Source organism: Musca domestica, unplaced genomic scaffold (genome assembly GCF_030504385.1).
Source record: "Musca domestica strain aabys unplaced genomic scaffold, Musca_domestica.polishedcontigs.V.1.1 1, whole genome shotgun sequence".
Lineage (NCBI taxonomy): Eukaryota > Metazoa > Arthropoda > Insecta > Diptera > Muscidae > Musca > Musca domestica.
Window position 1 is genome coordinate 29,789,639 of NW_026712114.1, and position 144,179 is coordinate 29,933,817.

At 35.3% G+C, this 144,179-nt stretch overlaps 1 protein-coding gene across 1 annotated transcript; it reads right to left on the reverse strand.

Moving 5' to 3' along the window:
• Window positions 1–8,548: 8,548 nt before the first annotated feature.
• Window positions 8,549–95,090, reverse strand: LOC101896863 (uncharacterized). Its single transcript, XM_005177432.4, has 10 exons — window positions 94,893–95,090; window positions 64,385–64,462; window positions 48,779–48,811; window positions 28,205–28,711; window positions 23,316–23,476; window positions 20,256–20,457; window positions 16,930–17,181; window positions 15,916–16,859; window positions 15,615–15,839; window positions 8,549–9,841 (listed from the first exon to the last, which is right to left on the reverse strand). The coding sequence occupies exons 4-10, from the start codon at window positions 28,663–28,665 to the stop codon at window positions 9,582–9,584; spliced, it is 2,505 nt and encodes an 834-aa protein (XP_005177489.2). The 5' UTR covers window positions 28,666–28,711; window positions 48,779–48,811; window positions 64,385–64,462; window positions 94,893–95,090; the 3' UTR covers window positions 8,549–9,581.
• Window positions 95,091–144,179: the final 49,089 nt, after the last annotated feature.

Consider the following 144,179-nt stretch of genomic DNA (forward strand, 5'->3'; position numbering starts at 1 on the left):
GTAGTTGTAGATCATAATGTGTCCCAGTTCGTGTGGCGAGTTATTGTAATTATAGGTCCACGTTTTGGTATAGCCCCCATATAACGGTACCTCCAGATATTCGGTAATTTGATGATTTTTGCCACATTTTTTCACGGATTTGTCTGAAAATTGGTATTTGTAGCAATAATGGGTTCTAGCTCCGTTGGCGAAACATTGTATGTATAGGTCCACATTGTATGTATAGGTCCACGATCCTTACAAGATTTAGCATTGTGGTGGTGTTAGGGTCAGAATGGAAGCCTAATGTTTTTGAAGATGTTTATTTAGGGGTTAAAATGGACCAAAGACAGAAACATTTCCTGATTTTGCAGTAGCTCTACTGGTCACAATAAAAAAACCTATCGATACGGAATTTAGCATGAGTTTAGAGTTTAGGAAGACAGAAGTAGATCACAACTATTGCAGGGCTGTATATAACTATCTATAACTTGCAATTTATTATATTATTGTAAGGTAGTAAATCACAATTATTGCAGGGCTGTATATAACTATCAAAACGGATTTGGGCTTCCAATTTATTATATTATTGTAAGGTATCACATGGTCGGCCCCGCACGACTATAGCCTTTTCTTACTCGTTTTTCGTTCTGGGTAGTAATATTGTTGTCTTTAAGGCTCAGTGCAATAAAGACCTTGTTGAGAGTTTTGGGAAGGATTATCTAATATCCATAGGCACCAATTACAATATTACAATTCCACTATATATCTAATGTATCGTAGATAATCGTTAACAAGTAATGCCCTATGAAATTGTAATATATTGGAAAACTTCCTCAAGTCCAAACCCATTTTGGTCGATTTTTTTTCGAAATAATGCCACACAGTCGTGGAGAATTGTTACCATTGTTATGACCAATGGCATTTGATGAAATGGTTGAAAAAACAAGTAAGAAAAGGCTATAGCCATGCGGGGCCAACTATGTGATACCCTACAACACTACAATATCTTGAAAGGCCCCTTATGTCTAAATCCATTTTGGAAGATTTCGTTTTTGAAAAAATATCATAGCAGGGCCTTATATTTACACTCTCTTTCATGCTAATAGATATTCAAAACAATTTCACATGAAAGTTGTGGTCTATTTCATAGTTAAATATAATCCAATGGTCATCAAAATGCTAGACTTCTTTCCTGAGTTTCTCATGCAAAATTCCGTGTCGATTGCTTTTCAATTGTGACCTGTCGAACAACAGCAAAAGGAAGAATATTTTTTTTATTACATTTTTAAACTTTTATTCATTCCATTTCCATTGAAATTAGCTGTAATTTGGAATTTTTTTCCAAATTTTAAAATACCGTGCTGCCTGGTATTTAGTTTTGTCCTATTAATTAGAGGTAGAATAATTTCAGAATAGTCAAAGTAATTGTCTTTGACTATACTGAAATCATTCTTTTACACCCATTACCGTAAGAATGGAATTAATTATTTTGCCATTTAAATTGTTCATTGGAGACCCCAATAAAATCCATATTTTTCATACAATGTTCGGTCCCGTGCTACTTTCTACTCTTGTTAATTTTTCATGTTTCTGCCACAATTTCTGACTGAATGTTTGACATTTCGGAGTTTATTTTATATAGACGTACATCACAAATCAACGTTCCCAACCAATATTCTCTTGGGCGTTACAAATTCAACACAATACAAAATTTTCTATTCGGACCACACATTGGTTGGGAAAGTATACTTGGGGGTACACTAATGTGGGGACTATACTTAAATAAATACCTTTGTGGACAATTATCTGTAAGATGGTTCTCTAGCCCTGAGTAGACAAAATAACATATTTTAGACAAATCGATTGATGAATGTTTTCTACACCCTTAGAAACAAAGATGCCAAATAAGGGGCAAAAAATGAAATAAGTGGCCAAGACCCCGAATATAGCTCAAATCATATGATGGTTATACCAAAACCTGATCATTTTTTGCAAGGATGGTTTCTTCTCAAATTACCAACATTTGCCCAAACTGATATGAAAAGTATGGTTAAAATGTAATATATATAAATCGTTTTGTACCCTTATACGGGGTTTATGACCCATATCTGGAAGGATATAACTCTAACTAACTAACTAAATGTCCAATTCGCTTTGTTTTTGCATCCTTTACATTCGGTATTTCACTGATTGTCCCAATGAATTTTGCATTTGAGTCCACATTGGGCGGCTTATTGTCATATGAAAAAACCAGTAAAGAAAGTCTTAAAGTCGGGCGGGGCTAATTTAGTAGAGCTCCGCATAACATTTAAAAGTTCATACACGCTATATTATAATTTAATGTTCAAAGGACTAAATATTCCGAAGCATTTGTATCTTTTAAATTCGGACTTGCATTACCCATTTGGTGCACAATTAACTTGAAATGAGATAAAGGTATATATGGGAGCTATATCCAAATCGGAACCGATCTCGATAAAATTTGCAAAGATATTTCTAAGCTGTATTTGATATATTTCCCCGAATATCGTTGTTACGGAGGGCATATTACGGCTGTGGGTACCAAATATAACAAATCGGATGAACAGTATATATGGGAGCTATAGCTATATCTGATCCGATCTTCACCAAATTTGACATACTAGCTTCTAGACTCAATTCGGTCCCATTTGGACAAATATTAGACGTTTGGTGCACAATAAAAAGTAGATCGGACGAAGTTATATATGGGAGCTATATCCAAATCTGAACCGATCTCGATAAAATCTAGCAAATGTATTTCTGAGTTGTATTTGATATATTTCCCAAAATATTGTTGTTACAAAGTGCATATTACGGCTGCGGAGGACAAAAATAACAAATCGGATGAACAATATATATGGGATCTATAGCTTTATCTAAACCGATTTCGATAAAATTTGGCATACTTATTTTCAGGCCTAATTTGCTTGTATGTGCAAAATTCCATACTATTCGGCCTGATATTACACGTTTGATGCACAATAAAAGGCAAATCGGACGAAGATATATATGGGAGCTATATCTAAATTTTGACCGATTATCTCCAATTTTAATAGGGTTCGTCCTTGGGCCAAACAAATGATTTCATCTGGATAGGACAATAAATGCGAACTGTACTTTGTTTACAAAAATACATGAAGAGACGGACAGACGGACGACTCAGAATGTGATTCTATGCAGATCATCAGAAGGAACTATTGGTCTATCTCGTTTCCTTTTGCCTGTTACAAACAAATGCACAAAGACATGATACCCTGAACACCTTGTGGTGTAGGGTATAATTAGGTTCACGTTTTGAAATGAGCCCCATAACTGTCATTTTTATTTCTTTAAATGTGTTCGCATCTTCAAGCTGAAGTATGATGTAGGTCCTGGAGTTGAAACCTAAATGCCAATTTTAGGCATGAAAGATTGCCATTTAATATCGTATTGGGCACTCATTTAATTTTTAATATTATTCTTTCAGAATTCCAAACAATAAAATATGTCCACTTCAATATAATATGTCAAATTTACAAAAAAAAGTTACGCCAAAGATATTCACATTTTTATTGGCTTATGTTCATGCGATTTTTTTTGCCAAGATTGCATGAATTGTCAAAATCCGTCACGCTGTTCTTGGGTTATTACTTTCTTTTATATTGTGAAAATAATTCTTTATTTTGTATTCTCTTCTGAAATGAGAATAGAAATGAAATAGAGAGTTATATTTCGCTACATTATTATAGTATTTCCTTTGTAATTCTACCATGCTCGGTTCTTTGCTCTATATAAATATTATAATTTGCAAAGTTTGGACTAAAACGGATAATTCCTTCGAGAGTTATTGTGAGAACCAGTCAAATAGACAGGATAACCAGGATAGACAGGGTAAAGATCGACACCAAATATCCTGAAACGGATTTCAGCCAAAGGGTTTTAGCCGGGAACATGAAACGTACCTTATGTAGCCATAAATAAGATTGTAATGTTACCAAAATGCTTCAATTATAATAAAATAATTAATGGTATATCCAAAACAAGTAAGCAAAGGTTATAGTCGTGCGGGGCCGACTATGTTATACCCTACAACACAATAATTTGTTGGAAGCCCCCTTATGTCCAAATCCATATTGGAAGATTTCGCTTTTGAAATTAGGATTTTGACTAGGGACATTTGCCCAACATTTATACACTCCGTCGGGCTGTTAGTTGTTGTAGTCCATTTTACAGCTAAATATAATCCAATTGTCATCCAAAATGCTAGAATTCTTCGCTGTCCTTAACTCTCTTCGGATCGGAAAAACATTTCTGTTTTTGGTTAATTTGAACCCCTAAATATTTTGCAATCATCTCCAAGAGCAAAAAGCCCCTCTGTATCACCAAATTTAGACTCATCTATATGATTTGCTTGTCTACGATATTTGGCTATATTCGTCAACGAAATCAGCATAAAAAAGCCAGAAGTTCGCTTTTTGTGTATTTCGGATATCGCCTGTAAGTAATACTGATATTTTTTTCCTAAACTCTAACTTTATGCGAGATTTCGTGTCCTTTGGTTTCTATTTGTGATCTTTATAACGGCTGCAAAATCTGGAACATTTTTAGTTTTTGGTCCATTTCAACCCTCTAATATATTGCGGACATCTTTGAAAACAATAGACCAAGCCCTTCTGAGCCCAACCCTACCCTTGTGAAAATTTTCATGAGGATCGGACGATATTTGCAATACTTATATAATATCCCCAACCTGTGTTGTAAGGTGAAAAAATATTACAAAATATTATAAGTCAAGCTGAAAAAATCGCATGCGATAAAAAATATGAAAAAATAAAAAATGTCACAAAATACTACAAAATCTATATTAACATCATTATTGGCATATTTTTGCGATTTTATACTTTTATGTCAAGAGGGCATTCTGAATTGACAAAATTTGTCAAAATCGGTCCAGCCATTCTTGAGATATAAGCATTCTAACTAACATCCCCTTCCTTTGTATATACACATTGTATATATTTCGCTATATATAACTGATATATTTACTATCGGCATCTACGTGACGGTCAGAATGGACCTGTTCGTCTATTTGTGATTTCGCCGGGATTAAAAATATTCGCGGTTTAATGGAAAATTTGACTTTTATTTAACACAAATGTTGTGGCCTATTTCACCCATTATTATTCACTCGATGACCATCAAAATTGGAAGGCTTCTGCCCAGTCCTAAGCTCTAGCCCCATGCTGACTTTCGCTTTGATTGGTCTATAATTGCGACCTGTAGGTCAACTGCAAAATCAGGAATTTTTTCAGTTTTTGGTCCATTTCAACCCCCAAATATTATGCGATCATCTCCAAAAGAAATAGGGTTCTTTTCTGACCCTAGCACCACCTCCACTCTAAATTTCGTGAAGATCGGGCCATAATTGCGACCTGTAGAATGATTACAAATTAACATGGACAGACGGACGGACGGACATACATAGCTAGATCGACTCAGCTCGGCAAGATAGGAAGATCTATATATACTTTCCTATGTGGGAATCCAATATTTCGTGGTGTTACATAATTTTTGGCCCAATCAAACTTATAATACCCCCAACACATAGTGTTGTAGGGTATAAAAACTACTAAAGATCTCAAAATATAATGGCAGTTCTCAAATACCAACATTTCAAACAATCAGAAGGAATAAAACATTTTTAAAATTCGGCCGAACAATGACTACTTAGTTTTTGCTAAAATCTATCCCATTGTTCCCATTTATTACTCCCCACATCCCCAAAGGCAGATATAGTTCAACTTACGCACTGCAAAAGCTGATGCTCATCGGCAGCGATGTAGAACGGCTACTGTTATAGTCTGGCACCATGATTGCAAAGACTAGATAAGAACAACGACAGAAAAAAAAAATTGTCGCAAATTTGTAACAATCTTCATTGCAGACAACATGAAAGAGGACAACCTGCGTAGCCGCTTAACCGTGCCGATGAGTAGTGTGCGTTAACACATTTCGTGTTATAGATTTTATGAATATCTCATAAGAAATTCATGCGGTGTGTCTACCCAAAGACCCACTGAGCCATCAATTTATGACGACGATGATGATGGCGATCGTTGAAGTTGGTTTTTTGTTTTTATTTATTACTCATATTTTGATTTTGTTATTGCCAACAACAGAGATGTCATATTTAGCTTAAATTATGGGTTTTGGTGTGTGCCGTTTAGCCACCGGCAATGGCGTTGGGAAAATCAACTCTAATGTTGACAGCGAAAAATTATGTCGCACAAAAGTGTTAATAACTCAATTTCACTTGATGATACGAGTTTGTGTCACACATTATTAATGAAGACATATTTTTTGGAATGGATAAAGGAAAAAACTACTGAATTAAAATGTTATGAATTAAATGAAGTATTTTACACTACTTGAAAGATTACGAACGATTTAGACAAATTCGGAATTGTCTCTTGGCAGAAAAGGATAAAATCAAATAATTGCGAAAAAAATGTGAAAATGAACATTTTCATTCTGATTTTTGAGATGTACAATTTTAATTTTTATTGTATGATTTTTTTTATACCATATAACACTATGTGCTGGGGGTTTATAAGTTTGATTGGGCCAAAAATTATGTAACACCTCGAAATATTGGTTTCACACATAGGAAAGTATATATGGATCTTCCTATCTCGCCGAGCTGCGTCGATCTAGCTATGTATGTCCGTCCGTCCGTCTGTCCATGTTAATTTTTTCTACAGGTTGCAATTATGGTCTGATCTTCACGAAATTTAGAATGGAGGTGGGGCTAGGGTCAGAATGGAACCCTATTTCTTTTGGAGATGATCGCATTATATTTAGGTTTTGAAATGGACCAAAAATTGTAAAATTACTGATTTTGCAATTACTCTACAGGTCGCAATTATAAACCAATCAAAGTGGAAGTTAGCATGGGGCTAGAGCTTAGGGCTGGGCAGAAGCCTTCCAATATTGATGGTCATCGGGTAATATTTAGTGGGTGAAATAGGCTACAACATATGTCTTTTATTTAACACAAATTTTCCATTAAACCGCGAATATTTTTAATCCTGGCGAAATCACAAATAGACGAACAGGTCAATTCTGACCGTTATCTACGTAACGGCCGATAGTAAATATATCGGATATATATAGCGAAATATATACAATGTGTATTGACAAAGGAAGGGGATGTTAGTTAGAATGCTTATATCTCAAAAATGGCTGGACCGATTTTGACAAATTTTGTCAATTCAGAATGCCCTCTTGACATAAAAGTATAAAATCTAAAAAAATAGATATGCCAATGATGATGTTAATATAGATTTTGTAGTCATTTGTGACATTCTTTTATTTTTTTCATATTTTTTATCGCATGCAATTTTTTCAATATGACTTATAATATTTTTTAATATTTTTTCACCTTACAACACAGGTTGGATTTATTATATAAGGATGGCAAATATCGTCCGAACCTCACGAAAAATTTCACAAGGGTAGGGTTGGACTCAGAAGGGTTAGGCCTATTGTTTTCAAAGATGTCCGCAATACATTAAGGTTGAAATGAACCAACAACTAAAAATGTTCCTGATTTTACAGCCGTTATAAAGGTCACAAATAGAAACCAAAGGACACGAAATCTCGCATGAAGTTAGAGTTTAGGACAGCGGGTACAATGAACCACTAATTTTGTGTGAAAAAATACCAGTATTACTTACAGGCGATATCCGAAATACACAAAAGGCGAACTTCTGGCTTTTTTATGCTGATTTCGTTGACGAATATAGCCAAATATCGTAGACAAGCAAATCATATAGATGAGTTTAAATTTGGAGATACAGAGGGGCCTCTTACTTTTGGAGATGATCGCAAAATATTTAGGGGTTCAAATGAACCAAAAACAGAATAAATTCCTGATCACACAATTGAAGACAATCGACACGCCTGAGAAGAGATTTAAGGACAGCGAAGAATTCTAAAATTTTTGACGACCATTGGATTATATTTAGCTTTAAAGTAGACCACACAACTATAAGCACGACGGAGTGCGTAAATACTGGGAAAATGTCCCTGGTGACATAATTTCAAAAGCGAAATCTTCCAATATGGAGTTGGGCATAAGGGGGCTTCTAACATATTGCAGTGTTGTAGGGTATAACATAGTCGGCGCCGCACGACTATAGCCTTTGCTTACTTGTTTTTTTTTTTTTTTTTTGAAAATTGGTAAATTCGTTCCTAATGGTGGAGGGTATTCAAAGTTCTTACAGTTTTTTACTGTTTATTCATAGAACGCCCCATCACCTGCCATTTTAAGACTTTATTTTTTAAAATGAAACACACATCAAATTTTATTATATAAAAAAGTTGGGTTTTTATTTATTACTTAATCAGTACATTGCGTATAAAAAAGAGTTGTTTTCTTTCTTTATTATATAGTTTACTCGTATAAAATTAATTTTACCGGATCGTATAAAATATATATATATTTTTATATAGTTAAATAAATTATTTTACTACGTTTAACTTTTACGATTTGATTATTACAAAAAGAAAATGCCCTTTCAAAGGTGTTCCTTTTTTAATTCGTTTTTCTTTAAGCTTAACTACGAGAAAATGTCAGTGAAGAAAAGCACCTTGATTTTACTCTTTATATAGCTACCGCCGGCGTTCATAGGAGAAAAAAGGATAGAAATACAGAAAAGAGTATTTGTTCTTACTACAATTGCTACATTATTACACTAAGGAATTCCAAAGAAAATAAATAGTTATTTTTAGACACACATTAAAAATACATTATTATTATTAGGTAGGAAGGAGCGAAAGTAATGGGTAAATTTTGTGAAATATTTTGATACAAAATTATTTCAAAATTTGCCCCAAAATTACTTTTGTTTGCATAGAGAGGGTGGCCACAAGGATTGAAAAATTTAGAGAATTAAAAAAAAATAAATAATAGTAATAAATTAAATAGAGATAGTGAGTATGTAAAGCTAAGTTGTTGGAGAGAACAAAAAAACCTAAACTAATTTTTTATATAATACCTGCGTTATTCTTTTATAAATTTTCTTTTTTCGTTTCGAAAACACAATGCCAGGTTTTAAAAAGCAATTCCGGCGAGGGGGCTTAGGGAAAATAAATTCTAAGTATTCGGTCAATGTTCGTTGTTGTTGTTTGGATATTTTTCCATGACCCCTTAGGGATCGCTTTTAAAAGCCGGCATTGTCATAGGCAAATGAAAGTATTAGTTTTTATCGCTTCTTCTACTTTTTGTTTTTGTCTCGAATTCTAAATTATTTCCTATTATTTACTAGATGCATTACATAGATTTTTTTTCTTTTTTGCTTTTGTTTTTTTCTGTTTTCTTCTAAAACTATGTTGCGTATAAAAAATAATAATTATTATCATATAAATATTAGTAGAAAAAGTCTCTTAATTAAATTCATTTCAATTTTTTGCTTGTTTTCATGAAAATTTCTTGCTTTTCTTTTTTTTTTTTTTGTTTCCTAAAGTCTAAAAGTTCGTTTTTGTTTTGTTGAAAATGGGTTGCCTATTTTGCCAAATTTAGTTTTTTTTTCTCCTTTTCAATATTGTTGACCATAACGTCCACTTATGCCACTGTCATAGAGTTTACCCAATGTATCACCGGCCTTGCCCTGTGATGAACTATGCTGTAGGTGGGAGGCTCCATAGACCATGGTGGGGGCACCATAATTAACCGAAGAGGGTGCTGAGTCTTGTTGGTAGAGATAACGTTCTTTCTTGGAGCGCTTTTGTACAGTCTTCCAGATAACGATCACTGAGAGTTGGGCCAGCAAGAAGGCGGCACCGGCAATGATGAGACCTGTAAAATGATAAAAGGGAAAAAATTGGTATAAAAAATATGAATATGAATATGGATATAGGAATCAATCGGATCTGTTATATATATATCCCCAAATTGTAAAATATTTATAAAAGATATAAACGAGTAATTGATATTATAATTAGATGAAATTTATGACAGGTTTCGACGGATATTATGTGACTTCGAACTTGGTGTGAGACCTGTATCAATGCTAGAATTTCTAAGATCTGGACGTAATGTCGGATTCTCTCGCCTCTGTGCGGTGGAGCCACGGTTGGTCCAATCTCGAACATATGAACAATAATTAACTTTTTACGTCAACTATAAAACATTTTAGAAAAATAGACACCTTAGAGGGACTAGTTTCCCCACCCTTCCCTTATAAAAAGGTACCTCTGGATTTTGAATATATATATATGGATTTACGAGATTTGGATACAATCGAAGATTAAATTAACTCAGAAGATGTTTGTCGAAATTGTCCATCTTCCCAATGGATCTGGGTTCTGTGAAAATATTTGATTCCAATTGCAGACATTCTTCACTTTTTATGCCGTCCTTTTTATACCCTCCACCATAGTATGGAGGGTATATTAAGTATGTCATTCCCTTTGTAACACTTCGAAATATACATTTTAGACTCGACAAAATATATATATTCTTGATCAGCATACAATTCTATGTCGATTTAGCGATGTCCGTCCGTCTGTGGAAATCACTCTAGCTTCCGAACGAAATGAAGTAGACTAATACAATTTTACTTAAATCTAAATTATGTCTGCAGGACTTTTGGTATTGAAAATGGGCTATGTAGGTCCACGTTTTGGTATAGCCCCCATATAATGGCACTTCCGATATTCGGTATTTTGATATTTTGGCGATTTTATTCACGGGAATCGTTTCAAATTTGGTATTTGAAGTTCGTAATCGGTACTACAGTCTGTAGAAATCACTCTAGCTTCCGAACGAAATTAAGTAGGATAATAAAATTTTACTCAAATCTATATTATGTCTGCAGGACTTTTGGTATTGAAAATGGGCTATGTAGGTCCATGTTTTGGTATAGTCCCCATATAATGGCACTTCCGATATTCGTATTTTGATATTTTAGCGACATTATTCACGGGAATCGTTTCAAATTTGGTATTTGAAGTTTGTAATCGGTACTACAGCCTATGACAGAAAATAGTCTGTGCAGATCCACGTCTTCGCATAGCCCCCATATAACGACACCTCCCGATATTCGGTATTTTGATATTTAAACGACATTATTCACCGGAATTATTTCAAAATTAGTATTTGAAGTTCGTAATGAATACTACAGCTTAAGGCAGAAAATTGTCTATGCAGGTCCACGCATTTGTATAGCCCCCATATAGTGTTGTCTTCCTATATCCTATGATTATTCACCGAATTTGTTTTCAAGTTCCGTATTTGAATATTGTAATAGCTTATGATAAAATTTGCCCATGCAGGTCCACGTCGCCGTATAGACCCTAATCTAATGGTTACATTCGATATTTTTAAGATTTTAGCAGAATTTTTAACGGAATTGCCAGATTCGTTCCAAATGGTGGAGAGCATTCAAAGTTCGGCCCGGCCTAACTTATAGCTTTTGATACTTGTTAATTTTGCTTTATGGGTTAATTTATATATTTATTTGAAATACATGTCCACCTTCAGATTATACGTATTTAGAAGGTTTTAGATGTATTTTTACGCAAATGTGTCTATTAAAGCTCTCCAGGAAACTTAACCATATACGCTATTTAAGACATATATTTTTAGAATAGCCCCACATGGCGGCATCTGAGCATTTTCTACAACCTAGTATGCCACATATGTCCATGACGGTACCGGATAACGTAAATCGGTTTGAAAGTCACAGGATTCGAAAGTTTTGGCCACTTGTAAAGAAGGTACCAGAGAGAGTTCATTTTTACAATACAAATTTGGTTTCAGATTATATATCCTCCACCATATTCCCCACTTCATAATTGAAAATTTTCAATAACCTTTCAATTTACTATCAAGAAAAATTGCCTAAATGCCACCCACCTAGAAAAACGATTTATTTTAAACTAGATTAATACCTTTTTTTATCGACCTGGCAAATTGTCCTACAAATTTTCCAACCATTGGCATAGTAGACTGAGAAAAACCATTTGACATACATTTAATTAATTGAAATTGTTGCTGTTGTAGGATTTTTTTTTAATTTTCAATAAAAAGTAATAACCACACATTAAATTATTTTCAAATTTCAGAAAAAAAACCTCAATTCTTGTTAATCCGGCGAATATTATCAATCTTCAGTGGAACAGATGCTGAGAGCCTTTAGAAGCTTCTAAACCTTATCGTTGTTTCCCCCCAATTTTTCATCGGAAATCTGTGGTGAAAATAAAATCCCAAGCAGGAGGAAAAACAACAACACTCTTAACTACTACAACAAATTTGGAGAGAGTTCGTGATCAGGTCAGTAGTTCAGTGGTTTAAACATGATATGTTCAGTTGCTGTATGGATGTTTTATTTTCGGCGGAGGCTGCTGCTAATCGTGCCATGGCTGAAGCTAATGCTTTTTTATGGATTTTTTTCTCATCTTGACATACCATGAAGTCTTGTAAGCAAGAAGAAAATAAAAAAATAAGAAAAAATGCCGGCGAAAAATATGCAGCAAAAAACTACAAGATATTTTAAAGTAAACCATAAACGTTAACTAAATATTGCCGCAAAAATAACAACAGTCAGTCAGGGAGTCGGAAGCCCCAGTTTAGAACAGCAGCCAGCGCAGCAGCGGCATTAACAAATTTTTAACGCTTGCAAAACATATGATGCCAACACAGAGCCAGACCCAGACCCAGCATCCATCCATCCGTCTGTCTATCCCATCATACACTGGGGCACTCTAATGGTAAGCAATAACCTTACAGTACATACGTATATATATTTTTTTCTTTTGTATGTCTACCACCTGTTGTGTGGCTCAACGTATGTTATCCAAAATATTTACAAAACTTCTGGTTTAAGGAGAAATGAAAAAAAGAACAGTGAATCAGTTTATCTGTGGGTGGGTGTGTGTGAGAGGGTCTCTTTGTGGTCTGAATAATTTATCATTGGCTTTATGGAATGTAGGTGGGTGTAGTTTTTATTTGGGGTAACGTTGTTTTTTTTTCGAAGTTTTGGTATGATTTAAGTTAAGAAACTTGGGAAGTGGGAAATCTGATATCCGTGGCAGAGGAAAAACATTTCGAAATTGGGTACGAAATAATGCCTTAGAGGGGATTGTAACTTGGTACCCCAGGTAGACAATAAACTTTTCTTTGGGCGATAAATTGGTTCGAAAAATATTTAAGGATTCAGATGGTCATGAAGGGAGCATATTGCGAAGGAATATTTTTCTTCTTTCAAAAAAAAAAATAAAAAATAACATAAAAAAGTAAATCGTTCTGTTCTGGAATTTAAAGGCGTGCTAGTCAGAGACTTAATAAATTAATGATTTAATTGATAAAAATTTTTGGAATGGAAAAAAATCTATTTTGCGCCACCTACTGGAAAGAAACTGCATTACTTTAAATATACAAGATCCAAACCATTCTCATCTATGACAAATGGGATAAACACTTTAATAAAATTCTTAAATTGTTTGACCTGAGTTAAGAAGTGAAAAATTGCCACTTTAGAGAAATAGATTAATGCAATGGAAGTTGAATTATAGGTGGCCCATAAGCAGTTTCGTGCCATATCTGAAAAAAAAAAGAATTCGCTGGCTGTCGCAGATTTACTTCCCACGTTTCGGATAGATTTCTATGATTGTTTGGTTTGCTGGTAACTTTCTATCACTTTCCAATTCTAACCAAAAAAGCTATAATATCCATAATTGAGAATACATTTTTCTGGAAGCAACTTCAGACTTTCTTCCGTTGTTTCGGTCAGAATTCTCCTCGCCCAATGGCAGTTGGGTTTGCTTGATTGTTTTAATTTAAGTATTTCCAAATCTAACCAGGGAGTATGAACAATAATTAATTTTGTTTGGATTGGTTTGTTTTTATTATCTCCAATAAGAGAAATAGACCTATAGTGAGTGTACAATTCATTTCAGACTTTCTTCCGAAATTTCGGACATTCTGTTTGAGATCTGCACGGCTTGATTTGTTGGAGTGTTTTTCATATTTTCCAGTAATAACCAATGCATTTGTTATATCCAGTGAGTGGGAAAATTTTAAAACTATTGTTGTACTGAAAGTAATTTCAGATTTTCTTTCGCCATTTCGAACAGAATTCTGTCAGATCCTGGTTTCCGGGTTTGTTTTTATTATTTCCAACATAAGAAATAGGCCTATTACATCCAGTGAGTGTAAAAAAAACTAACTAGTTACCTAGTTACAAAATACCACAGAACAGGATTCGGACAGCGTGTGACGGTTTCATTGGCCGTTTGAAGGCCATAATTCGTGCCAAAGGTGACAATTCGATCAAATCTAAATCTAATTCTAAAATTTGAAGCTATATCCGATATGTTTTGCTTTCATTAAATAAAATTAAAAATTATGGCATTTGACTTTGTTGCAGTTTTTTATCTCACCCTGCATAGAATTTATATGGAAGGTCTTATATCTCTAAACGGTGTTATCTTAATGGGAGGGAGACCTCTTGGGGGTATCCTGTGGAAGAACTGCCTATAGACACATTCTAATTTTTTCTTTGGCGGAGCTTCGGGACTTAAAAATATAGAACATTTGTACTGGGGCCATAATTGAAGGCCAGAGAGCTCTATTTCGCGAAAAATCTTGGTGATTGTAGAGCCCTGTGTTTTTGTTGGTGTCCACCAAAGATATTTTTGCAGTTCAGGTGATAGGTGGGCGAAACCTAAAGAATTTTTCATACATAATTTTTAAGAAAAAATGTATAGGTATGTTCGAATTTTTATGAATCTCCTTTAAAAAAATCCACGACAAACACTGTGGGTGTTTGGCCCCTGTATCATTAAACCTCCATCAACTTAGGCTTCACTTAACTAATTCTACATATAATAAATTTCCTTTTTATCTCTTTTCACCGGCAAGTGTCTTGCCATGGTCAAAATGTAGAACAGATTACCACAAAACGACCTTATCATTATGTTGGCGTTTTCATCGAACAAATGATCTGCGAGAGTTGGAGGCAGAAAATAAACCAATGCACACACACTTGTGAAAAAAAACATGTTGTGGAACAGCTTTATTTACATCAATTTTTTCTTTCTTTTTCAAGAAGACAGCAAAACAAGGAAGAGTTATGGCCAAGTTTAATGGTCATTTGATGACCATAATGTATGCATGCACACACATGATATGCCATTATGTGTAGCCTTTTTTCATTTCTCTCGCTTGGGCAGATCATTGTCAGCATCATTGTGGGTACACATACTACAATGAATTGTTGGCCAAGATCTTTATGAGCGTTTTTATGTAGGCTTAAGAGACGTAAACAAAAAGGGAAAAAAATCACAAATAAAAAACATTTACGTAAAATAATGACCTGAAATACTTTCTCTTGTAAATAATATTTTATGGCACTTTGATCTGCGCATAGAAGCTGAGAGATTTATGGTTAGGAAAATATATATTTTTTCACTCTTAATAATGATTAAGCAGTTTTTTTTGTCTTTTATGGAAATATTTTGAAATGTCATAAAAATAGGCATGTTTTTTTTTTTTCTTGCCAACAGGTGGCATGCTGAGATTTTTTTTTCTGTTTTTAGATAATTTAAAAGCTATCTTTGAAACTTACCATAACCATTGAGACAGGTCAAAGATTCTTCGGCAATGCCGGCATAGACCTTTTCATGATCATCGGAGGAATTCAGGGCATTTGTCTCCTCTTGATTGAAGCCAAATTTGTCGGTAATTTGAATAGACTGGACCAGCAGAATATTATCTTCGGCAGATTTTTGGCTAACATCACGTTGATGGCGGCCATGGTGATGGAAGGCAGAGGTGGAGACCATGTATTCAGCTGAAATTACAAAAAAAAAGGAAACAAATGAATATTTTCAATTCAATGTTGAAAGATTTTTTTCTTCCAAACTCACCACCATCTGTGCCATTGACAATGGAACGCTTGCGACGACCATAGGAAACCAGGGATTTCAATTCACCACTCACAGAGTCTTCATTGTCACAAATGACAGGTTCACAGCGAGGAATACAGGGTGTAACCAAGGCACGGAATTGCACAACTTCGGACGAGGGGAATTTGAAGGCATCGAATTGTGAAACCAAGAATTTACGATTCTGAGACATTTTCTGTACTGGACCCATAATGTATTGGTCGGTGGGACAGCCATGAGCATCAATGAGAGTGATTTCAGCATTATCAGTACCATCCATGGCAACCAATTCGCGTACGAAAATTTCATAGGGACTGTTTTGATCGGTAATTTCGAATCTCAAGGCCAGGGGATCACCAACTTCAGCAATACGTTTCATGTCACTGCCATCGCGGGAGGTGATCTTCATGATAATATTGGGAGAATCAATGATGATTTCTTCGCTCAACGAGGACTCAATTTCTCCTGTCACACCCAAATCGACATCATTCGACACAGTCTTATTGGTCAGATCGTATTGGCAGGAGACAGCCAAACCCAAATCGGAGGAGGTAACAATCATATCGTGATGTTGAATAACAATATCATTCATATAACGGCCATAGGCAGATTGTCGGACATTACATTCCAAGTCATTGTAGCCCATGCGGAAATCGAATTCCAGTGAATTGTTAACATTGACGGAGCAGGACTTGGGGGCACCCTTGGCATAGACTTTGCCATCGAACAATTTTGAGGTACGGATTTTGGTAATCATTTCCCCGGATTTACATTCAATTGAGACATTGTAGCAGGAAGACAATTCATAGGTGGCAGCCTCTGGGACATCCAAATAGGGATCCAAGACATCGGTCAAGGTGGAGCGAGAGTGATGAGACAAACGGCAGACCATGTCACCGGTATCGTTGTAGTCATAAGAATGGCATCTAGAAATGAGCACAGGAAATGTACATCTTTCCTATAAAATTTTATATTTTTCCCCCCAAAATTATTTACCTGTAAGGTGAGTTCAAGCACAAGTCACGGCATTCCTCAATCGAGTTGATATCCTGATACACCGAATCGACAGTCTTTAAGATTTTACCCGAAATTCTCTTAAATTCACACAATTTGCTGGGCTCCTCAGCACAGTTGTTTTCCAAATAGTCAGCACCATCATAGGGTTCCACATTATTCGATCCAGACAAGGTAATACGATCCATGTCACTCAATTCACACAGGCCGGAATGACGATAATAATTGGCAGATCTAGTTGGTAGAACAAAGGCAAAAGGGCGGGTTGTTTTGGCGATTCCAAATATACACACACATGGATAGTTAGAGAGAGAGAGCAAGAGAGGGAGTGCGTGAGTGATATAATGCGAAGAAGTTGCAGAAAGCGTGAGAATTGCAGGTATACAAAGAGTAGAGAGGGGAAAGAAAATGAAACAAAGAAATGAAGAAAAAAATTAATTATTTTAAATTAAAAAATTATCAGCTTATTTAGAACCTTATCTAATGTTGTGTTAGTAAAATGTATCTCATAAAGTGTATAGATTTTGTGAAAGAGTGTTAATGTTTTGAGTGTAGAGAGAGTGAGTGACAGAATTGAAATATCACTGCATTGTAGAGATAGGAAATGCAAGTGGAAAAAGAGCAGCAGCGCATTTCTATGTTCTCACATCTTTGTTAATGTGTTAGTCAATGGGTTCTCCATGTATTTGAGATTTGCGTTCACTGCGATGACTCGTATGGTCATTTGCCTTCACCTAAATAAAGCTCTAACAAAAATGATGAACATAAGTAGTCAAACGAAAATGAAGCAAATGTAAAGACTTAAGAAATTATAAAAATTGGAAAGAGGCGAAGTTTGAAGAAAATATATGAATAAATGATTTAGGAATTTGTTATCAAATTAACAAGAAAGTGAAGGATAGGCCTAGACAGAGGAAATCAACGAAGGGACCTTATGTTTAATATGATGGTACTGGACTCGTTTTTAAGGATATTTTTGAAAAGCATTTATAAATTTTCATTTATTTTTTGATTCGTGTCCCATAAACTTCCCTATAAAATTTTTCCTTGAATTGTTTACGGACTTTAATCATTAGGGCAGGTTTTTAAAGTGAAATTAATAACTTTTTCACGAATTTGAGGCCACCATTGCTTTATTGGACTAGCCTAAATGTTAAAGCAAATCCAGCCTACAATGTCTGCGATTTTGATTATAGACGTATTTTAAAAAGGGGTTGAGGAGAATTTTAATAAATGTGGGAAAATGTCATGCTTCGAGGTTTAATATTTCGAAATAAGTCAGTTTTTGAAAAATTGTGGTAACCAATGCAATTTTTATAGATTACGAGATTACCTTAGATTTTTTTCTAAACTGTAGAAAAAATATGATGCCGACAAATATATTCTTTTAATTTTTTTAGTGCACAAGAACGTCGTTTCATCCAGTACAATGAATAAATTTTGGTTTTCGAGTTTTAACTTGGTTTCAAGGTGGTGATAATAAACAGAACTCCTCAGTGACATAAACCGTAAATAAACGCCGAAGTTTCTGCATTCTTTCACAATAGTTATATACATGATTTATCGTTCCTTCACTCTGACCTTAGATTTTGGTGAGAATTTTGAAAAAAAAAGTTTATCGTGATGTAATTCAAGCGCGTGATGTAATTCAATACTGTGATTTCTTTATATTTTGCTGGAAAACCAAAAGTGGCTATCGTTAGCGCACTCCTGGCACTGGTATCGTAGCCCGAAGTCAAGGAAGTGGATGGAAGAAAACAGCAACATCAGCAGAAATGGTTCGAAAAGTATAGAAGCGACTTGATCGACTTGACCTGAACATATCGCAATATTCCATTCGGCAAATATTGAAAAATGAGCTCGGGGTAAAGCCATTGACATTCTAAGAAGTGCAAGAACTTTCACCGCAACAGAAGGAAAATAGACTCAAAACAGCTCAAGAGTTGCTTGGCTTGGCCGAAAGTGGTGAACTGCCGAATTTGGTTTTCTCCGGTGAGAAAACATTCGTTGTCCAGCAGTTTGTAAGCAAACAAAATTATCGTGTTTACTTGCCAAAGAGGTCAGCCAAAAATATGCCCCTTCGGTTGGCCACCAGAACTCAAGTGCCGGCCATTTTGATGGTATGGGTCGCCATAACAGCCGATGGTCGCTCTTCGTTCGTATTAATCGATCGTGGCATTAGAATAAATGCCAAATATTATCGCGAAAATATTCTGGAGGGTATATTAAAGCCTTGGGCACGCAAACATTTTGGACGCAAACCTTGGACATTCCAACAGGACTCAGCATTAGCGCACTCAGCACGCGCCACCCAAGAATGGTTACAAAATGAGGTTCCTCGCTTCATTTTCAGCGCATAATGGCCACCAAAATCTTCGGATACCAATCCGTTGGACTATTGACTCTGGAGTATTTTGGAAAGCAAGGTTGGCACTAAAACAATACCAAAGTGTCGATCACCTTGAGCAAGCGCTTCTCCGGGAATGGGCCGAAATACCGCATAGTAACATTAGGACAGTGTGTGACGGTTTCATTGGCTGTTTGAAGGCCATAATTCGTGCCAAAGTTGACCAATGCGAACAAATCTAAACTTATTCTAAAATTTGATGCTATTTCCGAAATGTTTGCTTTCATTCAATAAAATTTAAGATAAAAATTGTAAGAATTATGCCGTTTGACTTTGTTGTTGTTTTTTATCTCATCCTGTAGGCATGCCATTTGTGGAAAGCAAAGCATAGATGGAATAACTTTCTTTTTTTTAAAAAAGATGATCTAGAATCTAAAGACTCTTAGGTCAGATGAAAGTTATGAATTTTATACAATTCTATCATTAGAAAGACTTAGAGCCCCAGTAGTCTTACGATTATGTTAGTATTGAAGAAGAATTTTTTGTTAGAATTGTATTGTGTATGTATGTATAAGTGGAAGAATGTAATTATGTATGTGTAATTATTAATCACCTTTTTTTTGTTTGGTATCTTTTGATTCTTAATCTAAGTGTGTAGGTGTATTTATATAATTTTTCTTTCGAAAAACAGTTTTTAGTATTAATTATTGTGTAAGATGTTTTTGGGTTAAACCTCCATTCTTTTTTTGCTATTGTTAACTCGAAAAACAGGATTCTTAATAGGAATCTTGTTTTTCTTAAATTTATGTATCAACTCTTTATTTTTCTTGATTAGTTTTCAATTTACTTTCATTTCGACAGTACGCACTGTTTGATTTTTCTTTCATTGCTGCACAAAACTAGTTGTGCTCTCCCCCCAAAAAAAATAAAGTTATTCAAATAACAGCAACTCCAAACTTACCTGCATGTAAATTCAGTTTCACCCAAACACAATTCCAAACAGTCGCGTCTTGAGTACACAGTTTGACTGGATTTAACATGATCCACTAAACGATAGTTTTGCACACGATCAATGCACCAGGCCTTGGAACAAGGACGTACACCCAAACAAGATTTTTGTGCGTAAATGGTGAAGACAGGGAATTGGGAACGAGAAAGTGAACCTGAGAAGATAAAAAAGAAACGAGAAAAGAAATGAAAATACAAAAAATACATTTAAAAAAATTATGGGACATAAATTAATATAAAGATACACATATACACAAAAAAGGAAAAAGAGTGACTGGGAAAAAGAAAAGCAAATGTATAAAGATGTAGTTGCCAATATTTTTTTTCTGGTTTCCAATCAATGATCATTATGGTCCTCAGCTCAGCAGCAGCTGCATCTACGCACCATCGGACCAGATTTTATGTTTTATTTAGTTGTGTTTTCAAAATGCGTCTGTGTTTGTACGTGTGTGCCTAACTGTTTCATGTGTAAAACCAACTCAAATCGAGTTTGTTCTGGACCTCGCATTCTGTTTTGGCCCCCAAAACACATTCTGTGCAACAGCTAGCAGTTGGCCTTTTTTTTTCTTTGTTGCCTTTCAATTCTGCAGACACCACATATTTTCAACACGCACTTGTTGTTGCAGTGTCGTAAAAAAATTAACAGGCGTTAAGAAATACGAAAAAGGCTTTCAAAATGTGGACGACTGTTTTGTCGTTTATTGGTGTTGCGCAAAAGCGAAATAAAGGCCTCTATGAAAACTTACAGAGCTCTTTGCCAAGAGCCTACTCTTCTTGCTCTTCTGGCCTAAAGTTTCGTTGTTGTTTTTTCTCACACAAAGTGCGTCGTTGCATGATGTTGTTGCTGTCGCCGTTTAAAGGCGTTGGCACAAAAATGATTTTGTTACTTGGATTTTCTGTTTTGTTGTTCCCTCCTCGTCTCTTTTATTTTTTTTGGCCGGAAACCTGTTATTAAAAGCAGGCCTATGCCTGAATTTAAGTCATTTTTTATGTTCCTTAAGCAGCTACAAGAAACAAGCATACAAAAGCAAAACATATACACTTATGCCTTGAACGAACCAGGCGCGTAAGTTTTGCCAACAAATACGGCAAACTGACTGCCTCCAGCATACTCCAGCAAGGACAAGTTTATGGGGGTATTTTTTTTGTTTTTGAAAAAAAGTTCTGTATAAAAATTGAGGGGCTTGTCTCGGGCTTGGTGTTAGTATGACAAAACAGAATGGTAAAAAGCTTTTTGTTCCTTGTCATTATTTTTTTTTTTTCACTATGCATTGTAGAAGCTAAGTGTTCTGGCGTTTTATTGGCTTGAGGTTAAGAAAACTGCTTGCCGTCGAATGGGTTGCGGTATGATCAGAAGAGAAGTACGTCTTAGTATTGAGGATTTCCTATCCTTGAATCAAATAGGGAAATATTCTCAAGAGAAGGAAATTGGAATCACAAACATGTCTTCAGACAAATTATAAGGTTTCCCAAAAAACCTACAGTAAGAGAGCGATACGAAATGTCTCAAAACCGAAAATAGCTTTTATTTCCCAGAAAAATTAGAGTACCACATGGGCTGCATGGGTTTCTTTCGAGGTGAAATTGGCAAAGCCACCATTCTATTTCAGGTCCAAGGAAAACCTCTGGTTGGGACGTGACATTAAAGCAGATGGTATATCTGTTTGTGGTTTTACACTGGAAATCTCAGAACCAAAGCAGTCGTCTGACAGCCTCTTTAAAAGTCGTCCATACAGTCTTGTAACAGTCGTTCGAACAGACTCTTTTAATGTCATTAAAGACCCCCAAATAGACCTTCTAAAAGTCATCACGTGTATAATGATGTAAGGTCTATTTGGGGTTCTTTTTTCTTTTAAAGGGTTTAAAAGTCGTTTAAAGAAACAGTTCAATAGTGGTCTCAACAGACCCTTTAACAGTCGTCTCAACAGAGGCACATGGCCCGTAGGGTTATTTTGAGGTGAAATTATCAAAACGACCTATCTCTTTCAGGTCCAAGGAAATATTCTGGCTGGCCATGTCCATACAGTCTCCGTAATAATTGTCCATACAGCCTCCGTAACAATCGACTCTTCTAAAGATGCTTTAACAGTCTTTTCAACAGCCCCACATGGTCCACAAGGTTTTCTTTCGAGATGAAGTTACAAAAGTGACCAATCTTTTTCACTTCCAGGGAAATCCTCTATATGGGTCATGTCGTCCACACAGCCTCATTAACAATCGTCCAAACAGACTCGTTTAAAGTCCTAACATAATCCCTAACAGACCTCATAAAAGGCGTCACTACAGACCATATAACAATCGTCTCTACAGACCTCTTAACAGTCGTTTCTAAAATCCTCCTAACAATCGTCTCTAAAGTCCTCCTAACAATCGTCTCTAAAGTCCTCTTAATAGTCTCAACAGACCCTTTAACAGTCTTCTCAACAGACCCTTCAACAGTCGCCTATAGAGCCTCTGTAACAGTCGTGTATAGAACATCTATAAAAGTCGTCTACAGACCAATTTACAGCCTACTTAACAGTCCTCTACACAGCCTTCTTAACAGTCGTTTATACAGCTTCCTTAACAGTCGTCAATACAGTCTCTGTAACGGTCACCCTTAACAGTGGTTCATACAGACTCCTTAATAGTAATCTTTACAGCCTCCTTAACAGTCGTTCATACAGACTCCTTAAGGGTCGTCTATGCAGCCTCTTACATTGTTCAGACTTTTTATTCCTTATTTCCTCAGATATTTTCTTTTTGGTTTCTCAAATTTTTGATTCCGCCCAGTGGAGTTACAGACCAACTCGATTTGTTTACCCACCTCCCCCCAACCGAACACTGCTAAGCACTTTATTCCCAGTTACATTTCGTAACTTAACTCGGTATATGAGCACACCGCAATGTTCTTTGCTGCTTGCAAAATTACTTTTATTGTTCATTGCGATTTAGCTGCTTTTACATCTTCTTTCTCCACTCCATATTCGCCCCCTTGCTATCCGCTGATATCATATATCTTGTGGTTACTCACCTGGTGTTTTGTCCGCCGTTGTCTTAAATAATACACAGAGTCCGGTTTCATAATTAACAGCGCTGCATGATTCATTTATCTGACAGGCCTCCAGGCAATCGGTCAACATAAGTGTACCGGGCAGTGTGTCAAGCATTTTTGATGGCGCCGATAATACATAACTGCAAAAATAGAAGAAAGAAAAAAACGCAAAAAACAATGTTAGCATAGATATACAACATAAGTGCATGACGGTAGTTTGTCTTAGGCCTATTACTTAAATTAAAGAGCATAAAGCACAACTCGGAATGAAGAGGTGTCTTAACTGTTGCATAAAATCTTTGCACAAAATTTCCTATTCCGTTTTAAGTGGCTTAAATGGACACAGAGTTTAAAACGGTGGCTTATTTTTTGCATAATTTATTATATGCCAATGGGATTAAATGCTGATTTGCGTGGGTTTTAAATAGTGTGGTTTTAAACGATTAAAATTAAGTGTGGTCATTTATTTGGCTTGTTTGTCCAGGTCCTATGATTGATATGATAAGGATTTGTTATAATACGTAAAAAATCTTAATGACATTGAGTGGAATACAAGAAGAACAAGGCAAATGCATGATATACTAGTTTTCTTGTAGATAAAAAATAAAGTTTGTGTCTTAAGTCTGTTGTTTAGGGGTCCTCAATCTATAAGAATTTATACATTGATTCCTTATCTCTAGGTATTACAAACAACTGAAATGTACATATTCTAGTATTAGGGGTTTTAATTTGAAAATTTCAATATTTAGGGGGAATTTAAATTTGAAATTTCTAAAAACAGATCTAAAATTCAAAGTAAAACAAGTAAAAAAGCTGTAAGTTCGGCCGGGCCGAACTTTGACTACCCTCTACCATTTGAAACGAATTTGGCAATTTTCAATTTTCAGTTCAAAATTCTGTTAAAATCTTAAATTTACCGGACGTAGCCGTTATATTAGGGTATATACGACGACGTGGGCCTGCATGGGCAAGTCTTGTCATATTGCAATACCATTACAATATTCAAATGGGAAACTTGAAAAAAAAATTGTGAATAATGTCGCTAAAATCATCAAAATACCGAATATCGGAAGGTACAGTTATATGGGGGCTATACGAAAACGTAGACCTGCACAGACAATTTTCTGTCATAATCTGTAGTATCCACTACGAACTTTAAATAACAAATTTGAAACAATTCCGGTGAAAAATGTCGCTAAAATCATCAAAATACCGAATATCGGGAGGTACCGCTATATGGGGGCTTTACGAAGACGTGGACCTGCACAGACAATTTTCTGCCATAGGCTGTAGTATCCATTATGAACTTCAAATACTAAATTTGAATAATGTCGCTAAAATCCTCAAAATACCTAATATCGGATGGTAACACTATATGGGAGCTATACCAAAACATGGACCTACATGGCCCATTTTAAATACCGCAGACATAATATACATTTAAGTAAAATTTTATCAACCTAGCATATTTGTAGGAATGCCCTGAAAAGACTTTCTCTAGAAAAGACCCATCCTGCGTCTTTCTCCTTTTTTTTGATATTCAAATTTGATAGACCTCCCTAGGTGTAAATGCAGATGTTTTTGTAATCACTTCTGCCGATCTTCTCTATTTGTAGGTCAATAAATACTAGCTTATTTGTAGGAATGCCCTGAAAGGACTTTCTCTAGAAGAGGCCCATCCTGCGTATTTCTCCTTTTTTTTTTTTTGATATTCAAATTTGATAGACCTCCCTAGGTGTAAATGCACATGTTTTTGTAATCACTTCTGCCGATCTTCTCTATTTGTAGGCCAATAAATACTAGCTTATTTGTAGGAATGCCCTGAAAGGACTTTCTCTAGAAGAGGCCCATCCTGCGTCTTTCTCCTTTTTTTTTTTTTTTTTTTTTTGATATTCAAATTTGATAGACCTCCCTAGGTGTAAATGCACACGTTTTTGTAATCACTTCTGCCGATCTTCTCTATTTGTAGGCTAATAAATATTAATTTATAAATTCTTCACTCCCCTTGATATTCTTTAACAAAGCAAAAATTTATTTTCCCACAATATAAGTCTGCAGACGTTTGTTTTTTCTCTCACTCCCTAACCATTTCAATAAATCAATTAAAATACCTCCAAATGCTATAATTATTATAAATTCAAATTCTTCCCTCCCTCCCATCTCTTTTGGTTTTCTAGAACTCTTTTTTACCAACACACAAACGCGCAACGCCGTTGGTGGTGGCACATTACGGTAGTTAATTGTTTAACGCCTTAATATGTTCTAATTCCATAATGGTAGCATTAATCACATTTAATACCTAAAGTGCTGCTGAACTTTCATCTAAATGGTTGCCTAAGATGTGAAAACATACAAAGAAGAATAAAACAAATACAGAAATGAAAACGTATGTTTTTTTGTATCTACGACCACACTAAGAGCCCATCATCATCGCCACCATCCCCAGCTAAGATGACTGTGCGTAAAAATAGATATTTAGCGCTTTAAGTTGAAACGATTTTCGTTTTCCCAATAAAATGAAATTGAAAGTTCAATGACTATAAATTTTCGTTGATAATAATGTTTGAAATATTTATGAATATTATTTTCGAAATTGGCGGAGTGAATGATAATATGTTAACCCCTTGCTACGCTTATATTATCATTTTAAAATGCATATTTTATTGAGTTGTTAAAAACGAATAGTTTTTGTATGGGAAACTATTTGCATGAGAACAATGGCAAACTAATTTTGGATTATAAAATATCATATGCGGAGGATTACGAAATTTTCTTATTGTTCTATACAAACTGCATAAATAAAGAAATTTCACCGCTATTAAAATTTGCGTTTCTATACATATAATTGATGGCTGCTTAAAAAAAAAATTGTTAAAAGACAATATTGATAGACGATCTTTAAAACACATATTTTTTACAAATTTTTAACATATACAGGATGAGAAGAAAAAACTGCAACCAACTTCAGACTACTGTCATTTTTAAGCCACTCGTCCAACAGCTGTTAATATTATTCCAGTGACAGCTCATTATTTTCCAGAATTTTCCAGAACAAAAGTTATTCTTGATGGAATTCAAGCGTGATAGTGTGATTTCTTTATATTTGGCCAGAAAACCACAAGTGGCTACCGTTAGAGTACTCCAGTATATAAATGTGAATAAATGTTTTTATAGAGTAGCCCGAGGGATTTTTTTAAATTTTGGCTGGAACACCATAAGTGGCTATCGTTAGAGCACTCCAGCATTTCAATGTGAGTAAATATTTTGTGTCTCGTACCATCGCTCGTTACCGTGACAAAGCAACATCAGCAGAAATGGTTCGAAAAGTGGCCGAAAAATGGCTCGTGAGCAGAACATATCGCAATATTCCATTCGGCAAAAATTGAAAAATTAGCTCGGGGTAAAGCCATTGAAATGTCAAAAAGTTCAAGAACTTACACCGCAACAGAAAGAACATAGACTCAAAAGCGCTAAAGAGATGCTTCGCTTGGCCGAAAGTGGTTAACTGCCGAATTTCGGTTTCTTCGATAAGAAAACATTCGTTGTCCAGCAGTTTGTAAACATTGTCAAGTAATCGTGTTTACTTGACAAAGTGGTAAGCTGAAAATGTGCGCCTCCTGTTGGCCACCAGAACTCAAGCACCGGCCATGGTGCTGGTGTGGGCTGCCATAACAGCCGATGGTCGCTCTCCGCTCGTATTAATCGACCCTGGCATCAGAATAAATTCCGAATGTTATTGCGAAATATTCTGGAGGATGTATTAAAGCCTTTGGCACGCAAACATTTTGGATGCAGAACTTGGACATTCCAACCGGACTTAGCACCATCGCACTCAGCACACGCCACCCATGAATTATTACAAAATGAGGTTCCCCGCTTCCTTTCCAGCGCACAATGGCCACCAAAATCTCCGGATACCAATCCGTTGGACTATTGTGTCTGGAGTGTTTTGGAAAGCAAGGTTAGCACTAAAAAATATCAAAGTGTCGATCACCTCAAGCAAGCGCTTTGCCCGGAATGGGCCAAAATACCGCAAAGCAACATAAGGGCAGCGTGTGACGGTTTCATTAGCCGTTTGAAGGCCATAATTCATGCCAAATGTGAACAATTCGAACAAATCTAAACTTATTCTAAAGTTTGATGCTATTTTCGAAATTTGTTACTTTCATTCAACAAAATTTAAAAAATATAAAAATTATGGCATTTGACTTTGTTGCTGATTTTTATCTCTCCCGGTAGACTTGTATAATCTGAAATTGCATCTGAAAGCATTTGGTAACCATGCACATGAATTTCGATGCATAACTCCGAGTTTATGAAAACATTTAAATGTTGTTCTTAAGCCCCGGATTTCTTTATTTGTTTGGAGCAGCTTCATTTGCTGTGCCTGAGCGTCGTTGTTAAATCATTGAGACTTCAAGTTTGATTTAACTCAATTTAAAACCATATTTTTTCCATCACTGATAAAACAAAAGACTTAAAACACGAACTTGATTTAAATAAGCGAAAGTACAAACTTCGAAAAATCTTTTATTTATTTTATTGTCTACTTTTTATGTAACTCTTTTTGAATGTTCATAGCTTCTCTTTGTTCTAAACAAAAGACATTTGACCCCACCTCGTTTGATAAAGACCGACACAAGACAAATAGCCAGCTTTCTTCTTATTTTGATTGTCTTTTTCTATTATATAATTTTAGTTTTCTTTCTTTTCACGGGTATTGATACGACAATGGTTGCCCAACAGGTGCCCCCTAACAAAAGACTTAAGACACAAACCTGAACAATTGATATATCACTCGTTGAACACTCTTTCATTCTCTGATTCAGTAATAATTATAATTTTCCACTCATTTTCTCTCCACTTACCCCGTTATAATTTCAAAACCAATCATATCCGGATCACATTCTTCTTCAACCATACCGCCGCCATTACCGCTTTCAGCCATTGGCTTTTCTGTCTTCGATTCTTGTGGCAACTGGGCATTTCCGTTGATGGCCGATGCTGCTGCTGCAGCCGATTCCAATGGTTTTGGCAATTCGCTGTCATTCTGTACAATATTTCCGGGCAAATCAGCTTCCTCAATGCTAACGTTTTCCGTCTTGAGTAGGGGGGCTGCTGTGCTCGATGTTGTAGAACTAATGGCGGGTTGGGCGGTGGTGGTGGTACTGCTGCTGCTGGTGCTGGCGGCTGCTTGTGGTGAAGGTGTTACATTGGTGCGAGGGAAGGTTTTGGCCGGCTTAACAGGACGTTTGGTTTTACGTGCCGCCGTTGCTGAGCTGAGCACCAGGAAAAGCATAAAAAATACTAGACTTTTACGCAGAAACATTGTGAGTGTGTTTGTGTGTATGTGCTGCAATGTGGGGTATCCTCTTCTGCAAAGAGAAAGGAGAAGAGAAAATATTTTAATTTAATTGCATTGAAAATATATTAATGAGTGCTATAATATTATGATTAGTGTTCGGACACATTAATGCATTGATTTCGCATGCGTTAATGTAATTTAGCTGTTTGGTCGTTTCTTTCTTTATGGCTGGCTGCACAAACGACCATGTGTGGTGGTTTTGTTGTTTTTTTTTATTTTTTTGCCTCCATTATCTTGGCATGAAAGAGCAGTTTTCCCACTCTCTGTGGGGTATTTCGCTTTTAGTTTTATTAGCCATTAAGAATTTTATTCCTTTTCAAGTTTATAGTACGGATAACGGTTATTAAAAGTGTTCAATTAATTTCAATTCTGACACAAATGGTAGTGCAGCTGGTGTTGGGAGGTCTAACCGGAAAAACAAAACTTTAAATCAATTCCTATGACTTTGCAGAGGAATATAAATCTGGTAGAGGGTTTGGAGAGAATCACAATTAGAAGTGAATAAATAAATAAATAAGAATAATCGTAGGATTTTTGAGAACAGTATTAGGATTGGCGCAGCTCCAACAGTAGATTTTAAAGGACCATCAGTTAAATAATATTTGCTTATTAAAAAAATCGTAATTATTTTACTAGCATCGAAAAGACAAAATCTTGAATTTTATAAAAAAAAAAAATATTCCAAACACCATCGGAGGACTTGTAATAAAAATGCTAAGCATCAAAATCGTGGATTTTTAAAAAAAAAATATTTAACATTTTTATAAAAATATTTCAAGCATCAAGGTCGTGGATTTAAAAAAAGTCAAGCATCGTAATTCTGTTTATACCCTATGCCCTACACCACATGGTGGCCAGGATATTATGTCTTTGTGCATTTGTTTGTAACAGGCATAAGGAAACGAGATAGACCGATAGTTCCTTTTGATGATCTGCATAGAATCACATTCTGAGTCGATTTATGCATGTCCGTCCGTCTGTCCATGTATTTTTGTAAACAAAGTACAGTTCGCATTTATTTCTCTATCCAGATGAATTTTGCACAAATCATTTGTTTGCCCCAAGGACGAACCCTATTGAAATTGGAGATAATCGGTCAAAATTTAGATATAGCTCCCATATATTACTTCGTCCGATTTACCTTTTATTGTGCACCAAATGTATAATATTTGTCCAAATGGGATGGAATTTGGCACTTACGACCGAATTGAGTCTAGAAGCTAGTATGCCGAATTTGTTGAAGATCGGTTCAGATATAGCTATAGCTCCCATATATACTGTTCATCCGATTTGTTATATATGTTACTCACAGCCGTAATATGCACTCCGTAACAATGATATTCAGGGAAATATATCAAATACAGCTCAGAAATATCTTTGCCAAATTTTATCGAGATCGGTTCAGATTTGGATATAGCTCCCACATATATTTTTATCCGATTTCAATTTAATTTCAAACCAAATGGGCAATACAAGTCCGAATTTAAAAGATACAAATGTTTCGGCATATTTAGTTCTTTTAACTTTAAATTATAATTCAAATCATAGCGTGTATGATTGAATTCTCCTATAAACACTTTTAATTGTTATGTGGAGCTCTACTAAATTAGCAAAGTGGTGTAGGGTATCATAAAGTTGGCCCCGCCCGACTTTAAGACTTCCTTTACTGGTTTTTATATAAAAATATTTCAAGTATCATAAAATCCATAATAGTGTAAAAAATAGCTGCCACTGGAATAATTTTAACAGCTGTCGGACGAGTGGCATAGAAATGACTGCAGACTGAAAATGGTTGCACTTTTTTCATCTCACCCTGCAACATTAAGAAACTTTTTTAATTGCATTCGAAAAAAAATTAATAATAATGTTTACAATTATTTTTGTAGCATTTTCAATCTTATAATATTGAAAGTTTTAGAATTTTTTTCCGAAATTATCGTTGTCATGTTTAAGGATCGACCTGTGAAGAAATATGTTTCACAACGTCTGATTGTTTTGATACAATTTCACGAATTGCAGTTCATTTCGAATTTCTGCCCGAAGCGTTCCCAGTGAACCTTTACAACCTGCGAGAATATCATTGCAATTTTTCCTTCACCAAATATTAATGTTCTCAGCTTAGTTCTTTTCACACTATTTTAATTCTAAGTTGGCTTATTTTTGTTGCAGAGGCTGTGGGTAAATTCTTTGTTTCCTGCATTTTTGTTTTCATTGCAGATATTAAGAAGCTAGGTTTAACAATAATCTTCAACTATATCTCACACTATGAGTTCTCATCAAAATCCAACTTCTCACAGGCCAAGGCGTCACATAACACACACCGACACCGGCAGAATTGGGCGTTGCTAATTATGCTGTCAGTTTTTGCTCTAACCTATGTTTATTAAATAATTATCCTAAGCGAACAAAAGAAATGCCATAGAGAAAAAAGTAAACACAGGCAAATAACACAGAAAAGGCTGTAGATCTAATTAGCCCATTAAGATTTGTTTAGATTTTCAATCTTGAAATTAAAAAGAGATACAACAAAAAAAAAAAAAAAAACAGAATTCTCATATTGTGACCGTTAATATTGTGTGGCAATGTGGCTTATTTAATTAAGGGTTTTGACGAATATTTTTTTTATTTTTTTTTTGGATTTGCAAAAAATTACTCAAACAGTGAGAGATAGAGAGAGGTATGCCCAGTTAAAATTACCGTTATTTTTGTGGTTTTTAATTTCTTTCGTATTCGTTCTTTATTTCTTTTGTTGTGTATGGTTAGTTTGATTAGAGTGTTGATGAGAGTTTTGAGAAGATAAATTTCATTCATAAATTTTACCGGTATCTTTTTTTTTTTTTTTGGCTTGTTAAGGTGACTGTTGTTGTTAGCTATTATGTGCTAATGTGTGTTGATATTAAAAACATAATTAAAGAGTTTCAATGACTTGTTGCCGCAAACATCCGGCAGTATTCTAATTAAATACGATTGTTGGCTATTAAACATGTATTTAGATGCTAGGCTATCTATGATTGATTATGTCAATTGTGTGATAGAAAAACCTGAATGATTTTTAATATAATACCGATTTAATACACAGGGCGAGATGAAAAAACTGTAACCAACATCATACTGCTGTCATTTCTAAGCCACTCGTCCGACAGCTGTTAAAAATAGTCCAGTGACAGTTTACAAGGTTACAAAAGTATTTTGGTGAGATTTTTCCAGAAAAAAGTTATTCGTGATGGAATTCAAGTGTGATAGTGTGATTTCATTATATTTGGCTGGAAAACAACAAGTGGCTATCGTTAGAGCACTCCAGCATTTAAATGTGCATAAATCTTTTTGTCTCGTACCATCGCTTGTTACCGCGATACTGGTAGCGTAGCCCGACGTCTAGGAAGTGGAGGGAAGAAAAAAGCAACATCAGCAGAAATTGTTCGAAAAGTAAAGAAGCGACTTGATTGAAACCCGCGTCGCAGTTGCCGAATTTACAAAAAATGTCAAATCTAGAAAACTTTGGTTCGCGTTAGCCGGTTAGGGACATACCCAGAGGAAAAAATCTCAAGCCCTGGCCGAAGGCCAGTCACTTACAAAAGTTGAAATTCCAAAAAGTGTAAGAACTTACACCGCAACAGAAAGAAAATAGACTAAAAAGAGTTGCTTCGCTTGACCGAAAGTGGTGAACTGCCGAATTTGGATTTCTCCGATGAGAAAACATTTGTTGTCCTGCAGTTTAAAAACAAATAAAATGATCGTGTTTACTTGCCAAAGAGGTCAGCTCGGCTCAAGCTCCGGCCATGGTGATGGTGATGGTGTGGGCTGCCATAACAGCCGATGGTCGCTCTCCGCTGGTATTAATCAAACGTGGCATCAGAATAAATGCGAATATTCTCGCAAAAAAAATTCTGGAGGGTGTATTATAGCCTTGGGCATGCAAACATTTTGGCTGCAGACCTTGGATTTTCCAACAGGACTCAACACGCGCCACCCAAGAATTGTTACAAAATGAGTTTCTTCGGTTCACTTCCAGCGCACAATGGCTACCAAAATTTCCGGATACCGATCCGTTAAGCTATTTTGTCTGAAGTATTTTGGAAAGCAATGTTGGAACTAAAAACTACAAAAGTGTCGATCACCTCAAGCAAGCGCTTCGCCGGAAATAGGCCAAAATGCCGCAGAACAACATTCGCGCAGCGTGTGATGGTTTCATTGGCCGTTTGAAGGCCATAATTCTTGCCAAAGGTGACCAATTCAAACAAATCTAAACTTATTTTAAAATTTGATGTTATTTCCGACATTTGTTGCCTTCATTCAATAAATTAAAAAAAAAATGTAAGAATTATGGCGTTCGACTTTGTTGCATTGTTTTTTTTATCTCAACCTGTATTGCTATGTTAATTGGAAATGCAGGAATATTTTTTGGAAAAATTAATATGAAACAATAAAAATAAATTCTTTTAGGCAGAAAAAATTATCATCAGCTGAAAAATTATTTTTTTTGTTTTTTTTTTTAAATGCTTCCGTGGAAAAAATTGTGAACAGGTATTCAAAATTTATTTTTTTTCTATATTATAATTAATTTTTTTCTCCATCAGCTAAGAACTGTGGTTAGAAGTTTCGTTAGCTAATGAAAACCTTTTTTTTTCTGTAAGAATGTCTGCTTGCGATAGAAAAAAAATTCCGTCTACTGTGAATTTTCACCTGAAGCATTTCGTTTGGGAAAAAATCTGCCTAGCTGTTCACTGTGGTCCAAACTTTTTGTGTAGAAAAAATGTTTTTATTGCATGTTTTTCAAAAGAAAAATTGCCTCAGCTAACAATCTTTATTTAACGAAAACATCAGCTAATATCTGTGGTCATCTTAGTTGAAAACTGGTCCCCCTCTTATCTAGGAGAAAAATGCTTTCTTGATATCTTTTTGTTATTCTATCCCGCCCTATTATCTGAATTCCATCCGTTATACCACTCGTAGTTCACAGCAATTTAATAACTATTTGTAACCGATAAACTTTACATTTTCATTCACAAACTCAATTAGCCTTCTTCATCAGCGTTCTTGCCACCTGTCCGTTTCTATGTATGTGTGTTTTCCATTCTGTTAACATTCTCTTTTGTCCATTTCTTTTTTATTACAGGCGCATATCAATTTCCAGTAATTTTATAATTAACTTTTGCTCTTTTATTATGCGTAAGAATAAAGGAAAGAAATTACAGTGCAACTGGATTTGGATTGTGACCTTATGGTAGTTGAGCGGGGTTCCAAGGGTCTTTTCATTACATAAGCTTATACTTTCTTTTATATATTATTTCATCTCATTGCTGTTTCTTCTTGGCTGTTGCTGCTAATAATGACATAATATACCGTTTTGTTTTAGCTTTGTTCTCGTATTGTTGGTCGCGTTGTAATGATAAATGATGTTGTTGAAGTTGTACGTATGTATATGGTAATTTATACGCGCTTTTGTTCAAAAAGCAAATTGTTTAGTTTGTGTCTTAAGTCTTTTGTTTTGTGAGGTTTTGTTTTTCATTTCTTGGGTTTTTTTTTAAGTGAATGAGCAATAAGCTTATATGAGTTGCATAGTTTTTTAATTATCTTGAGAATTTTTTTCAATTCAGATTTTCGCTGGAAATTCGTAACAGGGAATTTAGGTGGAATATAAATGATTAATTTTCCATTTAATTACGTTGTTTTGACAAGCCCTGTTATGTAATATGAAAAATAATTTTCAAATGAGTTTTTTTTTTGAGAATAACATTAATGAATAGTTTGGGAATGAGTTTAAATAGAGACCAGATATGGGAAATACGTGAATACCCAAATAATGAATGAGTACAGAAAAGAGGCATGCTGGGTAAAAGTGCACAAAATAAAGGAATTTACTCAAAATGTGGGTAACAATTATTTTATGATTAAAGACTATATGATACCCTACACCATTATTCATATGTAGTAGAGCTCCCGTAACAAAAAAGTTTATATTGGGAATTTATGTGAAGTAGATAATACCAACCACGAACTATATTTGAATGCGTATCATGTCTTTAGAGTAGTCAGTATTTTAGGAACTAAATCCAACTCTAAATCGATTTTCAAATTTTCAGGCTTTTGTACCTCTACTAACAAATAACGTTGATTTATAGTGCATGATATGACTTCGATCAGAATTATACTAAAAAATATTTATTGGAGCAATACATATATCAAGACCAAATTTGCCTAAATGGTTTCGGTTCGGTTGCATATGAAATATTTATCCAATTTGGGCTGATATTACATATATGGTGAGCAATAACCGTAAAATCGGTTGAAGATGTTTATCAAAGGTATATAAAAATCTGAACCGATCTCGAAAAAAAATTGACAGAGCTAGTCTCGAGCTGTATCTGATGTCCGGTATCAAATATCATTGTTGTGAAGTTACGCATGTTACGCATGTGAGGGACTTAAGCATCAAATCGGATGACACATATACATGGAAGCTATAGCTATATCTGAACCTATTTTCACGAAAATTTGATGTACTTACTTCTAGGCTGAATTCCATTGGAAGTGCAAAAATGCAGCCCATTTGGGCCAATTGGTGCCAAATAAACCTGAAATCGGACAAAGATATATATGGGAGCTATAGCCAAATCTGAACCGATCTTAACAAAATTCTAGGCATTTATTTCTGCGCTGGATCTGATATCTGGTACCAAAGATCATTGCTGGGGAGTGCATATTACGTTTGTGAGGGATTTAAAACCCCAAATCGGATGAAACATTTATCTGGGAGCTATATCTGAAGCGATTTTCATTAAATTTGATGTACTTGCTTCTAGACTGAATTCTGTCGGATGTGAAAAAATCTATGTCATTTGGGCTAATATTGGCCATTTGGTGTAGAATTAACGAAATCGGTTGAAGATATACAGGGTTGCCCATATTCGACGGACCCATCTGGCAACGCCATAACTTTTGACAGAGATGTCACATCGCTTAATGACATACCGCGTTTGAAGCGTCAGTCCAATCAGATTTTTATCATGAACCAATACACGCCACCCGAAATAGTTGAAATTTACATTCAACAGAAGAAGTCAATTGTGAAAACTCAACGTGCTTTTAAAACATTAAAAAATGTGAGAAGTGCGCCTTCTAAGAACACCATTAAGCGTTTATATGAAAAATTTTCGACTGGTAAGGCTCTTTCTAATCCGAAGACGCCATATAAAAGTCGACCAAGGCGATCGGCCGAGAATATCGCTGCCGTACGAGCCAGTGTTGAGAGGTCCCCAAGAACATCCCAAAAACGCCGTTCTCAGCAGTTGGGCATGGCTCGGTCCACTTTACAACGGATTATTCGCATTGATTTGCATTTGTTGCCGTACAAAATTCAATTGACGCAAAGAATGTTGCCTGCGGACAAGCCTCGTCGATTGGAATGGGCCCAAAGAGTCATGGGTCCGTCGAATATGGGCAACCCTGTATATGGCAGCTATATCTAAATTTTAAACAGATTCTCACCCATTTCAATAGTGTTAGTCCTTGGACCAAACAAATATTGTTTGGAAAATCGGATAATAAATGCGACCAGCATTTCCTTCACAAAAATACATGTACAGACGAACGGACAACGTATTTTAGCTATTATGAAGCCCTTCAGATTTGTAGAACAAGCCTTTAAAACTGTTTTCCCTAAAACTGTATTCCCAAAGTTAATACCATTTCCGCGAACTCGAGTTGAATTTGCATTACATCAAAAGCACAGTATATTTAGTCAAAGGATACCCTAATTCATATGCAGTTTGAGACGAAATATAATTATACCATATTATGAATATATGAGTTCGTTTCTTCAGTCTTTTAATAACCTTTTATAAATTATCCTGTTAACTTAGAAAATCAAAGTTAAGTTAAGAAATTTTTAAAAGTTCCCAAATATTGCTGTTCTTCATTTCTCAAGTCGTTTTTATGTCCTTTGTTCAAATAATATTTTTAAATTGTATCCACAGGGCTGCCTCTTAGGTCCGATGTCAAAGAATCGCTTGATTGGTACACAATTATAGACATAGGTTAATTATATTCCATTTTTTTTATTAGAAATGCATGAGTTTGGTAGTTATATCCTTCAGTATGTCTCGCATAAATGACTTTATAAAATTTTGGTAAAATTTCCCAATTGGACCTCTTGGTTTTCCTTTTATCTGTCCTTATTCAAGTCACCCTTTTTCCTACGCCTTTTTTTCATTTATATGAGAAAAAAAAAAAACAAAACTGCAATCAATTTCATTTTCCCAAATCGTCACGCTGCTAATAAACCATTATTATAAATTTCACTTGTTTTAAATAAAGTAATTTTCTCCCTTCAATAAGTTTTCTTTTCAATATGTATGTACACATATTTCCGAACATACATAAAACTAAATATCCATAAATTTCTACCTTCTTTTAAGCACTGCATGCCCTCAAAACCTTTATTTGCCATAAATATATATATATATATATATATATTTTTTTTGGGCGCGCACAAAAGGAAAAACTGAAAAGATTTTCTTTCCAAGCCTAAAATAACCATGGTAGCAACATGACTATCGATTTTCTATTTTAGCCACAAGAAAATCTATTTAGCAATATCCATAAGCTATTAAAGTAAAACGCTGAAAAGCATTAATATCAATTTGACGAAATGCTCACTAGCCACAAACGAAAGACGAAGAAGAAAACACAACAACGGACAATTGTTTAAAGCAGGTCATTTGGCAAGCAGCTCATGCAAAGAAACCAAAAAAAAAAAAAAAAAAAATCGCATATGCGAATAGTTAGGTGAGCAGCGAAAACAAAAACTCTGCATACCGAGTAGCGGTGTTTGGCGTAGCAAAAAAAAAAAAAAACAATCTAGACGTTAACGGTCATTGTCGGTGGACTGGTGGTTGCTTTACTGGCCGACCGCTAAGAATTTTAGTAGACATGTTTTCCCGAATGGCCTTAAATAACTATTAAACAACACCCAAATGCTAGAATGCCTAGAGAGGGAGAGGGGGAAATTATGAATATTGACAGTCATCTTTGGACTGTTGCAATGCCACGGCACAGCGTTGCAAGTGTATATATGTGGTTTTTGGCCGTGGTTCTTTCAATGGTGTTCACATTACATTGTTCACCATAAATCCATTCCGAGAAGAGCACAAAATACAAATAATTGGGAGTTGCCTTTTTACGATGGTGGTCTAGTAACTTTTTAAACGGACACACACAGTGGGAAGCATTCAAATTGTTAAATGTTAAGCACTAGACGTTAATAAAACCTCCACTTAGTGACCCTAGATCTTTTGGTGACTTGATTTTGCTATGCGTTAGCCTATCCCTCATGAATTGTAATTGAACCCCCAAGCCATAATGATGGACCGACGGACACGAAATTTTGCATGCATGCTGTTCAAAGTCTAGCCAGATTGCACACATATGGTTGGCTATATACAGGGTGAGATGAAAAAATTGCAACCAACTTCAGAATGCTGTCATTTCTAAGCCGCTCGTCAAACAGATGTTAAAATTATTCCAGTGACAGCTCATTATATTGTTTACAAGCGTACAAAAGCGTTTTGGTGAGAATTTTCCAGAAAAAAAGTTGTTTGTGATGGAATTCCAGCGTGATTTCTTTATATTTGACTGGAAAACCATAAGTGGCTATCGTTAGAGCACTCCAACATTTAAATGTGATGTGTCTCGTACCATCGCTCGTTACCGTGGTACAGGTGACGTAGTCCGACGTCAAGGAAGTGGAGAGAAGAAAACAGCAACGTCAGCAGAATAGTAAAGAAGCGATTTGGTCGAAAACCGCGTCGCGGTGACCGAAAAATGGCTCGTGAGATGAACATATCGCAATTTTGCATTCGGCAAGCCTTGAAAAATGAGCTCGGGGCAAAGCCATTGAAATTCCAAAAAGTGCCAGAACTTACACCGCAACAAAAAAAAATGGACTCAAAAGGGCTAAAGAGTTACTTCGCATGGTCGAAAGTGGTGTTCAGCCGAATTTGGTTATCTCCGATGAGAAAACATTCTTTGTCCAGCAGTTTGTAAACAAACAAAAAGATCGTGTTTACTTGCCAAAGAGGTCAGCTGAAAATGTGCACCTTCGGTTGGCCACCAAAACTCAAGCGCCGGTCATGGTGATGGTGTGACCGCCATAACAGCCGATGGTCGCTCTCCGCTCGTATTAATCGGCCGTGGCATCAGAATAAATGCCGAATATTATCGCGATAATATTCTGGAGGGTGTATTAAAGCCTTGGGCACGCAAACATTGTGACCTTGGACATTCTAAAAGGACTCATCACCATCGCACTCAGCACGCGCCACCCAAGAATGGTTACACAGTGAAGTTCCTCGCTTCATTTCCAGCGCACAGTGGCCACCAAAATCTCCGAATCCGTTGAACTATTGTGTCTGGAGTATTTTGGAAAACAAGGCTGGCACTAAAAAATACCAAAGTGTTGTACATTCGGGCAGCGTGTTACGGTCTCATTGACCATTTAAAGGTCATAATTGGTGCCAAAGATGACCAATTCGAACAAGTCTTAACTTATGTTAAAATTTGATGCTATTTCCTACATTTTTTGCTTTCTTTCAATAAAATTTAAAAAAAAAAAAATAATTAAAAATTTGAAACTAATTTTGGCCTCCACATTTTTGTTGTTTTCGAATTTCTATTTCAATTTCCCATTTAATTTTAATATTTTTTTAAAATTTTCCATCCCACTGTTCCTCAATTGAAAGCAATCGCCATTTGATGAACCTTTTCTTCTAATACCTTGCGATTTCCATTTATTCATATATCTAAAATATGCACTTTGATGGTGGTGGTTATGGTGATGGTACGTGTCTCTATTTTGATTCGTCGGCGCACAACACAAAACTGTGAACAGCCAGTGGCTAAAGTCTCCAGAATTAAGTGATTTTTGATAGAATTTCTTTTTTCCGCCAAATTTGCTTTTACATGGTTTCATCTTGTCGTTTTAGGTTTCTTCTTTGATTTCATTCATACGATAGTTTTATGGCTGTTGATTATTACAATTTTGTGTGATTTTTGTGTGAGCGGTTACTTAATTTGAATGCATGAAAAACTGCCACAATTTCGCAGCGGCTAGGGAGGTAGGAATCAATTTTCTTCATATTTACCCTGAAAACGTAGTTTAAGTGGTGCTCTATGGCGATATTATTTATTATGTGATTAAGTTGTAGATACAATGAAATATCCTCGGAAAGAGCAGAAAAGAAATGCCGCTTTATTTGTTGGGAATGCTGAGATGATAGAGAAATTACTAAGTGCTGAACATGTTCGACCAGCGGCTATGGTTTTATGGTGGCAATCAGTGGGGATTTGAGTTTTAGTGGTTTATTTTGCTTTGATTATGTGATTCAATTTCTTTGCGAGAACATTCTCAATTGTGCTTTGGCTTTTATTACAGGAAATACAAGCGTGAGTTTTGGACATTTAGCAAAACTTATTCGTATAGTTATAACTTTGATTTATTTACGAGGGGATATTTGTAAAATGGCAAAATTGCTTTTTGATTGATGGCTTAATAAATGATTTGGAATGTAACTCAAATTAGTGTTATTGGGGTTGTGACACTATTTACAAAGGCAATTTGTGGGGCTTTGTGAAAGAAAAGTTTCGTGCAATGTTGCCGATGAAAGAGGATGTGTAAGTAGACCACTGGATTACTGGCCATTTAAAATGTGGGATTGAAACAAATATATGACAACTGGAAACAAAGTCCTTTAACATTTCTCTAAAAATAAATGTGATTTATTTTCAATCACCCAACATTCTGAGAAGGCTAACAATTTATTGGGGCTAAAAAATAACATAGGATTTCGAAAACTTAAGAACTTTTGAGGTTACATCCCTAAATGAATATAATCTAGTTTGGGTAAAATTTTGGGTCAACATGTTTGACAGAAAAAGTTGGTTTTTGAACGGAATAATCTCATATCCTTTCATACAAAATTCCAATTAATGCCAAAAGAGTTCTTTCAAAATTTAAAAAAAATTAGCTTTTAGTCTTCGAAAAATTTCTAAGTTTTATACCCGCGCCGCAGTTGCCGAAAAATGGCTCGTGAGCTGAAAATATCGCAATATTCCATTCGGCAAATATTGAAAAATGAGCTCGGGGTAAACCCATTGAAATTCCAAAAAGTGTAAGAACTTACACCCCAACAGAAAGAAAATAGTCTCAAAAGAGCTAAAGAGTTGATTCGCTTGGCCAAAAGTGGTGAACTGCCGATGAGAAAACAATCGTTGTCCAGCAGTTTGTAAACAAACCAAATGCTCGAGTTTACTTGCCAAAGAGGTCAGCTGAAAATGTGCACCTTCGGTTGGCCACCAGAACTCAAGCGCCGGCCACCATCACCATGATGGTGTGGGCCGCCATAACAGCCTATGGTCACTCTCCGCTCGTATTAATCGACCGTGGCATCAGAATAAATGCCGAATATTATCGCGAACATATTCTAGAGGGTGTATTAAAGCCTTATGCACGCAAATATTTTGTCTGCAGACCTTGGACATTTCAACAGGACTCAGCACCATCGCACTCAGCACGCGCCACCCAAGAATGGTTACAAAATGTGGTTCCTCGCTTCCAGCGCACAATGGCCACCAAAATCTCCGGATTCCAATCCGATGGACTATTGTGTCTGCAGTATTTTGGAAAGCAAGGTTGGCACTAAAAAATACCAAAGTTTCGATCACCTCAAGCAAGCGCTTTGCCGGGAATGGGCCAAAATACCACACAGCGTGTGACGGTTTTATTGGCAGTTTGAAGGCCATAAATCGTGCCAAAAGTTGACCAATTCGAACAAATCTAAACTTATTCTAAAATTTGATGCTATTACCGACATATTTTGCTTTCATTCAATAAAATTTTAAAAAAATGTAAAAATTGTGGCTTTTGACTTTGTTGCAGTTTTTTTGTCTCACCCTGGAAAGTGAAGGAATATAATCCAAACCTGGCATGTCGCAATATTTATATCATATATATTTAGGTCAGATATGAACTGGACAAAATATTGGCTCATTCCTCCCGAATCTACTCCATAGAGGGTTAATCATTTGAATAATCATAAAAAAGGTCCAAGTATGTTTATATAATCTAACATCGGCTGAGGGTATACATCTGCCGGCAAAACCGACTGATACTTTTTAACTGGTTTTAACAATATTTCTGGGCAAGAAGTACTTATAATTTCTTTTTTTGAAAAATCCACGATTTTTTCGAAACACGTACTTGAGAGCGATTCTTGAATATCTAATTCTTAAAGAGATTTTGCCAAAGAGTCCAAGACAAAAAAATCTTAAAAGAATTTTTTTTTAAAGAAATCCTCGACCAGGATACTTCCGAAATATTTTTTAAAATCAAAGTGTCCTAGATAAAAATCTTAAAAGATTTTTTAAAAAAAATCATCGAAATATTCATAAAAATCTAATATTTTTAAAATGAATTCTAAAAACATTCCTAAAATTCATTTTGGTTAGGATTTTAAAGATAATTACGTAAGTGAAGACTTTTTTCTAGGAGATTCTTTAAATTTCCGACATCCTTAGAAAATTACCACTCCAGCTGGATTACCACAAACTATTTCCAATTTAGAATGCTCAACTAGCGACCATAATAAAACTGTTAACATTCTGCGGTATTTATTAGATTACTTTGTAGATAATAAGATTGCCATAAATATTTGTATAAACATGGCCTTGTAAATTATTGCTCCAACAACTAAGCAGAAGAAAACTAGATTTTTTTTTGAAGAAAAAAGAAAAACGAAATATACTCTAATCAAACACTTGCTATAATTTTCTCACCTCGCAAAACAAAAGACTTAAGCCACAGACTTGATTTGGTTTTTCTGAATGAAAAAAAGAAAAAAAACAGTATTTTACAGTTGTTACAATTGCCGTCTTTTGAATGACTTTGGAAAGTCATTGACTTTTTAAGACAGTTTTGAAATGCAAATTATAGACATGGTTGTTGTTGCAATACTTGTTTTTCTTTCATAATGCTACAACTCAAACAGACAGTCAGAAGAACATTGTGCTGATTTAATGATTTGTAATTGAAAAGAAACGAAAGAAAAAAAAATGATGTGCATTGCTTTCTGGTGTGAAAGGAGATATTATCTAACATCATGCCAGTTGCTGTTGTTTCTGCCGAAAAACTTGTTTCGGTTTTGAATGCACCCATTAAAATGGCAATGTAATCCATAATGATTGCAACATTAGATGCCTGGCAAGTGATTTTGTTCTAGTTTTGTTTTTTTTTTAATTTTTATGGAAATCTTGTCTACATTTCAAGTGAGAATAGCTACGAGCTTTGATTTCTTTGAAAAGTGTCGGAGAATGTGCCAATTTGAAGTTGGTCTTATTTATTTTCTGATGGTGATTGAACTCTTTGAAGAAGTATGTTTTGAATCTATGATCTTTAATCCAAAGATGATTTATTTTGAAGTGTTCATTTTCATATTTTGATGGTACAACACTTGTTGCAGTCGGCTCTTTTCCATTTCTTGTTTTTTGAAATTGGATTACATCATTTTGATTGGTCTATGAAAGAGCAAAATATGAAAGACGTATGATTTTGCATCCATTGGCCATTATTTTTACCTTTTTTTTTAATTTTATTCAATGAAAGCAAAAAAATGTCGGAACTGATCGACACTTTGGTATATTTTAGTGCCAACCTTGCTTTCCTAAATACTCCAGACACATTAGTCCAAAGGATTGGTATCCGGATATTTAGGTGGTCATTGTGCGCTTGAAATGAAGCAAAGAACCTCATTGTAACCATTCTAGGGTGGCGCGTGCTGAGTCCTGTTGGAATTTCCAAGATCTGCGGCCAAAATTTTTGCGTGCCCAAGGCTTTAATACACCCTCCGGAATATTTTTGCGAAAATATTCGGCATTTATTCTGATGCCACGGTCGATTAGTACGAGCGGAGAGCGACCATCGGCTGTTATGGCAGCGCTTGAGTTCTGGTGGCCAGCCGTAGGTGCACATTTTCAGTTGACCTCTTTGGCAAGTATACACGATCCTTTTGTTTGTTTACAAACTGCTGGACATCGAATGTTTTGTCATCGGAGAAAACGAAATTCGACTCCTAAGCTCTTTTGAGTCTATTTTCCTTCCGTTGCGGTGCAAGTTTTTGCATTTTTTGGAGTTTCAATGGCTCGGAGTTTTTCAATATTTGCCGAATGGAATGGAATAATGCGATATGCTCAGCTCAGGAGCCATTTTTCGGCCACTGCGACGCGGGTTTCGATCAAGTCGCTTCTTTACTTTTCGAACCATTTTTGCTGAAGTTGCTGTTTTCTTCCGTCCACTTCCTTGACGTCGGGCTACGCTACCAGTATCACGGTAATGAGCGATGGTGCGAGACATAAAAGATTTGCTCGCCCTGTATGAGAGCTACAACAATTACTGGACCTATATGGGAGCTATGTACCTAGAGAATTCGAAATGTCAAAATCGCTAACTAATACGGATAATCTTGAGGTACTGTTATGAAAGAGCTTTTCCAATAGCTGGACATTTTTGGAATTAGAACCCATTATTTCAAGCGAAAAGCTTTTAAATTATGCGGTACGGTGCAATGCTGTTTGTTATTTGGGGTTTATACCTGGACGTGGGCGGACAGAACATAATGTCAGTACCATATTAGACATAAATTTTAGATCTCTAAATGAAAAAATGTGATTTCTATATTGACTTCAAGAGACTGTTTGAAGGACATCTCTAAATGAGGTTTTCAAAGAACACAGCTGAATTTTTTCACTTAAAAAATTTGAAATGTCTGTAGCCGTTCAAAAGTCGGGAAATCTTATTTCAATAGCTTTTGGGTGTTTTGTCATATTTTTAAATCGAATTCACTGTGATTCGGTAGTCTGTGTTTCCAGGATGTAGGAAACATCCTTGGAGAGAACTGTAAATGTATAGACCCAATGTAACTGTACCTTCAGATATTTTAATGATTTGTGTCACAGTTTTCACAGGAATTCTTAAAAAATCCGAATTTGGAGTTCGTAGTGGGCACTCCTTCATATGACAGGAAATTGCGGATTTAAGGTAAATTTTTTAACAGAATTATCCTAAACTTGGTGTTTGGAGTTCCTTCTCTGAAAGATAATTGCCTGTAAAGGTCGACGTTTTCATATAGCCCCATTTAACCGTAATTTCTGATAATCAAAATTTTGAAAGCTATAGCAGCATTTTCAACGTTTTCTTTACATTTTGCTTTTTTTTCTTGTTTTTAGGTATCAAATCTAATTCGATTACGAGAACTTCAACTCCATCGAAGAATATATTTTGAACTTTTTCATATTTTTCTCACACTTCCAGTACCAGAATATTGTCGCTAATTCTTAAACACTTCTGGAAATGTTTTTGTAAATTTAATATTAAGTGCAACATTTTTCCATTTAACTTCTTAATTGAATTTCACTTCAGAAATTCCTCTGCATAAATTTAACATCCCTGCAAGTACAATTTTACAGACCCAAAGCCCAATATAATGACTATCGACCTCATTATTGACTAATCTCTCTCCCTTTCAAAGCGGCTTATCTTCTAGAGAGCTAATCTATGAGGAACTCCCCCCAATAAGCTAAATATTACTCACTATTACCCAACACCATTTGGCGCCTAAACATAACCGCCTTCCTTACCACCATTTCAGCCAGAAGCTGTCTACACAAATAGCATTTAGTGTTGAATAAAGGCTACTCCCTTAAAAATACTATATATACCATTTTCAAATTCTGGAGAAAAATGAAAAATTACTGCTCATTTCGAAAAGCGAAAGTATGTGAACAGCCCACATTTTTCCACGAAACCGAGAGAGAGAGAGAAAAAATCAATTTACATTTTACTGCTTCTGCCAGTTACCGACATCATATATCATTGAAATACAAAACATTAAGTAAATGATTTACACCACACATGGCTGAACTGAAAAATACTCCTACTGATGTGTGGGCCTCCCTTTACTCGCTCTTTGAAAAGAAATTGTAACAATTTGTATTTTTTTTTTTTTATTTTTTGTCTTTGCAATTCAACAATGTTTACGGGTGACAAGTATTGCCATTGACATTGTAAGCTGGTGCATTGATGAGATGAGCTGCTGCTGCTCACTGCTGCCATTGTGAAAGTAAAATTGTTGCATTGTTATTGAAATTGAGTTTTGTGACCGATAAATGCCGAACTTGAGAAAACAAATAGATATATCTGAAGATTACAGGGATTCAGAGTCGAGGGAATTTCTTTTGCCATTTAATGATGAACATGACATTGTCAAAAGAAAGACGAAGTGGATGATGATGGTGGTGGTGGTAAATGAACAGATAACAACAACAGCCACAATCATAAATCACTTAACAATTGTAATAAACTTAACGAAACAATTGATGAGGGCTTCACAGACAGACCTGCTACACAACAATTGTTTCAATGTCTGCTGTGATTTGCTCTGATTTGTGGCATTCGGTGGTTTTTTGTTTTGTTCCTCTTCAGCTGTTGACTTTCAATTTGTTTTGCTTCTTGGATGTCCATGTGTGTGTGTGTGTGCTTTTCTTGTTTTACACATGTCTTTTGTATAGAAAACAAAAGTGAAATTTCATTTCATTAATCGGGTTCATAATGATAATTATAGCAGCAGCAGCAAGTTTGTTGCTTAAGTCTTTTGTTTAGATTTTCCCTTTTTTTTAGAATCTCGCAAAAGTGTTACAGTTTTTGTCGGTTGGCTTTTTGTCACGCTTTTGTTACATGTTTTTATTATGGTTATTGTTGTTATGTTTTTTATAACAAACAAGTTTCAGGCCACAAATCATAATTCTTGTCGCTTTTTATTAGGCTTTTTGTATTATATACCCTCTCGCTCCCTCCCCACAAAAGGCTTAGTTTTGCCGTTTGTTTTCCACCACGTTTGGTTAAACGTTTTGGGTCTGGTTTGATGTTCTAAAAAAACAAATAGAAAAAAAAAAAGAAAAATAACAAAACGACATTTTATTGTTTTGCGTGTGTGCCGGCTGGCAGGCTGTCGTGAACATGAATTGACACTTTCTTTTTCTTTGCCACAAAGGCAACGCTTTTCTTGTTCTGATGTTGGGGGGTGCACTATGGGTTTTTTTACGTTTATTTTGGCATAAACTCTAATTTCAAAGCTATTGAATTGAAATTTGGTTTGTATACATTTTTTATGCTTCCAAGATGACCTACCAATTTTCATATGATTTGGGGCACTATTTCATATAGCTGCTATATAGCCGATCTGGCCGATTTGACCCAACTTTTTTGTTTATGAAGCTATTGAAGTGAAATTTGGTTTGTATTCATTTTTTATGCCCCCAAGATGACCTACGAATTTTCATATGATTTGGGGAACTATTTCATATAGCTGCTATATAGCCGATTTGACCCAACTTTTTTGTTTATGAAGCTATTGAAGTGAAATTTGGTTTGTATTCATTTTTTAAGCCCCCCCAAGATGACTTACGAATTTTCATATGATTTGGGGCACTATTTCTTATGTAGCTGCTATATAGCCGGTCTGGCCTATTTGACCCAACTTTTTTATTTATGAAGCTGTTGAAGTGAAATTTGATTTGTATTCATTTTTATGCCCCCAAGATGACCTACGAATTTTCATATGATTTGGGGCACTATTTCATGTAGCTGCTATATAGCCGATCTGGCCGATCGGCTATGATGATTTGGAGAAACATACTGCTCATTCATTACAATAATTATACTTTTGCTAAGCCATTTTGAATGTTTAGTTTTAAATCGCTCTAGTTTACGGATGCACTTTGGCAAATGCTTTTTTTTATAATTAACAAAATCTTTCACTTGTTTTGATATCAAACGCATTTGGTCTTCATTTAAACTGATATTATTGATATTCTGTAACACATATTTCACAAGTGCATCATCTGAGCGATTGTAGCTTCTCCAAATTTCAATAAGCGCTGCATGGACAAACACATGTTTATCTGCAAAACACGTGTTGGCACAAAATAGAACAAAAAAGGCTAGTTACTCATTAATTAACACACTTTTGTTAATAACTTGGCATTTATACCTTTTTGCAATGCTTTGCCATTCACAAGTTACACTCCACGGAACACAACTACAATTTATAGATTTTATATAAAGCTATACATAAACGAAACAATTCACAGTATTACAACAACAGACAATTATGACAAAAAGGGCACCTCGTCTTAATTTTACATACCTGCACTAACGTTTTCCATAATTACACATTTTATTTTTTTTCAATTTTGTCAAATCAGAAGCACTTGAACTTAGCTGATCTTTACCGCCAGTTGTACCAAAACAAAGTGACTTTCAAACAGCTGACTTTAAAAGCTCGCCAGCAAAAAAGGGTTGCCACCCGTATCGATATTAAACATTTTTTTTTTCTAATATGGGTATCTACATTTAGGAAATCAGTTAAATTTCAAAATATGAAACCAAAAAAAAAATGACTTTATGCCAAAAAAGCATGCTTTTTACCCATAGTGGGGTGGTGGAAAAACAACAAACGTTCTTGTTTACCTTGAAAGTGGCTTAGAATTTTTTTTAAGTTTTCATTCATTTGAAATTCAATTCAATAAGATTTGTCATTTTATTTTATTCTTTTCATTTCATTCTCCTTCTCATTTGGGATTGATGTCCTCAATGCCAATGCCGGGCTTGTGCGTGCCAACCCGCATTGTGATTTTATTTATTGTGGTGTCTGGCATTGAAAGTTTAATTAAATACAATTAGCCAAAAGAGAAATTTATGTTATTGGAATTCTATGCTACGCTATGCTACTCAACTCAAGTCAAGAGAAATGTTGATTTAATTTAATGCAATTTTGGTTTGTTTCTAAATTCCATGTGCAGCTATCATTTTTCATTGAATGCAGTTCTTTTCAAATAGTTCCCGAAAGTCACGTGAAATTTTCTTGACATTTTGATAGACATTTAGAATTTCGTGCCACTGGTATTAATTTTTTGTTTTATAAAACAATTACGTGAGTAAGTTTTATGGCCATACATTTTGGATGCTTACCTTTTTAAATGTTTATGGTTGTGTTAATATAATCTGAAATGAGTAGAAGAAAATTAACACGTTAGATTATTTTGAGACTCAAGAGTATTTGGTTCTTAAAATGCTATAACAATTATTTATGTTTCAAAGGTTCGAAAAAAAAAAATCTTACAGAATAAAAAAAATATTGAAGTGATTTTTTTTTTCGATTTTGAGATTATTGTTGTCCCCGGGGCTCCAGTTGGAATTTCTCATGAATTAAAAGTAATCCAATCGGAGCAATCCTTTGTCCCTGAAGCAGAAGCTTATTGTGCAGAAATTTAATATTTTTAAAATAATTTTTTTCTATTTGGAAACTTAAAAAAATATATATATTTCTAGATATTTCTTCGGGAAAATAGATAAATAGAGGTCACTTAGAGTAAAAACAATAAAAGTCCATTTAATTTCTTTCAAGAAAAAATGAACCAAAAATTCAAATAAATTAAAATAAGGTATTAAAAATATAAAGAATCGTTTGCAGAGTAAATTTTTTTGTTGTCCTAAAGAAGAAACAGATTTAAGTTTTGTTTAATATTTTCCTCCGAAATGTGTCTGCGGTTCTGATCCCAAAATATTAAATACAGAGTGAGATGAAAAAACTGAAACCAACTTCAGACTGCTGTCATTTCTAAGCCACTCGTCCGACAACTGTTAAAATTATTCCAGTGACAGCTCATTATATTGTTTACAAGCGTATAAGAAATTTTTCAGAAAAAAAGTAATTCGTGATGGAATTCAAGCGTGATAGTGTGACTTCTTTATTTTTTTGCTGGAAAACCAGAAGGAGCTATCGTTAGAGCACTCCAGCATTTAAATGTGAATGATTCTTTTGTTTCTCATATCATCGCTCGTTGCCGTGATACTGGTAGCGTAGCGCGATGTCAATCAAGTGGACGGAAGAAAACAGCAACATCAGAAGAAATGGTTCGAAAAGTAAAGAAGCGACTTGATCGAAACCCGCGTCGCAGTGGCCTGAAAAATAGCGCATGAGCTGAACATATCGCAATATTCCATTCGGCAAATATTGAAAAATGAGCTCGGGGTAAAGCTTGGACATTCCAACAGGACTCAGCACCACCGCACATAACACACGCCACCCAAGAATGGTTATAAAGTGAGGTTCCTCCGGATATCAATCCGTTCGACTATTGTGTCTGGAGTATTTTGGAAAGCAAAGTTGGCAAGCGCTTCGCCTGGAATGGGCCAAAATATCACAGAGCAACATTCGGACAGCGTGTGACGGTTTCATTGGCCGTTTGAAGGCCATAATTCATGACAAAGGTGACCAATTCTAAACTTATTCTAAAATCTGATGCTATTTCCGACATTTGTTGCTTTCATTCAATAAAATTAAAAAACAAATGTAAAAGTAATAGCGTTTGACTTTCTTGCATTTTTCTTATCTCACCCTGTAGTCAAAAAATAATAATCGCATATGAAAGACCTATTCCTGATTGAAATAATTCAACCTAGTTTTATGGTCCTGGAACCTTTTCTCTCCCTCTCCCATTTTTGACCGAGGAAATATCTTCCTGATCTAAGGTCGAAAAGAAGAAAATATAGATCCAACATCATATTTAGAGTTCTTCCTTTATTTCAAAAATAGGTCATTTTCACTGGACATACTGGACTCACATTCATTTTTTTCTCAAATTTAGGCTGAATTGAAAACATAAAATGTTAATTAAAGAAAATATTCGTCCCAATAACTCTCCAAAGTTCGAACTATTCTTATGTTCTTTCGTATCTAAATAAAAAAATCCCTCATGGGTCAGATAGAAGGAAATTTTGCTCCAGCATCTTATTTTAGGTATTTTATATTTCATTATCAAAATATATTTTTCTTTTTTACTTTCGATCACTGTGTTACTTAATTAAAATCAGGAATTCATATATTAAATAATTTTTAAATATAATTTTTTCCTACACAAAAATTAAATTCAAATCCAAATGTCTTCGTTGCTTTGGCACATACTCGAAATAGTATAGCTTTTCAAACTTAAGAAAAAATCTTATGCCTTCATAATTTATTCACAAACAACATACAGCACAAAAATTAAAGAGAAACTCTTGGAAATCTTAAAAACAAAAATAAAACTAAAAAACACTGGGGAAGCACGACGAAAAAAATAAAATAACTACGGCAAAAGCTCACATAATACACCGGCTGTGAAATCAACGACCGGTCGCATTTGGTGGGTCGAACAACTGAGAGACCTCATTCCAATATGCCACAACACTTAGACACTCACACACAGAGACACTAGAAGACACTGAGATAAATGTTGATGTAAAGTAGAGTTGTAACATAACTGTTTCAAACAACATACAGCAGCGGCAGCAGTTGGAGAGTTATGGCTCCAGACAATCAATATACGAGTAGTGAGTGCTGTGTGACTATATGGAGAAAATGCCAAGACAATTGAACAACAAACTGCCACCTTCAGCCATATGTTCGTAGCAGGCAGCAGTTGCCAACCAAACAACTGACACCAAGAAATTAAAGAAAACATTAACGATTATTGGCACAAGATTGCATGGACAACAACGACAACAGCATGAAGAAGAAGAACAGCAGCAACAGCAACAACATATGGCATAGAACATGTTATAATTGTTTTTTATAAATTCAAAAGTGTCTTTCACTTTAACTCCAATTGTTGTTAAACATTGGCCAGCTGAGATGCAACACAGGAGGAGGAGAGTGGGAATGATAGAAAAGAGGTGGGCTTGAAAGCCTTCACCTGTACAAATGAACAAAGTCGAACAAACAACAACGAACGACAGTAGGAAAAGACTCACATACATACATAGAACACAAAAAGATGAATACTAAATTAATCTAATAATGCCAATGATGTAAGAATGTGGTTTACCCCCGATATGTTAGCCAGCAAGTAAGCCAAGAAACAAACAGTACCACAGCAGCAACAACAACAGCAGCTTCATCATCCATCTATGCAACTAAACTGAGAGCTTTTGTGGACCATTGCCTGCCCGCCTGCCTATTTTCAATGGCAAGCAATTTCAACATAACATTTACTAATAATTGGCTCTGCATAGAAATGTATCTGTATGTGTGTATGTATATATGTGTGTAGTAATGTTTACAAATGGTAAATGTGGTTGTTGGTTTCGCTGGTATCATCTCTTTTTTGTTGCTTTGCAACTAATACCATTTCTTTATGCCGGCTGCTGCAGTTGTTTGTTACTCCAGTCATTGATGAGTATTCATTTCGCTTCATTTTTCTGCGGGCCGTTAAAACCTGCTGCCATGGCTGATCATCAGCATCATCATCAGCGCAGCAGCATTAACATCAAATGTTGCAACAATGCATTTCAAAAAGAAAAAAGACGAAGCAGAAAAAAAAGAACCGGGCTATTAACCTATATTTGTAGCCTTTAAATGTTACTCGTTTATGGCACAGCAACACAAAGCAAAAAAAAGAAAAACGAAGAAATATGTTGTAGCCGCAGAAAAAAAATCGATTCTTGAAACGTACATAGAACATACATTAAATTGGCTGTCATATATGGATGTTGGAAGACCACAACACTTGTTGCGTTGGCCATCTATCTGCCACCACTAGCATCGCAATTTCCATTGTCATTGCCGGGTTTTGAGTTGAATAGGAGACCAGCAAATAGATATATCTTTCATTTGCTCCTCAGATCATGTTATTGGTATTCCATACATGCCAGAGCTTTAAATGCAAACACTTGTTACAAGTGTCAATTTATTGCAGGTTTTCTTTATTTGCTTTTAATGAGAAAACAAATAGTGGGATGTCTTTCAAAGGTTCCCCCTTTGTCGTGGACTTTAAATGACAGCTTTGAAACATGTTTATTTTTATATATCTGGTATTGCTTCCATACTTACAACAAAATGGTTTTCCGCGAAAGTGAAGATGTGTGGAAGGGAGGATAATAGCGATTTAGGGGCTAAAATTACCTGGGATTATTGTTATTATACCCTTAGTCAGGGTATATATCTCACCGAAAAAACTGTTTTAGATCCCAGGTGTCTTTGGACCAAATCCGTTTCAGGATATTTGAAGTCGATTTAGCGATATCTGCTGGCTGGTTGGTCCAAACTTGGTACATCGTAATGTTATTATAAAATTATTATTATCTGATACCTCCCCCACAAAGTGTCAATTTTTTCAAAAAAACAAAAAAAAAATCACTGCACAGAAAAAGAAAGAATTATGCATTAGTGGAAAGTGGACAAAATCGGTCCACTACAGGGTGAGATGAAAAAAACAGCAACCAATTTCAGACTGCTGTCATTTCTAAGCCATTCGTTCGACAGCTATTAAAATTATTCCATTGACAGCTCATTATATTGTTTGCAAGCGTACAAAAGCATTTTGGTGAGAATTTTCCGGAAAAAAAAGTTATTCGTGATGGAATTCAAGCGTGATAATGTGATTTCTTCATATTTGGCTGGAAAATCACAGGTGGCTATGGTTTTGTGTCTCCTACCATCGCTCGTTACCGTGATACTGGTAGCGTAGCCCGCAACAGCAACATCAGCTGAAATGGTGCGAAATGTAAAGAAGCGACTTGATCGAAAACCGCCTCGCAATGGCGAAAAATGAGCTCGTGGTAAAGCCATTGAAATTCCGAAAAGTGCAAGACCTTACACCACACCGGAAAGAAAATAGACTCAAAAGAGCTAAAGAGTTGCTTCGCTGAAAATGTGCACATTCGGTTGGCCACCAGAACTCAAGCGGTGCAACGGAAAGAAAATAGACTCAAAAGAGCTAAAGAGTTGTGCACCTTCGGTTGGCCACCAGAACTCAAGCGGCGGCCATGGTGATGTTGTGGGCCGCCAGAACAGCCGATGGTCGCTCTCCGCTCGTATTAATCGACCGTGGCATCAGAATAAATGCGAATATTATCGCGATAATATTTTGGAGGGTGTATTAAAGCCTTGGAAAGATTTTGGCCGCAGACCTTGGACATTCCAACAGGACTCAGCACCATCACATTCAACAAAATGAGGTTCCTCGCTTCATTTTCAGCGTATGGCCACCAAAATCTCCAGATACCAATCCGTTGGACTATTACAAAGATACAAAGTGTCGATCACCTCAAGCAAGCGCTTCGCGGGAATGGGCCAAAATACCGCAGAGCAACATTCGGCCAGCGAATGATTTTTGTCGTTTGAGGCCATAATTCGTGCCAAAGGTGTACAATTCGAACAAATCTAAACTTATTCTAAAAGTTGATGCTATTTCCGACAGTTTTTGCTTTCATTCAACAAAATTTAGAAAAAAAAAAGTGATAGCGTTTGACTTTGTTGCGGTTTTTTTATCTCACCCTGTAATAAGAATTATAATATGTTGTATGAGGTATAAAAGATTTTTTTTGGCTTTGAAGACTTTTATACCAAATCCTAATGTTTGATTTTTTGAAGTATATATTTCGACTACTACCACTATTCCATGCTAAAGAATATTTTTTGGAATCGAAAGACTGGATTTAGAAAATTGACAATTGTTAAAGAATTTTTTGTAGAAAATATTCTGATTTTAACAATATGTTTATGGGGATGGAGCTTAAATTGCGGAGCCAAAATTGTGAGCTACTTAAAAATACTTTTCAAAGCCAAATATTTTATTCTTTACCATATTATTTTGATTTAAAATCATGGGACTTACTCAAACATATTAATATATTTCATATTATATTAATTTTTTTTTTTATATTACTGTCATTTGTTAATATTTGGGCATTAAAATTCATATACATCAATCTTGCGAGTAGAATAACTTGTCGGTTCAAAAAGTATACTCAAAAATTATAATTCACCTCTTCTTCACTAAGTCATCACGTCTATAAACAAAAATATGGAATATTTAATTTTCCTACATTTAAAAAATTTATTTAATTAGTAAACTTTCTTTTTTCTTGTGTTTTCTGTAAAACAAATCGCTAAAACGTGTTTCATTACAAACTAATTGAATTTTAACAATACTCCATTTAATTTCGAAAAAAATCTGAAAAATGTTTTAACAATTATAAAACCATTATCATTTTTCTGCACAACCATTTGCATATCTTCTTCAAATGAATTTTACTCATGGACAAAAATAAAAATAATTTATTTTCACTTTGTTGTTGACCCCTCAATTATTTGTAGATTTTCTCAACAAAAGAAATCCCATGCACAAAAGCTAGCAAATGATGGTAATCTATTTAAATATCAAACATTTTTTTTTTCAAAACAAGACGCAATGTATTTCTGTTGTTTTTTAAAGAATTTGCACACACACACACACATTTGAATGGTATACCAAATGCTATGTCTCTTGGCCATTTGAAATGAAAACGAATATCTAGTTAACACTTTCCTTTAATGGATGTTTTCCAAAAAACACAAATCGTGATCAAATGGATTTTGGAGACCAACACCAAAAAAACACACATTACAATCAAGGTGAAATTTTTGCTAAATCTTTGATACACAAAAAATAAGATACACGAAGATAAAAACAGAGTTTAGAAATCTTTTAACAGCTGCCGCTATTTAATGGAAATTGGGGATTTTCATAGCAGAAGAGGTAACAACAATTTAAAATAATCCACCGCTCCATTTATTCTGTTTTTGGGGTAAGTGCCGAGGCTTTTATGGTCATTGCAAAACATTCAGGTGTGACATTTTGCATAAATTTAATTTTACTTTTTGGTCGACTTCAATCAAAGGGTAAATGTAAGAAAACAAAAGACTTAAGGCACATACTCGAAAAGGGAATACAAATAAATAATTTTACATTTGCGTCTCTATTGAAAATCACAAGAGTAAACATTCTGAGTAAGCTATGAAAAATTGTATTCGACAAAAGACTTAGGATACACACGTGAAAGAAAAAATAAGGTAACCAGAAATGCCGAAAGGCGTAACCGACACAAAAACAGTAATTCTTTTTTTTTTGATTGATTCTTGCCTGTATTTCTCCAAAAAATGGTATTTGTATTTCGTAATGGGTCCCAGCTTCGGCGGAGGACCATTGTACATACAGGGGGAGATTAAAAAACTGCAACAAAGTCAAACGCCATTCTTGTTCTTTTTTTAATTTTATTGAATGAAAGCAAAAAATGTCGGAAAAAGCATCAAATTTTAGTGAATAAGTTTAGATTTGTTAGAATTGATCACCTTTGGCACGAATTATAGCCGCAAACGACTAATGAAACCGTCATTCGCTGCCGAATGTTGCTCTGCGGTATTTTGGCCCATTCCCGCGAAGCGTTTGCTTGAGGTGATCGACACTTTGTATTTTTTAGGGCCAACCTTGCTTTCCAAAATACTCCAGACACAATAGTCCCACGGATTGGTATCAAGATATTTTGATGGGCAATGTGCGCTGGGAATGAAGCGAGGAACCTCATTTTGTAACCATTCTTGGGTGGCACGTGCTGAGTGCGATGGTCCTGAGTCCTGTTGGAGTGTCCAAGGTATGCGGCCAAAGTATTTGCGTATCTAAGGCTTTAATACACCCTCAAGAATATGTTGTCAATAATATTCGGCATTTATTCTGATGCCAGGGTCGATTAATACGAGCGGAGAGTGACCATCGGCTGTTATGGCGGCCCACACCATCACCATGGCCGGCGCTTGAGTTCTGGTGGCCAACCGAAGGTGCACATTTTCAGCTGACCTCTTTGGCAAGTAACCACGATCATTTTGTTTGTTTACAAACACCTGGACAACGAATGTTTACTCATTGGAGAAACCCAAATTCGGCAGTTTACCACTTTCGGCCAAGCGAAACAACTATTTATCTCTTTTGAGTCTATTTTCTTTCCGTTGCGGTGTAAGCTCTTGCACTTTTTGGAATTTCAATGGCTTTACCCCGAGCTAATTTTTTTAATATTTGACGAATGGAATATTGCGATATGTTCAGCTCACGAGCCATTTTCGGCCACGAGACGCGAGTTTCGATCAAGTCGCTTCTATACTTTTCGAACCATTTCTGCTGATGTTGCTATTTTCTTCCGTACACTTCCTTGACGTCGGGCTACGCTACCAGTATCATGGTAACGAGCGATGGTACGAGACGCAATAGATTTATTCACATTAAAATGCTGGAGTGCTCTAATGGCTATCGTTGTGTTTTTCCAGCCAAATGTAAAGAGATCACACTGTCATGCTTGAATTCCACCACGAATAACTTTTTTTCTGGAAAATTCTCACCAAAATGCTTTTGTACTCTTTTAAACAATATAATAAGCTGTCACTGGAATAATTTTAACAGCTATCCTACGAGTGGCTTAGAAATGACAGCAGTCTGAAATTGGTTACAATTTTTTCGTCGCACCCGATTTGTTGCCTTAGGCCCTCACATTCGTTATATCAGTTACAGCCCAAAAATACATCTGTTAAAGTTTATCGATATCAGACCAGAGTTGGATATAGCTCCCATATATATCATTATCTGATATCAGGTTTATTGTGCACCAAGTGGCTAATTAGCCTAAATGAACTGAATCTTTTTTTGTGTTTTGTTAACATAACACCACCTTATGTCATTTAGGTCACCACACCGCTGATATAAATTCCCATTATAACAAGTGAGTATTATATATGATCAATAATGAAATTCTATTTCACATAATCTAAATGTAAAACACCAGATAATATATTCCCATCCTCCTTCATATGCATCAAACCACAACACACCATAAAAGTAGGCAAACACCAATAAACCACACAATGGTGTTAATTTATATTTACTGCCTGAACGTGTTAAAAAAATTAAATAGTGTAAAATCTCTTCTAATTAAATTCAGCATAAATTTCACCTCACAGATATAATAATAAAAAACACATAGTAAACAATGCCAGCGAATTAATTATATTCTCGCAAAATAAAGCAAACAATTTTCTAATCTTTTGTTGATTTTTTTTTCGTGTTACACTTTATTTTTCAGAGAGCTTCTGAAAAAAAGACAACGACGAATAAAACTATAACACACAGAGATTGCATTTTACTATTATTTATGGTCATAACCCATATAGAAAGAGGTACAGAAAAATAAATTATTTTTATAATAATAAAAAAAAAAAACGATGCAAGCCAAAAGAATAATGTCTTAAACTTAGCACACTTTAAATTTTGTGCCAAATTAGAACAGCGTTCAGCCAGCAAGCATCAGAGAGAGATGTTAGTTGCCTGTACAAACATAACATGATAATGATGATGATGTACAACTTTAAGGCTTACCATGCAATTCTTATGAAAGTTCTTATACAGAGGGTATTGTCTTAGCAGCGTTGGTGGCTATCCAAGGTTTACGGGCATTAGCTTCTTTGCCGTCTTTCTTTGTTTGTTATTAAAATGATTTATATTATTTCGAAAATTATTGCCATAAACATATCATATTTCAATCTAGTTTTTAATTTTCTCTAGATTATCGTTACAAAATTATAATCATTTATATTTATTGCATAACATTTTGGGAAATTGCTGAAATTTTTCAGAATAGACTTTGATATGAAAACTGTTTTTGAAAAAGAACATAACAAATTGATGATTTCAAGGAAATATATGAAAGGGGAATTTTCAGTTTGGCAAAATAACATTAAGATATAAGATCTACTGTATAGAAATGAGGTAAAACGTGGGACAGTAATCAATTTCACCATCCAAACCCCAATTTTTTTTAATAAGCGATTTGACAAATGCTGATGGAATTGGATATTCAAAGGTAAGGGATGGAGTGGATTGCTTTTGAAAACACTAACAGAAAAATTAAAAAAAAAAAACAAATCATTTTGAACTAAATATCGTACCTTAATGAAACTAATAGCTTGTAATTTACAGATTTTTTGACAGAAATGAAGATTCTGCAATCTTCTTATCTCTAAAATAGATCAAAGAAAATTACTGTAAAAACTACACCATTTCCCACAGAAAATGACCCCTTATTTAATACAATTTTAAAATTCTAGCTTCTACTGATAGTTCAGTAGTAATTCTTTACCATTTTATACATTTAAGTACGATTTGCAGCTTTTAAGTTCGAATTTTCAAAACTCGATGATAATTTACACAAGAGTTACTGACATTTCCCCCACAAAATTAAACATTCCGGCAAAATGTGAAACTTCTACATCTTATCTATCACTCAATAATTTTGACGTACAATTTAGTGCATTTTTGTAATTTCTGTGCTCTAAAAATCTCGTCACATACCACTTCGATAGGGTGAGATGAAAAAAACTGCAGCCAACTTCAGACTGCTGTTATTTCTAAGCCACTCGTCCGACGGCTGTTAAAATTATTCCAGTGACAGAAAGTTATTCGTGATGGAATTCAGTGATAGTGTGATTTCTTTATATTTGGCTGCAGAACCACAAGCGGCTATCGTTTGAGCACTTGTGAATAAAATGTGAATAAATCTTTTGTGTCTCGTACCATCACTCGTTTCCGTGATACTGGTAGCATAGTCGGACGTCAAGGAAGTGGACGGAAGAAAACAGCAACATCAGCAGAGTTGGTTCGAAAATTAAAGAAGCGACTTGATCGAAACCCGCGTTGCAGAGGCCGAAAAATGGCTCGTGAGTTGAACATATCGCAATATTCCATTCGGCAAATATTAAAAAAATGAGCTCGGGGTAAAGCCATCGAAATTCCAAAAAGTGCAAGAACTTACACCGCAACAGAAAGAAAATAGAGTCAAAAGAGCTAAAGAGTTTGTTCGCTTTGCCGAAAGTGGTGAACTGCTGAATTCGTTTTTCTCCGATGAGAAAACATTCGTTGAATTTCTTTCTTAAAGTACAGGAAATTTTTTCTTCGTTCCATGCAAAATCAATCTTTTTTATTTAATAACTCGCCCCACATAAATCCATCTCCGGTCCCATGTGAATTTAAGCTTTCACATTTCTAAGAACTCTACTCCTCTATAAAGACATCAATGCCTATCAAGATAGATATCCACCTTCTTTGGTGTTTCGTTAAAATGCCACAAATGCCTAACGAATATTTTCCTCTGTGTCTCCGATCATTTATTTTTTCTAATGTTCTAATCAATTTAATTGCCTTTATCTATTTTCTCTTTTTCCTGTGTCCATAAAAAGAAAGATTAGCAAGAAAATCACAAAAACACAAAACTTTCTTATATCGCTCTCTTGGCCGGCCAACAGCTGTGTTAATAGAGCATTAACGACAATATCGTACGATTTAATCGCTTAAAGACCGCTTATACGTGATTACGATAATTGTTATTTAAGAAGACCATATATATAAAAAATAAGAAGATCACTAAACAGCTCTTAATAAACAACAACAACAACAACAATTAGTAAGCATTTAAAAAAGAAGCCAGGCGGACAAGCGAAGACTGGCATAAAATAGTTAAGCGTTCTAAATTTTATAATAACTCAATAACAAGGTAAAGAAGAAACAAAAAAAAAACGCCAACTATAACATGCCTCAAATTGTTTGGAAGATCACGGAACAAAATCAGAACATCTGATAAAATTTTCAATGCACGCACACAAGGCAAATGATGCGTGTTATAGGCCATAATAAAATACATGGCTAAACTTTAACATTTAACTTTTTTTTAAACCCGGCCCAGGCAAGTAGTAAGTCTTTAAACTTTAAAGTCACCAACCAAAACAAAACTTTCCAACAAAAGAAATTTCTTGGCCATTAAACAGTTAAATTTTCCTCAACATCCCTCCCCACCAATGTTTTTTTGTTGCCCGTAGTTAGATAAAAATCTCAGCTATGCCAGCAAATTGTAACAATTTTCTTTGCCATTGTTTTTAATATGATTTAATTGATTACCATAAGAATATGGTGGCTTCGGGTTTTTTGCCCTAGTCTTATTTCAACACTGCCATTGATTTTGTATTTTTTGTTCTTATTGTTGCTATTGTTTTAGTGATTTGGTTTTCCAATGACATCCAAGGAATTAGAGTAAATAAGTCATATGACAAAGTTTTTTTTTTTTTTTTTGATTTTTCTTGCCTCGAAAGTTTTCTCATTGACCATTTTTAGTTCGCCATGGTTCGTTGTGTTGACATTGCTGGTCTATGGCCTCTTGGCTGCCATGTAAAGAAGTCTTGTAAACAATCCATTGTTTGTTAATTTTCTTTTAATCCTCTGTGTGGTAGTTTCAATTTTTTTCCTCCTATTTATTTTCTGTTTTAAAACTAAAGTGGAGCAATGCCGAGTTTTTTGTTCTATTGCCAAGATCTACCATTTTAGGAAATAAATCTTATACTTTTTTTTGCCTTTATTTTCTCTATAAAATGTTGGACATATGACCACTTGGAAATTAAGAGATTTATTAGTCTATAAACTAAGTCATCTTTAAGAACAATAGCTACGGTTGTTGGTAGGCAGTTGCTTTGTTGCTAAATTGAGCTGTACATGCCGGACATTTGGTCAATTAATCTGCTATATATTGCAAGTACATTTTTTTTTACGTTGCATCAATTGTTTGTCATTTGGGAATTTAGAAAATGTGAGGCAGGATAGTATTAAAACTATTATCATACCGGATCTATAGTGAGATTCGTAACGAGGTATTGTTAGGGAAAAATTATCAATTTTTAAGTGTGTATTACCAAGACTCTTGCAATAAACAAAATCAGGGGTATCATTATATAACTGCAGTAGCAAAAGCTGGACCTATATTGATAGTTATTGATAAATAGCGTCTCTACACAATACGAACTCAAAATGGAAATCATGGCCAAAAAAAGAAAAAAAACTAATTGAAATAGATGTTATCCTCACAAAGGGGCCATTCCAAGACATGGATCGATATGCCCCATTTTCTACACCAATGAGGATTATTGATTTATCCAAAGATCTCTTTACAATTTCAAAACTTTATACCAAATATTGCCAAATACATCTCAAAATGTAAGAGTTCCTTTGTATATGGGGTGAGATGAAAAAACTGCACCCAACTTCAGACTGCTGTCATTTCTAAGCCACTCGTCCGACAGCTATTAAAATTATTCCAGTGACAGCTCACTATATTGTTTACAAGCATACAAAAGCATTTTGGTGAGAATTTTCCAGAAAAAAGTTATTCGCGATGGAATTCAAGCGCGATGGCTGGAAAGTAACAAGTGGCTATTGTTAGAGCACTACAGCTTTTAAATGTGAATAAATTGTTTGTGTCTCATACCATCGCTCGTTACGGGTAGCTTAGCCCGACGTCAAGGAAGTGGACGGAAGAAAACAACAACAACATCAGCAAAAATGGTTCAAGAAGTAAAGAAGCGACCCGCGTCGCAGTGGCCGAAAAATGTCGCACATATCGAAATATTTCATTCGGAAAATATTGAAAAATTAGCTCGGGATAAAGCCATTGAAATTCCATACAGTGCAACAAGAACTTACACCGCAACAGAAAGAAAATAGACTCGAAAGAGCTCAAGAGTTGCTTCTCCTGGCCTAAAGTGAACTGCCGAATTTGGTTTTCACCGATGAGAAAACATTCGTTGTCCAGCAGTTTGAAAACAAACAATATGATTGTGTTTACTTGCCGAAGAGGTCAGCTGAAAATGTGCACCTTCGGATGGCCACCAGAATTCAAGCGCCGGCCATGGTGATGGTGTGGGCCGCCATTACAACCGATGGTCGCTCTCCGCTCATATTTATCGACCGTGGATCAGAATAAATGCAGAATATTCTGGAGGGTGTACTAAAGCCATGGGCACGCAAACATTTTGCCCGTTGACCTTGGACATTCCAACAGAATATTTAAAAAATACAGCTTTGTTCGTGAATTTTCTGAGAATACTTGTTAATGAATTAATAAACAGTAAAGAAAGCCTTAAAGTCGGACGGGGCCGACTTTGTGATACCCTACACCACTTTGCTAATTTAGTAGAGCTCGGCATAACAATTAAAGGTTTTTATAGGAGAATTCAATCATACACGCTATGATTTTAATTATAATTTAAAGTTCAAAGGATTAAATATGCCGAAGCATTTGTATTTATTAAATTCGGACTTGTATTGCCCATTTGTACACAATTAATTTGAAATCGGATAAAAATATATAGGAGTTATATCCAAATCGGAATCGATCTCGAAAAAATTTGGCAAAGATAATTCTGAGCTGTACTTGATATATTTCCCTGAATATCGTTGTTACATATTACGGTTGTGGGTAACAAATATGACAAATCGGATGAACAGTATATATGAGGGCTATAACTATATCTGAACCGATCTTCATCAAATTTGACATACTAGCTTCTAGACTCAATTCGGTCGTAAGTGCCAAATTTCATCCCATTTGGACAAATATTAGACGTTTGGTGCACAATCAAAAGTAAATCGGACGAAATTATATATGGGAGCTATATCCAAATCTGAACCGATCTCGATAAAATTTAGCAAATATATTTCTGAACTGTATTTGATATATTTCAATAAATATTGTTGTTACAGAGTGCATATCACGGCTGCGGAGGACGAAAATAACATATCGGATGAAAAATATATATGGGAGTTATAGCTATATCTGAACCGATTTCGATTAAATTTGGCATACTTATTTTCAAGTCCAATCTGACCGTACGTGCAAACTTCTGTACTATTCGGACTGATATTACACGTTTGGTGCACAATAAAAGGCAAATCGGACTCAGATATATATGGGAGCTATATCTAAATTTTGACCGATTATCTCCAATTTCAATAGGGTTCGTCCTTGGACCAAACAAATGATTTGTGCAAAATTTCATCTGGATAGGGCAATAAATGCGAACTGTATTTGTTTACAAAAATACATGGACAGACGGACAGACGGACGGACGGACATGCATAAATCGACTCAGAATGTGATTCTATGCAGATCATCAAAAGGAACTATGAGTCTATCTCGTTTCCTTTTTGCCTGTTACAAACAAATGCACAAAGACATAATACCCTGACCACCTTGTGTTGTAGGGTATAAAAACAACCGGATCAATTCCAATTCTGGACGTGGGCATTTCGAAGGAGCAGAATTGGTAAAAAATACCATTCTAGGAATTACGTTTTTAGAAACATCTAAATTTTAAAAACTGATATTTATAAAAATCTATACTGACAGTTTAATGAAATATAATTACAAATATTGTTATCCCTTATTCTTTCCTTTTAAGCCCCTACCTTTTTCATTATCGTCGACATATTTCAAACAACAATTCTTGAAATTTCTTTTAGAAAATTCCAAAAATAAACCCACAACGTGATACTATTTCTCATGAAATCAAAACTAACTACAAATTGACTTTCTCATGTAAAATCCAATTCTAATTTGAATAAGTTTGATTTATAGAGCTTTTGCTGTTGAAAATATGCTAATTCGGTTTTTGGTTGGGATCTTAATTGGTATCATTTCGCTATGATTCATCATCACCATTACCATTACCGTAGTCTAGTCGTCGTCATCTGCTCCAAAGAGGGTGGGTGCCTTTTGTTTAAAATTCAAACAATGTCTATATCCACTGATCTGATATCACAATCAATACACATGCACATATGTATGTACGTATGTATCTGTGCTGGCATGGCATTTGAATGACAAAGAGAAATTGTTGTAGCAACACAATCTTACCTTATTTAGAAGATTTTTGTTTTCTTTTGTGAATGTGTATGTGTGTGTGTGTTGAGGTGGGTCTTTGATGCGACGAAACTGAAAGTAAAGAAAGCCAGAAAGAAAATAAATTAGTTAATTAAAATAGTGGCTAGACATAAATGGTAATAAGATTTTAATCAATTATTCTGTAAAGGTAGCATGTGCAAAAATTAAAAAACACAAAAAAAAAGAAATGAAATAAATTGGCCAAGCATGTTTGCAATAAAAAAACTTAAAATCTCCACTGTGATCGATCATCCGTGGCATATTCATGGATATATCATTGAAATTCCTTTGGCACAAAAGCAATTTTCTTTTTATTTTGCCTGTCAAAAGTCTTTTATTTCATCTGTCCAGCATTTGGGAAATGCAATGACATTTTCGACATCTGTCTCTTAGACAAACTATTGTTGTATTAACTTATCATCCGCCATTGTCATACGAATATGGGTTACAAATTCACACTGAAGACAAATACCAAACTAGGTGACACTACCAAATAGGTATTTTTCCAATTTCATATTTTTTGTTCTTCTTTTTTTGTTCTTCTTTTTTGGTTTCTGTCCATATGAAAGCTAGATTTTCTATTATAAATCAATTGCACTTGTTTCAATTTTTCTGTCTCTCTCTCCACATTTGGCTTCATCTCTATTAACCATTTATGGATTTTCCTTGTGAGACATTTATGCAAATTATTATTGTTATGCTACCGCTCAAGTCAAGTCTTTCTTTGGCTTCTGTCTTTTCTATTTCTCTACACTAAAAAAAATGGAATATTTTATTTTTAACAAAAGACAAAAAAAAAACAAGCCATTCGTTCAGTTCAGTTATTTTGGCTACATGTTTTACATTCAATTTAAGACTTCTTCTTATTCGTCGTCGGCTATGTCCGCTTGCCTGCTTAACCATTGTATGTCTGCTGCTACTGCTTATTTTTGGCAGCCAAACTGGCTGGCTGCTTAGCCGGACTGGCCCACAACTCTGGGTCAACTTTCGCTTGTTGTCGGTTATATTTGCAAGTGGCCATAAAAACTTGCCAAAAAATAAATATTCTACAATTGTCCAATGCATGAATGTTTTGCCGGCTCGACGGCTACAACAACATGGACTTGATCTTGTGTCTGGTGGAAACAAAAATTTCTCCTAACTGCCTTCATGACACCGAAATAAAATGTTAGCTTCATTATTTGTTTTTGAAAAACGTAGTTTCAAACGGTAGCTTCATATTGTTTATTAATACGAATACATAATTATTGAGGCTATAATAATTGTGTTTCTATCAATTTGTTATGGCACATGATTGTGGGAGATTACAATTAACAATAGTTTTATAGCATATTCTTAAAGTTATTTTCGAAATAAAAAAAGAATACATGTTAATCGGCGTTTTGAAAGTTTACATCGAAAAGTAATCAAAATAGAGGGGGCAAGTTTCTCCCCTTCCACACTTTTGGAATTGTTTTTTTTTTTAATTTTGTTGAATAAAAGCAAAAAATGTCGGAAATAGCATCAAATTTTTAGAATAAAATGCACAAATTATCTCCTTCAACCAGCCAATGAAACCGTCACACGCTGCCCGAATGTTGCTCTGCAGAATTTTGGCCAATTCTAGGAGAAGTGCTTGCTTGAGGTAATCAACACCTTGGTAGTTTTAGTACCAACCTTGCTTTCCAAAATACTCCAGACACAATAGTCCAACGGATTGGTATGCGGGCTTTTTGGGGCCATTATGCGCTGGAAATGAAGCGAGGGACATCATTTTTTAACCATTCTTGGTTTGCGCGTGCTGAGTGCGATGGTGATGAATCCTATTGGAACGTCCAAGGTCTGGGGACAAAATGTTTGCGTGCCCAAGGCTTTAATACACCCTCCAGAATATTTTTGTCTGGCTCTGGGGCCGAAATGTTTGCGTGCCCAAGGCTTTAATACACCCTCCAGAATATTTTTGCGATAATATTCGGCATTTATCTGATGCCACGGTTGATTAATACGAGCGTAGAGCGACCATCGGCTGTTATGGCGGCCCACAGCATCACCATGGCCGTGCTTGAGTTCTGGTGGCCAACCGAAGGTGCATGTTTTCAGCTGACCTCTTTGGCAACCACAATCCTTTTGTTTGTTTACAAACTGCTGGACAACGAATGTTTTCTCATCGGAGAAAACCAAATTCGGCAGTTCACCACTTTTGGCCGAACGAAGCAACTCTTTAGCTCTTTGGAGTCTATTTTCTTTCTGTTGCGGTGTAAGTTCTTGCACTTTATGGAATTTCAATGCATTTACCCCGAGCTAATTTTTCAATATTTGCCTAATGGAATATTGCGATATGTTCAGCTCACGAGCCATTTTTCGGCCATTGCGACGATGTTTTCGATCAAGTCGGTCTTTTACTTTTCGAACCATTTCTGCTGATGTTGCTGTTTTCTTCCGTCCTCTTCCTTGACGTCGGGCTACCAGTATCACGGCACAAAAGAAACATTTAAATGCTGGAATGCTCCAACGATAGCTATTTGTTGTTTTCCAGCCAAATATAATGAAATCTCACTATCACGCTTGAATTCCATCAGGAATATCTTTTTTTCTGGAAAATTCCCACCAAAATGCTTTTGTGCGCTTGTAAACAATTCAATGAGCTGTCACTGGAATAATTGTAACAGCTGTCGGACGAGTGGCTTAGAAATTACAGCAGGCTGAAGTTGGTTGCAGTTTTTTTCATTTTACCCTGTATTGATACCTCTGATTTTAGTGACTGCAAGGATCTTGGCCTTATTTTCCAAGCGATTTGACTTTTACTTGTATTCTTTGGCTTTTTGAATAGACTTTCCCCCCAGAAAAATTGTATTTCCTCTAGAAATCAGTTAAAATTTCATATTCCTTAAACTAACTAATGAACAACCTGGCAGTACTTTTTGTCTGCCGTTTTTTGGTTGTTGTTGCGGTTCACATATGTGTCATTTAATGGCAGCTCAACGATTTTTCTTTTGCATGCAGCCAACAGTCAAAGAATGACGGTTCGATGCATACAAAGCAAACAAACAAACAGAAAAACAGAGACATTGAACTGCAGCCCCACTTTCTATTGGGGCCACAGACGTTGTTGTAAATAAACTCAACACACACACTCATGCACAGAAATATGTATTTATATGTCATGTCTTCTTTAGATACCGCGTGAACAAAAACAAACTAAGCCGCTACAGAAAAAAAAGAAAAAAAACAAACATAATGAATGAAAACGGAAAAAATACATTCCACATTAATTTACACAAGCAACAAACGCTCCTCTTGGCTGGCTGGCTTGCGGACTAGATGGTTGGTCGGTCGGATGTTATTGTCTACCATCGGCATACCGGCAAATAATGTAGATCCTATGTAGAGTGTCGGTTATATTGCCAAGTTGTTTCTTCTTTGGCTTTTCATTAATGGCAAATATTTAACAATGTATTAAAAGAACGACTTGTGAATACATAAAAGACCATAACACGTTGCAAAAACAAGAAGAAAAAAATAAACAATATGTAAGGCGAAGGTGGTTAAATAAACTTACAAGTGTGTATGTGTGTGGTTTTGTGCTAAATTTTTTTTTTTTTTTTGTATGATCTAGAAATCGATGGTTATGAAAAGAAGTTGGACCAAAATTCGATTTTGAGAATGTGAAGGCGTGTGGGTTGGAGTTGTAGCGAGGGAATTCCATTTGTATTTTGGTGACTGGAAGTGTTAATTGAGTTTTGTTAAATTGCAGTTCAATATGTCATAAATTTGAAAAGGTTGTTGAAATGCAATTGAGTGTTTTGGATATTTTAAGATTTGGGAAACAAGGTTTCACAAAATGAATAGCTTTTCAGATTGACAAATGTTGCAGAAAAACGTTTGTGTCTTAAATCTTTTGTTTTGTTTTAATCTTTTCTTTATATCCATTATAGATTTGTAAACGTTTTTTTTTTTTTAACTTTAATTATTTAATTCACATATTAGTTTTTGATGAACAGCTTTTGAAATATCACGGATATTAAAAAAATTGTTATAAAAAAAAGATATATGGTTTGAAGAAATATTTCGCAGCCAATTTTCGTGTCTTAAGGCTTTCGTTTTGAAATTAAATATTTTTATACTCTCCACCTTGAAAAGGACGGTATATTAACTTTGTCATTCCGCTTGTAACAACCATAAATATTCGTCGCAGACCCCATAAAGTATATATATTGATAGCATAAAAGAACCCAGAGCTTCGACATTTGACAGAACAATTTGTATTGTGTCTTTGATTGTTGGTATTGAAACGAAATATATTTGTCCACGTTTAGGAATATCTGCCATATACCAGTTCGTAATGGGTTCCAGCTCCTTTGTGCGGAACGTAGTATATATGCAGGGTGAGATAAAAAAACTGCAATCAACTTCAGACTGCTGTCATTTCCAAGGCACTCGTCCGGCAGCTGTTCAAATTATTCTAGTGACAGCTCATTATAGTGTTTGCAAGCGTACAAAAACATTTTGGTGAGAATTTTCCAGAAAAGAAGTTATTCGTGATGGAATTCAAGCGTGATAGCGTGATTTCTTTATATATGGGCGGAAAACGACAAGTGGCTATCGTTAGAGCACTCCAGCATTTAAATGTGAATATATCTTTTGTGTCTCTTACCATCGCCCGTTACCGTGATACTGGTAGCGTAGCCCGACGTCAAGGAAGTGGACGGAAGAAAACAACAACATCAGCAGAAAGGGTTTGAAAAGTAAAGAAGCGACTTGATCGAAACCCACGTCGCCGTGGCCAAAAAATGGCTCGTGAGCTGAACATATCGCACTATTCCATCCGGTAAATCTTTAAAAAAAGTCAAGGAAGTGGACGGAAGAAAACAGAAACATCAGCAGAAATGGTTCGAAAAGTAAAGAAGCGACTTGATCGAAACCCGCGTCGTAGTGGCCGAAAAATGGCTAGTGAGCTGAATATATCGGAATATTCCATTCGACAAATTCAAAACTTCCATTCCATTCGGCTCAGGGTAAAACCATTGAAATTCACAAAAGTGCAAGAACTTACACCACAGCAGAAAGAGAATGAACTCAAAAGAGCCGAAAGTGGTGAACTGCCGAATTTTGTTTTCTCCGATGAGAAAACATTCGTTGTCCAGCAGTTTGTAAACAAAAAAAAAAAAATGATCGTGTTTACCTGCCAAAGAGGTCAGCTGAAAATGTGCACCTTCGGTTGGCCACCAGAACTCAAGCGCCGGCCATGGTGATACTGTGGGCCGCCATAACAGCCGATGGTCGCTCTCCGCTCGAATTTATCGACCGTGTCATCGGAATAAATGCCGAATATTATCGCAAAATATTCTGGAGGGTGTATTAAAGCCTTGGACACGCAAACATTTTGGCCGAAGACCTTGGACATTCCAACAGGACTCAGCACCATCGCACTCAGCACGCGCCACCCAAGAATGGTTACAAAATAATGTTGCTCGCTTCAGTTCCAGCCCACAATGGCCACCAAGATCTCCGGATACCAATCCGTTGGACTATTGTGTTTGGAGTATTTTGGAAAGCAAGTTTGGCACTAAAAAATACCAAAGTGTCGATCACCTCAAGCAAGCCCATCGGCAGGAATGGGCCAAAATACCGCAAAGCAAGATTCTTACAGCGTGACGGTTTCATTGGCCGTTTTTTAAGGCCATAATTCGTGCCAAAGATGACCAATTCGAACAAATCTAAAGTTATTTCCGACATTATTTGCTTTCATTCAATAAATTTAAAAAATGTAAAAATTATGGCATTTGACTTTGTTGCATTTTTTAACAGAATGAGATTTTTTTATTTCAATTTATTTCATTTAAATTTAGTCCAATTTATTTTTAAAGTTTTCCGAAGGGTCCTTTTTCATATGAAACAGAGACAATATTTCTAATCAGCCTCTAATCATTTTTTTTATTTCTCCTTCCTATTTATATTCGCCATAGAAATGACCTCTCCTATCACAAGATGTCCTTTAATGCTTTGCGACCTTACGACTTTCTTTTGTGCGAAAAATCAATATTCGTTTTTTTGTTGAAGTTTGCAGCTTAATTAATGCAAATTCATAAACATTAAAGTGACACATGTGATCCCTGGGACTGCTTAACAATTCACGAGAAATGGAGACGCCAACCGTTTGGCCATTATAAGAAATTCACTTTCTTCCTTGCAAAAGAAAAACACACAAAAAATTGTTGACAAAAATTTTGTTGGGGTTTTAGATTATGCAGTGTGCGGGGAATATCAATGAACTTTACAATAAATTTGAGAGAAAAAAAAAAACATTTTCAAATCAGAGATGATTTCACTAAACGTGATGTTACCAAATGCTTTCCCGGCATGGCAACTGGCCTCCCCATTAGACACAAAATAAAATCGTTGTGGAGGTCGTTTTTCCCAAGGAAGAGTAAAGCAAAAAAAAAAAATCAATTCGTTTCCATGTGTGTGTTGGAAAACCTATAAATAATTGTTACGGCCATGGACGGTATGGTGGTGTGGTTAATAAATTGCCAAAAGATTTGCGGGAGAAAAGGCATCCCCCCACCAAAATGAATTTATGGCCATTTAAAGAGAATGTGTTTAAATAAACTTTGACACTTTCCTTGGCAAGAGCGATGCACATAAAAATCTCTTAGCTCTGAAATGGTAGTAGGCAGATGCTTTCAGCACGATAATAAATTTTCGTTTTTTTTTTTTAATAGAAAAAAAAATTGAAAAATAAAACTTCATGCAAGGTGTTTAATTTACTTCACGTGTCGAAAAGACTGAATGGAGGAGGTGGACTCCACTGCATTGGAGTCAAATATTGAAAATAGACAAGCTGTGGGGTTAAGGTCTGCCAATGCAAAGGTTTCCATGGTACTGGCTAGACTTTGTGGTTTGGTTTTTCTTTTGCTTACAGGGAAAAAATGCTTTATGCCTTTGAACTTTAAGGAATTCTTGACAAGTGTTTTTGTTTTGGTTTTTTTTTGCAATGATCTTTAAGTGGGTTAAGTGTCATTGGATTAACCTTAATTTAAAGTTATGCGTTGAGGAAAATGAGAAAATGGGGGTTGTGGAAAATTTTCATTAAGGAAAGTTATTAAAAATTTGTCTTAAAAAGTCACTTTTTTGCGAAGCACAAACAAAGGTTCAGAGAAATTATAGATGACACATTTTTGAGTCATGGAAAAGGGAAATTGAAAAATGTACCCCACTGCTGTGACATTCATTGAAATCAGGTCTGGGAATATTAGATTTTTTTTTTTGGCATTAAACAAATGACTTAGACAACCAAAGCCCCGTAAGCATTTTCTTCCATTAACATTTACATTTTCCGTTAAGGGAAGCCAAAGCACCCGCACCCGCACACAAACACACTCTTTCACACAAAAACCGTTCGGGGTATTCATGAATGAAAATCTTTTGTTTTGCTTCCCTGGTTTTTTTTTCTCTTCATCTTCATTGACTCCACATTTTGCCATTGCTCCAGTTTCCTTGTTGTATTTGTAACACTGTCATACTGGCATCATTTCAAAGCGTTATGTTGTTTTTTTTTGTTTTGTTTGCTTTTCTTTCACAATGTCATTCCAAAGATGCATATCTTTGCAGATAAAACACTCATCCGCATATGTTTGCCAAACCAAAAACAAAAAAAAAATGCTTACAAAGACCATGTCGTATGATAAGAAATTGTTTGCAGTTGAATAGGTGAAGAAGACGACGATGACGACGACAACGACAATTGGAATAAATGAAAAGATGAACAACAATGAAAATGGAAAAAGAGAAAATGTAGGTGAACTTGGAAAATGAGATTCAATGACCAAATTCCTGGGGGAATATAAAGAAGGCTTTGCAATGTGGAGACCTGAAGGGGTTGAAATGTTACGAATGGAGGGCACGCTTTGTCACTTTCTTAATTCTTGTCACTTCTTGGCCTAAAAGAAGTCATTATGGCTACTGGTTTAAAATTAAAAGCGATATTTTCGTGGACATTTAAAATCAGCTCAAGAAATCTAGCTGAACTTCGAAATTCAGATTCAAGTCTCTGAGGGAATATTAAGAGTGGTTGAAAAATAAAGGCACGAAAAATTGTACACAGCGATAAAGTTGTGCTCTAAGAGGATCCTCGGTTGTTACAGTCTCATAATTAGAAACAATATCATCTTAGCGACATTTAAAATGAGTCCCCCTTTACCTGAATTGGAGGAGATTAAAAATGTACATACATTGAATAATAGGAAAACATAGACTCACATGGGCCCATTCCCCGAAGGGGGCATATGTGAAAAAACATGGACATTTGGGGGTTAGTTTACAATCCTTTTTTGAAAAAAAAGAAAACAATTAACAAGTTAAAAAGCAGTTAGAAAGCAGGACAAATTTGTAAATTTAAAAAAAAATAATAATAAAATAATAATAAAAAAAATAATAATAAAATAAAAATAAATAAATAAAATAATTTGAGGTCTATACGAAGACGTGGACTCGCATAGGAAATTTTCTGTCAGAGGCTGTAATACCCATTTCGAAGAGCAAATACGAATTTTGAAACAGTTCCGGAGAATAATGTGGTTAAAATCATTAAAATGCCGAATATAGGGAGTTACCGATATTTAGCAGCTATACGAAGACCTTGACCTACATAGACACTTTTCTGGATGTAGTACCAATTACGAGTTCAAATACCAATTTTAAAACAATTCCTGCGAATAGTGTCGCTGAAATCAGCAAAATACCGAATGCCGGGACGTACCGTTATATGGGGAATATACGAAGACATGGACCTACATATACAATTTTCTGTGATAGATTGTAGTAATTATTAGGAACTCCAATTATGAAATTTGAAATAATGTGGCTAAAATCATCAAAATACCGAATATAGGGAAGTACTGATATATAGGGGCTGTACGAAGACCTAGACTTGCATAGACAATTTTCTGTCGTAGTTTGTAGTACCCATTACGAATTTCAAGTACGAAATTTGGAACAATCCCGGTGAATAGGGTCGTTGAAATCAGCAAAATACCGTATATATAGAGGTACTGTTGCACAAGGGCGTTACGAAGACGTGAATCGGCACAAACAATTTTCTGTCTTAGGCTGTAAAATTGAATAATTACGAACTTCATATACGAGATTTAAAATCGGCTCGGGTGAGTTATATCACTAAAAGCATCAATACCTGGACAAAGGGAGGTATCGTTATATGGGGGCTATAACTAAACGTAGACTTGAATGGCCCAAAATTTTATCAACGTACTTCACTTTGTTCGGAAGCTAGAGTGATTTTCACAGACGGCCGGACTGTCATCGTTAAATCGACATAGAATTTTATGCTGATCAAGAATTGGTGGGCTCTAAAATGTATATTTCGAGGTGTTACAAGCTGAATGTCAAACTTAATATACCTTCCATACTTTGGTGGAGGGCTTAAAAGGCATATTGAGTGGATTTTTAAACCGCTAGCCCACATTAAGTTTTAGAATTTATTCCAAAAAAAAAAAAGAAAAAAAAAATACGCAAAATAAGAAAAACTAAGAAAATGATGTAAAGCATCTTTTGCTTATCCTTGTCCTTGGTGGTTTATATAATCGATATTTTAGCTCGAGGGAAATTCAAGGAAAATCTGAGGATGGTATTAAATACCAAATGCCTTATTTTTTTAAAAAAATCTTTTAAGATATAGAAAAGGATATAAAAGAATGTCAATGATCAATATGCCGATCAATGTACTGGATGGGTCCCAGAACGCCAGTTTTTTTTTTTTATTCCAAACTTAATTTAAAAATGATACAAGAAAATGTTAACAACATTCTATACCAAATATTGGACTACCCCCATTGAAATTTTTAAAAAAGGGGCTTTTATTTTGATTGAAAAATATGTTAAGTCAAATAATATTTAAAGAAAGATCCTTGGCGGAGCCAGTAACTTTTTTTAAAAAAAAATACATTTTACGTTTTTACCCAACGCCCTCATATTATGTCTTATACAGCCTTCAATCATATTTAGGCAAGACAAATGAAATTAGTATGTCCTTGGTGGTCTTTTGGATAAGTTCACTTTATTGTCAGCAGGACGTTTATCACAGCCTCTCTTTTTTAGTAAAATCATTATTTTTTTCTTGGTTGATTATTAGACGATTTTTAACCAGGTCCAAATGTTATGTATCAAAGGAAATTTGGGACGAAAGCAATAGGCTTTTTCTTATAATTTCTTTGGTTGACTTTGCATTTTCTCGGATCACAGTTTTTACTCCAACTATAAATCAGGGAATTTTTCTAAAAATCAGACAAAAGGAATTTTGATGCTTGTTAATTGAATCATTTTCAATTTTGCATGCCAAACTATTCAAATGTTATATTATTAATTAACAAATAGTCTTAGTTCGAATTAAATTGATTTTAAAAATTTCAGCATCAAAAAAATACCGACACGCATTAAATTTCATATTTCGTATCATTTTCAAAATACTTAACGCCTTAATTCAATTAATTTCCAAAACACATTGTATTAAATATTTTTCTCGCCCATATGGGGTTTCCTCGAAACACTAACTTCCCTACCCATACTATTACAAATTCTTGAGTTTCTCTTAAATGTCACTAACCAAACGGCCATGTGAAATGGAATCAAAAGAAATCGTGACAAAAACTTCAAAACGTCCATTACACAGAGCAACAGGCAGCAGCAGCAGATAGACGGAAAAAATTGGAAATAAGATGCGCATCAAATTAACCAAAAATTGTTTCTTAGTTTTCGAATAATTTTTTCGGTTTTTTTTTTTCACCAATCAAAATAGACTATTGGCCAATGATGTGCAGTATCAGACAGGCAGGCAGCCAGATATTGGAAGCGCTTGGTCATAAAAGAAAAAAAAAACTGCAATTGTCAGACCGTCAGTCATGGTGCAATGCAAGGCTTACTACTTTGTTTTTTTTTTGGGATGGATTTGACCTTAACGATTTTTGTCTTAGTTTCTTGGATTTCGGAAAACTTCTTCTTGTCCATGCCATGCCAAGCTGCTGCTGTCGTTTTTTCTTCTTCTTCTTCTCTCTATCTTCTCACTAACGTATATTATTGACAGTTAATGGCCAAAAGCAATTTTCCCGTGCTGGCATCTTGCTGTGTTTTTTTGGTATGAACATCATTTGAAGAAATTTCAATTGGTTTCCAGTTTATTGGCTTCTTTGGGTTGCTTTTTTTGTGTGAAATGAAATGGAAAACCGTTTTTTTTTGTTGTGCTCTTTGATTTTCTGGAAACACTTTCGTTTTCATTTGAATTCCGTTTCTTTTGTGTCTGTGTGTGGCTCTCTAAATTGGGGTGTCAAAGGTGGCTGGGTGGCTGTCACATGTGACTGTTAGACCAAAACAAAAGCGGAACGGTATTACTGACACATGTGATGACTTAAAAGCATCCGAAATAATAAAAGTAATTACGAAACAGATATTTGTTCAAATTTGAGAACCGCACGGGGTCTCTGGCTGGAATAAGACCTGGTAAACTTTAAACCTTTGTAAATCTTACATAGACAGCTCCCCAATTATCATCTGTAGATTTCCTATCTCCAGCCCTTTTGTAAGAAGACCTCCAGCTAGTCTGCTAGATGGCCTCTTGGGTATAAGATATATATCCAGATATTTAACGAGAAAATCTCCAGATCTTTCTGTGCGAAGATTTGCAGATCTTCTATGAGACAAGATCATTAGATCATCTATGAGAAGATGTCCACATTTCCTATGGGACCAGGTCTTTTAATGCCAATACCAACAATAACTCCAGAACATCTATAAGAAAATCTCCAAATCTTCTAAGAAGAAGAACCTCAGATCTACTAAGATAAGATCCCAATATCTTCTATGGTTAAATCCAAATCTTCTACGAGAGGTTCTCCAGATACTCTAAGGAAAGAACCTCAGATCTCTTCTGACAATATTCAGATCTTCTACGAGAGAGTCCCCAGATTCTCTGTGAGAAGGTATTCAGATCTTCTACGAGAAGATATCCAGATCTTCTGTGTAAAAAGTTATTCAGATCTTTTACGAGAAGATATCCAGATGAGAAGATATTCCGATTTTCTATGAGAAGATCTTCAGATCTTCTATGAAAAGGTCCAAATCTTCTACGAGAGACTCTGTAGATCCTCTAGGAAAAGATCCCCAGATCCCCTGTGACAATATCAAGATCTTCTACGAAATGATCCCCATATTCTCTGTGAGAAGATAGATCTTTTATGAGAAGATCTTTAAACCTTCTAAGAGAATATCTTCAAAGAGAAGATCTTCAAATCTTCTAAGAGAAGATCTTCAAATCTTCTAAGAGAAGATCTTCAGATCTTCTAAGAGAATATCTCCAGATCTTCTAAGGGAAGTTCTCAGGATCTTCTAAGGGAAGTTCTCAGGATCTTCTAAGGGAAGATCTCAGGATCTTCTAAGGGAAGATCTTCAGTTCTTCTATGAGAAGATCTCCTAATCTTCTAAGAGAAGATTTCCAGATCTTCTGAGGGATGATCTCCATATCTTCTAAGAGATGATCTCCAGATACTCTATTAGAATATATGCAGATCTTCTTTTAGAAAATCTCTAGATTTTGAATACCAAGATCTACATCTTCCCTGAAAAAATCTACAGCTTTTCTTTGAGATCTAGAGTTTTTCTTTAAGATCTAAAGATTTTCTATGAATTCTGTTGAACATCTGTAGAGGGATCTATAAGAAGGTTTAGGGATTATCTATACAGATCTTTTACAAATAAGCTGTCTTTCTACGAACAGATAAACCAACTTTTGTCAGAAGATCAGATTTCATTCTCGGAAAGTATAGTATATATTCAGTAAAAACGTATGCCCAGATAAATCTGCTGTCCTCCATTAACAAAATATCTAAAATTACGAATTTTTTAAACTCTTTGTAGCAATGCTTTATTGGACATTTTTTCTCTAAATTTTCAATTTTTTTCTATTAATTGCCTCTATTATTTGTTGAAGAAAAAATATATAATTTTATTGATTATCACTTTCCCATTACATTCCTCCCAGCCATTGCCACACTCTGCCACAAAAAAAAGACTTAAGCGACAAACTCTAAATGAAAATTATCATTTGCATTGTTTTCTTTTTCCAACAACAAAACAAAACTTTCTCATCTGCTATTTCGCCTTCTTTTGACATTTAAATTATCAATCAAATCTTATACAAATAGCGAAAAATACATATAAACTAACGGCACCAGGTGTTGGGAAGACTCTTTTGTTTTCTTCTTCTCTGTTTTTAAATACCTGATAATCAGGTGCAGAAAGATTTACAACATTTCGCCACAGCGGCGCTCAATGGCAAAGTAATAGAAACCAATAAACTGCAATTGACTTCTGTTGTGAACTGAACAAATATCCCACTGTTTTAGCAGGGAAGGAGTGGGGGGGGGGTCAGATGGACATTGTCAATAAATGTTGATGCCACCAGGATGATGGCGATGGCAATGGCAATGGTGATGGCTGGTGGTTGTCACAATTTTCAAATCATTGAAAGAGACCACCTAGCAATTTGTTGAGATGGGGAAATTTGTGGAGAATTAGTTTTTGAATTAATGAAAATATTTATGAATTAAATAAATATTATTTTTTTTTTAACTTTTTGAGTTATAAAGATCCTTAGTTCACCGTTTTGTTTATTTGTTTAAAATTTTTGGGTTTGTCTTTGACTCCTCCACAACAAGGTAACACTTGGCTTAAAAACAAACCCACAAAAAACCGATTTCTTTCCACTGAAATAACCCCAGCCCGTGGTTGTCCCACGAAGCTAAAAGTGGGTATCTCTGTGTTTGTGTGTGACAGCAGAGCAGACCAATCATGAATGCAACATTTCAAACAACTTGTTGACTTCGATTTTTTTTTTATTTTCTCTGGCCAAAAAGAAACAAATGTGTCCAAAACCTTGCCTTGCACATATACATATCCCATTATAACCAAAGGATGTTTTTCGTTGGCCATAGCCAGAGGTAGTGGCGGTGGCGGTTAGTTGCCTTTAAATAAATGTATACATATTCACTGGATTGAGATAAATATTTAACAATTTTCGGTTGTTAAGTTCAGGCAGGCAGACAGCAGCAGAAAAAAACAAGTAGAGGAAAAATCGACATTACTGATGGTGGGGAAGTTTGTTGTTTTTTTGTGGACTTTTCTTGAACTTTCTTTTGCTGCCTTGTCTGCCATAAGGAATTTTCTATCATGATTCACATGGTCTCCCCACTCCTTGCACTTTACTTTAAATATGGCCTGGCCAATGTGAATTTGTTTTTTTTTTTTGCATTTTTGTTACAAAGATGCTGGCACTTGAACTTGAAAATTAATTTGAATAAATTTCTAACGATCTTTTTCGCGCTTGTTGGTATTGTCTTAGTTCGTAGCAGGAAAGAAAAAAAAACGATCAATGACATTATTGAAATGGTGGAAAAGAGTAGCCTGAAAGATGTTGATAATTGATAAAATATAATAATATATTGCTTGTTTGTTTGTCGTATCGGATATTCTTCTGCTGCAGCAAAAAAAAAGCGAAAAAAATACAAAAAAAAAAAAACAATAAACTACAAAATTTCTCCTGTGAAAGCCAAATGGCAGATTGGTTTGTTCAAAGTATTTAGCTGCCATTACGGTCATTTGAAATTGAACACATCCTCCTGGTGTTTTTTCTCTCCGCTTAAAGTAAAGATAATCTCCCAAGAAATGCAATAACCTCAAGTGCAAAAACCCCATCCCTCCATTCTGCATTTGCTCAAGGCTTTTGGCTAATATTAAATTGGAATTTTGTTTGTGTAAATGTTTTATTTCCTCTGCCAAATTGCTTGGCCTGGTCATGCCTAGGCTAGTCATTTTTTTGCTGACATTCTTGTTGTTTTATGGCTGGCTTTCTGGTGGTCATTGCGGTCAAATGAAAGAGAAATGGCCTTTCATGTTCGGCAGTAAACTCATATTTATTGCATGTGACATATCATGTTCTGTTTTCCATTTTCCCATTTCTTCTCAAAGACATATTTCATCAGTGCAATTGGTCACCATTTTTTGTTTTCGAGGTCGTCTTGAAGTCTAAATGAAACGATAAGGTGGCTTTTCGTTTTCATTGGCCTTTTGCACTTTTTGGCCACTGTTACTGTTTGCTTTTATTTATTTATGGTGGCAAAAGGAAAATTTATGACCACATACATGCCATGCTGTGATGTGTTTGGTTGGTTGGTATGTAAGCAGAAAACGAAAGACTTAAGACACAAACACGCAAAGAATGTCCAGACCTAAGGTATTTCTGTTCCGATGCTCATTATTTTGGCTTGGCGTAATAATTTTGCCCCCTTACAAAAATAATTGATAAAAGTGCCAAGATTTTGCAATTTTCCTAATTGGCTTTGACTACAAAATAAGTACTTCAATCACAAACATATCAAGTGCGTGAGAAACGCAATGTTTGCTATTTTTTGTCAATTTGAAAAGAATCTCAACAACTTAAGAAAAAAATTAAAATATTTTGGGGATCAGTTTTGGAAAATGAGTCGAATTTGAAATTAAATAAAAAATAAGACCAATTTTGCATTCCATTAAAGATCAAGTGATGTATTTAAGCCTTGAACTTAAATCTACATTTAAGAGTACGGTAGTGTTTTTTTTTTTAAATTCTCTAACCAAATTAAAACCAAATTTTGAGATGTTTAAGGAGTGCATGAATGGGGATTAGAAGTGTTTCAACTTTAAGAAGACTTAAAGCCCTTCTATGAGGAAATGTATAATTTTTTTTTTGAACGAATTCGGCAATTTTCAAAAATAAATAAAATCCGTTAAAAATTCTGTGAAAATCATAAAAATACTGAATGTAGCCTTTATATTAGAGTCTATATGGCGATGTGCACAGACAATTTTATGTCATAGGCTGTAATAGCCATAATAAACTTCAAGTACCCAATTCCGGTGGATAATGTCGCCATAATCATCAAAATACCGAATATCGGGAGTTGTCGTTATATGGAGGCTATACGAAGGCGTGGACCTGCACAGACAATTTTCTGTCATAGGCTGTAGTATCCATTACGAACTTCAAGTACCGAATTTGAAACAATTCCGGTGGATAATGTCACTAAATTCATCAAAATACCGAATATCGGGAGGTGCCGTCATATGGGGGCTATACGAGCACGACGACTTGCACAGACAATTTTCTGTCATAGGTTGTAATATCCATTGCGAACTTCAAATACCAAATTTGAAACAATTCCGGTGAATAATTTCGCTAAAATCATCAAAATACCGAATTTCGGGAGGTGCCGTTATATGGGAGCTATACAAAGACGTGGACCTGTACGAACAAATTTCTCTCATAGGCTGTAATATTCATTGCGAACTTCAAATACCAAATTTGAAACAATTCCGGTAAATAATCTCGCTTAAATTATCAAAATACCGAAAATAGGGGGGTACCATTATGTGGGGGCTATATCAAAACTAGGACCTAGATGGCTCATTTTCAATTCCAAAAGTCCTGCAGACATAATAAACATTTGAATATATTTTTTTAAACCTACTTCATTTCGTTCGGATGCTAGAGTGATTTCCATAGGGTGCTAAACGTTTGAAAGCTAGAGTGATTTCCACAGACGGATAGACGGTACCATTATATGGTGGCTATGCCAAAACGTGGACGTACATGACCGATTTTCAATACATCAAATCCCTTTCAGATTGGTAAATTTAAAAAAGACCCTTTTATATAAAAAGGATTCTATATTCATTTGGATTCCCATATTCCACTTATTTTATCCAGAAAATTAATTTCCTTCCCATTTTGACAAACAATACAGTAAAAATTCCATTAAATTTATATCATGCCCCAAATGCATTTCCAATGATTTCAAGAATTTATAGAGGATATCTAATATCTTAGCTTTCAATACTCCAGCCTATGAGAAATATGAGAAAAATATTGCTTCCACTTAATTTTTTTATTGCCTTCGGACTAAACAGCTCTTCACTTTCGCACGTTATTATCATCATTAATTTGAAAATGAAATTGACACCAATCTTCTTGGCCAGGTAAGTGTTTCACACAAAATTCACTACCATATTTGTTTGGCAATAATTTGCTTAATTAAATGTTGAAGAGCAAAAAAGAAACAGGCACACACAACAAGTACCCCCTTAAGCCAAACACTTGACCAGCTTCAATGAAAATAAACTTAAGTACAACTCATGGAGGCAATAAATAAGATTTGCTACCAACTTTGGCAAGCGAGCTCATGTAAATTGTTTTTTGATATGGCCATAAACCGAAAACAGCAGCAGCAACAACAACGTACAAATCATTCACACATTCATTCATCCATTTTGCAAGATAGAAATGTTAAACAGTGGGAGGGGGATGGGCTATTAAAGCCAGGTAGAGCCACACAAATTATTTTCCATAAAAAAATATTTAAAAAAAACTTCAGTTATTTTATTGATAGACAGCTTCATTTCAAGTGTTGTAATTTCTTTTTGTTTGAGAGGAAATAAATATCTCCAAGTTGGGAAAAAAAGTCGAGCCATGATCATCATTACTACCGTTATGATTATTGCTATTATCATGGCCCAAAGGGGTATCAGTTTACTCTTCTTTTTTGTCTGGTGTCTTTATGGAAAACTCTCACTCTTAAAACAATCTACGTGATGGCGATTATCATCAACTGTTTTGTTTGGCTTTTTTATGACCATATAATTGTGGACAGATACCAAGCGGAGTCCGCTTAGCTTCAAAACGCATAAATTCAAAGTAAATCAAAAACAAAAGACGCGGGGACAAGTCCGTCAAGTCAAAAAGACAGAAAAGTTAACTGTTGTTTTATTTATTATAATTCAGTCATGTTTTTATTTTGTTTTCTTCATCTTCTTCGGTTAGACCACCATACAATAAAATTTTTATGTGATTTTTACTGTTTACTGATCATTTTCACAGCGGTGACCTTTCCGGGCTTTTTCTCTCTCGCTGTGTATGCCTTGACTTTAATTTGTAATAAAAACCGGGATTTCGAACAAACGTCAATGGAGTTTTTGTTTTTTGTGAGTTGATCTTTTAACCTACAAAACTTTGAAACAAGTGGGCAACTGTGCGTGCCGTTTGTTGGCGGTCTGTCTGTTTGTTTGTCCATGCAATAATTACTTCTATATAATTACACTTCTTTTTTTTTGAAATATAAACTCTCTCTGTGCACAAATGCTTGAACACTGCTAACGGTGGCTATTTAAAAAATCTACCAACAAAAAAAAGAAACAAAAACAATAAAAGAAGAAAAGAAAACAACCATGTTTTTTAATTGTTCCCTGGGTTGTTTTAAGGTTTTCCTTTGCCAGACGAAAACAAAAAATCATCTCAATCCATGACCGACTCATAGAAAATAGTCTCAGTTACAAGAACAAGACAGAACCACATTAGCCAACTGACCCAGTTCTTAAAAGACCTGCACCGCTATTTTGTTGATTTACCTCCCCCCTTGCCACCGCTCTATTGCTCACTGACCATTTGTTTAATTTAACTTCCATCTTCATAAATATTTGCCTTGATGCCTTAACTACTTTGTTTTTGTTCTTAGCTATTCTTAAGGCTAATTATTTCGTCCGCCTGAGTTATGACCGTCTCCAGTATGTTCTGCCGCTGATGTTGTTCTTGCACCGATTTGTCGATTAACTGAGTTGTCTATCTCGTCGACAGATTAGCATTAAAAGTTAATTGTTATTGTCTTGAATAGAGGTTTTTTCTTGGTCTTCTGTGCGTCAAGACTTTGTCCACATCATTAGAATTGTGTTCTGTATATTGGACACCATTGGTAATTATAACAGAGGCCATAATATTTAGTAGACCAAGCTATTAGTGTTTTTTACCATTGGAAAGAAAAGAAAAACGTATAAATTTTTGAAGCTTAAGAATATTTCGAATTATTTCATGGCTTAAATTGGTCAATCTGGGTTTGCCGAAAGAAAGAAGAACAAATAAAAACTATGATACCTTCAGGCATGTGATTCTTAAATAAATCAGCAGCTTTCCACGAAATCTCCAAAAGGTGGAAGTTCCGTAATATAAGGATTATAGATACATTGTTTATTTTTTTGTAATAGAATTTATCAACAAACTGGTTGGGAACGAAACTTTTAGAAAAACTGAAAATTAGTAAGTACAGGGGGAGGAGTGGAACCAAATTCAATAAATACAGGGTGAGATAAAAAAAAACTGCAACCAAATTCAGACTGCTGTCATTTCTAAGCCACTTGTCCGACAGCTGTTTAAATTAATCCAGTCACGTCTCATTATATTGTTTACAAGCGTACAAAGGCATTTCAGTGAGAATTTTCCAGAAAAAAAGGATATTCGTGATGGAATTCAAGCGTGATAGTGTGATTTCTTTGGCTGGAAAACCACAAGCGGCTATCGTTAGAGCACTCCAGCACTTTAAATATGAATAAATCTTTTATGTCTTGCACCATCGCTCGTTACCGTGATACTGGTAGCACAGCCCGACGTCAAGGAAGTGGACGGAAGAAAACAGCAACATCAGCAGAAATGGTTCGAAAAGTAAAGAAGCGACATGATCGAAACCCACGTCGCAGTGGCCGAAAATGGCTCGTGAGCTGAACATATCGCAATATTGAAAAATTAGCTCGGGGTAAATCCATTGAAATTCCAAAAAGTGCAAGAACTTACACCGCAACAGAAAGAATATAGACTCAAAAGAGCAAAACAGTTGTTTCGCTTGGCCGAAAATGCTGAACAGCCACGTCGCAGTGGCCGAAAATGGCTCGTGAGCTGAACTTATCGCAATATTCCATTAGGCAAATATTGAAAAATTAGCTCGTGGTAAATCCATTGAAATTCCAAAAAGTGCAAGAACTTACACCGCAACAGAAAGAATATAGACTCAAAAGAGCAAAAGAGTTTCTTCGCTTGGCCGACAGTAGTGAACTGCAGAATTTGGTTTTCTCCGATGAGTAAAAATTCGTTACCTAGCAGTTTGTAAACAAACAAAATGATCGTGTTTACTTGCCAAAGAGATCAGCTAAAAATGTGCACCTACGGTTGGTCACCAGAACTCAAGCGCCGGCGATGTTAATGGTGTGGGCCGCCATAACAGCCGATGGTCGCTCTCCGCTCGTATTAATCGACCGTGGCATCGGAATATTATCGCGAAAATATTCTGGAGGGTGTATTCCAACAGGACTCAGCACGCGCCACCCAAGAATGGTTACAAAATGGGGTTCCTCGCTTTATTTCCAATGCACAATGGCCACCAAAATCTCCGGATACTAATCCATTTGACATTTGTGTTTGGAGTATTTTGGAAAGCAAAGTTGGCACTAAAAAATACCAAAGTGTCGATCACCTCAAGCAAGAGCTTCGCCGGGAATGGGCCAAAATACCACAGAACAGGGGGCAGGGTGTGATGGTTTCATTGGCCGTTTGAAGGCCATAATTCGTGCCAAAGGTGACCAATTCGAATTCTATTTCCGACACTTTGTGCTTTCTTTCAATAAATTTAAAAAAAAAATGTAAAAATTATGGCGTTTGTATGTTAACTTTTGAATGCCGAGTATGTTTTACCCATAGCTGAAGGCTGTTCGTGTCTTGAGGCTTTCGTAATGCGTTTGATTTGATGGCACCTTGATCTTTAGTTGTTTATTTACATGTTGGTAATTTCACCACAAAATTCTTGTTCCTTTTTAATTCCATTTTCGATTTCATTTTCGTGACCACCCAAGGATTTTTGGTGATTTTTTTTCTTTTGGTAAAAATCCGTTTGATAAATATTAACCCAAATCACAAATTAAATTTTAATCTCCTTTTAATAGAAATTCTTAATCCCAAAATATTTAAGAAACATAATTTAGATTTATATTTCAGGAACGGAAATAAACCCACAACTTTCTATGCCAACTAACCTATTTTATCCCAACATTCACTTTAGAGTACAACAACTTTAACCCCATTTCATGCTAAAACCTTCTGGTTAACCTCATTAAGCACTTTTTTTTGGTGGGGGATTTCTGGCCATGTTTTGGTATCTTTGATTTATAATTTAACTTAATTATAGGGTATTTGTTTCGAACGAGTTTGTTTTCATTTTGCTGGACCATATATTTACGAAAAACGCAAACCAAACAAGACCACAATTAAAATCATTTCACTTCAGTTGCCGGGAATTTCAGAAAAAAATCATAGTTTTGCAAAAACGCAACTGGAGATTCTCCTCACGTCAATTTATGAAGTTTAATAGCCATTGATTAATAACTCATAAAATAATTGTTGGTTATTGGCCATGACTGGGTTTAGCCAGCAATGACAAGCAATATGAGTAATTTGGTCCGAACTACCGTAAAAAAGTAGCAGTGCCGTGGGCCAGAGCAAAGTAATCCAGTTTACATTGTCTCTCAAACTATGGCAATCTTCTATAGATATTTTTTTTTATTTTCTTGCGGAAATTTCTTTCTGTATGCCTCTAAGGTATTTTTTACGTCATTGTAGTCGTTGTTTTTTGTTAGGCTGTTCTGTTCTTTTGCCCAACTTGACAGCTGGTGACATGATGGGCTTGTATCTGGGTTGGGTAGAATTATGTTCTATTAACAATTGTTAAATAAATCCTTTTTTTTTTCATTTTTCTAAAATACAAAAAAGAGAAGAATAAAACAAAGAATTGACACTTGGTTTAAAGTGCCAACGTTTATCTCAAGACTTATTGATCTAAAGTCAGTTGTATCTTTCTATTATTGTTGTTGTTGTTGCTAAGGTGACTCTCTGGGCCTTGGAATTTCTTTAATTTCTTATAATTGCTTTAAAAGTGTTGCAAGCATTTCATAGTCACCATGATGCACTTGATGATGGTAGCTACTTCTTGTTTGCCAGTTGTTGTTGTTGCTGTTTTTCATTTTATAGCTTGTAAATGCTTGTTTTATGTCTTTATGCCAGCAAACCATGACACATGGTTAACTTGGTAATAGTTGATGTAACAACACATTGCCAATGTTCAGAGCCATCCGCACATTGAAATGTAGCAACAAATCACTACAACATTTCACCAAACATGATGTGTTGATGACGTGAATGCTCTCAGTCAGAAAAGAGAGAAAAAATGTTCTTCAAACACATTTGCAATGAAAATTATATCAGTCTTAACTTTGATTGTCGTAAAATATTCAGGTGGGCACCCGGAGATTCTGGAATGATGCTGGGATAAAATGCAAAAAGGGTAAAGATTTAGAATTTAAAGATAGACCTCTAGACTTTAAATGGAAAATTTTCAAAATTTTACAATTAAGAAGTCTTATGATTGCATCCTAGGACTACGGGACAAGGAATTTTCCATATTAAAAATCAGAGTTAGGAAACTACTTTCAATTTTTTTTAACAAATCTGTTTGATTTTCGCAAAGAAATTAATAATTAAATAAATAATTATTAAAAATATTCTGTTGTAATATTTTCACCGATTTCTTCCCGGTTATTTAAGTTTGTTTCTTAAGACTTTTGTTTGTTTGCCTTTTAGGGGATTTGGGAAAGAGAAAAGCAATTTGATTTGGATGGATTCCTACTAATGATTGAAGTGTCTATATGACTAGCTTGTCCTCCTAAGGATCATGTATGATTTCTATAATCCATAATTTTTTTGTCATAATTTTGCCACATCCGACCGAATTCAATCTAGAAGCAAGTACATCGAATTCGGAGAAATTCGGTTCAGATATAGTTATAGGTCCCACATATAGGTTTCATCCGATTTGGTGTTTAAGTCCCCCATATTCGTAATATGCACCCCACAAGAATGACGTTTGGTATCAGAAATACCTCTGCCAAATTATATCAAGAGCGGCTCAGATAATGATGTAGCTTCCATATATACCTTTATCCGATTTCAGGTTTATTGTGCACCAAATGGCTACTATTAGCCCAAATGGACTAAATTTTCTTTTCCTTCCGACGGTATTCAGCCTAAAAGCAAGTGCTTCAAATTTTGGGGAAAATCGGTTCAGATATATAGCTATGGCTCCCATATGCGTAATATACACTCCACAACAATTATATTTTATACCGGACATCAGCTACAATTCCAAAATACCTCTGCCAAATTTTATCGAAATTGGTGCAGATTTTTGTATACCTTCGATAGACATCTTCATCCGAAGTTACGGTTGTTGTCTACCACATATGTTATATCAGCCCAAATTGAATAGATTTTTTTTTTTTTTTTTTTTGATATTCAACCGAATTTTATCACTTGGTGAAACTCGGTTCGGTATATCTACTGCTCCAACAAATATCTTTTAATATAATCCTTATCGAAGTCATGGTACTAGATCTGCAAAAGCCTCCTTCAAATTTATTTAAAATCGATTCAGAGTTGATATGATTCCCGATTTCTGACTACTCTAATGCTATGATGCTCATTTAAATAAGGGAGTTCTACTAAATACATATAGTGGTGTAGGGTATCATATAGTCAGCCCTGCTTGACTTTTGACCTCTCCTTAATGGTTCATATTGGAAAAAAATATGTCGGAATTTCTTTGAGAGAAAAAAACTGATAGAACTCAAGAGTTCTCTAATGGCGGCAATTCTGAAGTGTTCAAACACAATTTTTACATCCTTATATCGTTTATATTAATTAACCTATTCGGGGAGCATAACTGGTTCTCCAATGCTGATGCTAACCGCTGTAATGAGACAAAAGCATGGTCCGTTTCATGTTAATTTAATTGACCGATAGTATTGACATTTCTAAAACAAAATATCGAAAAGGGTCTTTATCCATAGTTTTTTATCTGAACAGACATTTTTGAGTTTGTGCCTTAAGTCTTTAGTTTAATTAGCTTTTCATCTTTTCTAATTTACATTTGGTCATATTTAAAAAAAAAAAGACATATAATTTTTAATCAAAATATCATACATTTATATATAAATAAATTAAATATTTTTGTTATTTTTGTTTTATTTGTTATTTTTGTTTTTCAGAAGAATTACTGCAAAAAGGGTCCCCTTGATCTTTCTTCGTGTGAGTATATGGTTATAATATTTGTTTATTATTTTATTCATTATCTTGGTTATTTATTTAGATATTTTATTTTTATTAATTTATTTATGTATTTATTTTTTTTAATAATCTTATCTAAAATTTTCTTAATAATTTATTTTTTGTTTTTATCTTCATATGCCACCTTTTTTATATTTTTTTGTATTAATTTTCAAACTTTGGCTGTTAACCCCTTTTACATTTTTACCTTATCTAATATTCTTCACTTTGTTGTGTGTGTGTGTGTTTGTTAGGAATCTTAAGAGGAAAAGTAAAACATAACCAAACTACTAGCATCTTTCGAGAAAAAGTGAAGAGACATTTTGCAGGAAGTGCTGGTGGCACGTGATTGTATGCTATACAATTGCCATATAATTTGATTCGATTTCTTCTTTCCCCGTCCCCTCCACCCCTTCCCATGATTCCGGCATACACCATTGATTTTCAACTGCCATGGATCAAACAAAGCAATTCATAAAGTCTATCTAGCAGCATTGTGTGCACTGACGACAATAATACCTTGAGTCTTAGTTTGGAGTTCCTTTGCCGTTTTTCTAGCTATCTAGCTACGTTCTTGGTCCGTGTTGATTCTGTTTTCATCTAACAAAACTCGAGTGTTATTTATTGTGTTTGCATTGTACCTTGGTGAACAATAATAAACGTTGTTTTTTTTTGTTACTCTCTGATAGATAGAATGAATAAAATGTGCAACCAGAAGTTGCACAACATTTAACACAACAGCGGCTAGACGACGACACGATGTATTAAAAATATTGTTGTTACAACAATAGTTAAATACGTAACACGGAGCAGAGAATGGAGGAACCTAACATACATACACACAGTCAAACATACACTCCTATTGAAGTGATAAGATTTATGTTGGTTTACTTAAACAAAAATATTTATGGCAAAATTCTTTTTTTGTTGCTCAATGGCCAATACTGGCCATGAAAGCATAATTTCCTTGAGAGTATCAGACAACAATTTGTCGTTCTTCAAGATTTTTGTTCTATCCAGAAAATGTTATAGATTTTTCCATGAATACCTATGTTGCCGATAAGTTGTGAGAGTATTTATGTTTTTTTTTTTTTTGCCTCCCGATTTTTTGCTCTATACTTTTTCTAAAGAACAGAGTGTTGAGTTTTGGGATGCTTGTTGTAGCAGACAAATTTTATGGCGTTTTTAAGTTCGCAATTTATTATGAAATCACATAATTTATTACTCGACTTGTTGAAAATGATGTAATTGCGCTGTTAACTCAAAATGAATTAAATTGACAGCACAGAAACTACCGGTTTAGATGGTTGATTTATTGATGTGACAGCACTTGAAAGTTAAAGGATGTTCTGACTTGTTGGCAGAAACTTGTTTTCAAGCTGATTCTGTTCAACATAAAATGGACATTGAAATATGTTATTAATATGAAGTAATTGTTATTAGTTTTAAAATCATTGAATTTCATTTTTCCCCAAGCCAGAACTTATTTTTCTTTAATTTTGGAAATAAATTTGCAGTCGAAAACTGTCAATTGGTCAATGGACGAAATTCAATCAGATTTAAATTTTCCTGGTTAACACTGCATTTTTTTGGCATGATAGATAACTAAAATATTCACTAAATTTAATAGTAAATATATTGAAAAAAAGGTAGCCCACAACTACACAAAAATCTGCATGAAGCCAACCGAAGTACAAAAAAAAAATCGATTGTTATATTTTTCAAAGAATTTACAACAAGTTTTTTGAAGCTGTTTCCGAAATAGGGTACATACCGGCTGAGACTGCTACTGCTGTCATTTCTAAGCCGACAGCCGTTAAAATTATTCCAGTGACAGCTCATTATATTGTTTACAAGCGTACATTTTGGTGAGAATTTTCGGGAAACAAAAAGATATTCGTGATGGAATTCAAGCGTGATGGCGTGATTTCTTTATATTTGGCTGGAAAACCACAAGTTACTGGTAGCGTAGCCAGACGTCAAGGATGTGGACGGAAGAAAACAGCAACATCCGCAAAAATGGTTCGAAAATTAACGAAACGACTTGATCGAAACCCACAACGCCGTGGCCGAAAAATTGCTCGTGAGCTGGGCATTTTTCCATTCGGCAAATATTAAGAAATGAGCTCGGGATAAAGTCATTGAAATTACAAAAAGTGCAAGAACTTACACCGCAACAGGCGAAATGCCGAATATTATGGCGAAAATATTCTGAAGGGTGTATTAAAGCCTTGGGCACGCAAACATTTTGGCCGCAGACCTTGGACATTCCAACAAGACTCAGCACAAAATGAGGTTCCTTGCTTCATTTCCAGCGCACAATGGCCACCAAAATCTCCGGATACCAATCCGTTGGAATATTGTGTCTGGAGTATTTTGAAAAGCAAGGTTGGCACTAAAAAATACCAAAGTGTCGATCACCTCAAGCAAGCGCTTCGAAGGGAATGGGCCAAAATACCGCAGAGCAACATTCAACTGCGTTTGGCGGTTTCATTGGCCGTTTGAAGGCCATAATTCGTGCCACAGGTGACCACTTCGAACAAAGCTAAACTTATTCTAAAATTTGATGCTATTTCCGACATTTTTTGCTTTCATTAAATAAAATTAAAAAACAATGTAAAAATGATAGCATTTGACTTTGTTGCAGTTTTTTTATCGCACCGTGTATGTGCAATTATCGCCCCAAAATTTCCTTCTGGCAAAAAAAAAAATCAAATATGTTTTTTTTTATATTATTTCTGTTAATTTTAATTTCCTCCCATATGACTTCATGTATAAAAATATCTTTATTTTGTTGATTATTGCAGTGTTATGTAAAGAAAACATTTCTCTTATTGCCCATCATAATTTTCATAACCTTTATGAACTCTACGTTTTTTATTTTTGTTTGTTTTTTTCTTTAGTCTAACTTTCTTGCCATTTTTTTATATGTAGATAATTAAATGTAGTAAAAATAATGTTTTTCCTTATGGCATGGCAATAACATTTTTAAGTGCAACAACTAATAAAACCTGTTATATATATTTTTTTCGTAATGTTTAATTTTCTCAGACATTATCATTGCTCCGACCAAAGAAAAAATAAATGTAATAATTGTAAACAAATTTTCACTTGCTTTGCGAAGCTAAAAAAGGGGGGAAAATTAAAGAAAACAAACAACAGTTTATTGGTCATGCTCTTAAAGGCGGTGTGAAAATTTTTTTTTGCAGGGTGAAATTTTTTTTCGAACTTTATAAAATATAAATAAAAAATATTAATAAAAATAGAAATTAAGGAGTTAAGCGAACAAAATGGTGGGATAATAGCTAAGGGACTTTTTATGAAAAGGATTATTTGATATATCAAGAAATGACTCACTTTCGGTTGTCTGGTTTGTAAGAACGTGGAATGCCAAAAAAAGACAAATATGCTGTAAATTGAAAATATTTGTAATGTTTTCAAATTTACAGAAATGTTAACTTTTTTTAAGAGGAAATCGCTACAATAAAATATTTTCTTTCAAATCTTAAGGATTTTTGGTCAAAAAAATGATAATTTTCAGTGGGGAAATGGTAAAAATATTGATGTAAATCGTGACTAATACACATAGAATAAATATACCGAGAAAGTCTCTTAACCTATGTTGAAACTTATAGGAAGGAGAGTGGGTGGTTTGTATCTACATTCTTTACCGAAAAAATAAAGAAATATGAAGATAAAAATAAATAAATAAAAGTGGAAATTCTACTCGTACAGACAAATCTTTATTCTGGGGCATATCAAGACCTTAATTATTATGACTTGAATTTTGAACAAGAATATACAAATATACTTGTGGGCTATTGGAAACTTCTAAGAACTTAACTACCTTAAATAACTGACTTTGAAAAAAATAAATCGCAAGTGTTCGACATGGATGAAAAGAACAAAAGACTTAGGGCAAAAACACCGCATGATATTCGCCATGACAGCAAAACGTAAAAATATACACTTTGAAATGAGTTTTGTTATACATTTAAAGGCATATAACAACTTAAAATGAGAACCCTTACATTTATCTGAGGGGAAAAAGACTTTGACTAAATTTGCCAAATGTGGAACTCAAACTTATTACGAAATTTAAGATTTAAATAATATGCAGGGTCTTTGGTACGAAAAACAATACTAAAAAATCACTTTTTACAGTATTTTCTGTTTCATGTAAAGGGTAAAGTGCTTAAAAGTGTACTCTAAAATTTTACCGATAGCAATACAGAAATACGCTCTTTGAGACCATCTAAAGAATTTTATAATCCTATGTGGCAGACTTTGACCTTTTTTCTTGATGGAAACCAAATACAAAAGTTACAAGCACCACGTGCTATAAAAATATAAATTTTGGGGAAATATGAAAGTTCCTTCTCGACCATTGCTATAGAAAGAAACAAAAGACTTAAGACACAAGCACCATACATTTATTTGAAAGAAAAATTTCCCTTTAAAATGCTTACGAAATATCTTCCCGTTTTTCAGGCAATTTTTCATAAGGATATTCTTTTTATATGTTAGGGCTTAATTAGAATCTGAGTTATTTAAGATATTGACAAACTATTGTTTTTATATCACCAAAGTTCTAGTTCAAATTAGGCCACTAAATTATTTAGGCATGCCTTTAAAAAAATCGCCAACACCAACATTTTATTTGGAAAAATTTCTGTGTGAAGTTGTTACGAAATATCTTCCCGTTTTTCAGGTAACATCTTATGATCTCCACTGTTTTAAGTTTTAGGAATTTTACCGATTTTTTCGTGAGCATTTTCTTGTCATATGTTAAGGTCATTCACTGCTATTTTCGGAAATTCACATCAAATTCTAATTAAAAAAAGTGAATTTTTTGTTTAGAAAAAATAATTTTTGTTTCGATTAAAATTCAAAAGGTATTTTCAAATCCATGACCCAGTCAATTAAATGAAATGAACCATGGGTCATATGGATCCCTCAAGGCAGTTCAAAATTATCAACATGGTTTCAGTGTCAGGAATAGCGAAGTGAACTGTACATCTCCTACACCCAAGTGCAAAAGAACACTTAACCTCGGTGGAACTCTCACTCTACTATAAATGCCCACCTAAATCTCGGCACAAAGAAAAACCGTAAGGGTTTCCATTTTTGTTAAAAACTTAAGAAGTTGGTCAAGGCTCAAACAGAAACATATTGAGGCAAGCTTTTATATTTTTTTTATTCAACAAAGGCATACTGCATTTTTATTTTATTTCCTATCTCAAACCAAAGTAAGAGATGCTTAAATGGAAAAAAAAATTCTAGCTTCTAGAAGAGGGATTTGATTGTCCGCAGATTTTTTGCACCAGAAATAGAGGTTGACCTTTTAAAGGGCCTATGTTCAAAGAATGCTAGAGATTAGCTTTTAGAAAATATAACTCAATTTCTCAATATAACTCAATATTTCTCAAGAAGTTTTTTTTTTTTTTTTTTTTTTTTTTTTTTTTTTTTGTTTGTAAGAATCTTTGCACTAGAAACATTTCGAAAGAGTAATGAAAAATATTTTTTTAAATTTCTGAGAGGTGGGTCCGCTCCACAAATTTGATTTGTTCTGTACCTTTCATGTAAGGACTGGAAATTGTCACTTTTGCTAGGAATTGGATTATTGAAAAATTATTTCCTTGTTTAAAGATATTTTTGATATTGGAATATTAGGGACATAATCCAGTACCATGATATATTTCTTGAAAATTATATGTAGAACCAAAGCTTTATACCAAATACTATTTCTTTTTTTCTGGAATTCTTCGATTTTTACCTAATTTTTTTTTTTGCTTATCTTGTAAACAATAAAGAAGTGTATATTCCAGATGGGTATTACAGTAAATATTTCAAATTATTTAAATTTAACGAAAATTCGGACTTCAGCAGAATCCTGAGAAAGTTGGAAATCTCAAACCACTGCAAATCAAATTTTTCACTGCTATTTTTATGTTTTTCTAAAAAATACATCTGTATTTTTAAAAAATCCTTGATTTTTTTTTTAAATTTTTATATTTTTCACTTGATTACTAAAAATTTGTAGCCAGTGAATTAGAGGGATTTTGGTGCCAATTGAGCCACCAATAAAGCTTTCACATGTGATGTCCTTTGGAATTGATCCTTATAACACCTTCTCGACAAATAGATGTAGGAATAAACTTATATAAAACTACACTGTTTAATAATGCTTGATTTCAAGCTAATATTCTGAATGTTGAATTTTTATCAATTTATAATTTGTAGTCCTTGGAAATGCATATTTTTTTAAGTCAGCGTAAATTTTCAGCAACTCCTACTGCTTATTAAATGTTCACATAATTCTGCATCATTTAATACTGTTATCCGGATAGGAATTTTTAATCCTTTTTTTAAGTTCAACATGCAAGGCCATTTTCTTTTTTATATAATTAAATATTTAGTTTTTAAAACACTCACTTTTCGAAAATTCTTCCAATTTTTTCACTTGGTTGCGGCTGCTGATAATCCAGAGTTTTTCTTTTATTGTTAATAATTTATTTCACTTTAATTGTTGGCGAAATATCCTTTCAAGCACCATATGAGAAATGTTTCAGAATTTATGTTTTGTTTTATATGTTCTTTTTACAAAGTTGCACTTATTTAGTATTATTTGATGTTTTTTTTTTTAATACTGCAACAATGTTTGGTATTTAAATTCTTTTTCACTGCATTTTTGTTTCTGAGGATACAATTCCTGTTTGATTTCTTCGATGAGTACAACGAATTATCCACAAAAAAATTTTTTTGGCTGCTTTTAAATACTCTGCAAACTCAATTGTTATAATGGGTCTCCTTTTTTGTGCTGAAGAAAATACAATATTGAACCACAAAAAAAATTGTTGATTTTTTTTTGGGAAGGAAAGCGAACTTGACCGTAGAAAGGTGACCGAATAACTAAAGTATTCTTCCCGACTCAATGTCGTTATATAAGACTGCAGTATTTTACTTTGGACCAGCACAGTCCCCGCCGTTCCGAAAACAGAAAGAAAGAAGAAAGACTTTTTTCTCGCGCTTACGCTCTGTGCTCTTTTTTGCAGCAGCAGAAGCAGCAGTTACAAAAAAATTGCTCAAAACTGCTTACGGCTTTAAATTGAAGATGCCGCTATTGTTACAGATGTCTGCCGCAATGCTGCTGTAGTTGCTTTAGTTAGAGAGTTAGTTGTTGGTGGTGGTGCTATTGTAGTTGCTGCCTCTTGCAATCATGCGCGTTGACTGTGCGATCACCTTGACAATGGCAATGCTTATGAATGCCAAACATAACTCTTTACAACAACTAAGCCAGTGAAAGAAGAAATCGGCCCCAGATAGCCAAGACGGCAAGCAGCATAAGCCAGCCAGCCAGCCAGCAGCAACAGCTTCAACAATCCACCACTGTTGGGTTGGGGTCTTTGAAAACTCTCATCGCAGTAGAAAGCATACCAGCGTACATTAACCACAGCTCACACTCTCATCCACAACACCATTGGCCGGGGGAATGGGGAAAGCTATGCCAAACAATTGTTTGTTGGCCAAACAATTGTGGCCAACGGCAAATCATCTTTCATTTCATTCATTAAAACACCTGAAAAGAAAACACTCAAGAGTAGAGAGTGCAAGAGAGAGAGAGAGAGAGCAGAAAAGAGAAACTATGAAAAAGAGCGCGCCATAAAGTCTGTGTCAGGGTTCCATGGAAATGTGGCTTTGAATCTCTCTACTTCTTCAGTTTTGGTCTAATGTTGTGTGGTTCGTTGGCCATGATGGTGGTTTATTCAAGGCACAAATGCTTTTTACGGAATTTTACTTTGGACCATCGTGTTTTTTTTTCATTTTTTCTTTTTAAATTTTTGGTTTAGATAACTGTTGAACTGAATGAATATATTTTATAATTACATTGGAATGTAGATATCAAAATTTTGATATTTAATAGGAAAATAATTTTGATATTAGAAATACATTAAAAGTTGGAGGCGTGTAGTTTCAATGTATAATATTTGTTCAGATAATGCCAAAACATATTCTATAGGAACTAAACTAACAAATTAAACCAAAAATATTCCAAATAATTTGGAAATAGAAGAAATATCCAAATCCACGAACTAATATTTTTGAATTGAAATGCCAGAATTTGTAGTTTGAAATACCAAACCGAAAGCATTTTTTAAACAGAGGCTATAGTTAGACTTTTCAATGACAAATCACATTATCATGTAATTTTGTGTTTATCAATCATTATAATACCCACAGCGGATATATCATTCGATACTACCAAAATATCTATCTGGCGGGGATCCAATTTGGTCCTAATATTTTTTTTGTCAAACTTAGATCAAGCTCGAAAATGGTTAGAAATATCAGACTACTTCTTCCTGTTGTGCCCTTCTCCCTCTGAAACATCTACCACAAATCGTCGAATTAAAAAATTCAGACTGCTTTCATTTCTAAGCCACTCGTCCGAAAGCTGTTAAAATTATTCCAGTGACGGCTTATTATGTACACCTTCGGTTGGCCACCAGAACTCAAGCCATGATGATGGTGTGGGCCGACATAACAGCCGATGTTCGCTCTCCGCTCGTATAAATCGACCCTCGTATCAAATAAATGCCGAATATTATTGCAAAAATATTCTGGAGGGTGTATTAAAGCCTTGGGCAAGCAATCCTTTTGGCCGCAGACCTTGGACATTCCAACAGGACTCAGCACTATCGCACTCAGCACGCGCCACCCAAGTATGGTTACAAAATGAGGTTCCGTGCTTCATTTTTAGCGCACAATGGCCACCAAAAACCTCCGGATACCGGATTCGTTGGACTATTGTGTCTGGAGTATTTTTTAAAGCAAGGTTGGCACTAAAAAATACCAAAGTGTCTATCACCTCAAACAAGAGCTTCGCCGGGAATGGGCCAAAATACCGCAGAGCAACATTCGTGCAGGGTGTAAAGGTTTCATTGGCGGTTTGAAGGCCATAATTCGTGACCAATTCGAACAAATCTAAACTTATTCTAAAATTTGATGCTATTTCCGACAATTTGTGCTTTCATTCAATAAAATTAAAAAAAATGTAAATTTTTGGCATTTGACTTTGTTACAGTTTTGGGCTTATATTAGCCATTTGGTTCACAATTAGCCTGATATCGGAAAAAGCTATATATACGAGCTATATCCTAATCTGAACCGATCTCGATGGAATTTGACAGAGGTGTTTTCGAGCAGTATCTGGTGTCCGGTGCCAAATATCATTCTTCTGAAGTGCATATTAGTGAGGGACTTAAAACTCCACATCGGATGAAACATATATATGGGCATTATAGCTATATCTGAATCGATTTTCTCCAAATTTTAATTAATTGCTTCTATATTGAATTCGGTAGGATGTATCAAATTACAGGTCATTTATATATATAGATATATATATATATATATATATATATATATATATATATATATATATATATATATATATATATATATATATATATATATATATATATATATATATATTTGACTTTGTTACAGACAAATCCGTGAAAAAATTTAGCAAAAATCATCAAAATACCAATTTTTAGACAAATCCGTGGAAAAATGTGGCAAATCAATTAAAATACCGAATATCGGGAGGTACCTTTATATGGGGGCTATACCACAACGTGAACCTATACATACAATGTTTTGCCACACGCTCAGGGACCCGTTATGACCTACAAATACCAATTTTCAGACAAATACGTGAAAAAATGTGGCATAAATTATCAAAATACCGAATATCGGGAGGTACCGTTAATGGGGACTATACCAGAACGTGGACTGATATATCTCATTTTCAATACCAACCATCCTATACACAATACAAATTGCTCTGCTAAATTTTGGCGCTCTACGTCAAATAATGTAGGCTGTATCGTGATTTCAACAGACAGACAGACAGACATCTTATAATTTTATGCTGATTATGAATATATATACTTTATGCGGTCTACGACGAATATTTAAGGATGTTACAAACGGAATGACAAAGTTAATATACCCTCCTTTCCAAGGTGGAGGGTATAAATATATGTAGCGCAAAATAATACAGTTTCGAAATGTTGTGACTTATTACAAATTTCCTTTCAAAACACTTGTATGGGTCTCCAGATTCTGAAAATGTATGCGTGTGCCATACTCCTCACGTTACATGACATTTGTCAACACAGGTTTGTGATTTGTGGAACTACTCTCTTAACTACTACATCAACCAAACGACTAATACACCCAGTTTGTTTACCAATTTACCTTAAAACTCAAAACGCTGTGTAATTTATGTTCTACAATTGTTGAAAGTTTGTTGCCATGTCCAGAGGTGGTGTCTGTCTGTCCGTCTGTCCGTCTGTCTACCTCAAATAATAGTGTTGACGTGTTACTCATGCAATTGAAAACCTATTTAATCATACATTTCTAATTGTTTAACTATGTTCTATGTTTTCTTCCAATGCTTTCCACTGCTTTTGTTTTCTGTTCCTGCTGCCTGCCTCTACAGCTCACATACGTAGTCTACTTTTATGCCCACATTATGGAAAATACTAGGTAGTGAGGGCATTTTATTTAATTGTACAAATATATTTTACTTCAGTCAGATTTTGTTGGTGTGGTTGTTGTACTGCCCGTACATTCAGACACCATCATCGGCATCTTTGAACCTTTCTATTAGTGTACATTTTTGCATTGTGTGATTACAAGTTTCGTTCCAATGACGTGCATACACGTGTTGTTGGTGTTGCTGCTTCTGTCGAGATTAATAATTTAAATAAATTACTACTATATATGTGCAATATGAAATGCCATATATGAAATAATTTGCTGTTTTTGCCGATGTTTGTACTAGAAATGTTCTCTGGGGAGAATCAGTTTTATTTTTTGTAGTTTTTGTTGTGTATTGTTGTATAAGGTAAAGAGATAGAAAGACTATAATAATATCTATAAAAGGAGTAACAATGTATTGGAATAGCCTAATTAGCAATAAGTTGTAAGTGAAGAAGTAAGACAAAATGATTATGACTAGTATTAGTAAAGAAAAGAAATTCGTAATAATTTTTATGGCAATAAAAAATGACAATAAAAGTTGAAATTGATTAAACATTAAATCAAAATGTCTCCCTCGAAATGTTTACTTTTTTTGACAAAATTTAGTTGGAGATGTGAATTTGCTACGAGCTGCACCAATTAACGGCTACAAAAAAGTTTCGAAATATATTTCCGTTTGGGCCGCTAGTGCAGGGAATAACCGATATATACTGGCAACTCCACTCAAAATTTTCAATGTGTTTTTATACCCTACGGGTATTATATCTTTGTGGTATTATATATTTGTAACATTAGGAATTTAGCGAGATAGACCCATAGATAATTTTTAGGATCTTCATAGAATCACTTTCTGAGTCGATTTGTACATCCCAGTCCGTCCGTTCGTCTGTCCCTATATTTTTGTGAACAAAATGCTGGTCACATTTATTATCTGATTCAGATGACATTTTCCATGTACGATTTGTCTGGCCCAAGGACAAACCCTATTGAAATTTATTAGAATCGGTTGACATTTAGATATAGATCCAATATATATCTTCAACCTATTTCGGTTTAATTGTGCACCAAATGGAGAATATCACTCAAAATGACCTGCATTTTGGTACATCCCATCGAATTTAGTCTAGAAGCAAATAAATCGAATTTGGAAAACATCGGATCAGATATAGCTTCATCAAATTTTTGGTTTTAAGTCCCTGACATGCGTAATATGCACTCCACAACAATGATATTTGGTACCAGATATCAAATACAGCGCAGAAATATCTTTGCCAAATTTGATCAAGATCGGGTCAGATTTAGATATATCTCCGATATATATCTTTATCCGATATCAGGTTTATTTTGCACCAAGTGGCTAATATCAGCCCAAATAGACTGAGTTTTTGCACTTCCGACGGAATTCAGCCCAGAAGCAAGTACTTCAAATTTTGGTGAAAATCGATTCAGATATGGATATAGCCATATTTCATCCGATTTTGTGTTAACGTCCCTCACATGCGTAATATGCACTCTACAACAAGGATATTTGATACCGGACATCAGATACAAATTCTCTCTGACAAATTTTATCGAACTTCATCCATTTTACGGTTGTACGGTCTACCATATATGTAATATCTGTCAAAATTGGATACACAATTGAAAACCAATCGACACGGATTTTTTCATGAGAAGAGATTTAGGACAGTATGAAGTCTAGCATTTTGAATGACCATTGGATTATATTTAGGTGTAAAATGGAGCACAACTTTCATGTGAAAATTTTTTTGAATACCTAACAAAACGACGGAGTGCGTAAATATTGGGCAAATGCCCCCAGTCAGAAAGCTAAGGGTAAAATCTATGACATCATTTCAAAAACGAAATCTTCCAAAAAGGATTTGGACATAAGGGGTATTCCAAAATATTGTAGTGTTGTGGGATATTACAAGGTCGGCCCTGCACGGCTATAGGCTGCCCCTACTTGTTTTATATAGTGCAGGGCAAAACAAAAAAAAAAAAAACGGCACGTCATTTGACCTTGCGTTTCTTTTTATACCCTCCATCATTCTATGGAGGGTATATTAACTTTGTCATTCCGTTTGTAACTCCTCGAAATATCTATAATACACCCAACAAAGTATATATATTCTGGTTCAGCGGACGACAATCTAGCTATGTCTGTCTGTTGTAATCACAGATTGAGATAGAATTCTAAAATGTTACATTCATAGTTTACTAGTAGGCAGGTTAAGTTCGTAAATGGTCCCCGTCGATCCACGTTTTCGTATATCTCCCATATAAAGTGAACGATATTCGGTATTTTCATGATTTTAGCGACAGTATTTACCGGAATTATTTCAAATTTCTTATTTGAGGTTCATAATGGGTACTACAGTCTATGACAAAAATGTTTGTATGCAGGTCCACGTCTTCGTATAACCCCTCTCCCAATACCCGGTATTTTTATGATTTGTAAGACATTACTCACCGGAATTTTAACAAATTTCATCTTTAAAGTTGGTAATGAGTACTACAGCCTATGACAAAAAAATTCGTATGTAGGTTCACGTTTTCGTATGTCCCCCATATAATGGTACATCCCAATATCCGGAACTATTATTAGCGATATTAGCAACATTATTCAAATTTTTCAAATTTGGTATTTGAACTTGTAATGGGTACTACAGCCTATGACAAAAAACAAAAATATGTAAGAAAAGGCTATAGTCGAGCGGGGCCGACTATATTATACCCTACAACACTACAATATGTTAGAAGCCCCCTTATGTCCAAATCCATATTGGAAGACTTCGCTTTTTAAATTAGGATTTTGACTAGGGAAATTTGACCAACATTTACCCACTCCGTCATGTTGTAAGTTGTTGTGGTCCATTTTACAGCTTAATATAATCTAATGGTCATCCACAATTCTAGAATTCTTCCCAGTCCTTAACTCTCTTCGCAGGCGTGTCGATTGGCTTCAATTGTGTGATCGGAAAAACATTTCAGTTTTTGGTTAATTCGCTCCTAATTATTTTGCAATCATCCCCAAAAGAAAGAAGCCCCTCTGTATCTCCAAATTTAGGCTCATCTATATAATTTGCTTGTCTACGATATTTGGCTATATTCGTCAACGAAATCAGCATAAAAAAGCCAGAAATTCGCCTTTTGTGTGTTTCGGATATCGCCTGTAAGTAATGCTGGTATTTTTTCACACAAAATTAGTGGTACATTGTACCCGCTGTCCTAACTCTAACTTTATGCGAGATTGCGTGTCCTTTGGTTTCTATTTGTGACCTTTATAACGGCTGCAAAATCAGGAAAATTTTAAGTTGTTGGTCGATTTCAACACCCTAATATATTGCGGACATCTTTGAAAACAATAGGCCTAGCCCTTCTGAGTCAAAATCGGTACAGCCATTCTTGAGATATAAGCATTCTAACTAACATCCCCTTCCTTTGTATATACACATTGTATATATTTCGCTATATATAACCGATATATTTACTATCGGCAGCTACGTAATGATCAGAATTGACCTGTTCTTTTATTTGTGATTTCACTGGGATTAAAAATATTCGCGGTTTAATGGAAAATTTGACTTTTATTTTACACAAATCTTATGGTCTGTTTCACCCACTTAATATTACCCGATGACCATCAAAATTGGAAGGTTTCTGGCCAGCACTAAGCTCTAGCCCCATGCTAACTTCCGTTTTGATTGTTCTATAATTGCGACCTGTAGAGCAGCTGCAAAATCAAGATTTTTTCAGTTTTTGGTCCATTTCAACCCCTAAATATTATGCGATCATCTCCAAAAGAAATAGGGTTCTATTCTGACCCTAGCCCCACCTCCATTCTAAATTTCGTGAATATCGGGCCATAATTGCGACCTGTAGAGTGATTACAAATTAACATGGACAGACGTACAGACGGACAGACGGACGAACGGACATACATAGCTAGATCGACTCAGCTCGGCGAGCTAGGAAGACCGATATATACTTTCCTATGTGGGAAACCAATATTTTGAGATGTTACATAATTTTTGGCTCAATCAAACTTATAATACCCCCAACACATAGTGTTGTAGGGTATAAAAATCGTAAGGTCCACGCCTTCGTACAATCTCCATATAACAGTTTTCATTTAAGTGATAGTTTCCGGAGTTTTTTTTTTTTTTTTTTTTTGAAAAATTTCAAGTTCTTTCCAAATGGTGGGAGAACTTGCTTTTGTACTTGCTGAACTTTTACACCGTTTTTCGTCGTAGAACTCTACCTTAGTGTGATGGGAGTATTAATATATGCAAAGTTTATAATAAAGGACGGCCGCTGCTTGAGCAGAGAGAAAAAAGAACATTGCTTCAACGACTCCAGATCTCTTCAACTGGATTTCACCCAAAGAGACATTTTCTGTTATTTATGCTTTCTGAAAACTCCAATACCCCCTTCTTAGCCATTTTGAATTCTATAGATTTAACCTCCCCGTCATCGGCCTCTTTGATGCACATTTTATTGTTGGATTTAATTAATATCTCAGTCTCTAAAGGTGTGCTAAAATCAAACATCTAATCTGATTATTTGGATAAGATTAATTAGTCTGTTGCAGAGACATGAAAGTTTAATTCCAGTAGCCAAAAGCTGTTCGCTGTGACACATGACTACGATCATTTGCGAAAATAGCCCCAAGTCACAAATGAAATTTCACTGAACTTCTAACTTATCAATGGCTAGCTAATTTATAAATACATACCATGCCAGTGGCAGTGTAGTGGCATAAATAAATCAGAAATGACACTATCAAGGTGCTTCTGATTAACTTCACAACACACTTTGGCCCCTTTACCCATAAATCAGTTTTATTTTGAGGACAGTAATTTATTTTGAACAAACAAAGGCATCAATAGCAAATGGTGCTCATGCTCTAGAACATATTAAAATACTTTAAAGGAAATTATGCCATAATTAAGTTTAGAGCAAACCAAACAACGCCACATCCAAGATTTATCGGTTTACTAACTCTTCACTTCATAAACGGCTGTCCAGTTTGTTGCCTTTCGTCTTTCGATTTCATGTCGGTATTTTGTTTAGCTGTTGTGGTTCTTTTCGCTGTTTTGCTTGCCTTTTTAATGTTATAATCTAATTAACATGCTTTTCATGGTTCTAAATCAATAGCTAATTCGTAAATTTCTTTCTTTGGGTTTTTGTTGTTGCTCAGTGTGTGTATTTTTGTTGTTTCTTTTTGTTTTTGTTTTTTTGGTAACTAATAGAAATTTCAGGTTAAATTCATCAGGTGCAATTTTCCGCTTTATTAATAATAGAATCAGAACAACTGCACTCGTGTGGTCTGTAAAGTTCTTCTTCATCATCTTCACAATGCATGCTACAGGTACTTGAATTTCACTAATAACGAAATAAACTTCAGAGAAACCTACTAAAAACACAGGAGGTATAAAAATAATGAAATGAAATTGAAATACTGAAACAGAAGCGAACCATTACAAAACGAAAAAGAAAATATGTAGCTTTTCTTTCCAGATCCCCTTATAATCGCCGATGGTCACGATTGCCTACATCGATAGAATTATAAATTGTATGGGGCCCAGAACGTGGTGGGCAGCCAAATCGACAGATGGCGGGACAGACATACGGACAATCAGAACTTTTCGTGTTTGCATTCGTTTGTATATCTCTGTGTGGAGTGGCTCATCATCAAGTTTCCATTGGTGTTTTTTTTCACATGTTGCCATCCGTCCATCCATATATTTGGTGTTCATTTGCTGATGATGGTAATAAGCGGGAAATCACTGGCAACACGATGCACTACAACAACAATCGTGAATATTTGTTACAAATATTTACAACGCGAGAAACATATGGAAACCAAAAAAAAAAAAAAAAAAATAATAAATAAATCAGTTGAAATATGAAATGATAAAAGCACGAGTTTCGAACAGGAAATTCCACTTGCGCGGTTGTGAGAGATGGTCTCTAATTATTTTAGTTGAATTTTAATTGATCTAATATTAGACCACCTGTACTGTGTAAAGTGTTTTGTATCTTTTGTATGAGAAATTAATAAATCAGTCATAAATGAAGAGCAGAAAATGTGGTTAGATTTTGTCTATGGACTTTAAACATTTTTTTCTAAGAGTGATTTATTTAAAACTTCTAATTCCAAATCCAATATCATAGATTTTTAAATACTGCATTAGAAGAACTATCTGATATAGAATTTTAGATTTTCGAAATTTTTTTCAATATACCAAAGTCATAAAAGCCTTTTTCTAACCTCAGCTATATGGCTAAGGTGGGTATGTATCATTTGATGGACCAAATCCGTTTCAGAAGATTTAGAGTCGATCAAGCGATGTCCGTCCGTCTGTCTATCTGGCTGGAGCGCACGATAACTCTCGAAGGGTGTTTCCGATTCTATCATCGAAATAACGGTTTTAGACCTTAGGTCTCTTTGGGCCAAATCCGTTTCAGGACATTTGGAGTCGATCTAGCGATGTCCGCACGTCCGTCCGTCTGTCTGTCTGGCTGGTGCGCACGATAACTCTCGAAGGGAGTATCCGGCCCAAACGTGCCTTATCGAAATAACGCTTTTAGACCCTAGGCCTCTTTGGACCAAATCCGTTTCAGAAGATTTTGAGTCGATCAAGCGATGTCCGTCCGTCCGTCTGTCTGTCTGGCTGGCGAAGGGTGTTTCCGATTTTATCCAAATTTGTTACATCATAATATTATTGTCAAACTTAGATCGAGTTCGGAGATGGGCAATATCTCCCACACAAAATGTCAACATTTTCAAAGAAAATTATTTACTGCACAGAAAGAGAAAGGATAATCCGATTTTGCTTCAAATTTGCCAATATTTGCATCCGTGCTAGGTCAGGCGCGAAAATAGACAATATCGGTCCACTCCATCAAGTATCTCCCCCGCAAAGGCTCAAACACGAAATTAACATCCAATTCCATTCAGACTTGGTAGGTCTCAATATTTCCATCAACACAAGATTTCTTTTAAATACGATATAGAACTAACCATTCCTTCTGGTACCTCACCCACCCTTTGTGGGTCTGGAATAACCAACACGATTACAAAATCTGAAGTAAGCATTATGTTCTCTTCATATTTCACACAACACTATATTTTTTTTTTTTTTAACCAAGCTCTGGTGTACCGATGCCATTCAGACCCGCTACATCTCAATATTTTTATCAACAGAATATCTGTTATAATGATGGTAGATATCTTCTGGTACCTCCCCACATGGGATTCAATATTTTGAAAAACAAAACTCTCAAAGAATGCGAGATAAGCATCCAGCTCTCTTCAAATTTCATACGTACAAACATTTTTCTATCAGTAGATCTGCAGTGAAGATGACATATATCTGTGAACCCCTTTCTGATACCTCCCCCATAAAGGGTCACAATTGTCAATCATTTTATCTGTCATAACTTGTGAAACAAGTCAGCGGTTTTTTACACCTTGCTACATCTAAATATTTCTCTCATCCAGAAACCTGAGATGAATATATGTTCGATTTTCATATAATTTTGTTCATACCAATATTTTTATATGTATTAGATGAAGCATGAATATGGAATACTTCGGTCGACTATATCTGGTACCGTACCCACATTTCAACATTTTCTAATAATTATCACATATCTCATATAAAGTGAAGGAAGTAACCAATATAGTCCAAACCTAGCACACCGTTATATTTATATCTTATTTATTTAGCTCAACAAAAATTTGAAATATCATAACAAAAGTCAAAAAATGATTTAAAGAATCGAACATTGGCTGAGGGTAACTTGTTAAAACAGTTTTTCAATATTTCGCAGAGAATTTTTTCGAAGTTTAATTGGCGATTTTTACATATTTTTTCAGCACCATAACCCTGGACTTTAAGAATAGTTTTTCATATTTTCTAGAGCTATAATTATAGAGCTGTAAACGTTAATTTTCGAGGTTGGTTGTGTTTTGTATTTCATTAATATATCTCAAGACCCTAACTGCAGAAATTCTTAAATTTTTCTTTCTAAAATAATATCGAGAATTCAAATGGATGTGTAAATGTGCCGAAATTGCCCTCCGATAAATAAAAAAAAAACAACAAGTACGCAAAGGCTATAGACGTGCGGGGCCCACTATCAAACACCCTACAACACTCCAATATTTTCGAAGCCCCCTTATGTCCAAATCCATTTTGGAAGATTTCATTTTTGAAATGAAGTCATGGCTTAGCTTTTTGACAGAGGCAAATGGACAAAAGGAGATTATTAAGAGTTATACGCTCCGATTTTTATAATTTTCAAATATCTAATATGTTTTTTAACATAAAATATTAAATTTATCAAAATGTCTCGCAGATATTTATAAAAATTCTTCAAACTCACCTAAATTCACGTCGATTGTTTAAGAACCACTTCTAAATGCGTCCTGTGTTTTTATATAAATACGTGTTCAGTATTTCGGGAATTGCTTAATTTTAATTCTAATTTTGATTTTTTTAAATATTCGTTTTTAATATATCTTAGAATTTTAAGAATATTTAATAACTTTTTATAATATTTCTACAATGTCTGATGGATTTCATTTTTTAGATTATATTTTTTTTCATATATCTTAATATAAATTCTAAAATTATGTTTTCAATGCCTCGTGGAATTAGAAAGAAAATATATTTTTTTATTTAAAAAATATTTTGTTGTTGCAAAAATCGTCAGGCTTAATTCTATTATTGTTGTTTTTATAAAACAACATTTGTTTACTAGTGGAGAAAAATATTTTTGAAATATTAAATATTAAATATTTTAAAAATATTTTTTTCAAATATCTTGTAGAATATTTTCAAAATATTTTTGGGATATTTGGTAAATTATTTTCAAATTGTCTTTTTCACATATTTTAATTTAGTGGATTTGTAAAATGATTTTTCCATATCTCAATTTAGTACATTTTTCAAATCACTTCCATTTGTTTTACATATTTGTTTTATTATCGCATGTATATTTTCGAAATTAAATTGTCAATATCTTATGGATTTTTATAAAGAGATTTTTTCAATATATCCTGGAATTTTTAAATATTTTTGCAACCTCTCATTCATTATATCTGAAGTGTGAAGTATATTAAGTGTATCATTCCGTTTGTAGCACCTCGAATTATACATTTTAGACCTCAAGAGGATGTATATTCTTGATCACCATAAAATTCTATGTCGATTTAGCGATGGCCGTCAGTCAATCCGTCTGTGGAAGTCACTCTAGCTTCCCAACAAAATGAAGTAGGTTGATAAAATTTGAGTCAAATGTATATTATGTCTGCGGGACATTTGGTATTGAAAATGGGCCATATAGGTCCACGTTTTGGTATAGCCCCATAAACGGTACCTCCCTATTTACGGTATTTTGTTGATTTTAACGACATTATTCACGGGAATTGTTCCAGATTTGGTATTTGAAGTTCGAAATGGATACTACAGGCTAAGACAGATAATTGTCTGTGCAAGTCCAAGTCTTCATATAGCCCCCATATAACGGTACCTCCCGATATTCGGTACTTTGTTGATTTTAGCGACTTTATTTACCGGAATTGTTTCAAATTTAGTATTTGATGTTCGTAATAGATACTACAGCCTATAACAAAAAATCGTCCGTGCAGGACGGCACCTGCCGATATTCGTATTTTGATGATTTTAGTGACATTATTCACCGGAATTGTTTGAAATTGTATATTTCAAATTCGTAATGTATATTCGATATTTTGTTGATTATCTACATTATTCACCGATTTTTTTCAAGATTCGCATTTGGATATTGTAAAGGCTTATGACAAAAGTTGCCGATACAGGTCCACGTCCTCGTATAGACCCTAACATAGCGGCTATATTTTAACAGGAATTATAACGGACTTTATTTCTTTGAAAATTTCCAAATTCGTTCCAAATGGTGGAGGGAATTCAAAGTTCGGTCCAGCTGAACATACAACTTTTTTGGATATTTGGATATTGGATAAGATTCGCATTTGGATATTGTAAAGGCTTATGACAAAAGTTGCCGATACAGGTCCACGTCGTCGTATAGACCCTAACATAGCGGCTATATTTTAACAGGAATTATAACGGACTTTATTTCTTTGAAAATTTCCAAATTCGTTCCAAATGGTGGAGGGAATTCAAAGTTCGGTCCAGCTGAACATACAACTTTTTTAATTGTTTTCAAATATATTTTTTATTATTTCTCAGAACTATAATTTTGGATAAAACTATTTTTTTCAGTGTTAATCTCGATTCTTTTTTAGAATATTTTTTGGAATCCATTCAATATTTCTGAGGGCTACAGTTCTGATTTTTTTAAAAATAGTTTTACAATGTCAATCAGTAGAATTGAGGATTTTTTTATAATATTATAGCATAACTTTATTACATTACATTATATTATTACATAACTTTTTTCATAATTCTTCCGGAGTAACAACATGGGATTTTCCAAATTTATTGAAAAAAATGTGCGAGCTATAATCGAGATTTTTTTCGTAGAACTATATTTCCAATATTTCCCAAAACGATAGTAAATTATTAATCTGATATATTTTCAATATATATGGTCAAATTCATTAGAAAAAGTTTTCCATTCTAAAATTTCCGAAGCTGTTTTATCCTCAACATTGTTAAAAAACATATTTTTCAGATTTAAATAAATTGATAATTTAAAAATATAAAATAAGGATTGATTATATAAAGTATTTTGCAATATTCCCCGGAATGATAAGGATGATTAGCTTAGAATCGTTTGCATATATTTCACAGATTTTCGATTAATATAGCCTTAACTATTTACTTTTTGAAATAAAATGTTAATAATTTGGAGCCATAATCGTGGATCTTTTGATGATATTCTCATGGAGGTCATTGATTTATATTAGTTTTTTAGAATAAATTTCCTTAGATTTTTACAACTATAATCGTTATATGTTTAAGACTGGCAGAGCCATATTGGTATTTAGCAAAATCGGGATCTCTAATGTATTTGCAATTAATAATATGTTTCAGAATATTATGTTCTTATTTGGTCTAACAATTTATTTTTATCACTTTGATAATGGTTTTTACTGAACTCATTTGATCTATTTTCATAACATGCCGGTGTTGGCAAGTACTCGTTGTGCCTTCGCTGGCAAACAGACACAGATTAAAGCGCCAAATGTAACCCATTCATGGTAGCAGCGTTGGCTGGCATACTACCGATGATCAACAGCAGCAATTAACCATGCCACCAACAGAATTTCACCTGAGCCACTAACACTCCAATTCTCTTCAGCAACATTACTCCACCAAATTGAGTACACCACACGCAGACAAAGAGAACTAAACAAGAGTACAGCATAGAAATCAAGGTGAAAATTTCTTTTGAGTGTTTTTTTAAGGTCAGCTATGTGAAATTTACTCAAAAAGAAAGTCTAGCTCATTAACTCAATTTCCTCGCTGTTTCTCACTCTCTCTCAATGGTTTCCTCTCCGTTGAAATATCTCTTGAAAATAACTCAAGGTGAGTTATTCGTCATAGCATCCCATGGTAACTGGGCTTTGTGCGAGCATTGTTAGCCTCTGCAAATGTATGTCGTTCGGCGTTCTGGCCGTCTTTGCCGTTTGTTACACCTGTGCGTTTGTTAGGTTTTCCTTCAACTCTCACATCGCTTAGATCATGAAGTGTGTCTGCTTTGCTGCGGTGTATCGGTGTCTGCTGGGGTTGTCGGTGTAGTTTTGTGGTTGAAAATTGCCCATGTTTCTGTGTATTCTTTCCACTTAAATTTTTCCTGGTATGTCATGAAAATCATCCATCAGCTATGCTAACTATTTTGGCATAGAATTTGGTTGAACACGGTATTTAAATATTTGCTATAGATTTTATTTTTTTTTTTTTTTTGGTTGTGGGGAAATTTGGATGCATTGTTTTGATTTATGAGTTATAAAACAATTATTAACAGCTTAAAAGGTATCAGACGGTTTAGACGACAAATGTATAGATGCTGCTCAGCCAATATCCGATTTTTTAAATATATTTTGACGTATGTTATGATTATTCAAATTTTTGGCCCTCTATGCAGTACGTTACGAATGAATGGGCCAATATTGTCCATTTTGCATTGGTTACTAAACTATGATACTATGATATAAATATTCCGACGTGCCAGGTTTAGAATATATTGGTCACTTCCTTCACTTTGTATGAAATATGTTATAATTTTTAGAAAATGTTAAAATTTACGTCAGGTGCAAGATGTAGTCGACCGAAGTACAGCGTTGCCCATATTCGACGGACCCATCTGGCAACGCCATAACTTTTGACAGAGATGTCACATCGCTTAATGACATACCGCGTTTGAAGCGTCAGTCCAAGCAGATTTTTACCATGAACCAACACACGCGAGCGCTCTAAAATAGTTGAAATTTACAAGAAGTCAATTGTGAAAACTCAACGTGCTTTTAAAACATTAGAAAATGTGAGAAGTGCGCCTTCTAAGAACACCATTAAGCGTTTATACAAAAAATTTTCGACTGGTAAGGCTCTTTCTAATCCAAAGAGGCCATATAAAAGTCGACCAAGGCGATCGGCCGAGAATATCGCTGCCGTACGAGCCAGTGTTGAGAGGTCCCTAAGAACATCCCAAAAACGCCGTTCTCAGCAGTTGGGCAAAGAATGTTGACGCAAAGAATGTTGCCTGCGGACAAGCCTCGTCGATTGGAATGGGCCCAAAGAGAAAAGAAAATCTAACTTTATATCCAATTTTATGCGAAATCATAATTTCCACATTCATCCCAGGTTTCTGGTTGAAAGGAATATTTAGCTGTAAAGATTCGCTGACTTGTTTCACATGTAATGACACATACAATTATTGATAATTGTGACCCAGAAGGGTTCGCCGATATTCGAGTATATCATCTTCACAAAACATCATGTGTTAGCAAAAATGTTTGTGCGTGTGAAATTTGATGAGAGTTGGATGCATATTTCGCTTTCTTTGAGCGTTGTGGGAGGTACCAGAAGAAATGGTCCGATATCTACCATATTTATTATAGGCCTTGTGTTAATGGAAATATTGAGATTCCACAAGTCTGAATGGAATCGGGTCTTAATTTCGCGTTTTATGACCATTATGGATATTCGAAATTTTGACGCTTTGTGGGAGTGGACCGATATATTCCATCTTCACACCATACCATGGGTTAATAAAAATATTGCGATGTGTGTAATTTGAAGACAATCAGACTCTTACTTCACAACTTTTTTAAGGGTTATAATTATTCAAAATTGTAATCCTTTGATGATGGAGTGGTCCAATATTATCCATTTTCGGACCTGACCTAGCACTGATGTAAATGTTAGTATTTGCAAAGTTGAAGCAAAATCAGATTATCATTTCTCTATCCTGAAACGGATTTGGTCCAAAGAGACCTAGGGTCTAAAACCGTTATTTCGACGAGGCACTTCTTGGTCGTATCAAATGATATATACCATCTTAAACCATATGGCTGAGGCTATAATTCTTCTTCCGTCCTTAACTCTCTTCTCGGGTGCGTCGATTGGCTTCAATTGTGTGATCAGGAATTTTTTTCTGTTTCCATTTTACCCGCTGTCCTAAACTCTAACTTCATGCGAGATTTCGTGTCCTTTAGTTTCTATTTGTGACCTTCATCGGTAACATTTTTAAAATTAACCTAATATTACTCTCTATTTTGTGAAATCAATGTTTTTCAAAACGAAACCGACAGATTTGTAATATTTGCTATTTCTACAAAATTAATTTTGTCACCCAAATTCCATGCACTGCAACAAAGCTTTTTTAAGCTTTGCATAAAATATCGACTCGAATTTAATGACAAAAGTTCTCACATCATTTCCATCAGATTTACGATACCAAAGTGAAATTTATATTAACCAACTTTTACCTTGGTAGCTAATTATTCAATAAAATGGGTGTTAAAAGGCAATTAAAGATATACTACTGATATTTTTATGCAACTACAGACACTGTGGATATTGTCATTTATTTCCTTCATGCGCATTCACATGATGGTCGCGTCAGAATTTTAATGTCTAATTTGGGAAAAATAAAAAAGTAATGTAGCTGTTAAAACTGAAAAAAAAAAAAAACACAACTGAATGTTTGTACAAAGCACTCGATATTTCAAACTTGTAGAAAAATATTGATTGTCTCCTCAGACATTAGGATTGTTTTTGTTACCTTCAGCTCTTGCCATTATAAGCTCTTACTTAACAAATGGTTTTAGATTTTTTTTTTCAACTTTCAAATATTAGAACTTCTTGAGCTCTTATGGTCTAATTTATTGGCTGTAATTTGTATACGTTGAAAATGCATATTAGGTGTCAGATAAAAAATAAAACAAAAGTTTATATTCCAAATAAAACAATTAAGAAAAGCAGCTAAGTTCGGCCGGGCAGAACTTTAAATACCCTCCACCACATGGAAGGAACTTGAGAAATTTAAAAAAAAAATCTGATAACTACCACTTAAATGAAGACCGCTATATGAGGACTATACGAAGATGCGGACCTGCGTACGCATTTTTTGTCATAGGCTGTAGTACCTATTAGGAACTTTAAATACGAAATTCGAAATGATACCGGTAAATAATGTCGCTAAAATCATAAAAATACCGAATATCAGGAGGTACCGTTATATGGGGATATAAGAAGACATGGACCTGCATTAGAAATTGTTTGCCATAGGTTGTAGTACCTATTATGATCTTCCAATATGAAATTTCCAACTATTCCGGTGAACAATGTTGCCGAAATTATCAAAATACCGACTATTGGCAGCTACCGTTATATGGGGACTATACGGAGACGTGGACCTGCAAACGAAATCTAGATTGTACTACCCATTAGGATCTTTCAAAATGAAATTCTGGTGAATAATGTTACTGAAATCATCAAAATACCGAATATCTGGAGGACATCGCTAGATCGCCTCCGAATTTGACGATGATCCAGAACACAGGGGGAGATAAAAAAAACTGCAACCAACTTTAGACTGCTAACAGCAACATCAACAGAAATGGTTCAAAAAGTAAAGAAGCAAATTGATCGAAACCCGCGTCGCAGTGGCCGAAACATGGCTCGTGAGTTAAACATATCGCAATATTCAATTCGGCAAATATTGAAAAATGTGCTCGTGTTAAAGCACTTGAAATTCCAAAAGGTGCAAGAACTTACACCGCAACAGAAAGATAATTGACTCAAAGAGCTAAAGAGTTGCTTCGCATGGTCGAAAGTGGTGAACTGCCGAATTTGGATTTCTCCGATGAGAAAACATTCGTTGTCCAGCAGTTTGTTAACAAACAAAATGTCAGCTGAAAATGTGCACCTTCGGTTGGCCACCAGAACTCAAGCGTCCATGGCCATGCTGATGGTGTGGGCTGTAATAACAGCCGATGGTCGCTCTCCGCTCGTATTAATCGACCGTGGCATCAGAATAAATGCCGAATATTATCGCGAAAATATCCTAGAGGGTGTATTAAAGCCTTGGGCACTCAAAAATTTTGACCGCAGACCTTGGACATTCCAACAGGACTCAGCACCAGCGCACTCCTCGCTTCATTTCCAGCACATAATGGCCACCAAAATCTCCGGATACCAATCCGTTGGACTAGTGTGTCTGGAGTGACCAATTGGAACAAATCTGAACTTATTCTAAAATTTGACCATCCAAAATCTCCCGATTTCAATCCGTTGGAGTATTTTGGAAAGAAAGGATGGCCCTAAAAAATTCCAAAGTGTCGATCACCCCAAGCAAGCGTTTCACCGGGAATTGGCCAAAATACCGCAGAGCAACATTCGGGCTGCGTGTGAGGGTTTCATTGACCGTTTGAAGGCCATAATTCGAGCCAAAGATGTCCAATTGGAACAAATCTAGACTTATTCTAAAATTTGATGCTATTTCGGACATTTTTTGCTTTCATTCAATAAAATTTAAAAAAATGTAAATAATATGTCGTTTGATTTTGTTGCACCTTTTTAAATCTCAACCTCTATTAGTATTGTAAAATTTTGTTTGACAATCTTAGGGACAATAAAAAATAAAAAAATCACGAGAGTGACTCCAATAGTATAGACAAAAAATAGAAAGTCTTAAAAAATAAAAGCTCTGAATAATGAAAAATATTCCAAAAAACGCGGTTTAAATCAAGGAATATTAAATAGAACTGTGTTGGCATGTTTGTTCGGGACACCACAGTATTTTGTTGTTGCAAAATAAACAAACGTTGTTTTTAAAAAGACATCAATAATGGGATTAAGCCTGACCATTTTGCACCAACGGAATAGAAAATAGTTTATGCATTCCGATCTTATCGATCTTTATTCGCTCTTTAAAAAATGTTCTTAATATATGTATTGAATATCTCAAATATTGATAGCTCTTAAATCGTGAAATAGCTACTGCATTCCATAGATATTTTCTCCCCACATTCTGACGCACCAATTACACCAAAATTCCACTTCATTGTATAAAAGAATTCAGTAATTTAACTATCCAAAGCTATTAAATGAAACAACATAATTTTCATTACAACAAAACGAGTGGCCTACAAACCGAATTATATGTTACATGTCAATCTAATGAATATCCCTTCAAAGAAAAATCCCTTACATGATGTTCTTAAAATTTGACATGCAATTATGATTTCAAGCTAACCGCGTACGGCTTTTCTCAAAGAATTTGGCCTGTCAAATTCGGAAATATTTAAACACTTTACAACGAAAAAAAAAAAACCGAGGCCATTCGACCCATTGCATGTCAATGTGGTCGAGGAACAAGTGTTTTATTTCATGTTTATTATTTTTTTTTTTTTTTTGTCGAAAATCTTATTAATGTGTTTGTCTTTTTCGGTTTGTTTTGAAAGCACTTTGAGAACTCAATAATGGTGTAATGAATTGATTGAATTGACATTTATATACGTCGATGCGTTGTAAGTTGTTTGAGGAAAAATTATTGGGGCCGGGGCTTAGTTTGGAGTCTCCCGCAGAGACTGGGGTAAATGTTGATCATTGAGAAAATTGTGGTCTTCTGTTTTCCTAGACTGGGGATCTCTTATTATTCTAGAGAAAGTTTATGCAATGCGTCAATATTTATTCAAATGGTAGCACGAGATTACAGACATACTAACATGCGTGTTTGTTTGTCTGTCTTCGTGCCGGCAACGGATTACGCAGACGTAGACCGGAATGGCAGCGGTGACTGGGCCCTGTCATCAAGCCACGCACATTGCACACGCCTTGACGAGTTTTAATTCAGTTGCTTTGTTACGCTCGCCAAAAGGAAATGAGATTGCGTGGCAACACAACATCAACATTCGATGCCTTAACATGCTCTTGGAACACTTCTGGTCTTAGTTGAGGCAGAAGAAAGCCAACGAAGAGGGAGAAAAGAGAATTTCAACGAATACTGTTTCTCCAATGCAATTGATGGCCGTCGGACCAACCACTTGTGGTATATCGTATTTGTTTTTTTTTTTTATTAGAATGATGAAAGTAGGGATGTAAATACGTTAATGAATTGAGATCGTTATCGTTGCTGTCCCCGAAGTCGTCTTCGTCGCGTAGCGTGTAAGGAAAGTGTTTTCTGTCAATATTTGTGCATGTTCCATCTTCTGTTCCATTGTCGATTTGTTATTCCAGGTTTGTGCCTTAAGTCTTTTGTTTCATTTTTGTTTTTTTTCTTTTATGGCATCAATGGAAGATATTTAAGAAAAATGTGAATACATGTCAAACGTGACCAACATAAATTCAGAACAGAATGCATTTGTATTGTCTGTTCTAAATAGATTCTGGGAGGACGGCGGATGAAGAGACAAGTGTTTTATGAGGTGCCACAAAAATACTAAGTCATAAAAATGTGACATCATAAAACTGTTTGTTCCCTCTCGCAATTGTAGGGAATGTTTAAACGTTTATGTTCTTAAATTAAAAATCCATTACATGTCCCTAAACCATAAAATATGTTTTATGTGTATTTTTCACGGCATTTACAGTATAGCATCACACATAGGAAATATTCACATTCCAATAAAATGCAATGAAATCTTTAACCAAGTGCCCTCAACAGCATTTGAAGCTATCTTGTCAGAGATCTATTTAATTGCAAGTAGATTTCATTTAAAGTATTTGATGTAATAAAATGCCAGTGCGGTCATAATATCTACACAGACCACACACATTTGTTAAGTGCAATGGAAACGAATAAAATTACACTAAATCTCTTTCGTATTTAGGGGCAATTAATCAATCTTAAACGTAAATGGAACATTAAAATTAAGCCTTTCGTGACAGACATTTTCTAACAAATCACATAAGAGGGTATAAGCTGCTATGACCGACATGTGTGTATCCCTAGCATGCGACCGTATAGATAGATGGGTTCGGAATCTATAGAACCATTCCGAAATCTTTTATAAAAATTAACAAAAATTAACATTTTTATTATTTACACAATTTAAATCAACTGCTCCCTTCGCCTAGAATATGGTCCGTAATTTCTTCAATCATTTTAATGGATACAAATTATGTTATACAGGGTTGCCCATATTCGACGGACCCATCTGGCAACGCCATAACTTTTGACAGAGATGTCACATCGCTTAATGACATACCGCGTTTGAAGCGTCAGTCCAAGCAGATTTTTACCATGAACCAATACACGCCACGCGAGCGCTCTGAAATAGTTGAAATTTACAAGAAGTCAATTGTGAAAACTCAACGTGCTTTTAAAACATTAAAAAATGTGAAAAGTGCGCCTTCTAAGAACACCATTAAGCGTTTATACGAAAAATGTTCGACTGGTAAGGCTCTTTCTAATCCGAAGAGGCCATATAAAAGTCGACCAAGGCGATCGGCCGAGAATATCGCTGCCGTACGAGCCAGTGTTCCCCAAGAACATCCCAAAAACGCCGTTCTCAGCAGTTGGGCATGGCTCGGTCCACTTTACAACGGATTATTCGTATTGATTTGAATTTGTTCCCGTACAAAATTCAATTGACGCAAAGAATGTTGCCTGCGGACAAGCCGCGTCGATTGGAATGGGCCCAAAGAGTCATCGAAATGGTCGAAGATGACGAGCAATTTTGAAATAAAATTATCATGTCCGATGAAGCACATTTCACATTGAATGGGACCGTAAATAAGCAAAATTGCCGCTTTTACGCCACTGAAAATCCTCAGGAGATTCAAGAAGTGCCTCTTCATGACGAAAAAGTCACAGTTTGGTGCGGCGTTAGTGCGAAAACGGTCATTGGGCCGTTTTTCTTCCAAAATGAAAATGGCCATGCTGTTACCATCAATCAGGAGCGTTATCGCGATATGATGACCAATTTGTGGTGCCAATTATTCGTCGAAAGCGTATGAGGCAGTTCTGGTTTCAACAAGACGGCGCTCCACCGCACACAAGTCGCATAACAATCGATTTTCTGAAGAATTTATTACCAAGCCGTTTGATGTCGAAAAGTGGTGATTTTGAATGCCACCGCGTTCGCCCGATTTGACGCCGCCTGACTTCTTCTTGTGGGGATATTTGAAGTCAAAGGTTTACGTTAACAAGCCAAGGACCGTAGAAGAGCTCAAGGACAACATTCGTGAAGAAATAGCCGCTATTCCGGCCGAAATGTTGGCAAAAACGATGGAAAATGCAGAAAAAAGGGCACAATACGTCATCAACGCCAGAGGCGGCCATTTATTTATTTTTTTTTTTCTTTGATTTAAAAAAAAAAACATGTGTCCGTCGAATATGGGCAAACCTGTAGTGATAGACGAATGAACGGACTTAAAGTCATGGCCGATTTTATACGAAAAACTCTAAAATGAATTTCGCGCAAATACCTTAACATCGTACATCGTTCAAGCTTGAAATTGATGTTGGAATTGAACGGATGCACAGGGTGAGATGAAAAACTGCAACCAAATTCAAGGAAGTGGACGGAAGAAAACAGCAACATCAGCAGAAATATTTCGAAAAGTAAAGAAGCGACTTGATCGAAACCCAGGTCGCAGTGGCCGAAATATGGCTGTTGAGTTCGTGAGCTAAACATATCGCAATATTCCATTCGGCAAAATTGACAAATCAGCTAGGGATAAAGTCATTGAAATTCCAAAAAGTGCAAGAATTTACACCGCAACAGAAAGAAAATATACTCAAAGGAGCTAAAGAGTTGCCGAAAATGGTGAACTATCGAATTTGGTTTCCTCCGATGAGAAAACATTCGTTGTCCAGCAGTTTGTAAACAAACAAAATGATCGTGTTCTCTTGCTAAAGAGGTCAGCTGAAAATGTGCACCTTCGGTTGGCCATCAGAACTCAATCGCCGGCCATGGTAATTGTGTGGACCACCATAACAGCCGATGGTCGCTCTCCGCTCGTACTAATCTACCGTGGCTTCAGAATAAATGCCGGATATCATCGCGAAAATATTCTGGAGGGTGTTTTAAAGCCTTGGACACGCAAACATTTTGGCCGCAGACCTTGGACATTCCAGCAGGACACAGCACCATCGCACTCAGCACGTGCCACCCAAGAATGGTTACAAAATGAGGTTCCTCGCTTCATTTCCCGCGCAAAATGGCCACCAAAATCTCTGGATACCAATCCGTTGGACTATTGTGTCTGAAGTGTTTTGGAAAGCAAAATTGGCACTAAAAAAATACCAAAGTGTCGATCATCTCAAGCAAGCGCTTCGCCGATAATGGGTCAAAATAGCACAGAGCAACATTCGGGCAGCGTTCGAACAAAACTAAACCTATTTAAAAATTTGATGCTATTTCCGACTTTAAAATTTAAAAGAAAAATTATTGTGTTTGACTTTGTTGCATTTTTTTATCTCACCCTGCATAGTCTATCCCCCCTAACTTTTGAGTTTTCCTTATTTGCTTTTTTTATTATTGTAGCCACATTGTTCAAGGAACTTATTTCATAGGTTGTTCTTGGTGGTCGCAATAGATATCACGTCATACGACAGCTAATTATCTACATAGGACCACTTTCCGTATGGACCCATATAAATGTGGCAACTGACATTCGGTATTTTGATAATTGGAAATGCATGTTAAACAGATTTTTTTGAAATTTGAAAACTCAATTATTTCAAATTTTGACAAATGCCCTCTAAAGACCATACTTTAAGAAGTAGGATTTTTATACCCTACAACACTATGTGTTGGGGGTATTATAAGTTTGATTAGGCCAAAAATTATGTAACACCACGAAATATTGGTTTCCCACATAGGACAGCATATATGGATCTTCCTATCTCGCCGAGCTGAGTCGATGATCTAGCTATGTATGTCCGTCTGTCCGTCTGTCCATGTTAATTTGTAATCACTCTACAGGTCGCAATTATGGCCCGATCTTCACGAAATTTAGAATGGAGGTGGGGCTAGGGTCAGAATAGAACCCCATTTCTTTTGGAGATGATCGCATAATATTTAGGGGTTGAAATGGACCAAAAACTGAAAAAATCGCGGAAGTTAGCATTGGGCTAGAGCTTAGGGCTGGGCCTTCCAATTTTAAGGGTCATCGGGTAATTTTTAGTGGGTGAAATATGCCACAACATTTGTGTTAAATAAAAGTCAAATTTTCCATTAAACCGCGTATATTTTTAATTCCGGTGAAATCACAAATAGACAAACAGGTCAATTCTGACTGTCACGTAGATGCCGATAGTAAATATATCGGAATATATACAATGTTTATATACAAATGAAGGGGATGTTATTTAGAATGCTTATATCTCAAGAATGGCTGGACCGATTTTTACAATTTTTGTCAATTCGGAATGCCCTCTTGACATAAAAGAATAAAATCTAAAAAAATCGCATGAAAGGGTATCAATAATGATGTTAATATAGATTTTGTAGTATTTTGTGAAATTTTTTAAATTTTTCATATTTTTTTTCGCATGCGATTTTTTCAATTTGACTTATAATATTTTCTAATATTTTTTGTACTTCACAACACAGTTTGAGGATATTATATAAATATTGCAAATATCATCCGATCCTCACGAAAATCACAAGGGTAGGGTTGGGCTCAGAAGGGCTGTGTCTATTGTTTTCAAAGATGTCCGCAATATATTAGGGGTTGAAATGGACAAACAACTAAAAATGTTCTTGATTTTGCAGCCGTTATAAAGGTCACAAATAGAAACCAAAGCACTCGAAATCTCGCATAAAGTTAGAGTTTAAAACAGCGAGTACAATAGACCACTAATTTTGTGTGAAAAAAATACCAGCATTACTTACAAACGATATCCGAAACACACAAAAGGCGAATTTCTGGCTTTTTTATGCTGATTTCATTGACGAAAATAGCCAAATATCGTAGACAAGCAAATCACATAGATGAGTCGAAATTTGGAGATAAAGAGGGGCCTCTTACTTTTGGAGATGATTGCAAAATATTTAGGGGTTCAAATTAACCAAAAACAGAAATGTTTTCCCGATCACACAATTGAAGCCAATCGGCACGCCTGTGAAGAGAGTTAAGGACAGGGAAGTATTCTAGCATTTTGGATGACCATTGGATTATATTTAGCTTTAAAGTGGACCACACAACTATAAACACTACGGAGTGCATAAATATTGGGCAAATGTCCCTAGTCAAAATCCTAATTTCAAAAGCGAAATCTGCCAATAAGGGGGCTTCTAACATATTGTAGTGTTGTAGGGTATAACATAGTCGGCTATAGCCTTTGCTTACTTTTTTAAGTTACATTTGAACAGCCAATTTCAGTCTTTCCGAGATGGCCAGCCAGTTCCATTCAGGTGGACCAAAACACCTATCTTCATTGTTATACTACAATCTTAAATTTGTACTCGTTCCCGTATGTAATACACTCAGGCAAACCGTTACAACAATTTTCTTAAAATAGAAAATAGATCTAGTTAAAGGAAAATAAAAATAGCAAATTCTAATTATTTTTCATCTTTTATAATAACAGCATGTTTTAGCCTGGGGCATTTTGAATATCTTTACGTTAAAAATAGAGTGAAACCGACATGTGTGCCGTTTGCTTTTATTTTTAGCTCATAACTAGACGGCCCTGCCAACCTACTTTTATATTCTAGGCAAGAGATTCTTAGATTAGATCTTAGATTATTCACTAGAATTGTTTCAAATTTGGTAAATGAAGTTCGTAATAGATACAACAGCCTAAGACAGAGAATTGTCTGTGCAGACCACGTTTTCGTATAGCCCCCATTCAACGGTACCTCCCGATATTCGGTATTTTAATGATTTTAGCGACATTATTCACCGGATTTGTTTCAAATTTGGTATTTGAAGTTCGTAGCAGCCTCAGACAGAAAATTGTCTGTGCGGGTACACGTCTTCCTATAGTCCCCATATAACGGTACCTCCCTATTCTTTCATGATTTTCACTACATTATTCACCGATGTTTTTCAAGTTTCGCATTTGAATATTGTAATGGCTTATAACAAAAGTTGTCTATGCAGGTCCACGTCGTCGTATAGACCCTAATATAACCGCAACATTCGATATTCTTAAGATTTTAAAAGTATTTTTAACGGATTTTATTTTTTGAAAAATTGCCAAATCCGTTCCAAATGGTGGAGTGTATTCAAAATTCGGCCCGGCCGAACCTACAGCTTTTTTACTTATTAGATAATAATTAAGACATTTTTAAAATATCATCTATAGTCCATCAATAAATAAGCCACAAAATTTGATATCCATGCTCCCCTTACTAATACAATTATTTCAATTAACTTATTACACCATTTTTACCCCCATTCGCAAACCACACACACGAAAAAATTTTGCTTCACAACACTGTTGCCAAATTTTCAATGAAGCTCTAAATCGCGTTTCTATGGGCCATTATATTAATATTTCTTTCAATTTTTCCTCGTTTCAATAAGATAAGTTAATAAATTGTTTAGGTGTTTAAGAAACCCAATCTATAGACATGTATCAACATTAAGAAATTTGTTCAGCCACTACTGCCAAGCGGGTAGAAGATGCCCGGCCAAACCTTGTCTTCAGTTAAGAAAATATACTAAGGCACCAGCATTCCCTCTCCTCTCCACCATGTGCCTTGACCACACACACACACACTCAAGAGCATTTGTTCGATGCACTTTCATAGCTGCTTGTGCCAAACTAACTTTTTTATAATGGACAATATTTAATAAATTAATGTGTAAACATTTAGATAAAAGTCAAACATTGTGCTAATGCTAGCACTGCAGCCTCTTCGAAGAAGCATGCTTTGATTCCTCTACCAACGATTGCTCACTTTAGCATCAGTGAAAACAGTGGACCGACCTTATGTGAAAAGATTAAATTGAAAACAAACCCAAAATACTTAAGGCTATTTGAGCTTATTAAAATTAATTTTATTACAATATTTTTAACATTTAAGTTAATGGCTTGTAATGAGGAAGCTATTTGAACAAAAGACTTAGGAAACAAGCGCCTAATGTTGCCTAGTAATGATAGGAGGTTATTATGTTTCACATATAACAGAAATATTAATAAAAAAATTAAATTTGTTCCATTTTAGATTTAAACAAGTAAGCAAAGGTTATAGTCGCGCGGGGCCGACCATGTGATACCCTACAACACTACTATATGTTAGAAGCCCCCTTATTTCCAAATAAATTTTAGAAGATTTCGCTTTTTAAATTATGTCACGTACAAAAACAGAAGTTCGTCTTTTGTGTATTTCGGATATGGCCTGTAAGTTATGCTGGTATATTTTCACACAAAAGTAGTGGTCCATTCTACTCGCTGTCGTAAACTCTACCTTAACGCGAGATTAAGTGTCTTTCGGTCTTTATTTGTGACCTTTATAACAGCAGCAAAATCAGGAACATTTTTATTTGTTGATCCATTTTAACCTTTCGCCCACTTCCCGCAAAGGGTCAACATTTTGAATAATGATAATTCTTATAAGATGTCTGAAAACTGAACACTTTCGCAATATTTCTATCAACACCAGACCTGGTGTGAAAGTGGTGAATATTGTCCACTTCTTCTAGTAGCTCCCCACAAAGGGGTCAACATTTATAATCATAAAGGTCATTAATCGCGCAATATGCATCTGAATATTTTTAAACTCAGCATATCCAATATTTCTATCAAAAAAAATCTGGTGTGAAGATGAGATATATCGGTTCACTCCTTCTGGTACTTCTCCCACAACGGGTCAACATTATGAATAAAATTAAGCTTATAAAACGAGAAATGAGTATTTGAATACCGTCAAATTTGAATATTTAAAATTATATAATTATACCCTCAGCCATATGGCTACAGAGGGTATATATCATTTCATAAGGTAAAAACGTGCCTAGTCGAAATAACGGTTTTAGAATCTTGGTCTCTTTGGCCCAAATCCGTTTCAGAACATTTGGAGTCGATTTAGCGATGTCCGTCCGTCTGTCTGTCTGTCTGGCTGGTACATCGTAATATTTTTGTCAAACTTAGATCGAGTTCGGAGATGGGCAATATCGGTCCACTCCTTCTGGTACCTCCCCCACAAAAGGTCAAAATTTTCAAAAAATTTATTTTTTGGACAGAAAGAGAAACGATAATCCGATTTTGCTCCAACTTTGCGAATCTTAATATTTGCGTCAGTACTAGGTCAAGTTTGAAAATGGACAATATCGGTCCACTCCATCAAGTACCTCCCCCACAAATGGTCAACATTTTGAATAATTACAACTCTTATACAATATGATGTAAGAGTCTGATTGTCTTCAAATTTCACATATCCCAATATTTTTATTAACCCAAGGTCTGGTGTTAAGATGGAACATATCGGTCCATTCCTTCTGGTACCTCCCCCACAAATGGTCGAAATTTAAAAAAAATATATTTTTTGCACAGAAAGCGGAACGATAATCGGATTTCGCTCAAACTTTGCAAATCTTAATATTTGCGTCAGCACTAGATCAAGTGTGAAAATGGACAATATCGGCCCACTCCTTCTGGTACCTCCCCCACAAAGGATCAAAATTTTACAAGTAAGCAAAGGCTATAGTCGTGAGGGGCCTACCATGTGACACCCTACAACACTACAATATGTTCGAAGTCTCCTTATATCCAAATCCATTTTGGAAGATTTCGTTTTTGAAATAATGTCAAAGAGCCCCGCCCAGAGGTTACCCTTAGTTTTTTGGCCCGGAGAATTTGGCAAAAGTTGTGAAAGTCGTGGTCCATTTTACAGCTAAATGTAATCCAATGGTCATCCAAAATGCTAGACTTTTTCTCTGTCCTTAACTCTCTTCCGATGCGAAATTCCGTGTGGATTAGTTTCAATTGTGGCCTATAGAGCGACTACAAAATTAGAAAAAATTATTTTTTTTAGTCCATTTGTGCCTCTAAATGTACATCTTAAGAGCAATAAGATTTAATTCTAAAGATTAGATGAAGTATGAAAATTTAATACTTCGGTTCGCAATATCTGTTACCTGACGCATACTTCCATTTTCCGAAAATGTGCACATATCTCATATAAAGTACAAAAAGTAGTCAATATAGTCCAAATCTGTCACGTTCATAACTCAATGTTGAGGGTATACATCTGTCGGCAAAACCGACTGATACTATTTAACTTGTTTTAATTAATTATAGCTCCTATAGAATGCCAAATAAGTATTCGATTCTTTTCAAATTTCGCTGATTCAAAAAAATAACACAGCATCTGACATAAAACTGGGATATATCGGCCCACTCGTCCGAAAACTGTCAACATTATTCCAGTGACAGCTCATTATATTGGTTACAAGCGTACAAAAGTATTTTGGTCATAATTTTCCAGAAAAAAGTTATTAGTGATGGAATTCAAGCGTGGTAGTGTGATTTCTTAATATTAGGCTGGAAAACCACAAGTGGCTATCGTTAAAGCATTCTAGATTAAAATGTGAATAAATCTTTTGTGTCTCGTGCCACCGCTCGTCACCGTGATACTGGTACCGTAGCCCGAAGAAAGAAAACTGCATCATCAGCAGAAGTGGTTCGAAAAGTAAAGAAACAATTTGATCGAAACCCACGTCGCAGTGACCGAAAATGGCTCGTGAGCTAAACCTATCGCAATATTCCTTCCCGAAAATATTGAAAAATGAGCTCGGGGTAACGCCATTGAAATTCCAAAAAGTGCAAGATCTTGCACCGCAATGGAAAGAAAATAGATTCAAAAGAGCGAAAGAGTTGTCACGCTTGGCCGAAAGTGGTGAACTGCCGAATTTGGTTTTCTCCGAAGAGAAAACATTCGTTGTCCAGCAGTTTGTAAACATACAAAATGATCGTGTTTACTTACCTGCGAAGTCAACTGAAAATGTCCACCTACGGTTGGCCACCAGAACTCCAGCGCCAGCCATGGTCGCGCTAACAGCCGATGGTCGTTCTCCGCTCTTTTTAATCGACCGTGCCATCAGAATAAATGCCGGATATTATCGCGAAAATATCCTAGAGGGTGTATTAAAGCCTTGGGCACGCAAACATTTTTGCCGCAGACCTTGGAGATTCCAACAGGACTCAGCACCACCGCACTCATCACGCGCCACCCAAGAATGGTTATAAAATGAGGTTCATCCCTTCATTTCCAGCGCACAATGATCACCATAATCTCCGGATACCGATTCGTTGGACTATTGTGTCTGGAGTATTTTGGGAAACAAGTTTGGCACTAAAAAATACCAAAGTGTCGATCACCTCAAGCAAGCGCTTCGCCGAGAATGTGCCATAATACCGCAGAGCAACATTCGGGCAGCGTGTGACGGTTTCATTGGCCGTTTGAAGGTCATAATTCGTGCCAAAGGTGACCAATTCAAACAAATCTAAACTTATTCTAACATTTTATGCTATTTCCGACATTATTTCCTCCTATTCAAAAAAAAATAAAATTATGGCGTTTACTTTGTTGCAGTTTTTTTATGTCTCCCTGTATAGTTCAAAACTGGCACCTTTTAATAATTACATCATTCTGACGTCAGGTACGAAATGGACAATATTTGTCCACTCCTGTGTGTGGTAGGCATAAATTGTCAACAGATTAAATAATCATAGCGCAAGTCAAAATATTTTAAAATAAACGATAATTAGTTAGTTAGGTACGCATCTTTCGGCAAAACCGATTGATAATTTTTAGCTTGTTATTTAAGTTTTTAAATGGTGGAGCGCATAGCAAGTTTGGCCCTGTCGAGTTGCATTGAATTTCTTTGATCCAAAAACTGAACTGCAAAAACTTGTACCCATAAACGGAAAATATGGCATTAGAACTCAAATTTATTTGTATGATTTTGGTCCAAACTCAATGTATAAACCACAAAACAGTAGTTTGTAAAATAAAAAACTCACGTGTTTGCCAATTTTTAGGAGTAAACCTTTCGATTAAAGCTACTTAGAATAATTATTATTTAATAGATAATTTTTTTTTATGAAATTAAATTAATTCAAGAGTTTACTGACCTCAACTCAACAAACACTTGGTAATATTCCTGGAAATCTATAAATACGCAGTCAACGCCATCAACATTGTTAAATAATACGAAAGACGAGAAGCCCCTTACAGTTCAAACTAAGTTTGCGAAAGAAATTAATTTCTGCCATGTGTGTGAAGATGATTTATAAATGATAACAATTATTATCAAATTAAATAAAATTATTATTAATTTTTTTTCCACTGAATTAAATAAGCATTTATCATTGCCAAAGCATTCAAAATAAAGTCAAACAAATTTTCACACCTTTAAAAATATTTTGGCAAATCACGCAATAATTAAACAATTAAACAGAATGAAGGCATCCAGCAATGATTGTGAATTTAATACGATTAAGAGAGCAAGAACAACAAAACAGTTAAACATTGGTCGGGTTTGGTCTGCAAAATGTTCCGTAATATCTGCTACTCCATATGAATTAAATATGATATTCTCACGTTCAGGAGAGGTCAGTCGATTCTTTGTTTTTGCTGGCCTTCTGGAGCTTTTTGTTTTTGTTTTTTCCACAGTAATAGTTTTTTTTTTGCTTTTTGTTACCAATTGTTAATTCTTGTTTCATATTAATTTTTTTCCTATTTTTGATTGAAAACTAGTGGTACAATGACCAAAACAATAAACTTCCTCTTCTGTATGAAGAGGAAAAAATGGCAGAAGTATTCTTAAGCAGATCATTGTTTTTACATCAGATAGTAGCCGCTTATTCTTTTCAAGAACTTAACCGTTTAAGTTTTTTTTTTCTTTCTATTTCTTTGGTCTTATATTTTTAGTTGTTGTATGTAATTTTTGTCCATAATTTTGATAAGAATCTGCCTAAGAGCTACCAATTATTTCGTTTAGAGATAGAGAGGGAGCACACACGTCTATACAAGCAACAAGCAAATTAATATTTTCATAATCACGCAAAGGTTGAGCAAACTTTTTTCAGGTCAAACGCGTTTGGAGACGATTTAAAATTGACCAAGTGAGTTTAAAAAGAATCGTAGGAAAGGAAATGGTGACAACTAATTGTTATTAGGGTAACTAATTTTTTACAAGTACTTATGGGTACTTTTAGATATTTGAGGTAGCAGATGTGTTAAATTTTAGCAGGCTTACATTTCTTGGTTTTTAATTGTGGGAGATGGACTTAAATTTCTTTTTCTTTAGTATTTCCATAGAAGTTCCACGCTTACACCACAAGGCTAATATTTCTTGTGGAGTCACAGTGACTAGGACCTTAAAGCCAAAGTTAAAGGACTAAAGTTAAGAGAAAAACATGTAAGCAAAGGCTATAGTCGTACGGGGCCGATACCCTACAACACTACAATATCTTAACCCCCTTATGTCCAAATCCATTTTGGAAGATTTCGCTTTTGAAATTATGTCACCAGGGACATTTTCCCAGTATTTACGCACTCCGTCGTGCTTATAGTTGTGTGGTCCACTTTAAAGCTAAATATAATCCAATGGTCGTCAAAAATGCTAGAATTATAGGCTGTCCTTAAATCTCTTCTCAGGCGCGTCGATTGTCTTAAATTGTGAGATCAGGAATTTTATCTGTTTTCGGTTCATTTGAACCCCTAAATATTTTGCGATCATCTCCAAAAGCAAGAGGCCCCTCTTTATCTCCAAATTTAGACTCATCTATGTGATTTGTCTGTCTGCGATATTGGGCGATATTCGTCAACGAAATCAGCATAAAAAAGCCTGAAGTTCGCTTTTTGTGTATTTCGGATATCGCTTGTAAGTAATGCTGGTATTTTTTCACACAAAATTAGTGGTACATTGTACCCGCTGTCCTAAACTCTAACTTCATGCGAGATTCCGTGTCCTCTGGTTTCTATTCCTGGTCTATTTGTGACCTTTATAACGGCTGCAAAATCAGGGACATTTTTAGTTGTTCCATTTCATTAGTTGGTCCACTTCAACCCCTAATATATTGCGAACATCTTTGAAAACAATAGGGCTAACCTTTCTGAGCCCAACCCTACCCTTGTGAAATTTTTCGTGAGGATCGGACGATATTTGCAATCCTTATATAATAAATCCAACCTGTGTTGTAAGGTGAAAAAATATTAAAACATATTATAAGTCAAATTGAAAAAATTGCATGCGATAAAAAAATATGAAAAATATAAAAAAAAAATGTCACAAATAACTACAAAATCTATATTAACATCATTATTGGCATATTTTTTTAAGATTTTTTTAGATTTTATACTTTAAGTCAATGGGGCATTCAGAATTGACAAAATTTGTCAAAATCGGTCCAGCCATTCTTGAGATATAAGCATTCTAACTAACATCCCCTTCCTTTGTCAATACACATTGTATATATTTCGCTATATATATCCGAGATATTTACTATCATCATCTACGTAACGGTCAGAATTGATCTGTTCGTCTTGTTGTAATTTCGCCGGAATTAAAAATATTCACGTTTCAAAGAAAAATTTGACTTTTATTTAACACAAATGTTGTAGCCTATTTAACCCACTAAATATTACACGATAACCATCAAAATTGGAAGGCTTATGCCCAGCCCTAGGCTATAGCCCCATGCTAAATTCATTTTTTATTTATTTTCAGTTTTTGGTCCATTTCAACCCCTAAATATTATGAGATCATCTCCAAAAGAAACAGGGTTCTATTCTGACCCTAGCCACACCCCCATTCTAAATTTCGTGAAGATCGGGTCATAATTGCGACCTGTAGAGTGATTACAAATTAACATGGACAGACGGACGGACGGACATACATAGCTAGATCTACTCAGCTCGGCGAGATAGGAAGATCCATAAATACTTTCCTATGTGGGAAACCAATATTTCGAGGTGTTACATAATTTTAGGCCCAATCAAACTTATAATACCCCCAACACATAGTGTTGTAGGGTATAATAACAGCATATTTAACTACTAAGCGATTATCTCGGGCATGACGTATAAAGTCTTTATCATGAAGCATGGAACCTATATGTTTCGTAGTTTCCAAGATATAATGCCACCGTGCGGAAACAGAAAGTCCGAACTGATGCCCATATATCGCTTCATTTGTGTATACACATCGTTTTGAACTTTATTTCTTGCATATGTCTTACAAACTGCCGGCATATCTAAACATAATAAAGTATTTACAATTATTTGGAATACATTTTCTAAAGATCGCTTATATCTGTATGACGACTGTTTTCCAAATGTTATTTTGGTATCCGAAGAAAAAATAATTTTTGATGTAAATTACCAGACGTTGGTATTATAATAAATTAGCTGACCCGGATCTAATTTTTCACCAAAATTTAAAGTACTTGTTTCTGGGAGAAATTCTGTCCGATTTGACAAAATTTGGGTTGATATTAACAAATTAGTGCACTATAAACCTGATATCGGATAAAGATCTATATGGGAGATATAACCACATCAGGTCAGCTTTCGATAAAATTAGACAGAGGTATTTTTGAGTGAATATTACGCATGTGTGGGACTTGAACACCAAATCAAATGAAGCATATATATGAGAACTATAGCTATACCTGAACTGATTTTTACCAAATTTGATGTACTTGCTTTTAGACTGTATTTGGTCAGATGAACCAAAATGCAGGTCATTTGGACAGATATTGGCCATTTTGTGCACAATTTACCCAAAATCGGTAGAAGATGTACAGGGTGAGATGCAAAAACTGCAACCAATTTCAGACTGCTGCCATTTCTAAGCCACTCCTCCGACAGCTGTTAAAATTATTCCAGTGATAGCTCATTATATGTTTACAAGCGTACAAAAACATTTTGATAAGAATTTTCCAGAAAAAAGTTCTTCGTGATGGAATTCAAGCGTGATAGTGTGATTTCTTTATATTTGGCTGGAAAACCACAAGTGGCTATCGTTAGAGTACGAAATGCGAATAAATCTTTCGTGTCTCGTACCATCGCTCGTTACCGTGACAATGGTAGCGTAGTCCGACTCAAGTAAGTGGACGGAAGAAAACAGCAACATCAGCGGAAATGGTTCGAAAAGTAAAGAAGCGACTTCATCAAAACCAGCGTCGCAGTGACCAAGAAATGGCTCGTGAGCTGAACATATCGCAACATTCAATTCAGCAAATATTGAAAAATGAGCTCGGGGTAAATCCATTGAAATTCCGAAAAATGCAAGAACATACACGGCAATAGAAAGAAAATAGACTCAAAAGAGCTAAAGAGTTGCTTCGCTTGGCCGAAAGTGGTTAACTGCCTAATTTTTTTTTTCCGATGAGAAAGCATTCGTTCTCCAGCAGTTTGTAAACTAGCAAAATTATGGTTTACTTGCCAAAGAGGTCAGCTGAAAATGTGCACCTTCGGTTGGCCACCAGAACTCAAGTTTCGGCCATGGTGATGGAGTATGCCGCCATAACAACCTATAGTTGCTCTCCGCTTGTATTAATCAACCGTGGCATTAGAATAAATGCCGAATATTACCGGCGAAAATATTCTCGAAGGTGTATTAAAGCCTTAGGCACGCTGACCTTGGACATTCCAACTGGACTCAGCACCATCACACTCAGCAAGAATGGTTACAAAATGTGGGTCCTCGCTTCATTTCCAGCGCAAAATGGCCACCAAAATCCCCGGATTCCAATTCGTTGGATTATTGTGTCTGGAGTATTTTGGAAAGCAAGGTTGGCACTGAAAAATACCAAAGCGTCGATCACCTCAAGCACGCGTCTCGCCGGAAATAGGCCAAAATACCGCAGAGCAACATTCGGGCAACGTGTGACGGTTTCATTGGCCGTTTGAAGGCCATAATTCGTCCCAAAGGTGACCAATTCGAACAAATCTAAACTTATTCTAAAATGTCATGCTGTTTCCGACATTTTTGCTTTCATTCATTAAAATTTAAAAGAGAATTGTAAAAATTATGGCGTTTGACTTTGTTGCAGTTTTTTATCTCACCCTGAGACAGAGGTATTTTTGAGTTCTAAAAGTTATATGGCACCGAATATTATTCTTGTGGAGTGCATATTACGCATGTGATGGACTTGAACACCAAATCGGTTGAAACATGTATATGGGAGCTATAGCTATATCTGAACAGATTTTCTCCAAATTTGATGTATTTTCTTTTAGAATGCATTGGATAGGATATGCCAAAATTCAGCTCATTTGGACAGATATCGGTCATTTGGTGCATAATTAACCCGAATCGGTTGAAGATCTATATGGGAGCCATATCTAAATTGGAACCAATTCTTACCAATTTAATAGGGTTCATCCTTGGACCAAACTAATATTGTTTGCAAAATTTCATGTCAATCGAATAATAATTGCGGTCAAAATGTTGTTCACAAAAATACATAGACAGACGGACTGGCATGGAAAAATCGACTCGGAAATTGATTCTAAGAAGATCCTCAAAAGTAACTATGGGTATACCTCGCTTCCTGCTCCATGTTACCTCGCTTCCTGCTCCATGTTACAAACAAATGTACAAAGACATAATACCATTACCACTACGTGGTGTTGGGTATAAAAATCTACTGCGCTATAGCAATTTTAAATTGTGAACATTTCAAGGCTTTTTTTTACAATAAATTACGAAGTATAAGTCATTTTTTCAATACTAAGAAGAATGTTATAGTTTGAAAAATATTCCATTGAAATAATATTGACAACTTTCAATACTATTGCAGTGTATGTTTACATCTTTCACATGGTCGCACTACAATTTCACTTGTTATTTGTATAAAATCCGTTGAAGGCAAATGAATAACGCCCACCAACTAAGCTTCCTATTCGGCATCTTTTGTCTCTTCGGCGGTGAAGCCAAAGTAAAACAAGAGAAAATCTTTGGATGCAATATTCCCACGTTACTTTTACCTTTTAGGGGGCTTGGCAACATTAGGTAGCACCAATTCCCCAAAAAAAAAAGAAAAAAATACCAAGGGAATTCCGCTCTGCACCAACCATTTATGCGTATTGCAATTACATTATAAGTGAAAAAATGGAATTTGTTGAATAAGTATTTACACCAACCAATAAATAGTTCCGTGCCCTCAAGCCAAAAAGATGTTGAGATTTCAACATATCGCCAATATTTAATGATTTCTTTTGGTCAAACGAAAACAAATTTCCCGTTTTTTCGAGTAGCTGAGCTGCAAACAACAATGAGAAAAAAAATAATGAAAATGCGTAAAGTTACATTGACATCATGTGATCGCTATCGTGAAGAAAACGAAGAAGCAGAAGAAACAAAAAGTGAATTTCAACATTAAATACTTGGAGATAATTTACTTAGAAAATCTCATCAAAATTATTCATTAGGGGCAATTACCTAATGGTGTCATACACTAATAGGCCTCAACCATGGCTGGCTAACTGAACGATTTCCGACTGTAAGATGATCTGCAGCAGCAGAGGCAACAGCGAAGAATTCACTTTCTTCAGACAAGTTGTGTGTGTCTATGTGCGGGAAAAAGTGCTAGGTGTTCACACTGCAAAAGCCAAATTTGTCCATTGAGGCGGTGTATAACTCCTAGCCCCAACGAAAAAAGAGTTAAATGTTCATTTTGGCCACAGATCATTAATAATACAATTTTTTGAAATATAAAATCGTTGCTGTTGGTATTAGATTTTTGCCAGCTACATGGCGAGGGAGAATGGGAAAGAATTTGTGGGCAATGAGTAAAATCACTTTTGTACACCCTTCACCATAGTATGGATGGTGTATTAGGCTCGTCAGTCCGCTTGTATATATATATATATATATATATATATATATATATATATATATATATATATATATATATATATATATATATATATATATATATATATATATATATATATATATATATATATATATATATATATATATATATATATATAGAAATGGAAAAACTGGAACCAAATTCAGACTGCTGTCATTTCTAAGTTACTCGTCCGACAGCTGTTAAAATTATTCCAGTGACATTATATTGTTTACAAGCGTACAAAAGCATTTTATTGAAAATTTTCGAGAAAAAAAACTTATTCGTGATGGAATTCAAGCGTTATACAGTATGATTTCTTTATATTTGGCTGGAAAACCACAAATACCTATCGTTAGAGTACTCCATCATTTAAATGAGAATAAATCGTTTGTGTCTCGTACCATCGCTTGTTACCGTGATACTCGTAGCGTAGCCCGACGTCAAGGAAGTGGACGGGAGAAAACAGCAACACCAGCAAAAAAGTGTTCGGAAAGTAAAAAAGCGACTTGGTCGAAACCCGCGTCACAGTGGCCGAAAAATGGCCCGTGAGCATATCGCAATATTACATTCGGCTCCAACTTACACCGCAACAGAAAGAAATTTAACTCAAAACATCTAAAGAGTTACTTCGCTTGGCCGACAGTGGTGAACTGCCGAATTTGATTTTCTCCGATGAGAAAACATTCGTTGCCCAGCAGTTTCTAAACAAACAAAATGATCGTGTTTACTTGCCAAAGAGATCAGCTGAAAATTTGCACCTTCAGTTGGCCACCAGAACTCAAGCGCCGGCCATGGTAATGGTGTGGGCAGCCATACCAGCCGATGGTCGCTCTCCGCTCGTATTAACCGACCGTGGCATCAGAATAAATGCCGAATATTATAGCGAAAATATTCTGGAGGGTGCATTAAAGCCTTGGGCACGCAAACATTTTGACCATCGCACTCAGTACGCGCCACCCAAGAATGGGTACAAAATGAGGTTCATCGCTTCATTTCCAGCGCACAATGGCCACCAAAATCTGCGGATACCAATCCGTTGGACAATTGTCGTGAGTATTTTGGAAAGCAAGGTTGGCACTAAAATGTACCAACGTCGATCACCTCAAGCAAGCGCTTCGCCGGGAATGAGCCAAAATACCGCAGAGCAACATTTGGGCCGTTTGAAGGCCATAATTCGTTCCAAATCTAAATTCAAGCAAATCCAAAGTTATTTTAAAATTTGATGCCATTTCCGAAATTTTTTGCTTTCATTCAATAAAATTAAAAAAATTGAAGATTAAGACGTTTTACTTTGTTGCAGTTTTTTTTATCTCATCCTGTAAATAATCAGCATAACAGATCTTGTGTTAGCAAAAATGTTTGCATGGGTGAAATTTTAAGAGAGTTGGATCCATATTTCCTTGAGCGTTTTGTTTGTCACAATCTTGAACCCTATATGGGGAAGGTATCAGATATTGATTTCGCTTTTTATGACCTTCATGGACATTCAAAATGTTGACGCTTTGTGGGGAGCTTCCAGAAGGAGAAGGCCGATATATCCCATCTTCACAACAGATCTTGTGTAAGTACAAATAATTTTTTAAAAAAATAATTTCGAATTTTAAAACGTTTTGGTTATACAAAACTGTTACCCTTTCTGGAGTAGGTACCAGAAGAAATGGTTCGATCTCTACCGCCTTTATAACAGAACCTGTGTTGATGGAAATATTCAGATGTGCCAAGTCTAAATGGAATCGGATCCTAATTTCGCGTTTTATGAGCTTAATGGCTGTTTAAAATTTCGACCTTTCGTGGGGGAGGTACCACAAGGAGTGGATGTGTGAAATTTGAAAACAATCTGAGTTATATTTATTACTTTTTTTCATGGAGTTGACCAATGTTATCAAATATAAGTATTTGCAAGGTTGGAGCAAAATTGTGTTGTTGTTTCTCTTTCTGTGCAGAAAATATTTATTTTATTTATTTATTCATTTTTTGTTTTTTTTTTTTTAAGAAGGGTGTGAACCTATATATTCCATCTTAACACCAGACCTTGGGTTAATAAAAATATTGGGATACGTGAAATTTGAAGACAATCAGACTCTTACATCATATTGTATAAGAGTTGTAATTATTCAAAATTTTGACCTTTGTGGGGGAGGTACTTGATGGAGTGGACCGATATTGTCCATTTTCGCACCTGACCTAGCATTGACGCAAATATTAGATCGTTCCTCTTTCTATGCAGAAAATATATTTTTGAAAATTTCGACCTTTTTGTGGGGGAGGTCGATCTAAGTTTGACAAAAATATTTGACGATGCACTAAGTTTGAACCAAATCGGATACTTCCTTCGAGAGTTATAGTGCGCACCAGCCAGACAGACAGACGAGCGGACATCGCTAGATCGACTCCAAATGTCCTGTGCCTGACTAGGCACATTTTCACCCTATCAAATGATAGTCATATGGATGAGGGTATAACTAGCCATATGGATGAGTGTATAATTATTGGTTTGAATTTAGCAATATTCATACAAAACATAAATTAGGAGCGAATATGGAAAATATTGAGCCACTGCTTCTCGAACCTCCACATAAAAGGTAATAAATCTAGTAAAACGTGAAATAATGTAATTCAACTAAATATGAAAGTGAAATCTGTCATTCGTCCCCCAAAAAGGGCATACATAAAATGATAGTCAAATGCTGAGGGTCAATACCATCCAAATTCAGAAATTTGAGGGTTAAAAAAAATCACCAGAAACCTATTGGTATTTGATGGTTAAAAAATTCTCCAGAATCGTTTTGGTATTTAGGTACGTTAGAGAGCAATTATCTGTAAAAATTAATTTATTTTTAAAAATTTCGATTCACCTATGGTAAAGGGTATTACAAATTCGGTCCGACCAAATTTAGTACGTTAGTTACTTGTCCAGACATCTTGTCTGCGATAGTAAAAACTGCAAATAATTATTTATTTATTTATGTTTTTTTTTGATATTTTCTTGTATGGAGACAATAAACATAATGGACCACTCAAATCATTAAATTCTCCAGACTATCTAGCTGTTGACGCTGACACAAATGTAGCTTTAAAATTAAAATGCTAATTTCATTAATTTAATTTTTTTCAGCTTTAACATTTAATTGTTCATTGCACATGTCTCTAGATAGTCAGAGCTTCTTATGCTTATGATGATGATGACTATGACGGCAAGAGATCAGGTGTATGACACTTTTCCTATACAGTGTGTGAAACAGTGTGAAGGCTGTTACCGCTGCCGGAAAAGATTTCCGCCTCAAGTTTGTGGTTACATGAACTACAAACAAAATTTCATTTTCTCCAAATGATGTGAGTGGCTGTCTTCACCTCATTTTGATTTTTCTTCTTATTATTGTCACAATTGTATGCAAATTTTTTACAGTCATTGTTTTTTGTGGTTTACTTTTATTTGTTGATAGGTTTTTTTTTTTCATTTTCATCTTTGATTGCCTGTAATTTTAGATTTTTTTTTAATAAAAAATTGAATGGACAAAATTGTTTTTCCATTTTAAAATGAAGGTTTTTTCCTTTTGTTTTTGTTTGTCGAACAACTTCCAAATCAATGAATTCGGCGAAAGACAATTTGTGAATCTTCTTGGAGATTTTTATGGGGATTTTTTCTTGTCTCTGTCTTTTGTGATTGAACAAATTGCTTTCACTCTTATTGGTGATTGGAATATAACACTGTCAAATAAAAGACAAATCCCACATCTTTTTCTTTGGTGGTGTTCAATAGCTGTTTGTAAGTTTCGCTTTTCATTCATCCATTGTGTCCCCCTTCACCCCCCCCCCCACTCATCAAAAAAAGTTCATTTGAATAGATCAGATATATGAATGAAAAACGAAAGGCAAATCATTGTGATGGATTTACGGTTTACCGTTCTTGTTTTCTTTTCAGTCGTAAATGAAGATGATTTCGTTTTTTGGTGATAAAGCGTTTCAGCTCTACTAATTATCGATGATTGGTTATTTGTTCGACCGATTGCTTTTCTAAAGTTCACCGTAAATCCATGGCATTGCACTTGCGTCTTAAGTCTTTTGTTTGCCATGCGATAAATACATATCTGTCAGATGTCGAAAGTTTACTCTGATTTTGAACAGCATAGAAAGCTACTGAAATTCTTGTCAAATCTATTGATTGTTTACATTATATAATGATGATAAATTATCCATAATTAGCCAATATTTTGACAAATTTCATTTCACATTTCGTTGTGGAAGATTTTTGCATTTGTGATAACAAAGAAAATATCAAAGCATTGGCGGGCTGTGGTCAACATTGTTATTCTAAATATTATGGAAATTTTATGAGCGATACATTCAAACTGAAAGTTATAAAACAGTAAAGGAACCACATTATATTTGCGATACTTCAGAATGAAAATTAATATCTTTCAATTTGAAATATTTCCGGATCTCACATGGGTTTGTGTATCGTTTTTCATAGAAGACAAATCGATTACCCGATAAAGTCCAAATTTTTTCCATTTTAACATCTGTAGAAGACTAATGTCAGAAGTGAATGCCAAAAGATTAAAATCTTAATAATTAACAACTTTGGTAAAATGTGAGTTTTGTTTCAATCTACCACATTCCCATATTTTACAGTAATTATGAAAATTTCCCATTTTTGGTCCTCTATTTCTAATACCATAACCCAAACTTGGCATATAGCAATATTTAGACCAAAAAATGTTGGTCCAAAACACATTGAATATCGATAACATTCTTAAAATCCAAGGTTGGCACATGGTAATGTATTTATCAGCTTAAGATTATTATTTCTATAAAATGAGGAATTCTTTCCTAGTATTCTTCAAAGTTCACACGCTGCATTATTTCTACAAACAGTACAGGGTTGCCCATATTAGACGGACCCATGACTCTTTGGGCCCATTCCAATCGACGAGGCTTGTCCGCAGGCAACATTCTTTGCGTCAATTGAATTTTGTACGGGAACAAATGCAAATCAATGCGAATAATGCGTTGTAAAGTGGACCGAGCCTTGCCCAACTGCTGAGAACGGCGTTTTTGGGATGTTTTTGGGGACCTCTCAACACTGGCTCGTACGGCAGCGATATTCTCGGCCGATCGCCTTGGTCGACTTTTATATGGCCTCTTCGGATTAGAAAGAGCCTTACCAGTCGAAAATTTTTCGTATAAACGCTTAATGGTGTTCTAAGAAGGCGCACTTCTCACATTTTTTAATGTTTTAAAAGCACGTTGAGTTTTCACAATTGACTTCTTGTAGATTTCAACTATTTCAGAGCTCTCGCGTGGCGTGTGTTGGTTCATGGTAAAAATCTGCTTGGACTGACGCTTCAAACGCGGTACGTCATTAAGCGATGTGACATCTCTGTCAAAAGTTATGGCGTTGCCAGATGGGTCCGTCGAATATGGACAACCCTGTACATCTAGAACTAACAAGTAAGCAAAGGCTATGGACGTGCGGGGCCGACCATATGATACTCTACAACACTACAATATGTTAAAAGGCCCCTTATGTCCAAATCCATTTTGGAATATTTCATTTTTGATATGATTTAATAGAGCCCTACCCTTACCTTATTGACCAGGGGCATTTCAAGAATATTTGAGCACAACGTCGTGTTGTTTAAACAATTTCACACGAAAGTTGTGGTTCATTTTACAGCTAAATATAATCCAAAGGCCATCCAAAACTATAGACTTCATCCCTGTACTTAACTCCCTTCTCATGGAAAATTCCGTTTCGAATGGCTTTAATTTGTGACCTGTAGAGCGCTGCAAAATTAGGAACATTTTAATTTGTTGGTCCATTTGAACCCTAAAATGTACATCTTCCAACACAATAGGCTTTAATTCTGACCTAACCCGATTATTGCGACCCGTATATATAGAGAGTGAGACAAAGAAACTGCAATAAAGTCAAACGCCATAATTTTTACATTTTTTTTTTTTTTAATTTTTTTGAATGAAAGCAAAAATGTCGGAAATAGCATCAAATTTTAGGATAAGTTTAGATTTGTTCGAATTGATCACTCCAGACACAATAGTCCAACGGATTGGTATCCGGAGATTTTGGTGGCCATTGTGCGCTGGAAATAAAGCGATGAACCTTATTCTCTACCATTCTTGGTTGGCGTGTGCTGAGTGCGATGGTGCTGAGTCCTGTCTAAGGTCTGCGTCCAACCTGTTTGCGTGCCCAAGGCTTTAATACACCCTCAAGAATATTTTTGCGATAATATTCGGCATTTATTCTTATGCCATTGTCGATTAATACGAGCGGAGAGCGACCATCGGCTATTGTGGCGGCCCACACCATCACCATGGGCGGCGCTTGAGTTCTGGTGACCAACCGAAGGTGCACATTCTGTGAATGAATTTTATTATTGAAGTCAAAAACTTTTATCGTGAAGTTCAAAGGATGACATATTGACGGGGATTCCACCAACAGAGAAGCCAAAGCCGATTTGAAGACTGCTATTTACGCTGATCCTCCACCGCCGAGGCATTGCATCCGAACTATGGATTCTTGTGGGCGACATTGAAACACAAATGAATGAATTAATGTTTTCTCATCGGAGAAAACCAAATTCGGCGGTTTACCACTTTACCTCTTTTGAGTATATTTTATTTTTGTTGCGGTATAAGTCCTTGCACTTTTTGGAATTTCAATGGCTTCAACCCGAGCTCAATATTTGCCCAATGGAATATTGCGATATGTTGAGCTCATGAGCCATTTTTCGGCCATTTCGGCGAGGGTTTCGATCTAGTCGGTTCTTTACTTTTTGAACGATGTTGCTATTTTCTTCCGTCCACTTCCTGGACGTCGGGCTACGCTACCAATATCACGGTCACGCGCGATGGTACGAGATACAAAAGATTTATTCACATTTAAATGCTGGAGTGCTCTAGCGATAGACACTTGTGGTTTGTATGCTCTTCGTATGCCGTATAAGATTATGCGGTATTCATACGATAAAATATTAATAAATTTGTTTATATATTTAACAACAACGATGTAGGTTCGCATCACAGCAATTAGTGATAACCAACAGCTTTTTCCTATTACCTCACCAAATCGCTACCCTATACGCTTTCATTTACTTACAACGATATATGTATGAGATGAGTAAGTCCATACTGCAACAACCCCAACAACAACAAATTACAGTCTACACATTTTTCTCTTCATGGCATCACAGATATATTTCAGTTTTTTTTTCGGCTTGAGGCAAAAGAATTGTGTCAAAATAAATGGCCACCGCAAATGCCTGCTGATGGTTGATTCGCTGGTCGCTCTTCTGTTGGCGAGTCTTCCATGGCCCAACCAAGGCAGCTATCTATGACTTCTGCAGCATTTACTGGGCTGGCTGATGTTGTGTTGCGATGTATTTCCGTTGTTTGCGGCAAAAAACCAACTATTTATCATTATGAGGTTATTGTTTTAGATTTCGTGTGTGTTTGTAAGTTTGTGCCATGGATGCTCACTTTGGTTCGATTTTCTTTTCCAGTCTGCTTAGGTCCGGTAGTGGCGTTGGTGATTAGTTGTGGTCAAGAAAGTGCGCACCACCAACCAACCCACCATCGTCGCCGTCGCCTCGCTGCCGCCGCCGTCATTTGACCATTGAATGCATCGGAAAGTATTGTGGCGGGGCATCAATGATTCGCATCGTATCTCATGTTCCTTAATATAGTTTAGGATAAAGAATAAAACAAAAACATAAACAACAGCAACAACATCAATATGCTTTCATTGAGTAACTGATAGCAGTAATATTTTTGAGGAAGTAGAACAGTCGGCAAAAAAGCAAAAATCATTTGAAACCAAAACGGTAACAACTGAACTGGTGCAATTGTGTTCATGCCGCTGAAGTTCATTTATCATTTGAATGTTGTGCTGGTTTTTTTTTTGTCTTGGCCGTGTTTAAATCACATTTGCTCTAGTTTGTGATGGGAAGTGCAGCTTGGAAATTTTTCTAAATTCTAAATATTTGTGTGTTCACCTTCATGGAGTGTGAGGTATTTTAGATTTGTGAGCATGTTTGTAACTGTTCGAAGTGTTGGTTTTCAATTGGTTTTCAATGGCACAAACATCCACAATGTCCGTCCATTCATAAGTTGTAATGAAGTAGGAAAGTGATAGCTGCAGGAAGTATATATCCCTAGGTCTGGCTGAAGACTCAGCAATTTTTTAATGGATTTTTCAAATTTGACTAAACTTGACATATTGCAATCTGTTGCTCAAACTTCGTCGAGTGTAAAGAAGGTCAAAATTGGTTTACTATTTCTAAAAGCTGTACCTTGAAAGACCTTATTTAAATTGGTATTATATCTCTACACATACAGGGTGAGATGGAAAAACTTCTACCAACTTCAGATTCCTGTCATTTCTAAGCCACTCGTCCGACACCTGTTAAAATTATTCCAGTGACAGCTCTTTTATTGTTTACAAGCATACAAAATCATTTTGGTGAGAATTTTCCAGAAAAAAAAGTTATTCGTTATGGAATTTAAGCGTGATAGTGTTATTTCTATATATCTGGCTGGAAAGCCACACAAGTGGCTATCTTTAGAGCACTCCAGCATTTAAATGTGAATAAAACTTTTGTGTCTCGTAACTATCGCTCGTTACAGTGATACTGGTAGCGTAGCACGACATCAAGGAAGTGGATGGAAGAAAACAGCAACATCAGCATAATAAAGAAGCGACCGTGTCGCAGTGGCCGAAAATGGCTCATGAGCTGAACGTATCGCAATATTCCATTCGGCAAATATTGAACAAGTCAAAAAGCAGTAAGTTCGGCCGGCCCGATCTTTGAATACCCTCCACCATTTGGAACGAATTTGGAAATTTTCAAAAAATAAAATCCGTTAAAAATTCTGTTAAAATCCTAAAAATAACGAATATAGCCATTATATTGGGGCCTATACGGCTTGGACCTACAAAGACATTGTTTGTCATAAGCCGTTACCATAATCAAATTCGAAACTTGAAATAAACGGTGCATAATGTAGCTAAAATCATTAAAATATCGTATATAGGGAGGGTACCGTTATGTCGGAGCTATACAAAGACCTGGATAGACAATTTTCTATCACAGGCTGGAGCATCCATTACCAACTTCAAATACGACATCTCAAATAATTTCGGTGAGTATTGTACCTAAAATCTTCAAAATACCGAACATAAGGAGGCACTGATATATGGGACCTATTCGGAGACCTGGACCTGCATAGACAATTTTCTGTCACAGACTGTAGTTCCCATTACGAAACTACTGCGGTGAACAATGACGCTAAGATTATCAAAATACCGAATATTGGGAGGGCTATACGAAGAAGTGGACCTGCACATACAATTTTCTGTCTTAGGCTGTAGTATCCATTTCGAACTTTAAATATAAAATTTAAAACTATTCCGGTAAATAATGTCGCTAAAATCATCAAAATACCGAATATCGGGAGGTACTGTTATATGGGGGCTATACGAAGACATGAACCTGCACAGACAATTTTCTGTCTTCGGCTGTAGTATCCACTTCGAACTTTAAATATTAAATTTGAAACAATTCCGGAGAATAATGTCGCTAAAATCATAAAAATACCGAATATCGGGAGGTACTTTTATATGGGGCCTATATGAAAACGTGAACCTACATGGCCCATTTACGAACTTACCCTGCCTACTGGCAAAATAAACATGTGTGCAAAAATAAACATTCGTTCGAAAGATAGCGTGATTACAACAGACAGACGGACATCGCTAAATCGACTTAGAATTTTAAGCTGGTCAAGGATATATATACTTTGTTGGGTCTGAGAGTATTTCGAGAAGTTACAAACGGAATGACAAAATTAATATACCCTCCATAGTATGGTGGAGGGTATAAAAATGATCTCGGGGTAAAGCCATTG

Coding starts and splice junctions, on each gene's coding strand:
- LOC101896863 (XM_005177432.4), bottom strand. CDS start 28,665: ATGTTTCTGCGTAAAAGTCTAGTATTTTTTATGCTTTTCCTGGTGCTC. Junction 16,860..16,929: donor TGCTTGAACTCACCTTACAG/GTAAATAATTTT, acceptor GCTCATTTCTAG/ATGCCATTCTTATGACTACA. Junction 15,840..15,915: donor TGTCAATGGCACAGATGGTG/GTGAGTTTGGAA, acceptor TTGTAATTTCAG/CTGAATACATGGTCTCCACC.